Source organism: Python bivittatus, unplaced genomic scaffold (genome assembly GCF_059951505.1).
Source record: "Python bivittatus isolate LINGU-HERP-01145 unplaced genomic scaffold, Pbiv_v1 ctg000330_np1212, whole genome shotgun sequence".
Taxonomy (NCBI): Eukaryota; Metazoa; Chordata; class Lepidosauria; order Squamata; family Pythonidae; genus Python; species Python bivittatus.
The window spans coordinates 20,447,057-20,574,955 of NW_028277058.1; the positions used below are offsets into that span (position 1 = coordinate 20,447,057).

At 37.8% G+C, this 127,899-nt stretch overlaps 3 protein-coding genes across 5 annotated transcripts; all 3 read left to right on the plus strand.

Annotated features, from left to right (window-relative positions):
• Window positions 1–37,455: 37,455 nt before the first annotated feature.
• Window positions 37,456–73,378, plus strand: RAP1B (RAP1B, member of RAS oncogene family). Of its 3 annotated transcripts, none has more exons than XM_007423405.4 (8): window positions 37,456–37,570; window positions 54,887–54,973; window positions 58,115–58,183; window positions 58,609–58,665; window positions 60,588–60,728; window positions 64,716–64,859; window positions 66,235–66,350; window positions 69,313–73,378. In XM_007423405.4, the coding sequence occupies exons 2-7, from the start codon at window positions 54,917–54,919 to the stop codon at window positions 66,319–66,321; spliced, it is 555 nt and encodes a 184-aa protein (XP_007423467.1). In that variant the 5' UTR covers window positions 37,456–37,570; window positions 54,887–54,916; the 3' UTR covers window positions 66,322–66,350; window positions 69,313–73,378. The 3 variants fall into 3 exon arrangements, with proteins under 3 accessions (XP_007423467.1, XP_007423466.1, XP_015742737.1); XM_007423404.4 differs by lacking the exon at window positions 37,456–37,570 and adding an exon at window positions 37,712–37,876; XM_015887251.2 differs by lacking the exon at window positions 37,456–37,570 and adding an exon at window positions 40,698–40,781.
• Window positions 73,379–76,532: 3,154 nt separating this feature from the next.
• NUP107 (nucleoporin 107) lies at window positions 76,533–102,305 on the plus strand. The gene is made up of 28 exons (XM_007423403.4): window positions 76,533–76,740; window positions 77,770–77,846; window positions 79,250–79,336; window positions 79,543–79,658; window positions 81,006–81,138; window positions 81,676–81,779; window positions 82,684–82,811; window positions 83,656–83,704; window positions 84,148–84,219; window positions 84,734–84,822; window positions 86,404–86,482; window positions 87,419–87,532; window positions 88,110–88,200; window positions 89,000–89,076; window positions 91,669–91,728; window positions 92,175–92,320; window positions 92,420–92,468; window positions 93,089–93,158; window positions 93,885–94,003; window positions 98,099–98,137; window positions 98,524–98,674; window positions 99,090–99,196; window positions 99,696–99,798; window positions 99,893–100,053; window positions 100,497–100,622; window positions 100,820–100,933; window positions 101,402–101,569; window positions 101,962–102,305. Exons 1-28 carry the CDS (start codon window positions 76,733–76,735, stop codon window positions 102,067–102,069), a joined length of 2,745 nt encoding a protein of 914 aa, XP_007423465.1. The 5' UTR covers window positions 76,533–76,732; the 3' UTR covers window positions 102,070–102,305.
• A 3,106-nt stretch (window positions 102,306–105,411) lies between these two features.
• On the plus strand, window positions 105,412–118,241 carry SLC35E3 (solute carrier family 35 member E3). The gene is made up of 5 exons (XM_007423402.4): window positions 105,412–106,494; window positions 107,743–107,853; window positions 110,553–110,711; window positions 113,142–113,224; window positions 114,276–118,241. The coding sequence occupies exons 1-5, from the start codon at window positions 106,102–106,104 to the stop codon at window positions 114,460–114,462; spliced, it is 933 nt and encodes a 310-aa protein (XP_007423464.1). The 5' UTR covers window positions 105,412–106,101; the 3' UTR covers window positions 114,463–118,241.
• Window positions 118,242–127,899: the final 9,658 nt, after the last annotated feature.

Genomic DNA, 127,899 nt, shown 5'->3' on the forward strand with positions numbered 1-127,899 from the left:
GAGTCATAATGTGAATGAAATTGTAACTATGAAATAATTTGTTAATGTTCATATATTTCCTAATATAGCTTTCATATTCGTAAAAAGTGGTAGAAGTTGGCTTACACTAAAATGGTATCCATGTCTTAAGAGTTCATATTGTAGCAATTGATGCTTCATTTGCTTACAAGTTGAAGCTTTTCTTCAGTAAAATTGCATTCCTCTCTTCTAAATTAAAAATCTGGTAATTTACCAATTTAAATCAGCATAATGAGCAAAATACTAACTATTGCCAGTAGGTGGCAGGGTAAAATAGATTGAGCTTCATATGTATTATTTAAATTCTAAAAATTAAAAATTACTTGTTCTATGTCCATTTCTAAAACTGATTTAGAACCAGTGGAAAAAAAAATACTGCACCAACTTACAATACTTTAAGATGCCTATTTTATTTTCTAAATTTGTCGTTTATAGCAAAGCTATTACAGTATATTAGATATGCATTTATTTAGGCCTCAACTTGAATAACAGAATCTTGGGGGAATTGTACCACAACTATCATTAGTAGATCCTTTTGATTACTTTGCATTTGATAATTTGATTACTTTGCATTTGATAATTTCTTCACTGAAAATGAGCATTTTCATACTATATCCTGCCTTAATAAAGCAGCCACACCTTATCCAAGAGTTCTTCTGTACTGAATTCTGACTTGCAGGGACAATTCAAACATGTACAACATGTGGTATAACAGCATATTTCACATAATTTTGTGTATATATTTATCAGGATATATGTGTGTGTGTGTGTATCTTGATAAAAGAGCTAATTTGTTGTGGTGCTTAAGAAGGTAGGCTAGAAACCAGAAAATTGTGAGTTTTGGTACTCCTTTAGATGTGGAAATCGGCTGGGTGACTTTGGAACACTCACTCTCAGCCTAACCTACCTCACCGGATTGCTGTTATGGAGAAAATAGGAGCATGGAACATGATGTACACTGCTTTGTGCCCTGCATATCTGAAAGTACAGCTTTCCTTTTATGTTATGGGAGCTCTGATTGTCCTTGAAGGGTTTTATACAGGTGCTGCCTCACAGACAGATCCAATTAGAACTGATTATGGCTAGGCTTTTTTTCACTACAGCACCAGACCTATGGAGCCACTTCCTTGGTTTGTTAAAGCGGCTAAAGACCTATTTTACATGCATGTTTTTCTCCCTTAGCAATCTGTTTTTAATATTGTGATTTTGATATTTTCAGTGTCTGAAATTTTATATAATCTTATTGTCTTTGCTGTTGTTATTTATGGTTTGTGTATTGGATTTTGAAATTTTATTATATGCTGTGATTGCCTTTATTGATTTGATTAATGATGCTAATTTTTATTGGGAATAACTGTAAGCTAGATTCTTTGGGAGTGTGCAGGCTATAAGTTTGATAAATAAAATAAATGACATTTTGCTACTTAGACTTCTACTGGTGATCTGGAACAAAACAGACAATAGCTTATCACACAAAAGTTCAACTTAATGATGAACATGTAATTCTCTGTACCCTTCCTATTGCTAAAAGACTAGTCCTTCACCATTGGAAAGATTTATGACTCCAATTACTCAGTGGATCTGCTACTTGTGACATATGAATAAGTCGCTTACAGATATAGATTATGTATGGATGATTACAATGAAATATGGCCATCTTTTGCTGGAACTGTTGAGTAGGACTCTGTTTCTCTCTCTGTAAACATACAGATAGATGATACACAGTCATGTATGAGAAACAATATATTTTGTTATTGTTACTGTTTTGCTTTCTTTTTTTCTCTTTTTGTTATTTTTTCTCTTTGTTCTGTATTATTAAATAAATACAGCCAAAAAATGGGAGCAAAGCTGGTGCTTTCTTACAATACTATGGCTCTTCAACATTTGCAATCCATTTTCTTACTCTTGACTCATCCCACCTCACAGCTTCTGGGCTTCCACCTGCCACAGTGGGTCCTGTCAATATTATTTACTGTCTTTCATTTCAGCTGCAGCACCTGGTTGCAAAACTGCCATAAGTTTACCATTTTACCATCACAGCTCATACAGATTTTACATCCAACTTGGATGTTTCCTTTTTTTAATTTCAGAAGACTGAAGAAGGGTGTTTCTGTTTTTTACATTCTCCTATTTGTCAGTTGAAAAGAATGCTGACTCCATGCCCTGTTCATTTCAAGGTTGGTAGAAGTGAAGACAACTGCTAGTTAGTTTCAAATTGCTTTGGAAAGGTTGTGAAATGGAAATTGTGGTAGTGTGGAAGTGCCTGAAGTACATCGTGTCAAATAGATAAATTGTGGTTTGTACAGTAGAATGTTTTTTAGGATTGTCATAAATGTTTGGAACTCACCACTATCTGGAATTCTAGTTTTTTTTCAGCCAGACTTTAAATGTTAACTATATTAAGTTAGGTGGTATACATTTTGCCAGCTTTCCTATTAGTGATATTGTTAGATTTGCTAGTTTTTTATTCTAAATTGCAAAAACCATGTTTTGTAAAGTTTGTTTCTATAATAATCACTTTTCACTTTGAGAACATATTTAAGTTGAAAACTGGGATATAAATCTCCAAAGAAATAAAATAAACTTCAGTTCTAGAAATATATGTAGATAATCTGTATAAAAATTGGTTCCTTAGTGGCATGAGATGATGATGATGATGATGGATGGTTTTTCCCTGAGGAAACTATTCTCCTCTGTCAAAATACTTTAGGATAATATTACTTTGGCGTAGTGGTTAAACATGCTAGGAGAACTTTCAGAGAAGAAATGGTGAACTGAAGACTCCACTAAAAGCAGAGCCGACGACTGGGGTGGAATGAAGAGATGGCGAGTAGACCGGCTCTTCGTAATTCCTCTCCAGACAAGGAAAGGTCTGAAATCACCCACAACTGCTCCAGACAGTTGCTCCTTGCGAGGAGACTACAAGGCAGAGGTCTCTGGCAGGTTGAGAGCTCTGGGAGACAAGGGAATGGCTATCTTGCTCAAACCATGGTTGGTGCCTTCAAAAGGGCACTGGATTCGCATACTTCCTTTTCTAATCACTTTTGGAAATTGCTTGTTAACTGCTTTTCAGCTATTAGGAACCTTTGGATCAACAAGTCTGAAAACACTGGCTGAGTTTCCTTCAGTCCTTAGCCAAAAAAGTTTTAAATACAAGTTTAAGAATTTTAAAAAAAACTTGTTTTTAATAAACAGCAAAAGGGTGATCAGAACTTTGATTTTGGAAAGGTACAAACAGACTAAAGGTCCAGTTGGATTTGAAATGAGATTTTGGAATGAATTATAGGAATCCTTCCTGTGGAAAAATGCTTTTGTTTTTAATTCTTTAAAAAAAACAGGATGGGACTTTGAAATTTGGACACTAGAGGGAACTAGAAGGAACTAAAGATTACAATTAAAGGAGAAGAATACTTACATTTGACTTATAATACTGAATGGAGCAAAACATTTTAACATTCAACATATTGAAGGATATTTTTGAACAATGGACCCAGAAGTTAATTTTAAGAGTGTCTGCCTCTATAGATAGACTATGTTTAAAAGTTGTTATGGAAGAGGAACAAGTTTTACTGGACAAGACTGAGCCTGATCTGAAAGTGGATTTAAAAATGACAGGCTACAAGAATGATATGTAAAAAGATGCTACACTGGACATACAAAAGAAACCAGCTGATGTCTTAATAATTAAAAGAGATGACCTGGATAATTCTCCTATATTGGATTTATAAAAGAGGTTTCTAAAGCTTTGAAGAATTTTGTGAGAAGGGACAGAGAAAAAATGAAAAGAAATCAAATTCTAGGACATTATTTGAAGGCACTAAAGATCAAGATTATTAAAAGTGAAAGGAAGGAATATAAAATTGGTTTATTTGATCAAGGTTAAAATAAATATGTTGTAATCTCTCTAACCCTTAATGGACTTTTGCTGATCAGGACTGAAATGACAAGGTTGTAAGGATTTGTTTATAGATAAGAGATAGGATAGAGTTTTTTTTATCATAAGTGTAATTTTTAATAAAATTACTGTTAAAAGAAAACAGTGCTGGATTAGGAGCAGGGAGTTTGTGAATTTTAGTCCTCTCTTAGGCACAAAAGCCAGCTGGGTGACTCTGGGTCAGTCACTTTCAGCCCTAAGAAGAAGGTACTAGCAAACCACTTGTGAATTGTTGCCAAGCAAACTGATCCCTGTAGTCACCAGAAATCACGACTGACTCAAAGGTTCATAACACTCTGCAGAAAGTCTGTTTCCTTAGTGGCATGAGATGATGATGATGATGATTTTTCTCTGAGACTATTTTCCTCTGTCAAAATATTTCATGACAGTACCCCTGCCTGCAGCAGTATGCCAAACAGTTCTGCTCACTCTTGTTTTTGTAACTGAACATAAGGATGGTGTGTTAACAAGGTCAACTCCAATAAAGCTTTTCCTTATCTTAGCATCATTAATATCCTAGGAAAATTATTTGTGTGCATCGTTTCACAGGCTGATTGGCAACACATACTCGCTTCTCTGCCCACATATTGCTCTCACCTGTGCCTACAATATCTATTAATGCAAACATCCAGATCAAGTCACATTTTCTTTATAACTGTTACGCTTTTAACAAAGCAGCAGTCTTTTAATCATTTTAAAACATAGGAAGAGCCCAGCGTATGTAAAAGAAGGATACAAGGACAGAGATGCAAAAATCTGGCTACTTAATAAGCAGTGAAATCCAAAGGCTCTTGCTGGTTTTGCCAGAATTACGAAAGCAGGGTCATGCTGTGCCTCTTTTGAATGTGCATGCAGTGTTGCAATGCACATAGGAAAGGGGCAGGACTTACATCTTGATGCTATGATGCTGCTTTCGTCACTCTGATCTCCCTTCCTCCACCGCTAAGGCCACCACTGTTAGCTAATTAATTGCTGCCATCATAAATTAGACAATTGTGTGAAGTAATCAGAATATTAAATAATATACAACAGTTAATTTTCCCACAACAGCATCGTCCCCGCTTTGAAAATGAAATGATAGTTTTCTTGATAGCTAGATTTCTGTTCTTTAAGTGTTTTTCTTTAATTACCAATTCCCACAACTAATTACTCAAAACATATTAGAAGCCTCAAATGTACTTGGGATCTACAACAGCACTGGAATAACTGTGGGGAATCCCTATTTTGTTTTGATTTCAACCATCTTCTATTCCTATTCCCCCTCCCTCCTAGTCCTGCTTTGTTGGTGTGGGTGTTTCTGGGAGAGATGAACAAAGAATGCTGAGAGAAGTATATGCTTCCAACAGAGTCACCCAAGGCATGAAGGTTATCTTAACTGCCCAGCTAAAGCAAGCCGACACCTATATCAAATTAGTAACAACAGCAAAGGCTTAAATTCATACTGCATGAGAGAAGGTAATGGTAAATCACTCCTGTATTTTTACCAAGAAAACCACATGGATAGAAAATACAAAATGATTGATGATATAGGGCCAGATGATGTGTCCCTCAGGTCAGATGTCACTCAACATGCAACTGAGGAAGAGCTGAGGGTTGTACAGAGTACTAATGGTGTTTATGATGTGGCTAGATTAAAGCCTTCTGGAAATTTGTAGTGGATGCTGCCATGCAGGAATAGAAAATCCAAAGCTGCAAAGATAAAATTACAATGGGACCATGGGACTTAAGAAGCATACACATGGGAAAACTCAACACAGTGAGAGATGAAATTAATTGACTACACATTGACTACGTAGGCATCAGTGAATTGAGATGAACTGGAATTACACAAGTTCAGTCAGAAGATCACACTCGTTTACTACTGAGGACATGAAAAAAAGGGTCAGTGTTGCTTTCATAATTAGAGTATACCAGGAACAGTATTTGACTACAATGCAATCAGTGACCAAACAATGTCAATTACACTTCATGGACAACCCTTTAATATGACAATCATCCAAGTTTATGCTGCATCCACTGATGCAGAAGAAGAAGAGACTGATGAATTTTATGATCAAGTTCAATTTGAAATCGACAGTACCTGCAAACAAGATGTACTGCTTATGTCTGGGGACTGGAATGTTAAAGCTGGAACTATTAAGGAGGAAAATTTAGTTGGACTGCATGACCTAGGAAACCAAAATTAAGCAGGAGAATTACTTATCAGTTTCTCCCAATCCTTCATTGCTAACACAGTCTTCAAACAACCAAAACGATGCCTATATACATGGACATCGCCAGATGGAGTACACATAAATCAAATTGACTATATTATTGGTAGAAGGAGGTGGAAGAGATCAGTTATCACAGTAAAGATGTGGCCAAGGACTGACTGTGGAACAGATCACAAATTTGTCATGTGCAAGTTCCAAGTTCAGCTAAAGCAGAAGAAGAAAGCCACTAGTTTCCTCCATATGATCTTGAGCTTATACCTATCATTTTCAAAGAAAACATTAAGAATCACTTTAAAGTCCTGAACCTTATTGATTGGGAACCACAAGAACTGTGGAATGAACTTAAGTTGTTAAAGATGAAAAGAGACTGCCAAATATCAAAAGACAGAAGAAAGCCAACTGGATATTAGAACAAACCATGGAAATTGCCAAGAAGAAAAGAAAAGCCAAAGTGAAGAACAACAAAAATCTCAGGAAGGAATTTCATGAAGATTTTCAGAGAACTGTTAAGAGACAAGAAGCAGTATTACAACAACATCTGCAAAAACACCGAAGATGAAAACAGACACAGAAAAACAAGGAAAGTTTTTCAAAAGATCTCTGAATTCAGAAGGCAGTTCCAATCTCAAAGTGGTAAGCTAAAGGATGCCAATGGACAGATAGTAACTGATTCCAAAAAGATCAAACAAAGATGGAAGGAGTATAGTGAAATTCTATACAGTAGAGATGTCAACATCCATGATATCTTAGAAGATATTCTTTATGTACAAGAACCTCTAGTACTAGAAGATTAAATTAGATCAGTCTAATTTACTCTAGTCATTACCACGTTGGAAGGCTACAAAATTTAATGGAATATCTACAGAAATAAGGCAAGCAACAGAAGAATCAGTAAAGGTTCTAACCAAACTATGTCAGGAAATCTGGAGAATAACACAGTGAACAACAGATTGGAAGAAGTCAATCTTCATAACAATATCAAAGAAAGGAGACTTAACAGTGTACAAACTATTGTACAACATCCTTAATTTCAGGTGCTAGCAAATAATGCTTAGGGTCATCCAATGCGGATTAGAGCTCCATATGGAAAAGGAGATGCTGATGTTCAAATTGGCTTTAGAAAGGCCAAGAACATGAGTCCTTATTGCTGATGCACATTGGATAATTTAGAAAGCCAAAGAATACCAAAAAGAAGTCAATATGGGCCTCATTGATTATAGAAAAGCCCTTAATTGTGTTGATCATGTCAAGCTGTGGAATGTGCTTAGAAAAATGGGAATCTCAGAACATCTCATTGTCCCCATGCAAAACCTATAGCCACAGTATGGCCAGAACATGACAAAACAGACTGGCTTCAGATTAGCAAAGGAGTGAGAGAAGGCTGCCCTCTCCCTTATTTATTCAATCTATATGTAGAATATACATATTGACGGAAACTGAAGAAAATGAGTGTGGTTTTAAAACTGGAGGAGGAAACATCAATAACCTGCATTTGATATTGGGTTGATAGCTTGATCTGCAAGCTGTAGTAATGAAAATCAAGGAGCACAATGAAAAAAATGGGGTTAAAATTAAAGAAGAACAAACTAATGTCAACAGGTACAACAAGAAGCCTTAGAATGGACAATGAAGATATTGAAGTGGTAGATAGTTTCTGCCTTTTAAGATCAACTATCAACAGTAAAGGAACCAGCAGTCAAGCACTTGGTAGAGTAGCAATGAAGGCTTTGGAAAAGATATTCAGATGCTAGGATGTGTCTATATGTACAAAGATCAAAATTGTGCAGGCAGTGGTTTTCCCTGTGACAGTCTGTGGAAGCAAAAGTTGGACTTTGGAGAAGCAGAATAGAAAGAGTATTGATGATTTTGAACATTAATGTTGGAGAAGACTCCTGAGAATAACAAGGTTAACCAACAAAACAAACAAATGGATCACTGAACAAATCAACCCAGAATTTTCATTTGAGGCACAAATGATCAGGCTCAAATTATCATACTTCAGACATGTTATGCGAAGTTGCTCTCTGGAGAAGTCTATAGTGCTGGGAAAGGTGGAAGGAAAGAGAAGAGGGCAACCAGCAGCAAAGTGAAAGGACTCAATTATAGTAGCATTGAGTGCACCATTGGAAGATCTAAGAGACCAGATTGGGGACAGATCCTCCTGGAGAAAATCTAAAATCTATGTGGTTGCTAAGAGTCAAGACTGAAGTGATGGCAAATAATCAATCCCTATTCTAAGCAGCTTATTAGAAAATTCCATCAAAATTAATAACATTCACTTAAGGCTACCAAATCTGGGTTGCAGTGATCCATATAATTAGTAATGGTGACAAAGAGTTAAACACTTCTGAATGTCTACCAACCAGGTCAAAAATGGCAAAGGAGTCTCATGTATCCTGGTCCCAGGTTGTTTAATACTTTAGATGCCATAAGCAAAACTTGAAACTTGACTTAGTATTGAGAGGCAATGTATGCTGTTGCTTCAACAGAGGCGTGTATGATGCAGTGTCTATCAGACAACTTGGTTGTAATGTTTTGCATCAGCTTTCCGGATAAAGTACATAGATAGACCCACAAAGACCACATTGCAGTAATCTAACTGTGAGGTTACCAGAACATGACCAAAAATAGCTAAGCTGTTTCTGTTCAGGAAAGGGTATAATTGGTACACCAAACAAAACTAGCAATACTGTAGGCACTTTGGGCCACAGAGCTCACTTGGGTCTCCAATGACTGATAACTTTAAGATCACTCTCACACTGTGCACCAAGCATGATCACATTTATAACAAATTCTCCAGTTTGTGTACTTGGAAACTACCCATTTGGCTTCCATCTTACTGGGATTCAGTTTCAGTTTATTGTCTCTAAGTTAAGGACTGAAGGCAGGCATGGTGGGAAGAAAAGGTTCCCAACTAAAGATGGCTATTTGTAACCATACCCCCCCCCCCAAAAAAATCAGTTTCAGAGTCACTAAGTATGATATCATGTATTGTTTAATTAAGAATTAATTCAGAAGGGTGAGAGAAAAATGTAACAAGTTAAATCCTGAGAGTACACAAGTTTTTTACATCTTGGTACTATCAGTAGGAATCAACTGCTGTGTATTTCTTCATTCTTCTCTGTATAAAAATTCTAATCTAATTGAGTGGTATCTGAGATTTTTCAGCAGTTGAGTTAAGCCATGAATGTCAGATCTGTAATTCAGTGACAAACAGGTCAATACACAAACAACAACAACAACAATAATTTATTAAATTTATATGCTGCCTGACTCCCAACAACTCTGGAGGGTTTACAAATAATTAAAGACATTTAAAAACAAGGAGACAACAAAAAAGAATAAAGATGGCAGAAATGATGAAACCAGATGGGAACAAAGAAAAAAGGGGGCTTCAGTCACCCTTGCCAAAGTTCTCAACAAATATATTAAAATGATGAGAAAATTATACAGTGGAAGAATAAGGAAGCTTTAGAATTCTGCCCTTGATTAACAATTATTTACTGCTACTCTAGTATGTATCTCTTAACTGTTATACATATCAAGAAATAGTTACTTGACATACATTTTGTTTTCAAATGTTAATTGCAGCCATTGGATATATGGTATTGCATACTTTCAGAGTTTCAAAGATGTTGAGAAGTTTACCCCATTTTACAAAAAATACATAAATTGGATAGAATAACATTCCATTACAACCTGAAAAGCTAGCCTACGTTGTTTAATAAAATAAATATATAGATATAGATATTTTACTGCCAGCAAATATAGAGTGCCGCCTTTAAGTGGTATAAAGTTAAAAAAAAATGTTGCCATATCAATGGACAAGTCATGTATCTATATTTCCGGGTGTCAACTGATCCTGTATTTTAAATTGCCAGGACTGTCAAGTTAACAAGCCAAAAATTTTCTTTAGAACATTGGAGCTTATTCTGAAATAGAAAATTAAAGCTAATCATGCTGTCCATATGACAGAGAGTACATGCTTTGTCATTTCCTTTCAAGTTGTTTAGGCTATATATCATTATATTTAGTACACTAGAGGTTATGGCTCATTTCCTAATTTGACATTTCTCTTAGAATTCAAAAGATATCAAGTGACAAGAATAGTATTTATATTGAATCATTGTTTAAGTTTCATGTTTAAGTTTCAGATCTAACATTCAGAAAACATTAGACAAATACAGTAAGAATCTGCAATCTTTTGGTGGCTGGAGAGGTGTGCAACAACATAGGGCACAGCTAAAATGAGCAAGGCAGTCATGCAAATTGGGCAGAGTAAGGATTGAGGAGGGGAATTCTTCAATTATGCAAAGACTTGGGGGGAAGGATTCTTTATTTAAAAAAAAATAAGCTGAATTACCCTACAATATTCATGTGTTTCTTGTCTTAAAATGGTGGGAAATCACAGAGCCATTAGGGGGGAAACAGAGATGAGAGGGGTGGTAGAAGCTTCAAAAAAGGAACTGCCCACCTCAATATAGTGTAATAATATTGTCTAGAAAATAAAGTTTGTAATCAGCCTGTGATGCAATGATTTTATAGCAATTCAGTGTGACACATCAGTGAAACGCCTAATCCAGCAAACCCCATGTTACCCAATGAAGTAGTGGGTTCTCTTCATTGGTATATTTAATGAAGAGTTATCTAAATAAATGAGTTAAGAGATATAGTTACAGCTATTCAGGCTCATTTAAAACATTTTATCCTTGCCCCAGGATAGTTCTAAATATAAATTGTCATGTTTCCATCAGAAAGCAAGGAACCTTATTCATGGACTCATATTAATTTACTGCTAAGTATAATTCATTTATGTTAATTTACTAACAATACCCCAAACCAAATATGCAGAGTAGATTCATGCTTTGCATTAATACTTAACATCCTTGCCATCTGTCTTTTCTCTTAATTGTACTTTGGCACTGTAATAATTCTGGTCTGCCCAATGCTAAATGATGTAGAACATATAACTCTTTATTTTAATTTGTGCTGTTATTTTGGTCTGCGGCTATAATAATAAAGGCAGATGGACATATTGAATGAAGCCATAATGTAGTTTGCTTAATTTTTTCTTGTAATACTTCCACATAACCTATTATTACTCCTCCAACTCTCAGAAATCTATTCACATTGACCCATGATTATTTTCACTGCTGCTCTGCTCAAAACACCAAGATCTCTGGATCAGCTGACCAGTGTTTTGGGCTCACCTGTTCCAGAGCTACTCTGGTGGCTGCAAAATAATGCTGGGGAATATACATAGCTCAGGGTTGCTCAAACCTAACTTAGCTAACTGTAACGTAATAAACCATTATTAAGCTAATCTTAGCTAATAGTTCTTTGAGAGTTAGATGGGGCTTTAATTACTTGATAATCCAGATGTTAACTAATATGTGACTCAGATATGAAGAAACTAAGGTTAAGGTTAGCAAATTAAAGGAAGAGGTTCTTTACCTCCCAGGTCCACCAGGACTATTTCACCATCCTCTTCTAATAGATAAGTAAAGGGAGGGTGAAATAAAACATGCAGTAAAGATGACTGATCAATTTACAGCTGCATTTATCCAGTAGTCATAACTTTTTCACATCACTGCACATCCTCAGCAAACTGCCAAGGAGAACAGAATTGCCCAAGTGGTGGTTCAGCTGCTCAAGGCTGGTCCAGAAGCAGATTCAGCTGGTCACTTGGTAGTCTATTGTATTAGCAAAACACTTTCAAGCTAAAGTAGCTTTCATCCACTCCAAATGAGATGCTACGAATAATGAAAAATCTCTTGAACTGATAGAAGTGCCATTTGGTCAATTTCTGGAATCAGTTCCAATGACTGAGATCTGACAAAGCAGACAAGATGCTTGTGGGTGTTAGGCAAATTATCTGCTCTCTAAATCCCTCCCCCCCCAACTTCAGGTCCTGCTATACTGTGTTATGGGGTGGGGGTGGGGTATGGCACTCAACAAGCTACTGAGGAATAGCTGAGGATCTTTCAGAATACAAATGGTGCTTATGATGTGGCTAATTTAAAGCCCCGAGGATGTTTAGTTCCTGATGTTGTCATGCAGGAAAAACAAATCTGAAGCTGGAAAGACAATTACAGCAGAAACATAGAATGTCAGAAGTATGGCCATGGAGAAGCCTAACACAGTGAAAGATGAAATGAATTGACTGCACACTGACATTTTGAACATCAGTAAATTGTAATGGACTGGGATTTCAAGGTGATACTGTTTTCTACTCAGGATATAAAAAAAGAAGGAATGGTGTAGCTTTCAAAGTCAGAAAGAATATAACAAAGGCAGTATTTGGGTACAATGCAGCCAATAACAAAATAATATCAATTAGACTTTGTGAACAATCCTTTGATATGACAGTTTATATGATCTAATATGATGTTTATGCTCCAACTACTGATGCAGAAGAAGAGGAGGCTGATGAATTCCATGATCAAGGTCAGGCTGAAATCAACAGAACATGCAAACAAGATGTGTTGCCTGTGGTTAGAGACTAAAATGCCAGAGTTGGAACTATTAAGGAGGAAAACATAAGTGGACTGTATGGTCTAGAAACTGAAATGAAGGAGAACAACTTACTAGTTTCTGCCAATCCAGCGATTCCCCAGTGAGGAACTTCCTATTTGTTAAGTTGAACAACTAAATGGGATTGCATTATTGATACCTGGTCCTGAAGGTGCTACACCGGATTTCTGTGAGGTACCAGAACTAATTTAAGTAACTGACATTAATCCATTAAGTTCTACATGGTTTATAATCCAAGTACATAAGACTGCCCCAGTATTTTGCAACCTATGCATTAAGTTTTTTTGAGGGGGGAAGGCACTGCTCATCTCCTGTCAGTTGGCTCAGCCCACAGTCCAGTGACTAGGAGTAGGAGCTTATCAATGAAGCATTCAGTTATGGAATTGTCTCTTAGAGGAAATACAGCTAGTCAGTTGACCCAAGCATTTGCAGAGAAATAGCTGCTTCAGGATCAGACTGCCTTTCAGAATGTTTTTTTTTTTTAATGAACTTTAATATTTTTGTTTGACAATATTGTTCAAGATCATTGGTAGTACTTTTAATTTTTAATTTAATTGTTTTACAGACAATTGTTTGTATTGCTGTTTTGTTCACCATAGTAGGCTCCTTTGAAAACCAGTACATCGCCATTATCATTAACAACAAGGATCTTCTTAGTAGGGCAATATTAATTGCCCTACTAAGGGTAATTAGTGGGAGTAAAGTGACTTGCTAAATGTATTTGTGGCTGAGGTCACTGGCATAAACTGGTTTAATGGAAAGAGTTGCTGGTATTATTGTTTTGCAGGTGGCCCTTGAAATTCTATCTGCTCTAAAGTAGCATTTTGCACTGGCAAAAGCAGGTAGCTGAATGTTGTTTACAGTTATAAACTCTGCATTATTTCTCACAATGATGAGAGGATGAGTAGATTATTATATTAAGAATTACAAATTGGTCAAAGTCTAGACTAAAATACAGAATGAATACCAATTTATAGCAGAAATAAATACCCTGCTATTTAAGGGTCCAACATCAAAGATTTTATTTAAAAACTTGTACAGATTCCATCATCCCAAAGGAAAGCAATTCTCTAAGACTTAATTAATCCTGACAATCAGGCAAGTATACCTTGGCATTATTATTGAATTTATTATAATAATCACAAAGATCATAAAAATATAAATACAAACTCAGGAAGAATATAAAGTGCTACAAATGCAAAAAGGATCAGCATTCTGTTAATGCTAGACACAGTCACTATATGGTTTTCATCATGTAGTATATTCTATGCCATGAGCAGCAAAGGGATTTTTTAAATTAATTGCAATAGGAATATGAAAGAAAGCTGTATATGCCTGTTTATGTATTAAAAAACTTGACCATAAAAATACCCTCCCATATATACAAATGCTTTAGAACAAATATTTTATTTCTTTATTCCTGGAAGCTTGAATGTCCTAAAGCCGTTATACACATGGGAGGACCTTTATTCCTGAACTATACATTGAACCTATTCTTTTTATTTCTCTTTGAAACCATTCTCTAACACGGTACCCAATTGGGTATGAGTATCAATCCTAGCTAAAGTAATGAGATTCTGAATCAATTTAAGCTATTGATGCTCATATATCTCAAGTTAATCTTGATGTTCTAACATCTATCTATCCATCCAGCCACACACACATATAGTATATATGTAGAAGGAGAAAGATAATGCAGTACGATGCTGATTTTTTATTGTAATAAAATTGGAATGTGAATAGAATGCAATAGGACATAAAATATAACATGAAATTGCTCTACCCCAAATCTAATCATAGATGCCTACCACTGAATCTAATGTACACTAGGAAAAAGAAGAGGACACCCATCCAGGAACTCCTGACTCAATCAAGAAGAACAAACGTGCCAATGTGAAGGCCCTCCTGTGAGATGGGACTAATAAAAACACAAGTATTGGGGAATTGTAAAAAAGGAGTGCGTGACAGCAGAATACTTACCAATAATTGTCTGAAAAGTCTGCCCTATTATCCCACTTGAGTGCCTCAAAAGGTGTGTTCTCTCAGAGTCTAGACAGTATGGCATCCATGGAATCTCAATCAAAATATCAACTTCATATTGCAAGGGTTAAATACCTTTTCCAGCCTGCTTTGACCCTTCCCCCACCCAGCTTAACTGATGCAATTTATGTTTGGAAATCTTACAGATTACTTTTGAAAATATATTTTCAATGTCATCTGTATTTTGGTGCTAAGTACATGGAAAATCAGCTGTGATATCAGACATGCGTTTAGTTGTTTATTTAATCAATTTACTGTATATGGTCACTCAACTCACAAATTGTGACTCTGGGTGACTAACATAGAACTAAAACAAATATGAAACCAATATGGTGTAAAGAATATCTTTTCAAGAACATGAAAATGATTCTGTTGGATATCTGACCAATGTTCTATTTTGTTACATTCCAGCAGCCTCCAGATACTTCTGGATTCCCACAAGAAGCACATACTGTACATGCAGAAATCTTCCCAACTGGGGAGTAAGAGAAGAGGATCATAGATAATTTCATGAATCATAAAACTTGAGCAACCTTATCAGTTGCTGAGTACTTTCTTAAATGTTCCCTCCGCAAGAATGACTTATTTTCTCATGCTAACTATACAGTGCAGTATTATCTCTTTATTGTAGGATAGCCTGTTTTCAGCACAATTGAAATCCCACCCTTTTCACTTCTCCAGCAGTTCAGGAAACTTGAGCTCCTGAAATGATCCAATCCAGGCCTGGAAAGTTATAAAAACTGTTTTATGTTTTGTATAAATTATTAGCACTATACAGCTGAGCTAACACAATTGCATCATCCTGAACTGTTGCACTGGGATAACATCCTGCATTTTTTTAAAGCATTATCTATTTCAAAACTACAGCAGAGCTTTTGGCCTCTGAGGCCTTGCTCTGCAGATTACAGTTAAGAAATATTAAATTAGTAGCACTAAAACCAGAGATTTTTCAATGATAGGCCCATCCCAAGGCAGCAGTAAATGGATTCTTAACTATTTGTCTTGGCTTAATCAGCAGAGTAGTATCTTTTGTCTGTAGAACTTCAAACCCCTCATTTTGTGCCTGGACTATAAATGTTGCAGAAAACAAATGTGGAATATTCTAGGTCTAAATTCAAATGAGCAACTGTATTCCTAATTTTGGACTCTAAGTCATAGCTCATGCATATGGCTCAGTGTTTTATCATCAAATATTCACTACAGTGCATACCCATAATATATGCCTTCTCATATTCTCTACTAGAAACCCAAGTTAGTCTCCTCATGTGGCTCTTTAACTGACACTTCACATTTACCATGATTTTTCAAACCCAAACAATCTGCCATCTTGAATCTTTTTAATCTGGATGCTATATCTTAGGTTGGTTGTAAATTAGATCATGTGGGTTAAGATCATCTAAAGTGGAAGCCATTTCAGGTTCAAATAATATGATATTCTTGAAGGACCATTAAAAAGCTGCACATTGAGAGGATAAAATGATGTTGGTAATGTACTATACTTACTGGATTTTTAATGGATCTTTTTGTATAAAAATAGCCATTTGACCTGTGCAAACAATTCAGAGCAGGGCTTCAGGAAACAAAGAAACCACTCCTCTGAACCTACTGCTTGGAGTGTCAATGTGGCTGTGTCTCTTGGTGAAGCTACTTCAAGGCCCTATCTTCTAAGCCTACATACCCGTGCATAGAAGGCACTTCACTTCTTTTGGCAGGAATCCCAGAGAAATGCCTTCTGTGCATGCACGCATATGATCAGAAGACTAAAAAAGGACAAGCAGCCACATTGTTATTGCTTTGAGAGCTGCACCTACTTCAAGAGCATTTCATGAATGCCTATCTGGGTGCCTTGCACAGCCTTAACTACAATATTTATACAGTAGGCTGGTGTGTACTGCTGCAATAGTTATAGAAAAATGCTTCAAAGATTATAATTGTTTCTGTTTCACACTAGCTGGGTTTGCACACCATGCTCAGTCAGTGGCTGGACTCATCCAATATGCTACTGAATCATAAACCATGATTTACCCAGTCAAAAGCAAACAAGTAAACAATGCTAAACTATAGTTTACCAAGATATATTAAAGCTGAGCTTAGCAAGACAGAATGAACTATAGCAAGCTTTGGGCTCCTCTACTTTTCCCCTCATCCTTCCTTTTGTTGCACCAACAAGGAAGACTATGGAACCTTTTGGCTCCACTTTCCATTAGTGATAAAAGGTGACATGAACATTCAGGCTGAGCCATTATTATATCTTGATTTTTGTAATCAATACAAACAGCTCACAATAAAAAAATAAATCAATTAATCGTTTTCTGACAGTTCTAATACAGAGGTTTCACTTGTTGCTAGTGTTACATGATGAAGATGCCTGTGAGAATTCACATTTATTATACCTATTATTGAGAGATAAACGGTATTTACTGTTTAACACTATGGTTATCTCTTGTACTTCATACTTTTAATATTTAATTGTATGTTCATTAGCTGTGTCCTTAAAGTCCTTTTCACATGATTAACAGACTGTTTCTGGAATGTACACTCCAGTAAGGCTGGGCAGCCTGCATAGTATCTGCTGCTCCATTTCTGCAGACCTTGAATCCTTCACATCAGACATTTGCATTTCTCCCCACTAATTACATACATACAAGATTTGGCAACACAATTCAGAAACATTGAAAACAAATGCTTAAATATCTTTTGGCTTTCCACATTTACTCCTCTTGAAACCCACCCCCCAACACTGAACATTTAAGCATGACCGATTCCATGACATCACTGCCCATCTTCTGTGGGTCTCAGAGGCCAAAGACAAATAAGTAAGGATCCTATCCGGGGGGGAGGGGGAGGCCACCCTAACCCTAACCCTAACCCATTCCCCAACCTGACACCTTTCAGTTTTCTCAGAAAGAAAATTGTGTTGGAATACTTGTTTTCTTTCCATTCCTTTTCTCTCTCCCAAACAGAAGGTACTGTCAAATGTTCTTATATGAAAATATTTCAATTAAAAGAATTTGAACAATTTACCCCACACATTATAATGGTTTGCCAGAGAGTTTAGGCAACCTTCCCTGATGTCATCATATTCCCAAAGTTTAATCTCATCTGTCGGAGTTTTGTCAATACAGTATAATACAATGTAATATTAAATCAACTAACTGCTTGTCTAGCAATATCCCTATAATCCCAAGGGTGAGTGTGAGCAGACAAGATATAGTCAAGCTGCCAGGAATAGAAAGTCACTTCCTTGTCTGCAGCAAGTTTGGATCAGTTTGGATGGGAAGTCAGTTGGGAGGGTTCCTCTCAAGCCCATTGCCAACCATTTATCCGAAAGGATCAACCCTCAAGTTCCCTTGTGACAAGAGACTGGGAGGATGTGAAAGTCTGGGAAGAATCTTTTGATTAGAGTTGGAAGGGGGTTGGAGGAGTGGTGGAAGTTAAGCCAGGTAACTTACCTAGGTACCTTCACTTTTGCAATTACCTTACCTATTTCAGCTGAACTATTTTAGTGAACTGGAAATTTAAGATTGTTTAATTTATATGGCTCTGATTAAAGTTATGAAAATGTATATACAAATAATGCATCATTTTCCAAGTGCTTATTCTGATATAGACAAAGTAGAATCATAAGTGCATCAAACAATGAGAAAACCCCAAGGTTTGCCAAACAAAAATACATTTAGGAAGGGAAACTCACCAAGCAATTTGAAGCAACTTTAGACAGATTGGGTGTATAATATTGCCTGCCTATTGGGATAGAAATTGAAAGTGGGATGGGTGTGTATGTGTGTGTAACAGAATAGAGATTCCTGAAAGTCAATGGGATAGCCTAAACACAAGCTACTCCACATTAACATCATTTTATGCAAATCCCATTGATTTTCTTTTCACCTATTAGAGGAAATTTTGGAATCTAAGTTTCCAGTTTGTAAAAAATATAATGACTGAACACAAATGTTGCCTTGAAGCAAGTTTTTATTTAATGTCAATTTACTGGTTAATTATGATTTCCCAGACTCTGCAGGGTATCATAGACAATATGTATATGAGGTGGAACCTTCTTAATTCATCACTTCCATCACCTTGAAGTATTTAGCAGTTTATTGTTTATGGATGTTCCTCCCTTTGTTCTGTGCTGAAATAATAGCTCAAGCTAAATGTAAGAAGCCATATGCCTACATATAATGTGGATCTAGTTCCTGGATATGGACCATAATCTCAAATTATTACTAATTGCAGTAATATAAACGAAATCCAAAAGATAGTGAGACCACATTGTTTTTTGTTATTTGCAGATAATTTACAATATCTCTAGCTTCTGGGAAAAAAATTAAAAAGTTAGCAAGAAGAACAGCAGATAGGGGCAACTTTGATAATCCAAGATCCAAGTTGTGGTCTTCTCCAAAGTGTCACAGTCATGCTTCTCTGTAGCAGCACCTGCCCTTTGGAATGAGATTCTCCCCAAGATCTGGATGGGCCCCACTCTGCTGTTGTTCACAAGAGCTGAGAAGACCTGGCTCTTCACCCAGGCCTTTGGCAAGTGAGAATGAGACCTCTTGCTTCATTCCACCCAGTCTGTCGTTCTTGCTATCTTTTATCAGTTTTACTGTAAAGCAGTGTTGTCCAAACTTGGCCACTTTAAGATGAGTGGACTTCAACTCCCAGAATTCCCCAGCATTGGTCCACTCATCTTAAAGTGGCCAAGTTTGGACAACACTGCTGTAAAGTCTCTGATTGTTGTGAGCTGGCCAGAGTTGTTAGGAGTTGGGCAGCATACAAATTTAACAAATTATTATTGTTATTATTATTATTATTATTCTCCTTTTTCACCACTGGATTATAAAATACTGTAATCATACATGCATCTTACAGAGTTTTTTTTTTTACAGAGCTTTACTTTTGCTAGAGTTCCACTGAAGAACAAATGAAAGCTGAGACTCATTTACAGTGGTACCTCTAGTTACGAACTTAATCCGTTCTGTGACTCTGGTTGCAACTCGAGTTGGTTGCAAGTCGAGATAAAGTTTCCCATAAGGTTCAATGTAAATACGGTTAATCCGTTCCGCCCTCCAAATTTGGTCGCACCACAAGGCAAATTTCCCCATAAGGTTCAGTGTAAATACGGCTAATCCGCCCTCCGAATTTGGTCGCACCCCGAGGTAAATTTCCCCCATAAGGTTCAATGTAAATACGGCTAAACAGTTCTGAAACATATGCATTTTATTTTTAAACCTCAAAAACATGAAAAAAAGTACAGTACAGCACAGTATGAAGAGGGAGAATGGGGTGGGGAGGCAGTTATTGTTTGGAGGAAGAGTCCCCCTCCAAAGGGACATCGGGGAGATCTCCTTCAGGGGCTTCCTCTCTTCTTTGCCCTCAGCTGCAGGCTCAGTTCTGGGGAAAAACCTGTGTAAAGTCATTTGCCAGCCTGCTCTGCATTTTCTTTGGAGCCATGCTGACAAGCACACCAGAAACCTTCCAAACGCCACAAAACACACCACAAGCCTCACCGAACGTCTCCTTGCTACCGCGATCTCGCCCACAGGAAGCCACGACCGCATGGCAGCAGGGCAAATGGCCGCGGATCCGGTTTGTAGCTCGAGGCGGAGTTCGCATGTCGAGGTAAATTTTTGGGCCCGGAGCTGGTCGTATCTTGAAAAATTCGTAAGGAGGGGCGTTCGTAACTAGAAGTACAACTGTACCTTGTAAAATGGGTTTTGTGTAGATTACTGTAATGTTGCCATGGAATTTAAGGGATATTGGTTTGGAAATATATCCCATTGTGCTGGGATTCAATGAGGCTAGTTTCCCCCCCCCCTTTTTTTTTTTTGGGTAGGCCCAGTATCTGTATTCAGTTAAAGCTGAATTTGGAATATTACACTTTAAACCTCAGTTTCTCTTTCTCCCTCAGTAGTTACTGATCTCTACTTCTGAAAGATTGCAGTAAGATAAATATTCTCACCAATAAGCCAGTCACACCTACCTTCCCTCAACTTTTATTTACAGTACTTTAAAAACCTGACTTTATGTAGATTACTTCTCAAGCCAAGCTGGGTGTATAATTAAATCAATCATGCATGTTAACGATTTTAAATAAACTATGTGAGTTAAACATGTTTGTATTAATTTTCATCTCTCTCTGTCAGCTGCCATAGCAGAGTTTCCATGATAATTTAAATTTACATGACTCCCCAAACTCTTGAAAATTAATAGTTTACGATACTCAAAGAAACTGGTATTGGAGTTTTCACTGATTTCTATATTAAACTATAATAGTAGCAGGATATCAAATGCTTTAAATTGAAGATAATAATGTTTAGTACATGTAGTGGCAAGCTATTAATGTTAAATGCCTCTAAGAACTCATGGAATGAAATATGTTTTGAGGCTGCTATACTATATCAGCCTCCTGCAATGTAACTCCTTCCAAATATATTGAATTACAATTCCCATCACACCCAGCCAAGAGTTCACCAAGAGTGAAGCACAGTTCAAGGGAGACGTTACTATTTGGTAAAACACATCTGGAGGTTATCTGAATGGCAAAGGCTGGTTTATATACATCTATTTGAAATAAATCAGTTGAGCTTACTGGTGAGAATTTGGCTCCTGTAGGTACTCATTAATTTTATAATAGGTCTATAAATGAAAATTTAATTAATCTTTCTCTGCTAGTTCTTTTTATCTTTTCATATGCACTATAAATACACTGTCAAGTTAAGTTGACTCCTGGTGGACACAACCATGCATGGGGGTACAGCAATACACCAATACCATTGCCTTCTGGGAAATTTTTCAACTTTCCAGACTATAGTTCCCTATTTTTTTTTCATATTTTCTATATATTAGAAATATTCCATGTAGACACATATAAAAAGGGATACATTGATAGAAGCAATTTAAATTGTGTATAATTAATGTTAGGCATTACAGCAATGCAAAGGAAGCATTAAATATAACTGTGTCATAGTTCCTATTCTTTCTCATTCATTCATTCATTCATTCATTCATTCATTCATTCATTCAAATAGATAGATAGATAGATAGATAGATAGATAGATAGATAGATAGACAGACAGACAGACAGACAGACAGACAGACAGACAGACAGAAAGACAGAAAGACAGAAAGACAGAAAGACAGATAGTTAGTTAGTTAGTTAGTTAGTTAGTTTTGGTATGTGTGTAGAGGTATTTACTGTTATGAAACGATATCAGTATTTCATGATGGATTCAGATAATTAATGCCTCTCAGGAAGGGTGAAATGCTACCTGTCTTGAGAGGCAGTGGTACATCTTCTTTTGAAAAGGATATTTCTCAATCGAGTATTATATAACTTCTGCCCAGTCTCCAAACTTTCTTTTTAGAAAAAGGTGGTGGGGAATCAGCTACAAAAGGTCATATAAGAAGTGGATTATCTGCATCTGTTTCAGTCACAGTTTACTCCCTGACATGGGAAAGAAACAGCATTTGTAACTTTTGCGGATGACCTTCATTGGACCTAGACTGGGGAGTAGGTCCTTCCTATTAAACTTTTCAATAGTGTTTGATACTATTGAACTGAGATCCTTCTGAACTACCTGCAAATAATGGAGGATGGAAACATCATTTTGTGGTACCTCTGCTGCTGAGTGGGTATTTCTGGTTGGTAGTCATAGGAAAGAAACAATCAAGCCCATGGTTGCTCCAATCTGAAGTAAAACAAGGCTTGACCCCCTACCCATTGTTATTCAATATCTGTATGAAACCACTGGGAGATTTTCCTCCTTTGGTTTGGGTGAGGTATCATCAGTATGTTGTTAAATGATATACTGTCAACCCATATGTAACACTGAAGATGCTTTGAAGATTTTGAACTAATGGCAGGTTGTGAAGGACTGGATGGAAAGAAAAAAGCTTAGACTTAACCATGGCAAAATGAAGTTATTCATAAGTAAACATCTTGGCTTTCCAACGCATAGGTTTCAGTTGTGGCTCTAGATGGGAGTTGCGCTCCCCTTGAAGGTGCAGGTCTGTGACTTGTGGGTTCTCCTGGACTCTCATCTCTTGTTTTAACAGCAAGGAGGCCATGATCAGGGAAACCACTGCTCAGCTGGTTACAGCCCTATCTATCTAGAAAACCTTGTTGATGGTGATTCACATCCTTATCACCGTGTGTCTTGATTACCACAATTTACCCTATGTGGGACTGCTTTTGAAGATAGCTCTGAAATTACAACTTGTCCAGGACTCAGCAGCCAGACTGCTAGTGGGTGGAATCCTTTAACTCAATATAACACTTATCCTACATTGCTGCCAGTAGATTTCTGGACCAAATGCAAAGTGCTGGTTGTTACCTATAAGCTCTATCTGCTGCAGTTCTGGGCTATATTAGGAACCACTTTACTGAAAAGTATTCTACCTATGAGGTCATCTAGAGACAGCCTGCTTAGCTCCCATACTTTCAAGAAGTGAAAACAGCCTGGATCAAAGGGCAGACCTCTTTCATTATGCATGCATCATTATCACTCATGGTGCCCCAGAGATGCATCTGCCCTCCCTCACTTCTGCTATTCCAAAAGCTGCTGAATATGCTTCGATTGCTAATCTGATAGTATCCAGGTAGCAAATTAGGGTTTGGTTTTGTTATTATTTTAACTGTTGGGAGTTATGGTCTGGAAAACCTTTTGATTTTATGATGCCATTTTTACCTAATACAGTAAATTACCCAGAGTCTATATGAATAGGTAGTATAGACATTTTATCAATAAATAAGTAAACAAAGCAAAGTTACTTGTGTTCATTGACATAAAACACAGGCTTGAAAGGTGTCTATTCATCTCTGGTGCCCCAGTGGGGGGGGGGGTGTCACAAAGGCCCTTCCCTGAAACTTCCTGGCAGCCCTTTCTGGATCTCTTTAGTTAGTTCATGCTATATCAGAAGCAACATTGTTTATGTAGGATGCTACCATTAACTTATGTCCTATGCTGTGAAATAGAACTTTCTCATTTCCATCAGAAAAACAATGTGCAAGTTCCCAATGTGGAATTAAATACTTTTATTGTATTCCAGATGGGGATATAAAACAAACCAAAAAAAGCACAGGACAAGTCACATCCCTTTTACATTATGGTAACTTTAGTTGAGGCAAAACCTCTTCAGTCCTGCTTGGCTGATAGTCTACTTAAAAATCATGCAACTTTCCTGGAAGTTATAGTAACAGCTGCATATAAAACTAAAAGTGGCTTTTATGCTGGTGGCTTTATGTTAAACCTGTGATTCTTAACGTTTAATTTAGCACTGCTCACCAAATGTAAAATGTTGCTATCAAATATCCTGCAAGTCCTCAACAAATGAAAAGTCCTCATTAAATGAAAATGAAAAAATGAGACCAAAAAATCCCACTTCCCCAAAATTTTATTTTTACATATTTATAATATAGATACATGATTTTAACATGTGGCAGCAACTGGCTGACCCCACTTGCATTTGGAAATAAAACAAGGTCAGGCCTGGCTAGTAGTTGAATAGGAGACCTGCAGGGAACATCAGGGTTGTAGATTAGACTGGGAAGCCAAAAGACCACTCTGAAGGAGGTAATGATAAACCATTTCTGTATTGTTGCTACAAAAAAGGTATGGATGTGTGCCTTCTCTGTTGCAGCATGTGCCCTATGGAACAACATTCCTCCAGAGATTTGAATGGCCCCAACTCTTTGTTCTTCTGTAAGGCCCTCAAAACCTGGCTCTTCCTCAGGAGAATGCGGGATGAGCCCATCTAGAATGAAATATCTTACATGCGTTGGTTGGCCTCAATTAATTCTATTTTTGTTATTCTATTATTCTGTTGTTCTCTTTTAGATTCTGTATGTTTACTGTATAATATTTTATTTTCTAGTTCCTTGTTTTTATGCTCTTATAAAATGTAAGCCACTCAGAGTTGTTTTTTGAGAATTGGGCAGCTGTATAAATCTAACAAACAGTCCATAAAGCTGAGCTTGACTCAAAGAAGTCTCTACTTTGATACATGTATCACAGATACCTTTTCAATGAGATCTATTACCTTCAAGTAGGCTGTATATTTCCTTTTGCTTTGTTTCACCTTTTAAGAGCTTTGGGAAAAATACAGTATAAGATCTGGGATTAGAGCGAGCAGTATTAAACAGTTCTTATCTGTTAGCTCTCAACAATTAGAAGTGGGAAGAAGAGTGTGTGTAATATTCCAAATACCCCAATAGCCCCCAAACATCTAAATGTACCCTTCCAAATTTATAAAACCCTCCTAGATGGGTACAGAGTTCCATCTAAGAATTACTGGATTAGACAAATAAGAGGGCTATAAATGAAAAGTTAACTGAGCTATGCCCATTTTGATATCCTCCACATATATTGGATTTCACTGGGTATATTTGTTGGGGATCATGGGAGTTGTAGCCCAACACATCTGGAGGGTACAAGCTGGAAAAAACTATATTAAGACACATAAAATTAAAGCCAGAGCCGGTCAGAGGCAAGTTGCTAAAATTCCACCACAGAATAGTAGTAAAGCATCCATTTAGAATCTATGATGGCAAATCACCTTGAATTCACCTTCTCTCTGAATAGTTGCGGCTTTAATTTAAGCTGAAATTCAGTCAGACTCCCTAACATTTAAGAAATTCTGCCAGTTTTCCTCCTGGACTGCTTTCATCAATGCCTCTGGTGGTTCTAGTCTTGTTGGGGGAGCAAATTTAGCATAGACCATTGTAAGTGGAAGGATTTAGTGCACACAATTTGGCTCCTGATGTACTGTGACAAAATGTGAGTAAGGAATTAAGATATAAGAAATATTTGGGGAGTGTATCAATTTGACCCAACACTGGTTCAGTGAGAGGTAGTCTCTGGGGTTTCGGTGGAATATTGTCTCATACAGAGGTTGGTGTGATCAGCATCGGCATCATTCACTCTGTACATTTGTAAAGAAAGGAATTTTGACAATTGAATATCAGAAGTATTCACTGCTTTTTCTAGCCAGAGCTATCTTGAAATTTCTATCACCCAGGAAGATGGAAGATAGAGCACAGAATTCTGTTTTGCTGACATAGTTGTGAATGATGAGTTGTGATCTTATCCAGTAACACTAGCTTATGCCACAAGTGGAAGGATCTCTATTTAACAATTCAAAAAACTGAGGGACAAATAGTTTTCAGTTTATCTGCCAAGTTCAGATTATTCTTCAATTGGTGTTTGACCATTAGCTAATAAATTAGTGCTTCTGAGTAATGATGTACCATTTAATGAAGAAGGCTTATGCTTTGGGTCTTGAAATGCCTCTATACTACTGTTTGTAATGAACAGACAGTTCAATATCTTTCCTCAAGGTATAAATGCACATGAAACGTTATCCAAGATTCTTTTGTTCTATTAAATAAAGGAAATTGTTTTGTCTTCATTCAGCCAGGCTGGCACATCAGCTTCGAGTCAGAAATTCATGTACATAAGCTGAGAATAATATGGCTGGCTCTTCTATACAATAAAGCTTACTGCAGTACTTTTGTTGTATTCTGCTTACCCTAACGATACAGGGCAACCTGATACATTTTTTGAATGACATTTAAACTTACTAAAAGAGCTTCTTGACTTGATTTTAGACTTTTATTATATTGATTATTGAAATAAATGGACTGAGCATGGGGTGGGGGGCTGAGAAGGAGTATGGCACTTTTAAAGGACCATGATTCTTCTATGATTGATATCGCATTTGCTCCATTGCTGACAGTTGTTCTTAGAAAAATGGGTATTCATTAGAGATAATCACACCTGGGTTCCACATACTGTTGAGACTATATTTTCCTAACAACCCCCTTCCTGAGAATGGAAGAGCCACAAATCCTAAAGTTTCCAAATTCCTTTTAATTGTGAACCTCCTGGGCTTCACTTATCTTGCTGAAGCTGCTGCCATGGCAGTTCAAAATGTCTGGCCTATTTTACAAGCCAAGGATCTTACACAGATATTAAGGCACTACTGAATGGCAAGGAAGGAATCACTACAGCAGCCAACCATCATTTTATTAGCTGCCATCATGGTCAGTACTTTCCCACAACCCTGGCCACAGATACAGCCTCAGGAACACGTTTCTTTTCCCCACCCAAAAAACCCCGGAGTCATCAAGGAACAGTGGAACATGACCAGACACCCCCATTCCCTCCACCCATTAGTGAGGCCAGAGAATCCTTGCACTAATGGGAAACCAGGACAGCTTCAATCTCATTACGTGGGAAGGAACATTCTGTTTCTTCCACAGGATAGCAGTTGAAGTTGTGATCATAGCGAGTCACCCAAGGGGAGCTCAGAAGATTACCATAAATCATTTTACATCAGATTTAATAACAGTAAAAGTGAAGAAGCAAGGAATGAATTGGGACAGCAAAGAATTATGGATAGAAGAGATAATGTGCAGTCAGAAATATCTGAAGGCCCAAATACAATCTGAAGTATTAAAAAGGTTTATGATTATGCTACCAATGAAGTTTAGTTTAATAAAATATAACCCTGAACTAGTGCCCTGAATTGGGATGGCAACCAAGAGAACTCCCCAAATCCAGAGTTAAGTAATGCTAGACCCCACAGAAGAATATGACAAGATGTTACTAAAAAAAATAGCAGATAGGGATAAAGGAAGTCCCCAAATTAGATCATATGTTTCAGACATGTCTCCACAAGATGGGGAGCACTTGTTGGCAGTGGGTCACCCTCTCCCAGATCTGAAAACATAAAGTCCAAACATGATTTATGGCACAAACCACAATGGCTGAATTCACATAATGTTAAGAAATATGCTAAAGTTTCAAAATAACAATGGCTGGATTCTCAACATACTAATCTCAATCCAAATCAATCACATATGACTGAGTATATTTCTTTTTCCTTGTAACTTTGGTTTTATAATCTTTTAATTATGTATTGCTGATTTTAGTTTGTTGTAAGCCGCCCAGAGTCCCCCGTTGTGGGGAGATGGGCGGGGACAAGTCAAATTAATAATAATAATAATAATAATAATAATAATAATAATAATAATAATTTAATCCAGACTGAATGGATTCACCCATCTACAGTTATTTGGAGCATGGGCCAGACCTATCTATTTAAGGGAAGCCCAAAACAAAAATCACAAATGGGACGCTGGGGGCCATGGCAACCATGGATATCACATAATGACACTGGCCCAGCACTGAGACTAATAATTAGCAGCTCACATTTTAATTTTCCTTGTTTGCTTATTTTATTTTGTGACATTTATCTGGGCATGTTTTCTAAACAAACAGTTGTAAAGCTGGAACAAGATTAAAATACCTACCAACCAACCATCTAAACAAAATCTAAGTTTTCACATTTCATTTTCAAAACATAATTTCTGAGTCACCTTAATAAATATATTAAAAAGCTCTGCCTTTGGGAAGGATCTTTTTGAGTTCTCTTTCTACAATTTAGCCTACCTTGTTTTTAATTTGTAATTTCAGCTAAATCACCTTCATTAACCATGTTTCATCATTACCACTATTTCTTGATCTGAAACAATGTTCATGAGGTTGCTCATTTGCATCAGTGGCAGTATTCAGAAATGTGTATTCTATATCATTATATAATGTACTCATTAGTGATATTGGGCAATTATACCTGGGTAGAATCTAGTGTTTCCATCACTGTTCTGTTCTTGTTAGAGAAAGGGAATCAGTGTGCAATCCTTGGAAAAGACACAGCTATCTTAAAAAGTTGCAGAGAGGTGTTATGTTCATGTCTTGGCCTGCTCCAAAGTATCTTTTTGGAATCAAATCCAAAGTGCTGCATAGCCTCATTTTCTAACATTGGAAATTTAATTCACATGACCTAAAAATGATCTGCCATTCAACTGTTTCTCCCAGGAAAACAACATATGGTCAACTGTACTGCTTTCAAGATCCTTTCTCTTTTGGAAATCCCTAATAAGAGGCTAACATTCACAAAGGTGGACAATCAGCAGAGCCCATAATGCCAGTGTGTGGAGTCCTCTGCTGCTCTTCTTTTGCCACCAAAGTTTAAGTTGGGCTTCCAGGGTTTTTCAAAAAATTTCCTGTACTTTTAAACTACTCTCCTGGCCCTGCTGTATTACAGCCTTAGTATTTCTGTAGGAGTGAAATTACAACATTGATCTCTAGCAAGGATAGACAACTTTTTATCCTTTGTGTTTTTTAAATCAGCTCCAGACAGCAAGACTAATAAGTAAAGATTATGAGAGCTGACAGTTCTCCCAAACTTCTGGAGAGCACCTACTGGGAGATTCATCTGGGAAAGATTTGCTGTTCTAAATCAGGAGTACATAGAAACCTGAGGCCAAGGGCCTCATGTAGCTAATACAATTACTCTACTCTGCAAGACTTTTTGTTGGGAGAAGTCCTCCAAGAATTAATGCATAATTGTACTTTTAATGTGACATTAAAAAAAAGAATAAGTATATGACTAGCAGAAAATTATATTAACTATATTTACTATTAATTAAATTTAATGCCATGAATTTAAATAAACTTTTATCCTGCCCTATTAGTTTCTGGAGTGTAACCACCAATATATCACTTCAAGGCCAAGTAAAATCCTGCTCTGTCCAAAAAGCTCTGCATACCTTCTGAATACCGAAATTACCACTTTCAATGGCGATCTCAGGTATAAGAAAACTGGATCTGTCCAGTTTCTGTCCAAATCTGTCTTGAAAGCTACATTTTACACATACTGGCACTATTTATTTAATGCTCAACAGCGAAAGCAAATGAACTGTAGTAATATCCAAAAAAGGATACAAAACAGGGAAGTGTATCTTTAAATTATTTTTTTTTCTATATTTGAGAACCAAAGACTTGAATGTCCTTGGCTTATATCCAGGCTTATGCAAGAGGAAGGCTGCTTGTGTGCAATACTGTTTTCCCACCCCTCCTCCACATTGCAATTCCAAACCAATACCCCCTCCCCTTTTCATGAGTTAGGGGACTCTAAAATAGCATGGCATGGCATGGCATGGCATGGCATGGCATGGCATGGCATGGCATGGCAGAGCAGAGCATGAAAAAACTGAGCTGAGATGGAGGAATGATTAAAAAAAAAAAAAGCAGAACTCCTTCCTTATTTTAAAACAAATGTGCAGGAAATGTTCTTCAAAATATTATATTTTGTGAGAACACTACTCACCAAGAATGTATTTCAATCTTTCAGAAGCATAGGATAAATTCTAATACATAAAATTATCAATTTGTCATTGAGTTAGGAAGACTGTCTCTAGGAAAAACTTTTACTGCCAAGTGTCTACTTTTGCAATTTTCCAAGGCCATGATTAACAATTCTTTAACTGTGGATTATTTGTACCTGTTTAATATTGGACCTAGAATATATTTTTGCAACCATAAGGATTTGTGAGATTTGTTCAAGGCTTCATTTCATCCATTTTTAATACTATTCAAGACTAATATAAAAATTCAAATTTCTCTTCTTCATTTCAACTCTTCCTCATTACTTGAAAAATCTGCTATGACTTCAGATGAAAACTCCTTTCTTCTTTGAATCCAAGAATATCCTGGAGCATTTAAAAGAAAATTTTTCTCATACTTGATTTACAGGTACATCTCTTCTTTAGACATATATTCTCATTAGTAGTACCTCAGGGAGATATGACAGGGACTAAGAAATAAAATATCTTGACAATCCATGGATAAATTTTAACTAGAGTAATAGTGAATAAATATCTTTTGTCCCTAAAATCTGCTGCATATGTTGATATTTAAGTATTCTGATCTCATCAAGTTGGGTAAATACTTAGAAGGAGCAACTGATAGTCACTGTCAGCAGTAAGGAATGGTAAACATTAAGGCTGTGCAGTGATCCAGATTCAAGGGCAAGATGTGATTTGGAACACATGTGGGCATACATGGAACATCTGTTAAGAACATGTTAAACCTGTGGTGTCTTTTCCCAGAATTGCGTGCCAGCTGCAGAAAGCAGCCACAATCCTCTGAAAAGCTGGAGCTGCTTTAACGTGTTCCCAAAGGTAATGTATGCATGCCAAGTGTTCTCTGAATCACAATCCAACCTTTTAACTCCAGATCTTTGCACAGCCCTAGTAAAGCTCATATATTAATGATTTTTGATCATTCATAAACATCAAATATTTGAGGCAAATAATGCCCATGTTCTAACAATTAGAGTATAGACAAAAGTTAATTTAACTTGGATGCAACCAATTCTGCATATTTATATAACCTTGTAAAACATTTCTGAATAGCCCTTTAATTCCAGAGAAAAGGGAAAAAAACTAATAATCATATTAGTCTCTTGCAGCAAATACAACAAAGAACTTAAAATCCCACAAGACTGTTTAAGCCATTTCTAATAGCTATCTAAAGCGTTTAAAGCTGGGCTGTGCACATTCTCATCACATGCAGTTTCCCCCATCACACCATCTGTTACACCTTCTTAGTGTAACATTACTTATGTATTCTGTATTAAAAACTAATAAGTATTTTAAAAAATCTACTCTATAGCTGGGGTTTTTTTTAGTTCTCTTATACCTCCCAGTGCTCTTAGTTTCTATGGCTGAGGATTGGCTTGATTGAGAAGAAAATCAGTGCGTTATGTTGTGCTTGATTTATTTACAATTAGAGATGAGTGGTTAAGTGCAGGACTGATTCTACTCTAAGGCAAGTGAAATCAGGTAACAGATTCATAGAGGTGATGAATGGTACATTCGTCTTCATGTCTACCTCCAGGAGGCCTGCTCAGCTTAATGCCTCACTCTGATGGACTGAACAGAAGGGCAGAGCAGGGTATCAAAGTAGATAAAGGTTCTATAATGCCAGATGCTGGCACTTCCAGCATGGCCACTCTAACACATCACTTTGAGAAACTCTCAGGATGAGGCAGGTAGGCAGAGAACCACATCATCTGCCAGTACTTCTGGAGCTGCACCAGAAATTGGTCTCAGAACAAGGCATCGTAGAAGATGTTATGGCAACATACATGCTGTCAGGCTTCATACCCAGGCACAGCAGTACATTTCAACCTCCAGACACTGAACTGTTATCAGGGAACTTGCTTACAGCAAAAGAGTCACAGACAGGGCATGGCTGACTACAACACTTGTTGGCAGATAAGAAGTCATAAACATGCAGAAGATCTGCCAAATGTAGAATATAGAGATCAATCTCTACATACATCTGTTCCCAGGTTTAAATATTACACCTTTTCCTCCTACCTTTCTGAATCAACAGACTTTTGATTATTTTTTCCTGCCCTTGAGAATCAGAGACATCTGCTCAGTATTTACATAATGGATATGACTGGCTTGAGAGTCACTCATTTCACCCTTCCAGCTTCAGCCCTTGCAAGGTCTTGCTCTGATGAAAGACCTTCAGAGCAAAGTATTTGTGTGGAGGAGAAGTGACAAGTTCTCTGGCTCAGACCTGGGGACCTTTGAGGCACTGCTTAGCCAGGTTAACAGCTCTGCCAAAGCTACAGGATGGATCCAAGTTTTGGAAGCTCCTTCTCCAACCTGATGTTTTTCAGTCAGGCATGTAAAACTACGTTTTGGGGGGGGGGGTAAAAAAAAACTTCTCCAAGTGGCACTTTTATCTCCTGCTTCCTGACTCCGGGCCATTTGCAGTGAGCTTTTGGAAGCTGCTGATGGCAACATCTACTGGTTTATATTGCAATGGGATGAATTGAGGCCACATTCTCATAATCAAAGAGTCTTACTTGTGTGGGAGCAGCATGAAGGCATTGCTCCCTGCCTGAGCCTGGTTGATAAGGACTGGGGGTCTTCCAGAATGTTCTCCGTATTTTTGATTTCTACAGGTTTTAAATTCTCTTCTATTTTTTCCTTTCTGCTCTTGGCCTAATTCAACATCCTTTTTCCACACACTAGATGCAATTGTAATGTGTCTTATCCCAGCACTGTAAATATACGGTTATTCTCCTCACTATTGCTCTGTGCAATAAAACCAGCCCTCTTCGGACATTTTTTGTAACTGCATGAAGAAAGATATGGAATCCTAAATGTAAGCCTCACTCAAGTGGCTTCCAACTTTCCTATTTACCCAGAAGTTGTGTTTGCATGTAAGTTATTATGTTCTAAGAGCATAATCTAAACACATTCAACTGAACATGTGTAGAAACAGGCTGGCCTGCAGGACCGCTTACATGGTTTTTTGCATACATGGTTTGCTAAACACTGGCCTGCAGTCTACTGTTGTGGTATGTTTCTTTTTGGGAAGAAAGTAATGGAGAACATCTCTGATAATCTATTCAAAGAAATAACAGACTTGGGATTTTATAAGACTTTATCATGCCTGGGATTTAATATTCATCCAACCCTGAAATGCTAAATACATTTTTAGATTAAAATGATTTCTGAATTAGATTGAGTTTTGCATGCAATTAATTGATACAGAGGCTTTTTAGAGTGTAGTTTTTATACAGTACAGTTTTCATAAATCATTTGGATGTGTGTTCCAATGCACGTGATAAGGCCTATGGCCTCTGCAGCAATAATTAGCTCCAAAATGGCAGGTGCAACTGGCTGACCAAAGTCCCACCATTTTTAAACACTTTTTGCACCCACTGCATACATGTAAAAAGGGGTGGGGCTTCAACCATCTGGTCATACTCACCATTTTTAAACCACTAAGTTAGGACAGCCATGTCAGTCTACGACAAACTATGAAAGCTTATGCCTTATAATAAAATTTGTTAGTTTGAAAAGATGCTACCCGTCTCCTTATTTTGAACCAGTGATCATTATTATAGAAGCCATTCTAGCTTAGCAACAAACACTTTCTGTAACCTTGGGCACAGTCTCTGTATATTATACATATATGTATATGCATTCTTTTGCACAGACTTGTTGGCAAATATAAATCTTTCAATACACGTACAGGGCTTTGAATATCAACAATCCTAACCAAATGTATTAGTAAATTCCTTTGCTGTGTCCAGTAACGTTCAGAAGAGTCTTGATTAGGGCTAGTTACAAACATCACATATAAGATATAAAAAATAGGAATACATTTTGAAGATATGCATGTAGTTTGCCCTCTCCTAATGTTAGCAGATTTCCTCCACCATACTCATTCTTTTTCCTGGGAAGGTTATTTATTACTACAACTTCCTGTAAATTTGATATAAGACCCAATCTACTTAAAGGTTCCCATAATTCAGCTCTACTACCAACAATGAGTAGGTTAATTCTGACAATCTTAACAGTCTTGTCCTATACATGGCTGCTCAGAAATGCCCAGTTAAATTGTATATACAGTCAGGTCCAGAAATATTGGGACATCGACACAATTCTAACATGTTTGGCTCTATACACCACCACAATGGATTTGGAATGAAACAAACACAATGTGGGTTAACTGCAGACTGTCAGCTTTAATTTGAGGGTATGTACATCCAACTCAGGTGAACGGTGTAGGAATTACAACAGTTTGCATATGTGCCTCCCACTTGTGAAGGGACCAAAAGTAATGGGACAATTGGCTTCTCAGCTGTTCCATGGCCAGGTGTGTGATATCCCCTCAGTACCCCAATTACAATGTGCAGATAAAAGGCCCAGAGTTCATTTCAAGTGTGCTATTTGCATTTGGAATCTGTTGCTGTCAACTCTCAAGATGAGATCCGAAGAGCTATCACTATCAGTGAAGCAAGCCATCATTAGGCTGAAGAAACAAAACAAACCCATCAGAGAGGTAGCAAGAACATTAGGCGTGGCCAAAACAACTGTTTGGAACATTCTCAAAAAGAAGGAACGCACCGGTGAGCTCAGCAACACCAAAAGACCCGGGAGACAACGGAAAACAACTGTGGTGGATGACCGAAGAATTCGTTCCCTGGTGAAGAAAACACCCTTCACAACAGTTGGCCAGATCAAGAACACTCTCCAGTAGGTAGGTGTATGTGTGCCAAAGTCAACAATCAAAAGAAGACTTCACCAGAGTGAATACAGAGGGTTCACCACAAGATGTAAACCATTGGTGAGCCTCAAAAACAGGAAGGCCAGATTAGAGTTTGCCAAACGACATCTAAAAAAGCCTTCACAGTTCTGGAACAACATCCTATGGACAGATGAGACCAAGATCAACTTGTACCAGAGTGATGGGAAGAGAAGAGTATGGAGAAGGAAAGGAACTGCTCATGAACCTAAGCATACCACCTCATCAGTGAAGCATGGTGGTGGTAGTGTCATGGCATGGGCATGTATGGCTGCCAATGGAACTGGTTCTCCTGTATTTATTGATGATGTGACTGCTGACAAAAGCAGCAGGATGAATTCTGCAGTGTTTTGGGCAATATTATCTGCTCACATTCAGCCAAATGCTGCAGAACTCATTGGACGGCGCTTCACAGTACAGATGGACAATGACCCAAAGCATACTGCAAAAGCAACCAAAGAGTGTTTGAAGGGACGGAAGTAGAATGTTATGCAATGGCCAAGTCAATCACCTGACCTGAATCCCATTGAGCATGCATTTCACTTGCTGAAGACAAAACTGAAGGGAAAATGCCCCAAGAACAAGCAGGAACTGAAGACAGTTGCAGTAGAGGCCTGGCAGAGCATCACCAGGGATGAAACCCAGCGTCTGGTGATGTCTATGCGTTCCAGACTTCAGGCTGTGATTGACTGCAACGGATTTGCAACCAAGTATTAAAAAGGGAAAGTTTGATGTATGATTATTATTCTGTCCCATTACTTTTGGTCCCTTAACAAGTGGGAGGCACATATGCAAACTGTTGTAATTCCTACACTGTTCACCTGAGTTGGATGTACATACCCTCAAATTAAAGCTGACAGTCTGCAGTTAACGCACATTGTGTTTGTTTCATTCCAAATCCATTGTGGTGGTGTATAGAGCCAAACATGTTAGAATTGTGTCGATGTCCCAATATTTCTGGACCTGACTGTAGTTTCAACTAGCAGTATGCAGAATTGCAGCTGAAAACTGCAACTTTATGCACATTTACCTGGGAGTAAGCCTCATGACAGAATTACTTTTTAGTAACATGCATAAGTCAGTGATATAGCTCATACAAGTAATCCTCAACTTACAACCATTTGTTCAGCGATTGTTTGAAGTTACAGCGGCACTGAATGGACTTACAACCAGCCCCCGAAGTTACAGCCATTGCAGTGTCCCTGCTATCATATGATCAAAATTTGGGTGCTTCGCAGCCTGCCCTCACTTATGATTGCAGGAGTGCTTCAACTCCACCCACCCACCTATTTCCACCCCCCCATCTATTGCCCTTTTGGCTCACAGCACTCAGCAGCCCCTGCTGCCCTAGCTGACCGTTGCCATCTTCTTGCTCCAACTGCTGACCAAGCATGCCCAGCTTGGCCCTTTGCAAGGCAGCTGCTGGCCGTGTGAAGCTTTTTTCCAAAGGTCGCACACAGCTGTTTCTTTATAAGACCTGGGAAGGATGGCCTCACATGGCCAGCAGTTGCCTCATGAAGGGTGAGGGTGGACACACCTTGTCAGCAGCGGCAGCAAGAAGATGGCAATGGAGTACAGGGCGGCGAGGGTGACTGTGGCTGGGACTGGGCTGGGGCAACTGTGCGCCATGCTGCTGGGGCTTCCTGGGGCGGCTGGGGCTTTGTGCTGTGTTCCTGGGGCAGCTGGGCCTTCCAGGGCTGGCTACAGCTTCACGCTGTGGCTCAGGGGCTTCTTACAGCCCCAGAGCCACAGTGCACCAAGAAGCTCCTGAGCCACAGCATGGCAAGCAGCCCAGAGCTGCGCAGTTGTGGGGCTGCTTGCCACCCGGCAAGGCAGGGTGCAGGGCAGCCAAAAGGGCGGAGATGGGCGGGAGATAGTTAGGTGGGAGGAGTTGAAGAGGAGGCAGTCCCTTACCTCACCAAGGCTCGGAAGGACCAAGTCTGGAATGGCTTTGATTGGGGTGGGTCCTTGGCTAACAACTGATGGAATTCAGTTAATGACGGCAATAGGGAGTGCCAGAAGTGCCATTGCTAAGCAATGCGGTCACGTGACATTGCACTTTATGACCGCATCACTTAGCGACAGGAATTCCAGTCCCAATTACCATCATAAGTCAAGGACTACCTGTACTTAACTTTTGTTGCATTAGGGGAGAAGGAACAGGAGAGTAACTTCTTGCAGGCCAAAGGAAAAGTAGCTCTTAGCAGCCATCCCCATCTGAGTCAGATATTGGTTTCACTCTGATTCTGCAGAGAACTAAGCTGCACATTGTTCTTCAACTACATACAGACAGCCAAGAGCTCTTTTCATCCATCTTAAGGAGATCTGACCAACTATTTCTGCCTGCAGTTGGGCTGCTGTCCCTCGTTGATGCCTATACAGTACAAGTAATTTCATCCCCAAAGCGGAAGCTGACATGGTTACCAAACTGGGCGGGGATTCAAGAACAGCATGGCTTTCTATCATGAACGGTCTTCATCTATATTAATTACGATGATTTGAGTCCTGAATGGAGCGGCCATGATTAAACACTGACCGTTTGGTACGTGATTTCTCGGAAGTTGCCTCCACTAAGTTGAGGGTACTTAGAATTAATGACAGTTTTTGCAGCTCTTCCTCTCTGCCAAAGAAGGCTGCCCGATCGAACCTGCCCTCGCCTCGCCCAGCACACGGTGGTTGCGTTTGTTCCTCGCACATCACTTCCTCCCACACCTAGGAGCTTGATAGTAGTACTGTTTGGGGGGGTTATGTAGGCGGCGGGTAAGGAAGTCTCCCTAAGCCACTACTCTCCTCTCTCAGCTCCGCGTCTGCAGGACACGCGCTTCGAACGACTCCTCTATCTCAGAAGCTGCGACAGGATGGGGCCCTGCGTAAGGTTATGGGGAAGAGGGAGGAGAGAAAGGAAGGACGGGGGAGGGTTGCGGTGTTTCCAGGCTGAGCTGTGCGCGTGCGCGTTCCCAGTAGAGCCGAGAGGTCATTCTCTCCCCCCCGTTTTTTTCCCTCTTAAGCATCACTGGACTGGGCCAGGGAAATCAGAGCGAGGCTGGGCGTGCAGCGTCACAGCGACGGCTGGAAGCCTCGCCCAGCCAGAGCGGAGGGAGGGTGCGCGCGGGCAGAGAGGGTTTGGTCAGGGAGGCGGTGGCGGCGGCGGACGCGGAGAGCTGAAACGCCGTCCGGTAGGTAGAGGCCGTTATGGAGAGCAGGCGGGGGAAGGGACTCGTGGGGGAGGACGGGGCTGTGTGAACGGGGTGTGTGCGGCGCCGCGCGGGTGTCGGCGAGGGTCTGACACAAGTGGGCCGGCAACGGGCGCCTGCGAAGCGGGTGAGGGCTGGGTAGGAAGGGGGCGGTGGCGGTGGCGGCGGCGGCGGCGGCGCCGCTTTGCGGGCGGGACAAGGCTTTTGAGAGAGAACATGGCGGAGGCGGAACCGACCCCGCCGCTCCCTGCAGGGGAGAGAAGCAGGGCAAAGGTTGCTCCAGTCCTCGCTGTCTTCCCTCCCCTGCATATGGCTGCCTCCCCAAGATAAGTTCGAGCGGAAGGGGAAAGTTAGAGCCCCTTGTCCGAGGCCGCCCGTACTTGGGACTGTTAGGCGAAGACGACGACGTGGGCACGAAGGAGGAAGTAACTCGCGCCTTACTTGTCGCTGCGGGGAAAAAAAGTTCTTGCCGGCCGGACTTGGATGGCGGCGGCCTCAGTTGGGAGCCGCAGCCCCGCCTAGTCCGGCTGGGCTGAGGCAGCTCACTGTTTCCATTCTCTACCCCAGCGGGAAGCTGAGCGGCCGCTCCTCAGGCTGCGATAAGCCTCTTCCGCTTCCCATTCTCCTGCCAGAATCTGTTTTCAGCTTTTAAAGGGTGGATAGCAACGAAGATCATATCCAACCAGGTCCTCCGTTTAAAGAAGGAACTGCTCTCGGGCCGACCCTTATTCTTCTGTAGAAGCTGGGTTGAATTCAGATTGCTGTAAGATAGGGGGAAACAGCGCCTGCACGAAGAAAGATAATTAGCGAATACTGTATTGGCTGTAGTTCTGTTACTGCTATTTTCGCCATTACAAGAATCGACTGGAGTAGAGACATTTGGATGGGGAGATGACAGCAACCTGTGGTACTTTGCTTTATGCCATTCCTAATATTGATTGGGTATCTCATGCCCTGGATCTATAAACAGTGCTTTTTATAAACATCATTAAATCAGTTGGCATTCATTTAAATTATATTTAAGACTGCAAACTGAGTGGTGCATTTAGTTTTGGGTTAGTTTTTAAAAAAGAAGCTTCACCATACCACATTTTTCTAAATAATCACTTTTTAAATAGTTTGATTTTTTTTAAACAGTATGGTAAGACCTTCAAGTTCTTGTACATGTTTCTTAGTTAATTGAATGATAGAGTTTCTAATCAGCTTGGCCCAATTCATTATTTAAGTAACACATGGTCTTGAACTAAATCTAGACATGACTGAAGTACTGATTGCTTAACCTCCTGATATTTAGGCAGAATGACTGTCTGGATAATATTGTGGCCTTGAGGTGCTCTTGAACCTAGTACCAAAGTTTAGGGGGTAGGATGTAGTGATGTACTGGAAATGCCATTCATTTTTGTGTCCCAATAATAGTTCTGATGCTTAATTGCTATAATGTTGAGTAAATGTAGCTCTTTCTGGAAAACCTTCAGCAGGTATAGAATGTAGAGGCATTACAAACCTTTCTTCCAATACAAAAATCACTAAAAATGTTATCAGTCATCTTCACTGTGGCACCCTACAGATGAGTTGAATTACAACTCTCATAATTTCCTGCAAGCATGTTGAAGTCTTCGCACATATACAGTACATTTAGTTGGGGGTTGTTCACTAGATAGACTTTATCTGCCTTTCTGGATGTATTCTCTAGGTTGGCCTTGCTTGCTTATAAAGTGACAAAAAACCAAAATAGTTGTGAATTAACACCAACTTCTCCCAAACAGTTTTTTCATACTGTAATGCTAAAGTATTATAGGAATGGACTTAGGAAAGTATGAACTCCAAAAAGATTAAAATGAATGTAGCAGCATTTGTTAATCTTTGTAACATAATTAAGCCACTAAAGTAACATTTTATTGTAAATATGAACTATCCTGAGGCAAGAGAACTGGACAGGGAATAAAGTTAAATTACAAAATGTAGTTTATTATTAACATTGCTAACTTTATTTATGGAAATCCTACATTTAATTTCCTTGTTGTTTCCAGGAAAAATATTTTGTATACTCCCTTGAATATGGAATATAGTTTATAGCTTCTGAAATAGTATTCTTCATTATTTTTCTTAATGTATGTTGATGTAAATTAGTTTTTATACATCAGAAAAAAATTGTGCCTATCTATGTCTGACCTGTTTATATATGTGATCAGTGAAAATGAACCATTGAATAATTAGATAGTCAGGGGTGGAGTAGATGTGTGAATCCCCCTTGACAACTCTCCATGCTTGGTCATTTTTCATTGAAACCATTTCTGATGCCAGGACAGATCTGGGGTTGAAGTAATGGAATAGCAAAAGGGAGGCTGGTTCATCTAATGTTTAAAGGGGGCGGCGGGGGGGGGGGGAACTAGCAACAATGTAACCTGTTTGCTTTGATGAACAAGCTACATGTAGCTATCTCCTTTTTAATTTGGATGGTATCCTGATGAATTGATTCATTGAACATCTATTCAAGAATTTTGCTATTGGCTTCAGCACATAGTTGGTTCATAGAAAAATATATTCTAAACGGTTGTCACTTTTTTATATGTGCCCATTCATACATGTTTTGCTTTGTTGTGCTGCAGTAGCTTGGAGTATTTCCAAGTTTAGTTGTGTTATTTAATTTTTTAAAAGAAAAATAAAGTATTTGTATATCTAAAAAACTAGATATTTATAATTTGTGAGGATTATAAAGCACATGTTATCAAGATATAGTGATGGCTATTTTGTACAGTAGTGATTGTTTATATTTCATTCCAAATAAGGAAACAGGTGAAGACCATCCTCTTTCTTCCAGTTTTTGGAGAACAGATTGATAGGAATTGTGGTTGCTGCACACTATCTGTAGTGATTATATTTTAAGGTTAGAGTTATTTTATTTATTTGTATTGCCTTTTAATTAATAACAGAAGAAAAAGGAAAGCAAAACACAATGACAATAATGGAGGTACATATATCGTCAAAGAAAAAAACATAAAAAGTGCTTTAAAAAAAGTGAAAAAAGTACAATGGAAAACATAGCATGATATGTCATTGTCATTATAAACAGTTACAATTCTATATATACTTATCTAATGCAAATACTATATACATATATTATATTTCTAATACTTTTATATGACTATCATCTTTTTAACCTACTGTATTTTGTATAAATGAGTCCCATATTTCATTATACTTATTATTACATATTTTAAGGTAGAGTTGACTATTTTGTATGTAACCATTTATGGTTTGTTATGCTTTTATGATTTTGAGATTATGATGTATTTATAATGTGTTTATAATAATGTGTTCTATGATTGTCAGCTACCCAGAAACTTGCATGAAGGCAGCATACTAATATTGTAAATTATAATTTGAAGAATTCATACGGTGAACTCTTAAGTGAAACATGTTTAGAAGGAAAAAAAACTTTTGAGGGATAGAAACAATATTATAATGCTTTTGGTTTATAATAAATGCCATAAACATAAGATAATGAAATACAACTGAATATATTTGTTTAAAATAGGTAGTCCCTGGGTTAAGAATGTCTGGTTTACAGATGACCCATAGTTAAAAACAGAGCCTATTATAGCAAAATTCGAGTTAAATACACAATGATTTGAGTTAAAGACACAATGGTTTGAGTTAATTACACAATACTACTTATGCAGTATTATACAATAATACTGTTCCAGCTTACATACAAATCCGACTTAAGGACAGGCCTCGGGAACGGAACTTGTTCTTAAACCTGGGACTACCTGTACTGCATTAAAGGTAACTGGGAAGAGGCAGCAACATAATTGCTAATGATAGCAATAATATGCTGCTGTGGTTATAATTAGGGAATGGTCTTATAGTTTGCAGGTTATAAACTTTTTTCATAAATTCTCCAGTAATAATCCCTAGGTCTTTTAAATAGAATTTAAAACTAGTGTAAAGGTTTATTCAAGCAGGAGGAGGATGTGTTGGAGGACACATGCTGAAATAAGTGGGACCAGATTTTTAAAACCTACTACCTTTTCTAATTCAGTGGATAAACTGTTTTTGTTAAATCTGTTCAGTTATCTGGATGTGGTTAAAGTGTCTCTAAAATACAGTTAGAAAAAAAATTAAATGCAGGACCAACTACATCTATCCTTAGCTGTTCTATAGTCTTTGAATTATTTAAATGGACCGCTCTGTGGAAAAAGACCTTTGGAATATTGACTTATAATTGAAGTAATCTTCAGCTGCAAAACTTTTTAAAAAGTAACTAATATCCTCTCAATCTTTATATTTTAATGTGATTACTGAAAGCACATCTTAGTCTTGCCATCAAATACTTTTAGATTAGGGGGAAAAAAAGAAATCTTTCAAATAGATTAAACTTTTCCAAGTGCTTAACATTGTTGTCTGCTGTTTGGAAGAGCCTGTTCCTGGGAGAAGAGGAACAAGCAAAATCTGGGAAATAAGCCTGATGTGTTGCAGAAAGGCATTTGAAGAGAAAACACCATATAAAAGTAATGTATTAGAGGTGGGAGGACATTAAATTTAAAGAAAAGAGCATGCTACAAGTGAAAGACTTTGTGAAGAGTATACTACAGTAGGAGGAAGAAAAGTGAAACTCTGTACTGTAATAGAATGGAATGAGAAGGTGAATGGTCTGTAAACTCTGTGACAGTTGCAGAGTGAGCATTAAAACTGCATAGACTTGAGAACCATTGTATTCAATAAGTTGTGCTACAATACATTAGCTTTGCTTATATGCTATTTAGAGTATAGAATGGCTTATTTTGTAAGCATAGCTTTATTATCTTAATGTATACTATTGGAGGAGTTTCTGTCTTGGAATTTTGTGGTGGAATGTAATATTTTATTAGAGTAAAGCATTTTATGTCGCTGAGAAAAAAAATTGCTATAGCGCATGATAGATTTTTTTAAAAAGAAAAAGCTGACTCAGCAGGTAAGCATCCTGAATATGCAAAATAGTGCTAGTGTAAATGGTTCTCAAAGGAATAAAAATATAAGCTGCTATCCGTTTCTTATGTAGTGCCGTCTAACTCTCTCCTAATAATATTTAATCATATTGCTTTCATTTTCTTGGGTCAAATATTCGGTATGCTAATCATATTGTTAAAATAATGAGTCTGTTTATCAGTACCGTGTTTTGTATTTATGAAAATTACCATGAAAAATCAAGCTTCAACAAACTGTTTTTCCATATTTTTCAGAATATAGTTCATAATTTCCCTGTGACGTTTTTAACCAGCATTGCCTTTATTATTAATGTTTTTGTTTGCTATTGCTGCAGTTTTTGCAGCTCTTTATATTCTTGCATTTTAGAATAATGTTTTTATTTGTTAACTGTCTGGAATGTTGTGAACGTTAGATGACAGTATGTTTTAAATAAATAATACAATTATCACATCCTAATCCCAGTAAACATGGTTGCAATTTATGCCTGATATTGTTACCTGCACCATTATATGGGCTAGTAATCAATATTAAAAAATTTCGTAGTGCCACTCTGTTTCGCTACACCATTGGCTTACTTGTCTTGTTGAATATTTTGAAAAATGCTCATCAAACTTTTCTGCAACAGATGTCTTTTGCAGTCATAAAGACATATAATTTATCTTTGACTCATTCACGAAGACAAAAAAATCTTTCTTTTTATTAAAAATATGCATTTTGACTCAAATACATGACTCAAGTATTGAAATCAAGGGGTTCCCTACAGTAATTTCTAGCTCTTCCAAAGATTTCCTAATGCATATGTTATACGTCCATATTTTCTTATTACACAGATTAGTCTAGCATGCTGCCCTGCATGTCATGTATATTTTAACGTTACATAAGGCAAAGCCTGAAAGTTTTAAGCCCAGACTTTAAATGTCAGAGTGTAAAATTAACAAATAGTGTACCTTTTTGAGGAAGAAAAATCTTGGTTATAAACTGTAGGAAATCTTGTGTAGTATTTGTAGCCCAAGGTCAGTGAACAAGTTGAATACATAAATCCATGGAGAAAGCAGCTCATAGATTGTGGAACTAAGTAACAGAATAATAGATCTTGCCAATTCGCCTCCTATTATTCAGTTTTGAAATCAAGTCAGTAGTAGGAGTACTAAATCTGCTATTAGAAGTGACAATACTATTTAAATGGTTCTATATAAAAATGTTTTTGGCATTTTGTGATCTTTACAATTTGGAGATACTTGGGGGAGCAAGAAATGGTGATGGGTGAGTACCTTCTACTAGCTTCATTGTGCTTTTTCTTATAAAATGTGTTATGTTCCTGGGTAAAGTATTTTATTAATTTACTATTTAGATTACAGTAAAGTACTGTGGAGCTAATTGGAAGGCCTAGGAGAAACTGCAGGTTTTTTCAATATGAAGCTGTTTGAATTTTTCCTGAACCTTGCATATTGGATGACATTACTTTAACTTCGTGTATCAGTTTGCCTATAGAGTCAGTTCAACCACAAGGTCTAACCTTTGAAAACCTAACTGGCCCACAACCAGTCTCCTTCAAGAATTGCATCCTTCCATATTGCTTTAATGGTTGAAGGCTCAGACTTTTCTGTTTCAACAGGCCTTCCTAGAGATAACGCACTGATTCAAGGCTTTGTTGTTAAGACTTATTATAAAATAGTTGACAGAGTCATTTATAATATTGGACTATGATAAATAGTTAGAAATAAGAGGAAATACACTTGATGGCAGATTGTTAGCTCATTGTTGGGTAGGGAAGCACAGTGCTTGGTAGTAAAATGACATCTGATTATTTTGCATAAATCTTTTAAAAAATCAAAATAAAAAAAAATACCATCTGAATTCCTGAACTGAATGAGCATCATCTAATGTCAATAAAGGCCATTCACATCAAGGGAGTTGAACACAAAAGCTTTCTTCCAAAGCAGGGAATCAATATTACAAGCTAGAACAGACAATTAAATGATGCAGCATGCTTGATCTAGAGAAGAGACCTTATTTGTTTCAGCAGATAATACTAAGCTTGCACAGTTTCTCTAGGAAAAGAAAAGAATAAACTCATCCACTTTTCCTAAAAATCATGACTGTTACTTTCATACTGATTGTGTTGCTAAAGTCTATTTAGCAAATGCTGTGTTTTTTCCCCATGACTTGTAAACTTTGCATAAAACAGTCTAGTTATTGCTAATTTTTGGTATAGCTCAGTTTTACTTATAAAGGCAGTTGGCTGTAATTTGTATTTCTAAATGCAGGTTTATGTATAAAGGCATTAGGTTTAAATAATCAACAGTTCATCAAAAATGTCCAAGCTGATTCTTAAAAATACATTATAATTTGCTTTCAGATTTTGGGTGGCTTAAAATTTGCTTTCTGGAAAAAAAAATAGCTGTTATATTTCGCTTTCATTAAAACCTATATTTATATCCAACAAGGCTATATTATATTTGAATATAGCAGCGCAGACTGAAGCAAAATGACTAATTAAATTATGGGTAGGTGATCCCAGATTCTTATGTATATGACTAGTGAAGAAACGATAAAGCAAGTAGAGGAAGTTATTGCTTTTCTAGATAAAGGATGTAGATGAAAAGGCAGTTTATTTATGTCTTTTGTTCTCAAGACTCATAGAGTTATGCAGCTTGGAACTCCTATATCTAAGCACACGTGCAAAATACAGGGAAACCTTGATTTAATGAACTCCCATTTAGTGGGCTTAGGATACCACAGAATAGATTGTCCTTTGGTGAATTTGAATAATGTAATGCTAACATTTGTAATTAACTTACTTGTATCTTATGCATGAACCTGTTTATTCAAATGAAGTACTGTACACATTTCATATTGCTATTTTTAAAACAGTGTGCATTTCATCAAACATGTTTAAAACAAAGTAATACTGATTATTACTGTGTCAAATGATTAATATTTGGAGCCCAAAAATTTGGAAATCACCATTGGTATGAACTCAGCTGGTGAAAATCCAAGACAAGGCTGCCTTGGCTGTAGCATCCATGCTGTAATACTACACCAAGAAGCTTTTCTAAAAATCTCTCTACTGGATTCTTAGCATGAATAGAAATGGAAAATTGTCTTTTCTTTTGCAACCTTTTTACAGAATGTTGTATTTGTTAATTTTTTTAGTCTTTATAGCAAGAAGTTGATTTTATGATGTAATAGATACATTGGGTACACAGAGTATTTTCATGATAGAAATTTAATGGACCTCAGTTTAGTAGACTTTAGATGCCACAGACAAAATTTATCCATACGCTGCATGCTTCTACACATATGTAAAATCCTATTTACTGTTTTATAATAAAATTCACATGGATAAAATTATATTTCCATTATATGCATGTATAAAATTTGTAAAATATAATTGCATAACATTCTACTTAGATTTCATAGGCATTCTGCTTTAATAGGCACCCCTTCCCCCATTTAGGATGCTTGAATAACATGATATGAATATCAATAGCCCTGAGAATGATTACTGATAATTGCAATAGAAATATCTTGTGTGAGGCAGTTGGTTAGCATTATCCCATTCTCCTTAAAAACAGGAAAAGAATCTTTGTTCAGAATGTGTATACAATATAATTTGCTATATGCTGAAGCTTCTCCAGAGTGACATTTAGTTTTGTATCCTAAACTAGCAAGGGTCTGACTTAACGTTTTCAGCAGTCGTAAGCATATAAACTATAAGTCCCTGCTTATAGCAGCTTACATCAGTTTGCTGGGGCACATCTTAAAATGAATGCTGACTTTAGCAGTGCACAAACCCCTGGCTAGAATGATACCAAAGTAGGTTGCCCCTCTTGGAGCTACAAAAATGTTTCTTGATTTTTACTGCTGCTTTAATGATCTGCATGATGTAGTTAATTTGGAGAGGGATGGGAAGATTGATGATTACATAAATTGATTGAGGTTTCGATAATTGGGAGAGAAATGTGATTCATGATCTATCATCTGAGATGATGGAGTTGATAAAAGAGTTATATATTCTATGAGACTTTTGGATCTATTTCATCAGTTTTTGTTGTGCTCTGTTTTTTCTTACCAGTCTGAGGTTTGTGAATACTAATTTTTATTCCCAATTGTGTCCTTTGGAATTCTTTCCATTCCTGTTTCTCCCTCTTTGGATTAAATTTGATACATGCATGTTCCACTTCATTTGTAATTTCTTTAATGTAGATATTTTCTCTTTGCCCCTTGGCATTCTTCATATAAAATTCAAGATAGTTTTATCTGTGTCTGCACAACTTTTGCTTTAAAGGCTTTTAAAACTTCAGTTTCTCATCAGCTTTGGATGGCTATATGAGCACTCATTCTAAGATGGTAGGGATCTTTTTCCTAAATAGGTCACCCACATAAAGGTGGAGAACCTTTTGTGCCTAGGATATAATTTTTTGATGTTGCACAGAGAAGGGACTATTGGAAGTAGGCTTTTAGGCAGTTTCATAGGACAAGGAGTCTATAAGCTAGTAGTGATCAGTTCTTTTTTTTTTTTTAATTAATATTCTGTGAGTGTTTTCTCCTTTCTCCCTCTCCCCTCTGTTCAGGTTTATCAGTATGGACAAAATGTAAAATGTGTTTGGTTTCAAACTCCAAACAAAATAGTTGGTTGGAACATTCCAAATAGGCTGCATTCTGAGGGGACAAAACTTGAAACAACTTGAATGTTCCATTGCCATCTTCAGTTGTGGAGGAAAAACCAGATAGTACATCCTGCCCCCCAGGCTCAACTAGCTGTCTGTATTTATATTTTAATACTGAACAGGATAAAAAAAAAATAAAACTCTTAGTTCAAGAGCAAAACCCCAGAGTCCATACTCTATTATGTGTATTAGCCTGCAGTGTGAATTAGTCCACACTTCTTTATAAAGGTGCATAAGGTACACCTATGCCTGGATCCTGTAGTACAGGACTTACTGTCAGTAAGAGCAGTATATATAAACATAATATGCTTCACTTGGATCAAATAGGTGGACACTTGAGATATTTTCTTGATGAGGGACAAATGTGTTATTCTTCCCCCCTCATCACTGTAATCAAAAGTGGCATAGTCAGTTCTGTTATGTCATTCCTGTTCAGCTTGTATGACGTAGACTAGTTGGTATCTTAAAATTTTGTTTATTTCTACATACTTCCTATGTAAGAGGAATTAAGAATTTCAGTTTGTTTGTTTTTTCAGTTATTTCTGTATGATATCACACCTGTAGTATCTAGCATTTAATATATTCAAATAGAATTCTGTTCACACAGAATTCTGTTATTGAATCTAATGGCACTCAATACAAAATAGCCACATTTAGAATATTCCAATGGAATATAGGTGTTCTATGTTAAAACAAAACTTGAAACTTTTTAAATGTTCCACCATAGAAAACTAGAAAGCAGACCTTTGCTTCCTCATTTCTTGTCCTAAAATCACAAATATAAATCAGATATCACTCTGACTGCTATCTACAACCCAGCCCACATAAAATTGACCACAAAAATGATTTAAAATAAAACAATGGAAGGAAGAAGTAAAAACATCAGTGTTTGCATAAACAGCCACAAAATTCTGAGCCCAGCAAAAAGCAACAGGAAGTTAAGGAGTCATTTCAATGCAGTGTACAAGCTATATACAGTGGTGCTTAAAAGTTTATGAACTGTCTTGAATTTTCATTGTTTCTGCATAAATATGACCAAAAACATGATCTGTTCTCCACACAAGTCCTGAAACTAGATAAAGAGGACCCAATTAAAGAAATAATTCAAAAACATTATACTTGTTCATTTATTCATTGAGGAAAATGACCCAAAGCTACATATTTGTGTGTGGCAAAAGTATGTGAATCTCTAGGATTATCAGTTCATTTTCTTGTGTCCAAAATAGTCCTCCTTAATCTCACAGTCTCTCCTTTTTCCAAAGAGACTTCACCAGTCAGAATTCGCTGTCTGGCTACCGATCTCTGTTGCAGTGCCATTCCTGCTCCTTCAGGGATGTCTAGTTCGCCATGAATCCTCACTGGAAGACAGTTGTCTTCCTTAATCTCTGAACATGTATTTAATTGATTCTTCAGCCTCCCCTTAACTACCTCTAGCCAAAGACAACTATGATGGAATTGCCCACTGCTTTATTGGCAAAAGCACTTTCCAAATTTCCATGGTTAAAGAAGTTAAAATACAGTCGCAGGAAATCAAAACACTCTACAGGTAGTCCTCGACTTACGGTGATAATTGGGACTGGAATTTCTGTTGTTAAGTGATACAGTTGTAAAGTGTGATGTCACATAAGCGCATCGCTTAGCAACAGCAATCCTGGCGCTCCCCGTTGCCATCCTTAACCAAATTCCATCTGTTGTTAGCCAAGGATCCACCCCAATCCAAGCCATTCCAGGCTTGATCCCTCCCAGCCCTGAACCTCAATAAAGTAAAGGGCTGCCTCCTCTTCAATTCCCCCCACCCACCTATGTTCCCCCCCCATCTCTGCCCTTTTAGCCGCCCTGCAACCTACCTTGTGAGGCAGCAAGTAGCCTCAGGGCCGCGCGGCTCTGGGGCTGCTTGCCGTGCTGCAGCTCAGGGGCTGCTTGCCGTGCTGCAGCTCTGGAGCTGCAAGAAGCCCCTGAGCTGAAGCACAGCACGAAGCCGCAGCCATCTCTGGAAGTCTCAGCAACCCCAGCCTGCCCCAGCAGTGCTGTGCAAAACTGCTGTGCCCTGGGAAGCCACAGTGCCCCAGGAAGCCCCAGCAGCATGGCACAAAGCCCCAGCTGCAGTCGCCCTTGCCACCCTGCACTCCAAGGCCCCTGCTGCCCAGCTGACCTTCACCTTGTTTCTGCTACTGACAAGGCGTGTCTGTCCTGGCCCTTTATGAAGCAGCTGCTGGCCACATGAAGCCATCTTCCCCAGGCCTTGCGAGGAAACTACTATCTGTGACCTGAGAAAGAAAGCCTTGTGCAGCCAGCAGCTGCCTTGTGAAGGGCCAGTCTGGACATGCTTGGTCAGTAGCGGAAGGAAGAAGATGGCGAAGGTCAGCTGGGCTGCGGAGTGCAAAGGGCCAAAAAGGCATAGATGGGGGAAGATAGATGGGGGGAGTTGAAGCACTCCTGCGGTTGCAAGTGCAGGTAGGCTGCCAAGTGCCTGAATTTTGATAATGTGACTGCGGGGGCACTGCAACGGCTGTAACTTTGAGGATCAGTTGTAAGTCCCTTTATTCAGTGCTGCCATAACTTCAAATGGTGGTAAGTTGAAGACTACCTGTCATAATATAGACTCAGTATCACTGCTCTACAATGGGGTCAGAAGATTTCAGTGTTGGAGTAATTTGCATACTCCTACTTGCTTCTAAGAAACTTTGCATTCTAGATATCTAGATCTAGTTGTATCCTTCCTCCCCCTGTCATTTGCAGGAGAAAAATGGTGAGCATTATAAAGAGTGCTGAACACTTCCTGTGCCCATCATTTCAGGCTTATGTGATTGGGAGGGAGGCAGAAGGGAACTTAGAATAGACATAGCAACATTCTGAACCACTGGCCAACTCCCTTTTTGGTAGAGAGATGGTGGGGAAGTTTTCTGAATTTGTGTTTTCTATAGCCTCCAGCTGGATCTAGCCTATTTTTAAACTCATTTCTTTATTTTGTTGGCTCCTCCCCACCACCACCACCAAATTGGTCCTGTTCTTTACCATTTTTGGACAGCTACTGTGTTGAGGGATGGACAGAGTCCTGAGCTCCTTTACATAATTTTTTCCAGCATTCCATTGTTGTAAATATGCAAAGTAATGAACATATATGTATGTTCTCCTTATGTAAATATGAAAGGTAATGAACATACAGTACTGTGCAAAAGTTTTAGGCAGGTGTGAAAAAAATGCTGTAAAGTAAGAATGCTTTCAAAAATATATATTGTAATTGTTTATGTTTATCAATTTACAAAATGCAAAGTGAGCAAACAGAGGAGAAATCCAAATCAATATTTGGTGTGACTACCCTTTGGCTTCAAACCAGCATCAATTCTTACATTTGCACACTTTGTATACTTCCACAAAGTCAGGGATCTTATAGGATTAGAGTCAGGTGTATGATTAACCAATTATACCAAGCAGGTGCTAATGATCATCAATTTCATATGTAGGTTGAAACACAGTCATTAACTGAAACAGCTGTGTAGGTGGCTTAAAACTTGGAGAGGAACAGCCAGACTCTGCTACTAAGGTGAGGTTGTGGAAGACAGTTTCATGTCATACACCATGGCAAAACTGAGCACAGCAAGACACAAGGTAGTTCATCAGCGAGGTCTCTCCGAGGCAAAAATTTCAAAGCAGACTGGGGTTTCAAGATGTGCTGTTCAAGCTCTTTTGAAGAAGCACAAAGAAACGGGCAACATTGAGCACTGTAGATGCAGTGGTCGGCCAAGGAAACTTAATGCAGCAGATGGAAGACACATCGTGTTTACTTCCCTTCCAGCAGTGCCATCAGCACAGAACTGGTGGAAACCAGTGAGAACCAGGTACACCCATCTACTGTCTGGAGAATTCTGGCCAGAAGTGGTCTTTGTGGAAGAATTGCGGTCAAAAAGCCATACCTCCAACATGGAAGCAAGGCTAAGTGACTCAACTATACATGAAAACATAGGAACTGGGGTGCAGAAAAATGGCAGCAGATGCTCTGGACTGATGAGTCCAAATTTGAAATATTTGGCTGTAGTAGAAGGCAGTTTGTTCACTGAAGGGCTGGAGAGTGGTAAAATAATTAGTGTCTGCAGGCAACAGTGAAGCATGGTGGAGGTTCCTTGCAAGTTTGGGGCTGCATTTCTGCAAATGGAGTTGGAGATTTGGTCAGGATCAATGGTGTCCTCAATGCTGAGAAATACAGGCAGATACTTATCCATCATGCCATACCATCAGGGAGGCGTGTGATTGGCCCCAAATTTATTCTGCAGCAGGACAACAACCCCAAACATACAGCCAATGTCATTAAGAACTATCTTCAGTGTAAAGAAGAACAAGGAGTCTTGGAAGTGATGGTTTGGCCCCCACAGAGCCCTGATCTCAACATCATCGAGTCTGTCTGGGATTACATGAAGAGACAGAAGGATTTGAGGCAGCCTACATCCACAGGAGATCTGTGGTTAGTTCTCCAAGGTGTTTGGAACAACCTACCTGCCGAGTTCCTTCAAAAACTCTGTGCAAGTGTACCTAGAAGAATTGATGCTGTTTTGAAGGCAAAGGATGGTCACACCAAATATTGATTTGATTCGGGTTTCTCTTCTGTTTGGTCACTTTGCATTGTGTAAATTGATAAATATAAACAATTACAATATATATTTTTGAAAGCATTCTTACTTTACAGCATTTTTTCACACCTGCCTAAAACTTTGGCACAGTACTGTATACAATCATGAAAACTTGCACGTTTTTGATATTTATATTATGCTAAATATGATAGTGGAATCACAAGTGAGCAATTGGCTAATTTTTGTGAAGTTTAACTGAGTCCCCTTTCAACTTGTCACTTTTTATTTTCCTTATCATGCATCTGTTTTGATACGATACTATGCTGTTGCTCACTTAAACAGTTATTATAGTTTTGCTGGCAACTACTAGGATGGCTGTATGAGCTTTTGATATTTGAGCTTTAGAAGTCAATTGAATTTTGAAACATCATAGTGGTGCTATTCAAATGTTTGAATAAAATATAAGCTAAGCTAAAAGACAGGCATGAATTCCAATATGCCCATTTGGATTTTGTTTAGGTCACCCAGGCTGAGGTAAGTTAAAAACAAAAACAAAAAAACAAAACTTGGCACATAGGGCCATTGCTTTGGCCCATTAATATAGTATACTGGGAATAAAAAGATATTTCATCATAGTATTTCATCATAGCTGATTTTTCTTTTGACAGCTAAATATCCCATGGGAATAAAATGATTACTATGAATTCAGTTGCTGGTAACTACATGTAGCTAAAGCAAACTATTAACAAGCAACTCTCCTGGATTGTACACATGTATACATTCTGACTGATTAATGTTTCTGCAATGGAGGGGAATTGGGACTAGAAGTAAGTGAAGTACAGGTAGCCCTGGGTTAAGAACGCCCAATTTAAGGACAACCCATAGTTAAGAACAGAGCCTATTGTAGCAAAATTTGAGTTAAATACACAATGGTTCGAGTTAATTACACAATACTACTTATACAGTATTATACAATAATACTGTTGTGGCTTACATACAAATTTGACTTAAGGACAGATCTTGGGAACGGAACTTGTTCTTAAACTGGTGGCTACCTGTACAATATGCAATTTTAAAATAAGAAAACCTAACTCATTCTTCCTCCCCTTGTTTAATGTATAAGGTTAACAGATAGCATGTGACTCAACCTCAGAGTGCTTATTTACTGTATTAACATATTGGAGAACTAGTCTATTTTCAGGAGTTACCTAAAGCAACACATAGCACTAACTTATGATGCATAAATGTGTGCCCATAAACACACTAGTATCAAGATGTTTAGTTTTTAATAGTATGGCTAAGGGGGACGTGTGTCTTTTATTTCTTGCATTTCTTAAGTGACAGTTTGAAAATATATTTTAATTATTACAGAACTTTTTAATCATTTACTAGACACCAGTGTTTGACCAATGCTGTTGTGAGGGGTTGATTTTACATCTCCTTGCTCTCCAGTGCATCTCACTAAGGGCTGCTACCTCAAAGAAGCCATGGTTCTTCTTTAAGGTTTTCTTCTTAGCAAGGGTAGAAGTTAGCAGATTATACACGTATATCAGACATGTTCACAGGAAACCATAAATTACAATGAGTATGTTGCATGAATGCAGTCAGTGCGTTTTCCAGTTGTGCTTCTAAGAATTATCTCCAATGTTCAGCTTGCACAGTAAAGTAGGGTTTGGGAGTTTTTTTAGATTTTGACTTGCCTTTGGTTTTTATGCATTGATTCAGTAGGAAAAAAAGCTCACTCAATTGCTACTGACTTACTTTATAGTAGGCTGTGCAACTATTACCATACCAGCTTTCTTCCAAATTCCTACAATGTGTATTTTAGCTACCTGCCAACTTTCAGAGAAGTTTTTACCTTTGGGGTGGTTAAATTATAAGTATGGTTGACCAATTAGAACTCTACCAGGTTTCTATTCAGTAACCAGGAATACAGCAATTCAGCTATCTAGTTATTGAGAGGGACCCTTGCTGAATATTTTATTTATGTATTAATTTATTTGATTTATATCCCACCTTTATTTTTGAAAACTCAAGGTGAAATGCATAATGCTTCCTCTTCCTATATTCCCCACACCAACAACTGTGTGAGCTGATTGAGAGCCCAAAGTCACCCGGCCAGGTTCATGCCTCAGAGTCTCCTGGTTCCTAGTCCGGCACCTTAAGTACTATCCCAAGCTTGCTCTCAATATAAATGAATACGAAATATTGTAATTAATACTTTCCAAAGACAGTGCTCATCAGAGTGAAAATGTTTTACATTACCCATTGTTTATATAAGCCATACTTTTCATAAAAGAGATAATGCCACAGTTTCTAGAATGCTTGCTTTTAATGTGATTGTATATGGAAAACCTGGCATGAGTTTTTTGTGATAATATATTATTTCTTTGATCCTAACTCTAGATTAAAAATGGTTTCTATTAATGAACTCTTCAACTTTGAACATTTTATAAATTGAGATAATGTGAGTTTGCTGACCAAAAGTTCCAGATTAATTTGGCATGAGTATATGTGCATGTGCACATTTGTGGGCTCTGGATAAATTACTATGTTAAAACATTGAAATAAAATATTTTGCTCTTCCTCTGCATACTTTTCATGGTTTATCCCATAAAAATTGTTACTAATTTTGGAATAAGATGACCGTGTCTCTCTTTTTTGTTTTTAAAATTTAGCGGAACAGTTCCAAAATTTCATATACAGTACATGTTGGAGTGCACATTAATCAACCAAATAAAAACATTTGTGTTTGTAACATAGCATATTTCTTTGTATTACAGGTTTTAAGGTGGTGATTCAACATTTACATCATGCGTGAATATAAGCTAGTAGTTCTTGGTTCGGGAGGTGTTGGGAAGTCTGCATTGGTAAGTAGTAGTTACCTCCTTACTAATTTATAAGTATAGAAAATTAGTATATTCCATCTATAGCTCAGGGTGACTAAATTTTAGATGACTTCTATGCGAAAGAATATTGTATTCTATTGTGAAATTCAATTACTAGAGAAAAAAATATAACTCAACATAACAGAGCAGATGTAATGGTATGTGGGAATGACCTTGGGAGACAGGTGGAAGAGCCGCAGACTAGACAACAGTCAGATAAGAGGCAGCTTAGTCTGCACAAGCCATGAGTGCATGGAAAATGTCTCAGAGGGGATCCTCCCTAGTTTCTTGGACTGTAAAGGCAAGGGAGAGAGATGTACTTTCAGACTTGCAGATTCTGTTAATGTAGCCTTACAGTAAAGTTAGAGCTGGTACTTCTGGGTGTCCTTCTTGTTTGGACTACCTCGCAAGGCTGATAGCAAATGATCTAAAACATTTTTATTCTTATGTTTGGTGCTTAAGCAATCCAAGTATTGTCAGCGAGGGAGTGTAGGAATTCTTAAGTTCCCTCCAAGCAAATGAAAAATTTGAAGGCTTCAGAAGCTTGCCTCTTGTTTAGGACTCAAACAACTAAAAGCTTTTTTCAAACTTGATTAAGATCTTTGACAACCTTAGTATGGTACTATAAATAAATGGCTATAATTAATGAATAAATCAAATAATCTTCACAAGTCTTCAAAATAAGTGTTTTACTCCTATGTACTTCTGCTAATACGCACATAGTAGAATCAAGTGAAGGGGGTGCTGGGGCCCTGGTCACGTTCATTCATTCTTTGTCTATAGGACCCTATATGAACTGGAAATAACTATATATCTTGCTTTTAAAAAATCTAGTTGTCTTAGCTACTGCAAGTACTTATACAAGTTAGTGATACTTAGTAATACTTCTTAATGACCAGATGTTTGGAAGAATTTAAATTGATCTAAAGACAAAGAGGAGAGCCAGTTTGGTGTAGTGGTTAAGGCATCAGGCTAGAAACTAGGAGACCATGAGTTCTAGTCCCACCTTAGGCACAAAGCCAGCTGGGTGACCTTGGACCAGTCACTCCTTCTCAGTCCTAGAAAGTAGGCAGTGGCAATGGCAAACTTCCGAAATTTTGCCAAGAAAACTGCAGGGACTTGTCCAGACAGTCGCTAGGAGTCAAAAACTGACTTGGAGACACACACACACACACACAGAATGAAACTACAGCATTTAATTCAGAGAAATTACTTTTTAAAAATATCTTCCACAGAGTGGAAGAGAACTTAGAACCTGGATTTTGGAATGAAAATATTTTTCATTTTCAAGTCTTTGATTTGAGTACAGTTACTAATATTTTCAGTCTTCCTACATGAGGATGACATAAGAACTTACCATATATCGGTCATAGACCAATATTAGCTTTGTAAATTTACAGGTTACTTTGTTTAAAAAGCAAACAAACCAACACAAAGAACATTGGCTGTTGGTGAGGGGTTCTTTTGGGAGTATAAAGTCACCTGTTTCACGGTTTAAAATTAGCTTGGAAGGGCACGTTAGAATGCAAAGTACCAGTGAAATCTGGTAGCCTGTTATGTGTCACAAAATGGGGTTTGAATGTTTTACAATGTACACTAGTGTTTCTCAATCTTGGCAACTTGAAGATGTGTGGACTTCAACTCCCAGAATTCCCCAGTCAGCCATGGGAATTTTGGGAGTTGAAGTCCACACATCTCCAAGTTGCCAAGGTTGAGAAACACTGATGTACACTGTCAATGATAATGCCATTTGGTGTTGCAGAAAATGAAATCTGTATTAGTTCTCTCTACTTTTGAAAAAAAAGCACACATAAACACGTGTGTGTATGTATGTACTTAAAACATAAGTGACATGTTTTAAACTTTTTAGCAATTTCATTGTCTGTATTTTTTATAGTATGAGAAATTAGTGAGAATGGCAGTATAGTTAAGATGAATGATAGCTATTCTAGACAAACTATGCAGAAATTCAAAATGTCCAAGGCAAAAGCAGCATGAGTTACACTGTTAGAATGCAACAAGGGACATACAAGTAGTCCTCGCTTAATGACTCTAATTGGGACCGGAATTTCCATTGCTAAGCGATGTAATCATTAGGCAAAACATCATGTAACTGCACCACTTAGCAATGGCAATTATGGTAGACCCAGTTGCAATTGTTAGGCCAGCACCGCACCATCGTTAGGCGAAGATCTCACACTTCTCCTGCCGTGCCATGGAAGGCCTCTCATGGCCAGCAGCTACCTCGTGAAGGGCCAGGCTTCGTCAGCAGTGGGAGGAAGAAGATGGCAAAGGTTGGTGTGGGGTAGCAGAGGACAGGGTGGCCAAAAGGGCAGAAATGGAGGTGAGATAAGTGGGTGGGTGGAGTTGCTGCTGTAAATGCAGGTGGGCTGCCGAGTGCCCAAATTTTGGTCACGTGACCGTAGGGGTGCTACAACAGCCATAACTTCAAAGACTGGCCATAACTACCATTCATTTCAGTGCCATCATAACTTCAAACAATCACTGAATGAATGGTCGTTAAGTGAGGACTACCTGTATGCCAAAGAATAGTTCATGTAAGAATGAGCAACTTGTAAAACTGAATGTACAAACAACTGCAGCATAGGAATCTCACTGACTTAGATCTGTATGGGGTAAAGCACAAATGACATTACTACTCAAATTCTGAATTTTCTTTTCATGTACTTAAATATTAACATTAGGTTTCCTTTCCTGTTTTATGGTGCTTGAAAAAATATGACATGGGTTTTGATATCTTGGAATATGTTAATCTTATAACTTGTATGTATGTATAATTTGTATCTATGTGAACTCCATGGCATTGCCTGAGTAAATTTTAGTTAGAAATATGATTATAATACAAGCGAATTTAGCAGGACAAATTCTTTAAAGCTGAGAAGTCCTCTGAAGCATTACTGTACTCATAATTCAGTATGCGTTTAAACTGATGAGCTAATGTTCTGAAGCAACTACTTAAAACATAGACAGTAACTTAGAAATTTATTTGTCCTGAAAGTTTTATGAACTTTCCAGACTACAATGTGCATTTTCATAGAGGTATTGTTAACAAAATTGCAAATAAACTCTGTGTATCTATGTGCACACTGCCTTTTATTGTAGACTGTACAGTTCGTTCAAGGAATATTTGTTGAAAAATATGATCCAACGATAGAAGATTCCTACAGAAAGGTATGTACATTTTTTAAGTTATAAATTTACTTTGTAGTTAATATTAAGCAAAATGGTTTATCACTGAAAAGGAATAAGCCTGGTAGAGTAATAGAGGGGCATGAGGAAGTCACAGGCTATTGACTGAAGGAATGGGGCATGGTAAAAGAAATGGGAGTTAAAGAAAAACTAAGAAATTGCTGTAAGAAGTTCATAATGCAGGGCAAGGTGGAAGGAAAAAGAATAAGACAACCAGCAACAAGATGGATGGACTTGATTACAGTAGAATCATTTTGCTATCATATTACATAAACCTTTACACTTTAATAGCCTGCCAATTGCTTTGAATATTGTAAGGGGCAAAATTTTGTGCATTGTGGGTATAACTAGTAAAGGCAGGCAACTATTTATGCTTCAGTACAAATTTGCTTCTGTTCTTTTGACAGCAAGTTGAAGTAGATGCGCAACAATGTATGCTTGAAATCCTAGACACAGCAGGAACGGTATGTAAAATAAAGCTAACTATACAACTTTATAAATAAAATGGGAGGATTTCAGAATAAGGTTTTGTCAGTATTTCTGATTTCAGCATGTAACTTAATAAAGCACAAATTATTTGTATCCCTGTTAATTTAGTTAGAAACATACAAGCAACATTCCTGCAGAATAGGACTAATTTCAGAAGGAAAGAGAAAATGAGAGATGTAAGCTATAGCAAATTAAGTTTTCTATTCAGTTTAGAAAGGTGATTGGATTAGCATTTAAAATTTCAGTTGCACTAGTATCTTGATATTTAGTACTAATTTAAAAAGAGTTTCAGATATTACTTGGAATGTTACCATTCTGCTGACATTCTTTTTCCCCTCTCCATCTCCTCAAGTTTCCCACAACTGGTCCAAAGGATTGGAGGAATCCTTGGTGCACTGGAAACAACTTAATATATTAGTTTGATATTCCTGCGTACACATAAGTGTTATTTGGGGACAGACCCTGAACATTATAACAATGTTGTTAAATTTGATATTGTTTCTATCTGATTGGACAACTTGAGTTCATTTAATGTCATTTCATCATTTAATAATACAAATCCTAAGAACTAATGATCTTTGAAAAAATATAGCACTAAAACTTGAATGATTTGAAAGAAACCCCTTAAAAGGACAGGAACTTGAATAAAGATGGAAACATTAATTTCTTATTAAGATAATCAAAAGATTTGTATCTGTCAAAGAGTAATATGACTCAATTTCTATTCATTTGTGATGTTTTATGTGAAAGGACAAAAGTGAACAAATATTCTTAAGAGCCAATACAGTACATTACATTACAGTTAATAATATATGATCCACTTGTTATACAAACTGCATCTTAAAAATGATTATAGGTTCAGTTTTTTGCATAACACTTGTGTCAAGGTTCTGGTAGTGGCAGGAAGATCCCAGCCCAGTTTGTGGAAGTTATCTAGCCAGGAGAGTATGAATACAGAGAATGTAAATATGCAGTCATCTCCTACAGGTAGGATGAGAGCAGATTAAATGAAGATTTCAGTTCATGGGGGTAGTACTACAAAACAGCACAAAGGATTTGAAGTATGATTCTATAGTATGTTCTAACTTGTCCACTCAGATACTGTCAATTATTTGATATGCCTACTATATCTTGTATGCAGGTAGCCCTCAAATTACGACAGCAGTTGGGGCCTGAATTTCCGTTGCTAAGCAATAAGGTCATAAAGTGCGATGTCATGTGGCCACATTGCTTAGTGACAGCAATCCCAGCATTCCCCGTTGCCATCATTAGCTGAATCCCACCAGTCATTAGGTGAGGACTCACCCCAACCCAAGCCATTCCCGGCTTGGTCCCTCCCAGCCCCAAGCCTTGGTAAGGTAAGGGACTGCCTCCTCTTGAACTCCCCCCACCTGCCTATTTCCCCCCCCATCTCTGCCCTTTCGGCCAACTTGCACTCTACCCCCTCTGCCGGTCTTGCTGCTCTGTGCTTGCTGGCTCTGCCAGCCTTGCTGCCCCAGGAAGCTCCAGCCCAGCACCACAGTGCAAAGCTGCACCTGTCCCAGGAAGCCCCAGCAGAACATTGTGAAGCTATAGCCTCCCCAGGAAGCCCCAGCCCAGCACTGCAGCGCAAACCGCAGCTCCCCCAGGAAACACCAGCATTCTAGTATCACCTCACTGAGGACAGTTCTCAGCTTTTAATGCTGATTTTATAACTCCTGAAGGCAGTGTTCCCAATAAATAGTTCTCTGCATTTGAACAACAATTGCTTATATTTAGAATATTAATGGTAAAAGGAAATTACTCAGAACAAGTCCATTTGACTTTTTAAAAAGCCAGTTGTGTAGTCCGTACTTTGATCAGACTGCTTTTGTCATAACTTTCAGTTTTGAATTCTCCATTTCTCTTTGTATTACAGGAACAGTTTACAGCAATGAGAGACCTCTACATGAAAAATGGTCAAGGATTTGCTTTAGTTTATTCCATAACAGCACAATCCACATTTAATGATTTGCAGGATCTAAGAGAACAAATTCTTCGAGTCAAAGACACTGATGATGTAAGCACTTTCTTACATTCTTAGAAATGATTAAAGTTTTCCTAATAAATGCTGCCACAATCAGCAGATTTTTTTAAACCTCAGCCTTTTTGCAGTTAGGACAGAATAAAATGAATGAATAATAGCTTGCCTTCAGTGAAAATGGGTAGTTATATTCTTGGATTTCCATTGCCGACAAGATCTTTTAGTACTGGAAACAGTACAAACTCAGTATTAAAGTTTTAAATGGAGAGTAAGAACCCAGTTCATCAGTCGCATTTTTGAAGGAGTATTTTTAAAAGTATAAACAAACTCCCTAGTCAAAAATACCAATATGCCTCTTAAAAATATAAATGAAGTTTTATTTTTTTAAAACTTCAATGCAGTCAGTTCAGAATACCAATAAACAAAAAATACCCTCTCTGCTATTAACTTGCAGCCATAAAAAACATATTTGGACTGAATTAATATACTTGTCCACATAGAGTTCCCCTTGAAGAGTGTTTGGATGCCTCTGTTGGCATGAGAAGTAGCTAATAGGCTGCTAACTGACACACTCCCAGAAATGTATTAGACCTGCATAGAAAGATCTGTTGTGCTTAGTGGTTGCTTTCCAGACAACTTAAGATGTTGGTTTTAACTTTTAAAGCCCTAAATGGCTTAGAACCTGGCTAACTGAAGAACTAGCTATCTTAGTATGAACCTATATAGATATTAAAGTCAGCAGGAAAATTCCCTCACTTTTGGAAATCCCTTGTTCAGCACACAAGAAAAGACTTCTCCAGTGTTGCTACATATGGAATGTGATTTTTTTCAGATTAGCTAGCTATCCCTACTTTTTTTCTATTTTAGGAAAAAAGTTGGTATCTTAGGCTTCAGCTAAATATTATTTTCAATTTGAATTAGTTAGGTGATTTTGACTATTTCTGCTCATCAGATTATAACTGGTGTGGGAGTCTTTGGGTGGTTTTGCTTTGTTTGTCAAGAATCTCCACAGTAAAAAAACAAACAAAAAACAAACACACTAATGGACAAACAGGTAGAATACAAACTGAATAAATCATAACAGCAATATTCTATACCATTTTTTACTATCTTAGTTCCTATTTGGTTGGTGGTTTTAAGTTTTAGATTGTATGTATTCAGATAGAATCTGAATTGCATAAGGAGGATAGATCAGAAATATCCAAAATTTTATCTGTATGGTTGTTCCATAAAAGTAAAAGTGCCCGTTAAAAATCACTAAAATTTTGTTTTCAGACTGAAAACTCTTACAGAAGCATGAACATTGTAAATTGCTAAGTAATATGCAACTCTTATTTATGTATTTATTTATAAGACTTAGATGGCTACCTATCTTGTACAATAATCTTAGGTAGCTTACAATAAAATCAATAAAACAACATAAAAACCCTTCCCATCGTGGTGCCATGATAATTGATAATCCATACTCACTGGCTCATCCTCATCCTAGCCCATGGGAGGCTATTCCAAAGGTAGGGGTGGCTATAGAGAATACACACCTCCAAGGTCCTGCCAGATGACAGCATTTGAGGGAAGAGACCTGGAGAATGCTCACCCTGTCTAACCTGTAGGGATGGGCAGTTATCCTCAGGGAGAGGCAGTCCCACAAATAACCTGGTCTGTGCCATGTGAGGCTTTAAAGGTGATAACCAGCACCTTGAATTGTACCTAAAAAGCAACTGGAAGTTTGTGCAACTTGCACAACAACAGTATAACACAGACAAACTGTGGGGCACTCAAAACTGCACACTGCTGCATTCAGGATCAGTTGTAGTTTCCAGGTAGTCTTCATTCTTATGTCAGCAGATTACTAAAAATTGTATGCTGGGTTATTAGAATCTTCTCCATCTAACAACTAACATTCTTTGCAGAAAGAAGTCACAAATGGTTTTAGAATTACATTGCATCAGAAAGTTCAAACGAGACTTAAAATGACTATAATAGCCAAGAGTATGCATGAAAATTGAATAACTGCAGCAAAATGCATCTTTCTGTAATACCATTCATTGAACAAATGCACCTGTTTATCTGGAAACATATTAATGGCCATGAGAACAGGAAAAAAAATCCAAAACTTGAAAACTACCATGGAAAGTTCTGTAATATCATTGGCTTGTAGTTTGGTGAAATTGGTATCATACGTACATGCATAAGTACATACCCATATACAAAACATATAAAGTAAGTAAGAAATAGTAAGCCAAGGAAATTAAAGGCATCAAATAAGAAAAGAAAATATGTGTATTTTATACCCCCTTCAAATATTTCACTACAAGTTTCTGTCCTTGCTTCCAGCAAAAGCATACACCACTTCGTAATTTTTCTTTTATTCTTTACACTTCTAATCTCTTTCTTTTGAGAATCTTATCAACTCCATCAATGTTTCTTGGTTTTTCTGTCTTTGCAACCCTTTCATAAACAATGAAATCAATCATCCTTTAACAGTTTGTATGAGTTGTATTGATGTATATCACAGTGGCTAGTGTGATGATGTACCCAAAACAGATGCTTGGTTAACATTGTAGAATGATCTAACCAAAAAGCAAAGGAGTTGTCCTAAAAACTCCTAAATACTTCTTGGACAGAATCAAAACCATTTCTACAGCAATTATTTTAATTTAAATGGGGAATTTGAACCAATTGTAGAATGATTAATAGATTTCAACCTTTTAAGAAGGCCATATTTAGGATATTGAGATGTAATTTTTTTTTCTTACAAACTTTATTTTAAAAAGTCTGCATCATAAGAAAAAATATATAAATATTAGAAGACCATTGTGGCATAATAATTAAGACGTGGGACTAGGAGCAGGAAGACCAGTTTTGGTCCAGCCTTAGCCACAGAAAAACTGGATGACTTTGAGCCAGATTGTTGTAGAGAGAAACAGAAGGGAGCAGTAGGTACACCACCTTGAATTTCTCTTACAAAAGGCTGATATATATCTAATAAATACATTTCTTGACATATTAAAATATGTAATGTGATAGCTAGATGAGAAGTCAATAAACATCATCCAGGAAGAAGGCAATGGCAAACTGCTTTCATGACCTTGTGGAGAAAACAGTATGAGTGCAATCACTAGGAATCAAGCTTGACTTGAAGGATTTTAACATAAAACAGAAATTATAGTTTCTGTTTAGAAGCTGATGTTACATAATCATAACTCTCAATTCTCAAATGCACAGTTTAGACATGATGCTCACCTGCTAGTTTTATGTAGCAGGACATAGATTTTGAGGTTCAGTTTAAAAAATTATGCATAAGCACTATGCTTAGATCCTAAGAAGAATGAACTTAAGAAAATACTACCTTTCCCTTCTTACAGACACCTGTGGTGTCTGCAGAAAGCTGGGAGGTTGTTTTGAAAACTATATGAGTGTGGAAATGGGAAAAGAAGATGAGAATTTTGGTATATTTCTTTGAATAACCTTAGGATCCATGATTCTGCCTTTGTAGAACAAAAGTTCTAGGGCAAGTTAAAGAAAAGTGGTGAACTACTCTCTTGGCTTCCTTCCCCCACCTTCCTCAGCTGGTCTTGGCTATCTAAGGAAGCGAAATATTGATCTATATGTTCTTGCCTTGTAGCCACAACAATTTCATGAGACTTCTTTGTTTCCTGTATACTGAAAAAGTATACAGTTTCTTCTGTTGCCCAGTCTGATAGCCATGAGTTCCCAGTTTCACCAATTAACTATTGGTTTATTTTGTACTTGCTAAAGATCATTATGACAGTTCAAGAGCCCAACAACTATTATAAACTTTACTGTTTAATTCTCAAATGATTTATTTTTTAAATGCATCTTAATTGCTTTCCTTGTAATTCCAACTTTCTTGTTGGATACTTGTAAAAATCTATTTGTCACTTAAGTCTTCAAATATACATTTTAAGTATAACTGAAAAAGCGGAAATGACATTGCACAATAATAGCCATTCAGTAAATGATATATCATTTTTACATATATACAATGTTTTGCCATTTCAGGTTCCAATGATTCTGGTTGGCAATAAGTGTGATTTGGAAGATGAACGAGTTGTGGGAAAGGAACAAGGACAAAATTTAGCAAGGCAGTGGAATAATTGTGCGTTTTTAGAATCTTCTGCAAAATCAAAGATAAATGTTAATGAGGTAAAGAGAATAAAGTATATATAATACTTTTATTTGTCCAAGGCCCACATCTTCATCATTAACAGTGTTTGTGAATGTTAATGGCCATATATGTTTTTCTAATCTAAAATGTAAGACATGTTTGTGTCAAAATGATGATTAATTCAATGAGCTAGGTTAATCATTAATTATAGTAGTACTTAAGTGGAGCCTGGGAATTCTGTTTAAACAGCATTGGCCTATTTTATGTCAATGGACATAAGTAGTAATTAATTTTTATAATGAAGTAGAGATTATTTAATACAGTGCTTTTAGTATATGCCCTTTTTAGAAGTTTAAAATTAAAACTTGGATTATGAATTAACTTGCTTTATAAATGAATTAATGGGAGACAAATAACAAGTCTCTGCAGTTACAGATAATTCTGGAAAATAGCTATGTTTTTTAGTCCAGGAATGGGCAACAGAAAATGGGGGTGGTCTTGTCAGGCAAATTGCATTTATGAAACCCTAGCTAATGTCATGAGTTTTCATAGGAAATAGAGTTGGTATGTATTAAAAGCTTTGCAAAAATCCACTTTTTGGTTTCTGTCACTCTAGAAATGTCTTCTACTAACATTAAAATAGCTACTATTTTTGTAGTGAAGGTATAGTTGCATTTCCTGAGTAAAACAGTAACCTTCAACATCAGTCAAGGGACACACAGTGTAACATCTGACCATGCTTCTGATTTTTTTCCCCAGATATTTTCTTAGTAGTTGGTCATACAAACACACTTGGCAGATGCTGTTTTAGTTTGGGGATATAATTTAAACCCTCTCTAAGAAAAATTAGCACTTGCATTTGCATGCATTATTTTCCCCCTGTGTTTCTCAGAGAACATTCACATTTGGCTATTGGAGATCTTTAAACAAAAAAGAGGGGAGTCTTTGAAAAAAAGTTTTGTTATCTGCAAAGATACTCTTATAGAAAGCATACGTTATGAAGAATATATTTGAAAGGAAAGGCAATTGTTGAATAAAGATTCTCAAACAAATATTAATTGTAATACAGTACTATATAATTTTATAGTAGGTCTATTCACTTCTTGTCCGACATGTGGGATTTCATAGTTACGGAAATGTTGAATCTCAGCATGTTTTCATATTAAGTGAGGGGAATAAATGAGAGAGGAAGTAATTTGTGCCTATTTCACTCTAACAGAAATTTTAAAATGTTATATAAGTGAAATGGGGCTACTCCAAGGCTAATCAGGATTCAGTTTAATATATTACAAGATATATATATAGCAGGATTTCACTTTTCTTCCTTATATTAATTGAATTGAATTGTATTGTATTGTATTGTATTGTATTGTATTGTATTGTACTGTATTTGAAGTGAATTCTTGTTTACAGATCTTTTATGACCTTGTGCGACAAATTAACAGAAAAACTCCTGTGCCTGGAAAAGCACGCAAAAAGTCGTCATGTCAGTTACTTTAATACATGTATGTACTGTAGCACTGAGCCAGGTAAGATTGCAAGTGAAACGTAGCCTACCATAACACTTACTTCTAGTGGTGAATTATAAAATATTCTCCTGTTGGTTTTTTTAAATTCCTCTTGAAGGGCTTTTGATCTTTTAAATAACAATGTGCATCCATTAAATATGGTGGAAATTGTACACTATTTATAGAATAGATCTTGGATCCAAATGTCCCTCTGTGCAAATACAAAGGAAAAAGCTGTAATTGTTATAATATCCTTCTTCATGCAGCAGAACACTTGTAGAGCTCCATGCTGTTCGGTTAGGTCCTTGGAGCAGTTTTTCAATAATAGAGAAATCTGCTTTGATACTTGGGCTATTGTTAGATTTCAATATCTGTCTGAAAAGAAGAATTGAAAAAAAAATTAAAAGTAAGAAAACAGTAATATTAATAAGTAGAATTAGCGAGATGGCATAACTTGCATTCTAGTATCAAGTAGTCAGCAAGAGTGAAAAGTAAAAACTGTTTTGGGATGCATTAGAAGAATTACCATATCTATAACTATAAATGTTAAAATATTAGCACAGATATTGCCTGTAATTATGACCAAATAATATTTAAGCAAATTGGAGAACAGAAAAATTATAGAAATAGATACAGTAGTCGCTTTTGAGTAGAACCTCACATTTAGTTGTGTGGTATGCAGAAGGCCATGTTTGAAAATTTGATAGGTCTGGGTAAGAACAAGAAGGGTAGCTTTCTGTCTGCCAATTTCTTTCATCAGCTGAATCAGTTGTATTTGTATAAACATATACTGTAATGTATAAAATGTATAAAAACATAGTATAAATGTTTTTTTTCAAAATTCTGTCTGAAAGCGAAACAGCTAAGCTCACTTTCAGTAGAATAAGTTACATGAACCTTTGGAACCTATCCTGTTTCTTTATGTTGGCAAGCCAGCACAAGAGAAGTATATTGAGCCGCCAGATCTTAAAGATCTTCTTTCCCTAGAAATACAAGAGTAATTTCATGACTAACAATTTGTTGTCCTTTCATGAAATTCTAAATGAGCTGTCTGACTTTTCCTAAAGATAATCAACAACCCTCTCATTTCACTATTCACTGAATCACAATATTGTTCCATTTTCCAAATGCTGGGCACTGAAATCTTGTAATACAACCAATTTTCCCCAGTGAATGAAAGCATCTCCAGAATAAGGACATTCCCATCATCACAAAATATTTTGCTTCAGAAATAAACCTCCTGGAAGCCTGGGAACAGGCCTTTTGCAAGGTTGGAACATTCAGAATGTCCCATCTTGGTGCTAGAATAATCCATGAAGGAAGATTCCGCCAAAGGTTATACCAGAGCTTCAAGCAACACATACAAGCTGTGGGTTCCTAGGTGATGGGACCAAGCTGATTTTTTTACATAATTAGATTAGTTTAAAACATGTATTTCTGATTAATTTATTTTTATTGATCAGTTCATTTTTATTGCTGGTAAGGTGCATTCAGAATTGCTGAATGATTATTTTTCTATGCTATTAGAAGTATTCTAAAATTTGGTGGAAATCTGGTACTAAAATGTGTAATTTGAACTGAATCTCATGTTGATGTTATTTCCATTTTACACAAGTCTCTCATGATAAAACCACTTGGATTTAAATACTTTGGAAATTTTCCTTGGTCTGTTTCTTTAGTTTTATCCTTTTTTAAAAAATTCCATTTACTTGATACTTAATGAAACAGAAGCATCTTCACTAAAGTATCTTGCTTGCCCTTGTGAGGACTGCTTGTATGAGAGTGATACCCTTTTTTGAAATTAGTCTTCAGTAGGATGAGCAGAGACTAAAGCTCAGAAAATGAGATTAGTTTCTCATTACTAGAAGATCTAGCAGCAGTAGAAAAAATGAATTAGTTAAAACTCCCAACTGGCTGATATCCAGTATCACACTAGGGACTTCACTGGAACAAAGTACTTTCTCTTCTCTGTCTTTCTCTCTCTGCCCCCACCCCACTCCCGCCAGCTCTCTGGAACAGATAGTAATGTAAGGTAGGCTGTAATATGGAGAAGAATCCCCCCCCCCAGAGTCATTTGACACACAAACTATTTTTGTTGATGGAAGTATAGCAGTATTTATATTTTATTTTAAATCGTATTCTACTCAGCAATTAAATATTTCAGAGCAGCTCACAACAATTCATAGGTTCTATAATTATCTCCTGATGTTTTCAAAATTGAATAAAATATTATTGTACCATGCTTGCTGCATTATCTTGAAATAATAATACCTTTTATTTTAACCAGCAGCTGTTTGCTCTCATAGTTACAGCACAACCCAAAACAATATTATTGCTTGGTGCTGAGTTTTTTATCCAGGCCTATTAACCTTGGAGTGCTTACCTTCCTATACACTTTATTTTTGTTCTTTCTGTGAATTAGTTAAATAAGCTTCATTGCTATGTTCCTGTTTATTTACCTGTGTTGGTATCTGTATACCTGGTGCTTGGACTTTTATCTGTTGGTGTCCACCAGCTAATGTTGCCAGAGCAATGGATTCCTCATCTCTTGCACATATAGATATATGCTAGAAGATTGGGGATTTTATAGAAAAAAAATGGAGAGGGGAAAAAGGAAGAGATTAAAGAGGAATCCTATTGTGGATGAATGGGATATTGGATGTAGTCCTTCAATTTTGGTCTTGTTAATTTAAATAATTTAAATCTGCTTAATCTGCTTAATTTAAATAAAAAGGATAAAGTAAATAAAAGGGATTACTAGTGCATATTTTTTCACAAAATCTGTTGGCTGCAAGGAGCTCTTGCAAGTTCATGTTTATTTGGATCCCATGCTTGAGCGATTGAATCAAGTTTAATTGAAGAGCAGTAAATAACCCAAGTAACACAAACTATTCTATATTTTTGAAAGTTTAAGAACTGGGTTTCTCTTTAAATATTTAGGTAAGCATAGCAGCTAATTCTCTGTTGTTTGTCCTTGTTGTAGGTCTGAAGAACTGTTGCCGACTACAACAGTGCCAGCATTCCAACTTTATTAAACCTACCAACATCTTAAATGGACTTTCCTGTGGTGGTACCCTTATAAAATGGATGACAGCTACATCAGTTTGCACATTCTAATCACTTTCCAGTGTCACAAGAGATTTTTACATATACATAAATCTAAGTGTATGCAGCTGGTAAAACCAGAGCCTACATCCAGTATTACCAGTGAGAGACATTGTTCATCTACCAAGGTTGTACATGTATGAAACCTGTACTGTATACTGCAACAAACCCCATACTTCCTATTGGAGAGTACAATAATGTAAATCCTAAAAGCACCACTATTTTAGCATAATAAAAGAAAGTCCAAAGAGCTCCTATATAGACTACTCCAGATAACTTTGCTTCATTGGTATTTGTAGCTTATTGTAACTTTTTTAAAAAAAAATACAGGATCATCATTGTATTGTACAAAAGCGCTTTGATTAACACAACAGCTATATAGTTTTTTAATTTTAGGATAAAAAAACCTGTGGAGACAGTGATCTAGTCTTTAAAATGAGTCCTTTCAGTATAATGTCTGTCTAAAGACATTGCCTTTAATATCTGTTGGGAAGGAAATGTCCAGATTTTTCAACCTTTTATCGTATGTTTCCTTTTCCTTGTTTACATAGGGAACAATGTTTATAGTTGTGTGTACAGTGGGGGTCTACAACAAGAAGTGTATATTTTAAAACAATTTTTTAATGATTTAACAATTTTTTGTAAATCATTTTTGGGCTTCTGCAGCTGTAGATTCTCACTGTGAATTCCCTTGCTTGCTCATGCATAAGTGTATTTGCAATACCAAATATACAGGTTTAGTACTTTTGCCTGTTAGTGATTGTTTTACATGTGTAACGTTTTGGTTGAGATGTTAAATGGTGGACGAGTACTGTGGATGTGAATGTGGGAAGTAATTTTAATCATGTGTAATTGGTCCCAAGGCCTAAGTTGCAGTAATTACCTTTTTGCAGATTTATTTAACAATGCCTTGTTGCTTTGTATGCATTGTTTGGGTGTAAAGATTGCGTGTAAAATCCAACAGGGAGCCACAGTATTTAAATTGACAACCTAATGTTACAACTGCTTTGAGGTGGCCAAATGTAAACTAAAAGCCTTAATTAAAAGTGGTGCAATTTTGTATGACTTAGCATCAGTAGTTCAATAAATTTGGATTGCCATGCAAGGGCTTGCATTACAACTACCTGTTCTGTAACAGATTGTTTTGTGTAACGTTTTAATGATATCAGTAACAAAATGTTAAAATGATCCAAGAAGTAGAATTTACTCTGTAAAGAGCCTAAGTCAGATTTATACAACTCAGACCAGTTTTACCATTGTCCTAATTGGTAGCCCAACTGGTATCTCAACTCCATAAGCACAAGCCAGTATAACCAGTGGTGAAACATTGTGGAACAGTAGTGTAAAATATTTGAAGGATTTCCCATTGCTTATCTATATCTAAGATAATCATGGCTCTACACTAAACTACTAATGTTCCATTGATTTGTTTCAATAGAAACTTTGCAGAGTTGGATTGGTATCCATTGAGTGCACTAGAGGAAAACACAATAGGGTGATTTTCTCTGTTGCCATAGAAAGGAGAGAATGCATAACCAGATTTTTATCCTTATTCCTTCCAGTCACTTCCCTTCCTTCATTCTGGATAATGTTCTGTTTTTCTTTAACTGTTTCTTTTGTGCCTTATTTGACTGCTTTATTTCCTTGGACTGTTCTCGGCTCCCAGGCTTTTTTGAAGCTAATGGATTACAGTGGTAGCACATCTGTGATTGTAAGACATTCATGTATATCAGAATTCTGATTATCTGCTCCTGTATCCACCCACTCCTCTTTTCCAAGGCAAAAATCACACTTCTCTGTAGCTTTGATCTGTCTTTCGGCATATGATTTTTTAGGCAATTCCAAGAAAAGTTACCTTTCTTTGACTCATGCATGCATACACGTGGATGCAGAGCTAGAAGTCTGTATAACAGAGGACTTTAATTGCTTACCCATACAGACAAGATTCAGTCTGACTCTCTAGAAATTTCATAATTCTATCACAAATCCTGGATGCTTCATGATTTCTTGCTTAGGACTAGAGTAAATCCTAAGGTATAGACTAGAGTATATCAGTACCCCAATATGCTGATTCTTCCATGTCTGTAAATGACAATTCAAAATATTCCTTGCTACTCCGAAATCAAAAAGTCCTTACTATGATGAGAAAGCAGATGCCCTTTCAAGAAGACCAGAGAATAATTGTTACCAATATTGCTGTTTGTGGGGTGGAGGGTTCACTGTGAGAGTCATTTAATCCAAGGTGTTGAGGGCTTTACATTTACTTGGGAACTTCTCTTCAGAATAGATGTGATAGCAAAAATATGGCAAATCAAAGCAGGACATGATCATTCATGGGCAATGACTTTTTTCATGGACAAAATACACTATGTCCTCAGAAACACTGCAGTACATTTGAGGGGAATCCAATGTGAATATGGTTTTTTTGAGAGTCACCACTTAATAGACCTGGGAAAATGAAGTTTCAAACTATGTTTACAAAACCTAAAACAAATTGCCAAGGCAAAATACATTTTTTTAAAATTCCAGGACTAGAGGTTGTGTATGTTTTGTATATTTTTTGACCAAAGGGCAGGGTTTTATGCCTTTCCTCCAATTCCGTTCCTCTCACCAGTCCCCAAAGGCACAGCAGAGACAGCAGGTGCACACCCACTAGTTCCTTACCATGGTGACCATAGTTTTCAGAGATAATAAGTTTATCACATGATCCAATCTTATACCAGTCATTTTGAATTTGAATTCACAAGATCCCTCCTACATTCTAATTTGAATTCAGTAGCTCCATGAATGAGAGAATTGCAGTGTATTCCGTTATAGCAGCCACAGTATCAGTAGCTTTTTCAATATTGTTCCCCTTTAGAAATATGAAGGAGACTCACCTGATCAACTTCCACATTTATAAGGCATTGTGGGATTGATACGTGTGTCTCTGCAGTGGCTTCTTTCAGAGGAAGAGTTTAAAGCAGGTGGTTTCTCACTGAATTCCATTGGCTCCAAAAAAGGTCTTTCAACTTCAATTTGAACTACTTATGTTTCTAATCCATCTATCATCGGCTTTCGTACACAACCTCTTGGGTAGCTGCCTCCCTCACATGAAGCTAAGAAAGGAACACTGGATATGTCCAATGAACATTGCTTCCTGTTTGGTTTGAAGGACATCCATTCCCACTCTGGAAAAGCCTGAGGACATAAAATGCCCTTATTATTAGGACTGGGAATTTTTATTCTGGCTTTTCACACCTTGATTATGGGCTCTTCCATTGTGGTATTAGTTGCAGCTGTGCCATGAAAAAGACTGGAAGGAATGAGAAGCCTGACAGCCAAATAAGATAAAAATCCACTTTCCTGTACTGGGAAATTAATTTATTGTGTGGGTGCATCTTCCACACAAATAGGAAGCATCTTTCATAATCAGGTTATTTTTCTTTTCCAATTTTGCCTTTGCTTGCAGAAAATCAAGAATTAAAAGAAAAGATTATTAAGGTATCAACATTTAGGGCAAAGAAAGTAGAGGGATATGCCAAAGCTTGAACTGTGTTAAGTTTATAAATATAAACAAAAGTAACAAATTTTTTATTTCTAGATCATTTACAGAGGTTTTCTGCGCATTAAAAAATAGCTTTTTCATTCTTCACAATCATGAATTTAGAGATCTTAAGATAAAGTACTCAAATATAACTGTTGGTTCTTATAATGATAAAAAGATGAGCAGTATCAGAACAACCAACAGATTCAGATAGCATCTCCATGAAAGAGGCAAGCCTCCACCCCCTGTATTGGAAAAAATGGAAAAAACACAGAAGTTTTGCTGCCATAAATCTCTCTCTCTCTCTCTCTCTCTCTCTCTCACACACACACACACACACACACACACACACACACACACAGATGTCTCATTTAAAAGTAGAGTACTCACTGGAATCTTGTCTTGTAATCTTAACCCTTCTAATAAATACTATTAATCAGAGTTTTTAGACTATTGTTTCTTTGGATTAACTGCTTCTAATCTAGTTGCAAGGAGGGAAATCTGACATTATCGAAATACCTGGATAATTTTGAGGTACTAGTTGTAAAGATTTTAGGAAGCAGTGTGTGATAGCTGAAATGTGCACACAAAAATGCCCTTAGGCAGTTTTTACATAGTTCATAAATCTAGATTACACTGGGGGTTTTCAAATGTCAGCAGCTGGGGGGATTACAGGATTTTTTTACAGCTGATCAAGCATGCAGAGACAAAGCACAATTGCAGGCAAAGCAAAAAGTAAATTCCTGGGTGAATGTTGAGTGATGGCTAAATCTATGGATCTATCCACTGGTAGGTGGTTTCCTGCTGGCTAGTGACTTCCCGCATGGTGTGTAGTAGTATATCTTAAGTCATTTTCGGGGGTTACAGTATCACAACATTTGAAAAACCTGTATTATGTAATATGGAAATATCCGAGTAACCCATTATTAACTACATCAGTGTTTTACCTTTGCCACCAAAGTACAATAGAAAGTATCAGGAGCAATGTTTGCATTCTCTTATAATGCTATCACAAGGTTACTTTTCTCTCCTGTCTTGGCTCAAAAAAAAAAAAGAAAAAAAGTTAACCGTGTGGCAAAATGCTCAGTGCTTAATTTCCATTTTAAGAGAAAGAGGTGATACTATGCTTTCTAACTGGATTATGGCTTGAGTGTTGAGTTCTTATGCATTTTCTAGCTTTGAGAATGGGACCAAATCAAAGTGGAAATTATGTCCATGGAGTTGTAAAATTTCACAATGCTCCTGAATCCTGGACAAAGAATCTTTCTGCATTTTAGAAACTATCATTTCTCATTTAATAATATCTGCTCAGTTTAATTTGCTGTAGATGTATCTGCCCTTAAAACACTGAGAAGCAACAGTATGATAAAAGCATCAAACATGCTTTGGTTTCAGCAATTGTTTTAACCTGAATACAAGTATATGTGTATCACAATTAGAATTAAATTACAATGTAGAAGGCTATGCTGGTCTATGACCATAATAAAGATTTGATTTGATTTGATTTGAATGTAAAAGGGAATCTTCTAAATTTTGCCTTCTACTTTTGCTATTTGGATTATACAAAACATTTTTGTGTACTTCACCCTTTGTTGAAGAAAAGTTCCTAGTTCTACTTTATTCTGTGGAATTTATAAGCAGCCTTAAAAAAAAAAAAAAAAAAGCACCATTCCTGGATGGTGAAAGTAACTGATCAAATGACAAAAGTGTTAGCAATAAAAGTGCCATTTAGTGCTTCCCCCTGGGAAAAGGCTGAATTGATATTTGTATGAGGCTATACATGCCCTTTCTACGAAAGACTTGCCACATATTGCTAGACCTGTTATCACACTTCCATGTGCAAGCTGCCTCATTTTAGATTGGATTATTTTATTTCTGTCTTCACATTAACACTTAAGCAACTTACTCATTTAAAGAATCATGTGAACTGTGGTGTATGAAGCAAGCCTAATAAATGAGGGGTATGTATAGCACTTTATGATTTTATTTCTGACTCCTCCCTCCCAAATTTTACTTGGGCTTTCAAACAGGCATTTTAACTGGAAAACTTGTACATCTTTCCATTAAAGAAAAATATTTGTTTTTTTTTTAACAGTTATATTGAGTTTTTGAAATAAACAAGAGCCATAAACACTATTGACCATTCTCTCCAATGTTGTAGGCTAGATGTATATAATGTATTAATCCATAGTTAACTAAACCAGGCATTACTATTGTTACTTTTAAAACTCAGGCACCGTGAGTGGTGTGGAGCTGAAGACCTATTCCCTGAATTTGGGAGAGAAAACCATTTTACCTTTGCAAAGGTAGCTCTTTGGCCTACCCGAAAATGCAAACCACCCAGTAATTCAGGCAAAGCAAAAAGCGTTTATTAAGGGGGATCAAGTCTTTTTGTAGGGTACAGAAACAAATGATATATACATTCGGTATATGAGATACATTAGAAAGCAAGTAATCAAACAATAAAAGACATTGATTATACACGAGAATTGAACAATAGAAAACACTGATTACATTCCACAAGTGGCAAATTTATGGGTTACATCTCTTTCCCAGCCGGGTTTGTATCTTTAAAACTTGCAAGCGTATTCAAGGACTTTTCAGAATACGCTATTGTTTAGTTGCTGAAAAAGCTAGTTTTTGCATGTGGTTTTGGCCTGAACTTCAAAAGGAGGCATGGATGCCATGCTAAAATGCTAATATCACCTTTATTAAAAAGCTAATGATGAAGCCTAAAATTCCAGGTAATGCTATTAGTCAAGCTGTTGGGCTTTGCACAACTCACTACAGTATGAATATTCTAGCCTAGGGCTTTGTATGAACCCAGCCTAAAACTTCTAAGATAGATACCTAAGGCCTAGAATATATATTTTTCAACCTCTTAGCATAAGCGTAATTTATGGGTTGAGCATGGAACTGAGCAAACTCAGGGAGGCATGAAGGACAGGAAGGCCTGGCGCGATATGGTTCATGGGGTCACGAAGAGTCGGACACGACTTAATGACTGAACAACAAAAAATTTTATGGGTATCTAGTTCATTGGGGTTGGTTCCAAGTAGGGCTACCAAATCTGGATTGCAAAAATCCGGTAACCACTAAATGGGAGTACAGAGAATTTAGCTACTTATGTTATCAGCTGGATTTTTGCAGCCCAAATCTGGCCGCCAGTGATTTACTTCTGGATAAGAAATTCCAGACTACCGCAGATAAAATCCACCTCTCCTCTACGTAAATTTTCCAGATATAACAAAGAATCTATGTGCACACAACTCGGTTTCTTGGTACAGAGTCCAAATGATAACCCATCGTTTCTGTCTTCAGACGCTAATCCCCAAACCGTAGGATTTAAAATCTAGCGGGCGTCACATTCTCGGCCATCGCAGCGATAGGAAATATACTGAGCCCATTGGTGTTCAGATACCGGGATATAATCCTCCAAAGCGGTAGAGGGCGTCCTATCTGCCGTTCTGGGGAGCAGAACTCGATTAGCGTCTCCTGCCTATGGCAGATTTGTAGACTCTCTGTCTTACTTTCCACTCTGCAAACCGGAAGTATATTAGCATTCTGGGAACTACAGCTAACGTTAGAAAAACCAACAGGGTTTCCACCAGGCGGTTAGTCCAGAACCGAAGACGTCGTTTCTCGACTCCAATTTTCCGCTTTCCTTCCAACTATGTGTTTCACTTCCGGTCTCCGTACCTAACTTCCGGGAGCGGGAACTCTCAAGCAGCGACTTGGGATTAGACTGGAGGTTTTGGCCACAAATGCAGAAATGGACCGGTGAGCTATTTCGGTATACGCAAATAACGAAAGCTTCTGTGGGTACCTTAAAAATGGGCATGTTTATGATTGCATAAATCTACTCAACAATGATTTTGCCTAACGGAGGCACGGTAGCAGATGTATTATTATTGTTATTGCTGAATTTTTATGCCGCCTTTTTTATATATAACTCAGAGCGGCTGGGTCTAATTTTTATTCTCATTCAATTACTGGCATACTTTTAATGGCCTAGGGTTGTATGTTTGGCATCAGGTTTTATAAAAACAGGGGAAATTGAAGACCTCTCCCTTCTCCCCCAAACTATACGTGGTGTAGGCACCAAAGATGCTGGACTTCCACCCCCATCAGTCTGCTAGGACTGTCATCTTGAACCTATTTTTTAGATGCCTTGCTCTTTGAAGGGCAGCCTTGTTAGCTGGTAAGAAGGGGAGCTTTTACCTGGTTGAAGTGTCTTCTTTGGAATATCACATTTGTTATATCGTACTATTTGCAATTTGGCAGGGTTCTATGAACAACTAATCTTAATATTTTTAACATAAAGAAATGTATAGTTTCCCAGTGATTATATCTTATGGATTATTTTACTGTTTTCTTAATCATTTTTGGATATAAATGATTAATATACTCAGATTATTTCATCATCTTGATGATGATGCTTTTTTTTTCACCTTTTTCTCCACTTCCATATTATAGTCCTGAAGGTGGGGGCAAAGGCATGTTGAGTTCTCCCCTGTCATAAATAGTATGTACAGTGTGTGTGTGTGCAGTCAAATCAGATCAGAAGCTGGATTTAACAGGATATGACTCTGCCTCTCATTCTCTGCAGAAGTCTTCACATAGACATGTGGTTGATCATGAATACTGTGTGTCTGCATGAAGGAAAAAACGCTTGTCAAGGAACACAGTGAAGTCTAAATTTCCCAAATATTTTTTAAGAAATCAAAAAGAGGCAAAACTATCCATCCTGTGTCTGTAGGGGCAAAAAATTGAGCGAAGTTCAAAATAATTTGATTTTTTCTTTTTCAGGAACGATTTTCAAAATATGTCTTCCCAAGAAATGATTCAGCCAGTTCGAAAGCAAAGTACTCAAAAAAAAGTTTCTAGTATCCTTTGTTATAGTCATTAAGTTATAACTTAAATTGTACAAATGATGTAATTTGAGAGATACCCATTATTTTTATATGCTTGTTAAAAAATAGTGTCTCCTTTTCTTTAAAAAAAATAATTTTTACCTGTAATTAAAATAGGTGCAAAGTTCTGTACGATTTCAAACTTTAAAATCTTTCAATGTTTCTCCTTGTTTGGAATGTATGTAGAAATTAATTAATGGCAAACATTTCTTACTGATTTAATCTAATATACAAACTACCATACACAATTTGTAATGATAAAATCAGAGAGAAAGGCTGTTTATATACTTCAGTAATTATAATGTGGCTTTCTTGATTGTGGCATAGCATAAAATGTGAACACAGCCATTATGGTTTGTAAACCATGGTTTCTGGCTTAGCATCATGTATAAATCAGACTATTATTACTTGTTCAACAAACTAGCTTAGAATAAACTAAAGCATTTTTTTTTTCTTTAGGCTTTCTTAATATTATAGAGTGAGCATTTTCTCCTCTTATGTATATCTAACTTTTTATCCAGTTCTGTTCTTGGTCAAGAAGGAAAGCTAAGCTCCTGAGAACTCTCCACCTGGTTGCAAGTAGGAGAAATAAGTATTGAGGCTCTTTTAAAATCAAAAGCCTTTAAAAATAAATAATTCAAATTATAGGGTCATAATATAACTGTATTGTGTGAAATTTTGGATAAAGTTGCAATCTGATGATGAGAAAGCAGAATATTTTTTATAGTAGAATAGTGGAAAATCTACTGTTTCTTGCTTTTCCTTGGACTCATTTATGGGTTCTCATTAAAGTTAACTGCTATTGTTATTTTATAATGCCACTCTGTAAAATAACATAAGCAAAATTAAAACAAAAGCCCTACATAGGCTGGGATAGCTTGTGAGCTAATTTTTAACACTGGGAGACTATCAAGAGGGCTTACAAATGGTGAATGTCAGGAATTAATCATAGTGCAACTGTAATAGATAAATGTTTCTTTTTCTGCTTATGGAAAAGAAATGTGCATGTTTAATCATAAATAAATCCCAGTGGAAATTTTTCTGGAAAGCAAGTCTCTTCTGAGAGTTTTTTTTATCCCCTTAGAACTGCAGTAGAGAACAAAAAGCTAAATTCCATTTTTGTCTGCCATTGATTATCAGGTTTTCCCTATTCCCAGTTAATGGAATAAGTCAAGGTTTTTATTTTAAAAAAAACAAATAAACTTTGTGAATAGCATCATCTGGCTTGGTCCTCAGTAGCTAAGCAACTAGAAAAAAATGGCATTTGAGGGATCTGTTGAAAGAGGGCTCTGCTTACCAAACTTAGATAGCAAGAACTTTCTGAAAGCTGAGGCAGAACTTGATATGGATTTTCTTAGCTTAGTTCCCTTTCTTAGTCTTGGCTGCCCTGGATGACAGTTTGAGTGGCATGTCAGCGAGAGGATTAACAATTCCCAGGACTCCAGGGCCGTTTTCTCATTCTGGTAAGATTCTTTATACTTAATGCATTGTTGTAGGTATTAAAAATTACAGCTAGCATACCGTAAAATTCCTTCAATAAAATAGTCCTTTAAATTTACTGTATTCTAGCTGTCATTCAGATTTCATTTTTCAATGTAAAATTAAAAGTTTTGAACACAAAAGAGATCTGCTTTTCAGAAAAAAATATCAGAAACATTTTTTTTTCCAGTTACTCCACGAAGTCAAAGTGCTGCGAAGCAGTCAAATATGTCTACCAACCTAGGTACAGGGCGGAAGTCGCCTTACTTTGTGAATACTCCTGGGCACCTTGGAAATTTGTCTGTGGTAAGAACATACTAAACAAAAATGAACGGACTGTGGGGCACAGGATAACTGAACCCTTTAACCTTATACTCATGAAATAGTAATCTCAGAAATCCATCCAACTGCATTTAATGTGCTCATGGAGATATGCATAAAGTTGCAGAGTAAGAGTCTTTCTCTGACTTTTCTTCCTATAAGAGATTTTGGAAGGACTGATATTGTACATTTCTAAGAGAAAAAAAAATAGTACAAATGGGATCTGCAATAAATTGTGGCAGTGCATCTTCTACCTAAAAAGAGTTATCCTGCTTGAGGTGCCTGTTTGTTATTTTCTCCAAGTAGGACATTCACCACATTCTTTTCTCCAAGTGATATGCTGTGCTCACTGGCTAACGTATATATTCAGTCCTTGCATAGGGTTTCCCCTTTCCAATGTGTTTTTAAATTTCAGTAAGTTAATGTGAAAAACTTTATAAGAGCTTGTCTGATCTTAATTATTCCTCAATGTAAGACAGCAGAGTAAGAATATTATATCGTTTTTATGAATGAGTTATTTGATCCATAAGTACAAAAATAAAAATTACCACTGTAGTTACTGTGGATTTTATGAGATACGCTGCAGTATTTGTCTGGAATCTAAAGAGGCTGAAAATATTCAAGAAAACCCCTCCCTCCCCCATTGTGTGGTTATGACATAGAGGAATATGATTGGTGGCTACAGTTTATTCCCATGGCTATTCTGTATTGACTGCAACATCCAGGCTACCAGTACGCTTTGCTCTTGTCTTCTGGTGGTCTGGGTTTTCGCTAGTAAGGATGGCTCTAGTTATTGCTAGTAAGGATACTGCTGCTAAATTAAAGTACCACTTTATCTCCTTCTGTCACCTTGAAGGCTGCAAAATCTTGTCAGTCCTTAACCTAATGGATGGAAATAGAGTCATTGTTCTCTCTCTACTGCTTTGGAAGGTGCATTATCCTTATTTTGTTAATTGATTGATTTGTTGTCTTTTATTTTTTGTCACAAAACCTTGCCTTGATATATAGCCCCTTTAAAAATAATAGGAAATTTATATTTGAAATAAGAGCTTTTTTGCATCTAGAAAAAGGAACTTTTAGGTTACCTTTTGCTTCATGGATAGTAGGGATGTAGTTCTAAGCTGAAAATTATCATTTGGAGTGTTCTGAATGTAACTAAAATATGTTTTAATGTTCTGCTAAAAATCATTTCTATGAAAGCTAATGGTTGCCATATGTTTCTCCAACTTTTGGTTAGGATTGTGGTGTACTATAGTCATTAATGCATCTTAAAATGGACTGCAGTTAGAAAACAGACCTGCCTTGCTACTGACAAGATACTTTGTGTCTCAGTTAGATGACAGTGACTGGACAGCTGCACTTACGCCTCCACATTCAGTCATGTTCACAAACTTAGATTATAGTGCAGCAGAAGATATCACAAAGAGTGCTGTCCTCCTGAATGAGGATGATCCTGGGGAAGCTGGTAAGAGATGGTTATCTTTATGTTTTATCTGAATAGCAGTTTAACAATATTGATCAAGGAGCCTATGAAAAAGCATATAAATATACATATTTTGTGTTTTCTAATGTACAATGGACTCTGCAGAATAGAAGGGAGCCGCACAAGCTTTTCTTCATGTATTCTCATGGGTTATAACAATAGGGAAGCAATTTCTTGGAAAAGACAGTCATAATCAAGTTTAGTCCTAAATGTACTAGATATTACATGGATAAATTCTAAGTTAAACCAGAGCATGTATTTCCATTAAATTTGGATTTTTCTCTTTTATTTTGTGCTTGAGCTTTTGGCTATGTTACTTTGTGCATAGTTTCCAATTCTAAGACTTAAGTTGTTGTTTAACTTCATTTTTCTCATGCATGTATTTTTCCCCTCTAAGGCAAATTTCAGTTACTTCAATGTATAGTATTATGAATAAAAAGTCTAATTTAAATATAAACCTATAGCAAGCAACAATTGTATACAGTAAATCATTCTAACACTTTTTTTCTGTGATTCTAGCTGCTCGGAGCATGTATTCTGACTTTCTTCACTCCTTGTTAAAGCACAGTTCAAATACTGTTTTTGAACTTATAGATGAATATGAAGATACTTGCAGTAACCAGGTATATAGAATTTTACTCAATAATTTCTTGCTTAACCAAAAACATTTTCTTCTGAATAAGCACAGAGCTTGAGTAGTAAGTTTGGCCTTCATCAAATGCAGCAGGACATGGAAGGATGCTTACTCTTTTATCTCTGAGTGTTTGTAGGTAATCAAGAGAGCCACCTTCCCAGTTTTCATTGGGTAAAGATAGAACTAGTTACTTGAAATGTGTGGTTTAAAGGGAAGGGTTAAATAATATTAGTCACCATCACCACCATTTCTACTTTATTATCTATCTTCTTCCCCTCTGCCTGCACTTTTCCTGTCAGACTTTTGATTGTAAGCTTGTTTTGAAAGGAACCTTGTGCCCTCTTTTCCTTTGTTCTTTTGGGTTTATGCTGTAAAGCAGAAGCGAGGAAATACCCAGCTCTTGGGGCCTTCAATTACATTTCTTGCACTCCAAGAGTTTTCCATATATTGTGGTCATAACTAGATGGGCTTATAGATACTAATTTGTATTGTCTAAAGGTTTGGTCAATCAAGGCTTTCGCATAATACTTTTCAGTAAGATAAAGATGGTATAGACTAGTTTACCAGTCCTAGTAGTATTCATGCCATATGCAGCATTCCCTGCTAATTGACACCCTTTGGCCAATACACTCCCCACAGAATCAAAGCCTAGTTGTAGTCCAAGCATGTTTGCGCTATTCTGTGCAAGCTAGAAATTCTCCTCTAGAATGTACCCTGCAATCCTGCAAACGGTTGATTGCATCCTACCAGCTAGGAGGAACATACTCACATACTAGGATGCAAAATACAATAAATAAATCATTACTTTATATTAAACAGTATAATTATAATGTATAAAATAAAATAAAGCATAATCAAAATAAAGTAACTCTTCATTGTTTTTCCAATATCAGGTAAACATTCTTCAAAAAATAGTGTATCGAGCAACTCCTGGACAACAGAAATTTTCCAAAACTGCCAGTATATTGTGGCTTCTCAAACAAGAAATGGTAACATGGAGACTGTTGTCTTCAATTTACAGGTAACTCTCTAAAAAAGCCACTCAAATCCTTCCTTGGCTTATTAGTTGATTATGTTAGATTCCATATCTGAATGAAAAATAAATGTTTCTTACATGAAGTAAACAAATTTATAAAAAACGCTAAGAAAACTTTCATTTTGTTCTATCTCAGAAAAAATATTACTCAGGAAAACAATGTTGTTCATAAATTTGCAGTGCAATCCTGTCTGTACTTAAGTCTTACTGCAGTCATGGGGGTTTATTACTTAGGAAGTATGTTTTCAGTCTAAAGTAGAATTAGGATTATTTATCTTGGTGATTGGGTGATACGGGTAAATCAGTGCAGAATGTAGTAGCTGAATGAGATCTTATCTCACATAATTTGAAAAATATGAAAGTATAAAATAACCTTGAAGGTATCCAACAATACTGTTTTAAAGCCCTCTGTGGAACATGTAGCACAAACTACTTGTGAGGCATCGAAACAAGATTATTACATGGGGAAATGGAAGATGCATGCGTAATTTCTGCAACACTCTCTGTATGAGACAGAAATAGAATTGTGAGGATCTCATGAAAACTGCACCTAGAGTATCCATGAATTTTAGCCTGTTTTAATTTGTATTGCAGTAAGGTGTGCATGTGTGTGGGTTGAATAAAACCAGAAAAAAGGACTAAAGCTACTTGATTAAAGCTAGATAAAAGAACTAAAATAAAAAGTCAGGAGCTCATTAAAGAGCTCACACTCTGTTGCCATCTTCTCCAGAATCCCTCTATACCTATCTTATCTATCTATCCATCTTAGTAAATACATTTTAATGTTCATCTTTAATATGTGATGTTTTTCTCTCTCTTTTAAACCTAGGGATAGGATACAGTCTGCTATGGAAGATGAAACTATGTTTGATCTTGCAGTAAGTTTTGTCAAACTCATTTTCTTTTATTGAAAAAAACCCACACGTCTAAAGATAACTACATTATTTTTTAACCAAATATTGCTCTCTTCAAAATGTCTAATACAACTTGACAAAACTATGGAATTAAATAATTAAAATAGCTGTAATTTTTCAGATGTTGCTGAAAGGTCGAAAAAGTATAAATGGTAACCTCCAGTATTACTGTATGCTGGAAGACTTCTGTTTCTAAAACAGAACTTTCACTTCCCTCTTGCTCAAAGCTGCACTTCAGGATTCCATTTCCACAAGCAGATTTGGAAGGTGCTATGAGAGTAGTAGGCTAGTTTGTTGCTGGATGCCATTGTGTTGATAGATGGATACTATTGAATAGATATGGAAAATATTAAAATATTATATGACTAGTGTTTCAATCATTTGAAAATGGATTTATTTTTCCATAGGTTATAAATGCCAGTGAAAAGACTGTTGTGAACAATCTTTTCCAGAGAGACTCACTGGTTCGACAAAGCCAGGTATGACAAAGGAAGCTTTATAAAGAACTAAAGTGTTGAGTGCCTTCATAACACTTGTGACATGGAATTGAGCAGAAATTCTCTCAGTGCTGTTTTCTGGGACTGGCAGATAGCAACAAAACCACTGTACCATTCTGCCCTTAATGCTTACAGATGATTGAGAAAAGACCATATTTTTATACAGTCGGTATCACCGAGGCACCTAAGGGAAAACAGCAGTGTTGCATTTCCAGTTTCCGCGACTCTGAAGAAGACCACTGAGAAAGCCAGCCATTTTGGTGCCATCCCCAAACTTAAATGTGGATTGAAATGGATGGGTGTGAGGAGTTGAGGAAGTGATCTGAGATAGGCTGCTGTCCTATAAACATATATTTAGGAGAAAATACAGCTAAGCCTAATGGAATTCACCTCTCTGTAAAAATTGGATTTAAGCATCTTTGACTATTTCATAGAGTATTGTGGGAAATAAATTACTCATCTTGTTTTTGTGATTATTTTTAAATTTAATTTTCAGTTGGTGGTAGACTGGTTAGAGAGTATTGCAAAAGATGAAATTGGAGACTTCTCTGATAATATTGAATTTTATGCAAAGTCTGTATACTGGTAAGTTATTTACCAACTATTGAGCATTCATGAGCATTTTTTACTGATACTTTGTATCATCTAATTGATAAATATTTAAAATAGTTGTTTCTTCTATAATTGTTAGATAATCCACATATTTTAAATATTAGAAGCATGTAAAACCCATATCCTCTGTGCCAGAACACAAAATTATGACACCTTTTAGTCTCCATGATGAATTGTTAAAAATATATTGGATTTTAATTTATAGCACATATTAAACAGTAAGTATTAAATTGATAAAGGTTTATGAAATATTAAAATGTGTTAGGTCTCACACTATGAACACACATCACAACTCCTTTCCCTTGATTGGGTTTACCTTTAGCTACAGAAAAAGCAGCTGCTTGAAGCTTGCTTCTTCTTTTATTCCAAGTGTCTGTTGTCTTGGAATTGCAGAAGTAAGGCAAAGAATATTGGATTCTACCATCTGCTAAAGGGACCAATATTTCTTGGTATATTTACTATTGTAGTAATATGTTGGAAACTGTAGTGGTTGTATTCTAGCATAAATTATATTTTTACGGTATTGTGTTAATGTTGTTTTGAATGTATTCCTATTTATAAGTATCTTATTTATCTATTTAAATTTATTGGCCGCCCAACTCCAGTGGACTCTGGATGGCACATGAAACTAAAAAAGACATAAAAACAGCTAAAGATATTAAATCAACAGGCAGCCCAGGCTAAAATACTCTAATAACAAAATCCACAAAACAAAACAGGGGCCATTAAACAAATAACAAACATCAACCCCAGGCCTAGGATCAAAGCCAGGTTTTCAAAGCCATCAGGAACCCTAGGAGAGAGGGCAACATCCTTATGTCTGGGGGATGCTGTTCCAGAGGGTGGGGGCCACAACAGAGAAGGCACGCTTCCTTGGTCCCACAAGATGGCAACATTTAATGGAGGGGACCTGGTGTGCACCCACTCTGCCAGAATGCACTGGGCGGGTAGAAACGATTGGAGACAAGTGGTCTCTGAGATATCCAGGCCCTGTGCCATACATGCCATATGAGAGGACATGGATCTAAGAGGTTCCTATAAGTGGATCTTATATGCCATATGCCATACAAGTTGCTACTGCCAGAAAGTAGGTGGCAGAAATAAACCCTATTTGGGTGAGAAATGGTTAGAGTGCTGGTAAATGGAAAGAGAGCAACTGGGTTGCTGGGGCAAGTTAGAATGGTTTTAAAGATGTTGTCATTCTAAATGAGGAGCTATACATGTCTCCAATGTAAATCTCTGATTGGGAACAGTATCTGGAGAGAGAAGGTATCACAGTTGCCATTAAAAATATATATACATGGAAGCCTTGCATTGCAGAAATTATTAAAGTGAGATTGTGGAAAAATAAGTACATAATTATTGTCATAAAGACTAAGGATGGATGATAGTGATCAAGGAAGTGGCTGATAGTCAATGTAACAAAGCCACCTTGAAGTTCGTTTGATCAAAGGTTGGATATGAACAATTGAAATAGTTCAATACGTAATTATAACTATAGAATATTTCATGCAGTGAATGCTGGTAATGAAATAGTGACTTTTTTGTTTCCAGGGAGAATACACTACACATTTTGAAGCAGCGGCAATTAAACACATTCACTGGGAGTTTACGCCCATTGGTGACTGAACTAGTAAGTATAATCCACCAATTCAGGCCTTAAATATCTAAACTAGATTAAATATTATTAAATAATATTAAAAATTAAAAATCAATTTGTTAAAGCACCATTACAACAGACAATATTTTATTGTCAGTTTGATACACATTCTAATTGAATAACAGATTAGCCATTATTGAGGAATAATTAAATGTATTAATAGTGTTAAGATGTAAGAAAGGAATGAATGAAAAATTAGAACATAGGCCAGAATAGAATGGAAGGTGGACAGCCTGTTAATTTAAAAGAATAAGACTGTTGAGTTAGAAAAAATAAAGTTAATTGGAGCAACTGATAATAATAAGGAAACAATGGGATCTGAAGGTTTGATAAGTAAAAACTTAGTAATAGGAATATATGTTAAAGAAATCAATAATGTTAAATGACTAGATAGGAGTTTACTTTTTATCTTTAAATGACTTGTTCTGAATATTATGATCCATAAATAAATGTTTGTCTTAACTAGTTGTATTTAAATATTAATTAAATAAAAGAAAACATTATATAGCTTTTTATTAATCAGTAGGTGGTCACTGTTTGCATCTGAGGGGAATCCTTAGAGGTATTGCAGGCTTTTTCCTGAATACCTTAAAAAAGCAGTCTGGGTTAAAAGAGACAAGACAGGCTAAGCATTATCTCTAAAGGAAAAACAATTTTAGGATAGAGAAGACTTAAAGTAGTGATAGAACTGAATCTTTGATTTATGGGTAGAGGTAATTTCAGAGAATGGAGAGAAGCAGGCATTTTTACTGATAAGTAGGTTGATGGCAACATTTTTAAAGATCTTGTCTAATTTCCTAAAGAGCAGAATTGTAAGATAATCCAGAGGATACTACCTACTGTATAGAATTACCTATTGTTACTTTACCTTAAAATCTGTACATAGAGGAATCTGATTTCTATATTTAGGACCCTGATGCTCCAGTAAGGCAGAAAATGCCACTTGATGACTTGGATCGTGAAGATGATGCACGATTGCTCAAGTTCCTTTTTACTCTCATTAGAGCAGGAATGACAGATGAGGTAAGCCAGTGAAATTTTATATTCTCCTTTAACTCATACACAAATGTATAACACTTCAGTTAGCTCAAATACAAAGTTCTGCAAATGGCTGTCGTGTCACAGTTACCCTGCTGTAACTGGCATTGTTTTTATAGTGGAACTGTGAATGTCATAAACAGTATCTATGAGCACTGTTCCTTCACATTTGAAAATTAGTTTAAAATAATAAAAAGTTCTTGTTGTTTAACAATATTGACAACATTTAGCTCCTTAAGAGTTGGTAGAAAAATTTAATTGGCAAGATCACATAATCTTTTGGTCATGAATTACATAAAAAACTTGGAATACAGTGTTCACTTTTTAAAGTATGTATTAATGCTTGGTGCATTGGAACTTTGAATGAAAAGACTTGTGTGTAGCTCTTCGGTTGTATAACTGTGAACCATAATAGTTTTAAAGTAAATGTACAAACAAAAGTAAAAGAAAATGAAGATCTACTGTTCTATTTGGCTATAGGTTCCTGTATGTTACATTATTTAGAAATGAACAGGACATGATTACTATCAGAATTGATCCTCTCTCCTTGGTTCTTTTACAGGCCCAAAGACTGTGCAAACGGTGTGGCCAGGCCTGGCGAGCTGCAACTCTTGAAGGATGGAAACTGTATCATGATCCTAATATGAATGGAGGTATTTAAATGAAATATGACATAAGCACAGTTAAGAACTAAGCATGACAAGATTCAGTATTTAGTTTGTTTATTTTAACAAGTTTGCCCTTAGCTGTGTTCTGCAACTCTGTGTAGTTGGAAAGGGAAAAGGTATTTTATCTCAGTTCACTTTAAATTTACATATTCATAAAACACAGTTAACAAGTATAATGTAAAGTGAATTATGTCCTTAATTATAATAGGAATGAAAGATCAATCTAGCCTTATCTCAGAATTTTCTTTGACATAATGGGTCCAGATTTCTCATTTGCAACGTTCATGAAAATTTATCACAATTTCCAGATACTGGAATTTAATAGCTTGGTAACAGTTTGAAGGATTCATAATGAGCTGTATACTGTTTAGTTCCCTCCCTTCCTTTTACATTTAATTTAGAGAACACTTTCCTAGTTTGGTGAAACCTCAGTTTGTTACTGCATCCAAACTGGAAGTTTGTGGTTTTAAATAATAAAAATCAAGAGATGGTCTTTTTTCTTGGTTTAGAATGCTCCACTTAACCAAGAGTTTGAATGTAACCACAGACTATGATTTAATCACGCTACAAGATTACCAGTTAAATGTTCTACTAGTAGAGAGATCCTGCAAGAACAGAGATGATTGGACTGGATAAGAACTATTAAAGCTGTATTGTCTCTGAGCTTTCTTATATGGAATGATTAACTTCTCTGGAGTGGGGACAAGCTTGATTTTTCAGGATGCTCTCCTTCTTATCCTTGCTTCATGTTATACCACTTCATAAAATTACATCTTACAAATAGGGCAAGAGCCAGAGCCAGTAGAAGGAAATCCATACAGATGCATTTGGAAAATAAGTTGCTGGCGACTTGCAGAAAAGGTAAGAAATGTGTACTTATGAATCGTCTACCATTCACTTCCAATATTGCCAGTAGCATCTTAAGCATATTCAATCAATCAAATCTTTATTGTGGTCAAAAACCAGCATAAGGAGGGTGGGGTACAGTCAATTTAAAAAGCATAGAAATACATAATAAAAAGCTAAAAGATATAAAATATAAAGTATATATCTAAAAGGAACCTAAAAGAAAAATTATGAAAATCTAGAAGATATATAAAAACAGAAAGTATATATATAAAAACAAGAGTCTAAAAGAATCTAAAAGGAGGGGTAGGAGCACTAGATGGGTGTAGGGGAGCATAAAGGTTAGCATATGGCAGACTTATCAAATTACAGAGCACTGTAGTATGACAAACTAGATGTTCATTTAGACTAGTTTATGGCACAGGTCATCATTTGATACATTTTAATCGCTGCTGCGCAGAACCTGACACCCTTATATGTTGTGGCAGGGTTGGTATCTGAAAGCAGCAGGGAGGTGTAGAATTGTCCTATGCACCCTCGGTATTTATGCAGTGATGGTGAGATGAGGCTAGTATGAATGTCTCTGTAATACAGGCACTGTAGAAGCACGTGCTCTGTTGTTTCTGTGTGTCCAGAGTCACAGGGGCATTGTCTTTCCAGATAAGAGATCTTCCTGTATCAGCCTTCAAGGACAGTTGAGGGGAGGGCACAGCATCGTGCCAGAATAAAGGCCCTCCATTGTTTAGGTACTTTGAGTTTAGTTAAGTATGCCATAGGAGACGCAGAGTGCCTGTTGGATTCACTGTTATTAAAGGTTGGGAACCTGGCTAGATCCAACTGGCACTCTGTGTCTGCTACGTGCTGTTTAATTAGTTCTTTGGCTTGGTCATATCCTATACTAAATAGAAGACCTGGAGAGAAGCCGAAGGATGAGATATTAGTTGATACTGCCTGTTTTCATATGGATGGAAAATCATCTCTCATAGTTAATGGGGCAAGGCCAAGAGGAAAAAAGGAGAGTCTGAGCCAGCAGTTGAGTATGGTCACCCACACTCTAGCCTCCACTTTCATGAGGCCTGTCTCTAGTCTCATGGTGGCATTAGAGACACATTTTGGGACTTGAAGGGCCAATCTTAGAAATTTGGATTGTATTCTATTCTATTCTATTCTATTCTATTCGTGCAAAATTGGAGAAGGGGCCCAGCTGGACACCATAAAGAAGTTGTGCTATTGGCTTGGCTTCAGATAATTTGAGTGCTGCAGGAATATAGTGGCCACCTCTTGTCTTGAGAAATTTAAGGATAGTAGATGACCTCCTCTGTATTTTCAGCAACATAGTCCCCATGGGCTTTCTATTGCCAGCAGAATGAAGGACTACCCCCAGGTATTTGAAACAGGAGACCTGCTCAGTCTTGTGGCCATCTATGCTCCAGGAGTGGCTCTTGGGCCTTTTGGCAAATGCCATGATTTTCGTTTTCTGATAATTGAGTTTTAACTGATCTTCCTTGAAGTACGGTGTTAGTGCTCTCAATGCTCTTTTAAGGCCAATAGGTGTTCTTGAAAATATTGCTGCATTGTCTGCATAGAGTAGAACAGAGATGTGTCTTCCAGCAAGTTTTGGGGCATGAAAGTTCATGTTGAGGAGATGGCCCATCATGGAATTGATATAGAAATTGAATAAGAGGGGCCAATATGCAGCCTTGCTTAAAGTCTTTCTCAGTTCCAGTGGCACTGGTGAGATGGCCCTGGGGGTTAATTTAAGCATATTATTAGTATGACTTTTATAATGATCTGAACGTAAGAGCATTTTTAGCATGCTTTCTGGAACACCTGGAATATCCCATCCCAGAGTTAAAACATTCTATAACTAAATGCTATATGCTCCCTTACGTTTCCCAGTCTGGTTTTCTTCAGATGTGTTGGGACTGCAGCTCCTAGAATTCCCCAGCCAGCAGGTGACAGGTTGGGGGAGGCCTGTGTATAATCTTGTTGCACATTTCATAGAATGAATCAATTATTATTTCTTGTTTATTTGAATAAAATATTGCAAAATTAAGTATACTCTTAATAAGGTTGGAAGTATATAGTTTATTATGCATGTTGGTTTTCCAGGATGAGGGGCAGAGGATGGCAGAGTGCATATAAATATGTAACTTCTCTTGGAGAATGGTAATTCTCTCAATTTTGGGGAGATCTGATGACTAGGTGACAATAATAATGCATTACAATATTTCACTTGTTAACACCAGCCTGAGTATCAGCCTTATTCTCTTTCATATCATCATCATGTTAATTCACTATATTTGCATTGGCAGAGTGATTGTTTAACCATCTAAGTTCTCACAAAACAAATGGGTGAAATAGAACCTAGATGTGTTGGCATGAATTTCAGGCTTTACTTGGTTCTGTTTCTTTCATGCATGCCCCAATTCATATTTTGGTGGGACAAGTACATCCCCTTGCCATGTCTCACCCACAGAAACTACTTATGCTATTTTATTAATTGTTTTGATTGCTTCAGAATGCCACGCTTTAGTACTAGTATGTATTACATTTCTTAAATATAATGACATCAAACAAAAATGTTTCTGAACTGAATATTTTTAGGAACAGTTTGACAAGTATGAGAGAGCAATCTATGCAGCGCTCAGTGGGAATCTCAAACAGGTATGAATTTTTTTTAAAAAGATAACTTGTAGAAAGAGTTCAGCACACTGCTGTCATTCTGAGGCATATAATGGAGTTGAGACCCAGAAGTTCTTCAGATAAAGAGTAGCATACTTGTAGCTTTTCTGAAACTTACAAGGAAGCCCATATGTGGCACTGTCTTTTGAGAAGAGCCTTATCCTTAGGGATAGGTTGGCTTCTTTGAAATTAATTGTAGCTAATATTAACTGCAGTTGACAAGAATTTCCAGGTCCTTCTGTCTAGTCATGCTTAAGGGAAGAAGAGAAGAAATATTAAAACCAAAGTTTGCTGCAATTCGTTCTCATTGTGTGTATCAATAATTCTTAGTTAAAGTAAGGCTAGTTTGCTGTTTTTTAAAAAATACTATATTTTCTCCAAAACGTTTAATTTGTGGGGTTTTGTTTGCTTTCTTTGTAACCTTAAAGCTTCTTCCAGTTTGCGATACCTGGGAAGATGCCGTTTGGGCATATTTCAGGGTCATGGTAGACACACTTGTTGAGCAGGAAATTCGTTCATCTGTAATGACCACAGAGGAGAAGGAAGAACTCCCCAGAGAGTATTTAGAAACAAAGTGAGTTATTTTTTTGTTTGTTTATTAGCTGCTATGAAGTTTTGAAGTCAATGCTAACTGCCATTTCCCTTGTTCATATTTTTCCCTTATTTTTTGAAGCTGGACTTTAGAAAAAGTATTTGAAGAACTTCAAGCAACAGACAAAAAGGTAACTCTGAGGCTTCTTCAAATTAAAGGACTAGGTCACAGCATAATCCTACATGTGTTTTCTCATAACTAAGTCCCATGGGGTCTCAGGGGCAAGCTTCCAGGTAAAGCTATAATTATGTATTCATTTACTTGGGAGAAAGACTTTGAGCAAGGTAGGACTTAACTATGAATAAACACATTGGATTGTCCTAGTCTTAATTTGCAACAGCAAATTTTTTATTAGTGAAAAAGATTAAACTAATTCAAAAAATATGATGCAGTGACTACAAGATACTGTTTTTATCTGTTATCATTTATACAATGGATGCGTTCACATGTAATTCTAAATCAGGGTGTTTAAAACAGTGTGCTTGAATGGCCTGCCCTGCACACAATGTTTAGCCATAATGGGTGGGATTTTACACTTCATCATTAAATCAGAACAAGCAAATCACGTGATGGATTTAGCATGAAATATGAATCAGCCAGTAATGTGCCTTATTACAGCACAGAAATATTGCCCTTCAGCATAACTGTGCTGCAAAATAATCTTTTCCAAAGATGCCTAAATGCCTTGATTACAAATAATTTTCTATGATTATATGTTATGACTTCACAAACACATAAACTATTTTTCAGAGAGTTTTGGAAGAGAATCAAGAGCACTATCACATGATTCAGAAGTTCGTTATCCTTGGAGATGTGGATGGTAAGTTTTGCACTAGGTCTTTTTTCATCCCTCAGTTCCCTGCATTTCTAGTAGTACTGTTGTAGAGTAGCCAACAACTACAAGCCTTTAAGAATTTAGTTACTTATTCTCTGTGGAAGAGTTGGGAGAGGGAGAAAAGTCTGTACTTACTCCAAATCTTCACAGATTACAGGGGGGAAACTGGGATGCAGCTGATGCATGAAAGAGGCACTTGTGTCTGTGTTGCCTTTTGAAACATGTGCAGGGTTCCTCAACCTCAGCAACTTTAAGGTGGGTGGACTTCAACTCGCAGAATTCCCCAGCCGGCCATGCTGGCTGGGGAATTCTGGGAGTTGAAGTCCATCCACCTTAAGTTGCTGAGGTTGAGGAACCCTGCATTACAGCAAGGATATGCAGCTTGGAGCCTCCAGGCCTCCTTTCAAAGTGCCCATAAGATTCTTTTAATTAAAATAAGTTGGCATACTGCAAAAGAGCCAGTCACCAATGTTTATTTAACTGAAGGTTTATAAGCTCCACAGAGAAAATAAAAACGTAGAGGGCTTCAGCCTGGTGCTTTGTTTGGAAATATGCTTTCCTATTCTCCAGAAAAGACAAACTTGGCTGAGAATAGTGGGGCATATCCCAGAGGAATAGAGGAGCTAGTGGGGGGAAACGTAAAGATATTGTTTCTTCAATTCTGTGATAGGCATTTGTAATTATTTTAAATTTCTTGCTACTGTTTTTCAGGTCTTATGGATGAATTTTTCAAATGGCTTTCCAAAGGCAGAAACATGCTCCCTGGGCATCTGCTTCGATTCATGACTCATCTCATTTTATTTTTCCGTACTTTGGGGCTTCAAATCAAAGTAAATGCATTTATTTATTCAGCTATTCTGAAAGCATATGAATAAGCAAAAGAATTATCTCATCTTGTATGTACACTTGAGTCTTGCCCTTTTTTCCAAACCACTGAGCTGAATTTAGGAATGAGGTGAGGTGGGGGTGGGGGAGAAGATCCAAGCATAAGAAAGAAGAATCTTCTTGCCGATAAATTCCAGTCATCTGTTCTTCTCTTTAGTTTGCTAGCAGATAAGTTAAAACAGATTCTGTAAGCACTACAAACATTTACTATTTAAAGCAAAATGATATATATATATTATCTATCTATCTATCTATCTATCTATCTATCTATCTATCTATCTATCTATCTATAGGCAGCTGGATAGCATAGTGGTTAGAGTGCTGCCCTTTGATGCAGGAGACTAGGGTTCAAATCCTGGCTGGTACCTACCTTACCAGTAGGGGTCTTGGGCAAAGACCTTCTGATGTTTCATCTGCCCACCTCAGATATGAGAGTGACACGAACTAAGAAAGTCATGCTGGATTAACAAGATGTCACCCGGATTAACAAGATCCGCACCAGATGTTGGGGAACCAGGACAATCTGACAATAAGTGGGCTACTGGTTTATACAGTGGTACCTCTACTTACGAATGCCCCTACTTACGAAAATTTCGAGATACGATCAGCTCCGGCCCCAAAAATTTATCTCTACTTACGAACTCGCCTCGACTTACAAACCGGATCCGCGGCCATTTTCCGCCCGTTCCACGTGGTCCGCGGCCATTTTCCGCCCATTCCATGTGGTCCGTGGCCATTTTCCGCCTGTTCCACGTGGTCCGCAGCCATTTTTCTGCCCCTGACACGTGGTCCGCGGCCATTTTTCCGCCCTGCCGCGTGGTCAGCGGCCGTTTTTCCGCCCCTGATGCGTGGTCTGCGGACACCGGAACGGATTAACGGTAATTACATTGAACCTTATGGGAAAATTTACTTCAACTTGCGACCAACTCGACTTGCGATCAGAGTCACGGAACGGATTAAGTTTGTAAGTAGAGTACCACTGTACATGGTGGATGAGACAAGAAAACCTGGAATTGATGGAATGCTACTACAACAGTAGACCTAATGAAGGGGATATATGAAACGTATGAGGGAGATATGGATGGACAGAAGACCTACATCCAGACTGAGAAACAACTAGTTACCCAACAGTTCAACATAGTGAAGAGGAAGCTGCTCTCACAACTTGAGATAGACCAACTACACATTACATCCCAGACTTGAGAAGATGCAGAAGAACAACTGGATATTTAGTCAACACCTGAAGCTGGAACATCACTGCCCCCTCCATTAAAAAGCATAGGAGTTGATATGAGGCATAAGATCATGGATAAACTAGCTATTTTATCCAGAGCTATTGCCAAGGCTTAGTGGAGAAGTACCATCAAATAGTATGCTAGAAGATGCCAATAAAACCCTCATGACAATCCTACTACCACTACAACTCAAACCAATGAACTGATATACATTACAGGTACTGTAATCCTGGATATGCTTGGCTACACGATCAAGAAGAACAACAGCACATACCACTCCTGGAAAATGAGGTTGGAGGCTAAGATCAAGGCAACTTGGTGGGAAATTAGCTGGTGGAACTATAGAAGGGTGTGGAGATTAAGGATAAGACTCGGCTACTGAAAAAAATACATGGGCCTGACTGTCTGAAGCCCTAGAGACTGCTAAACAAAGGTTCACAGTGCTGGCTTCCAGTCTAAGGAGATATACTAGAGAAGCAGAGGCCAAGAAGATAAATGCCCTGTTCTCCAAAGAACCATCCAAGGTGTACTCCCAATTGCAGTGCAACCACACAGTAATAGCAGAACCACCAGCAGCAGAAACTAAACAGTACTGGAAGAACATATGGGAGAAAGAGAAGATACATAACACCAGTGCAAAGTGGCTGCAGGACTTGAGAGCAGACCACAGCAATCTCCCAGAACAGGAACCAGTCACCATCAAAGTAGCAGACATCCAACAGCAGGTCAAGAAGCACCTGGCCTAAACATGATCCACACCTACTGGCTAAAGAAACTAACAGCAGCGCATGAACGTCTAGCAGCACAAATGAACCAGCTGCTAGCACCCAGACTGGCTAATATAAGGAAGGACAGTGCTGATCGTGAAAGACCCCCACAGGGAACAGCACTGTCCAACTACCAGACAATAACCTGCCTCCCCACAACATGGAAAGTCCTATCAGGCACCATAACACCAGTTGCTATAGACAGAGCAGTCGCCCGAGACTCAAGGTCCAGATAGACCAATCTGAGCACAGCCGGGATTGACTACAGGAAAGCCTATGACTCAATGCCACACGTGGATCTGTGAATGCCTGGCACTATACGAAGTCAAGAGGACGCCAAGGACCTTCCTCAAGAACTCAATGGGACCGTGGAAGACAACTGAAAGTCAACTCAAGACAGCTCACACAAGTGGCCATCAAGTGCAGCATACACCAAGGTGATGCACTGTCCCTGCTGCTGTTCTGCATAAGCTTGAACGCCCTCAGCCAGAATAATCAAGGACTCCATACGGATACAAGTTCAGGGGTGGAACTACCATCAGCCGCCTCCTATACATGGATTATATCAAGCTGTATGCTAAGAGTGAATGAGACATTGACTCACTGATCCACCTGACGCAGATCTACAGTGAGGACATTGGGATATCATTCAGACTGGAGAAGTGTGGCTGCATGGTAGAAAAGAGAGGGAAGGTAATTAAGACTGATGGGGTGGAACTACCTGCGGGCCACATAGCAGACTTACAGACGAGCTACAAGCACCTTGGAATCCCACAGTCACATGGGAACCACAATGAGGAGGCAAGGAAGACAGCAACATCCAAGTACCACCAAAGGATAAGGCAGGCCCTGAAGATCCAGCTCAATGAGAACAAGATCCACGCCATCAACACGTACACTCTGCCAGTTATCAGATAGCCTGCAAGTATAGTGAGCTGACCAAAGGAAGACATGGAGGCTGCTGATGTGAAGACCTGGAAGCTCCTCACAATGTACAGAGGTTTCCACCCCAAGTCCAGTACCAAGAGACTGTACACCAGCTGGAAAGAGGGCGGGTGGGGTGAGTATCAAAGCCACTGTTCTGGATGAAACCCGGAGCATCCAGGAGTACTTCAATAAGATGGCACCCAAAGATGAGTTGCTGAAAGAATACTTGAGGCAGCAGCAGACATGGGAGGAAGTTCAAGCAGAGGAAATACCATGGCAAGACAAGCCCCTGCATGGGATGTACCATCAACAAATAGCTGAGGTGGCTGACATTGGGAAATCCTACCAGTGGCTGGAAAGGGCTGGACTAAAAGACAGCACAGAGGCACTGATTCATAGCAGCACAAGAACAGGAATTAAGTACTCTTCCACCTGAAGCGCACGCACACACACACACACAACATAATCTGTACATTAAGAAAAAGGCTGTATAATTTAAATACAGTAAATAGAACAATTCATTTCTCAGTCAACAAAAGATGTTTGTATGAAAGCTAAATTCATTAACCTGATAGTCTATTTTCTCTTCATGCCCAAAATGTACAGGATTAATGTTTTGAATCTTCAAGCAGTTGATGACAGAGAAAAACTATTTTCCCTCGAAAACAGGTGGTGTTATGAAATGCTTCCTATTTAAAAGTCACCCATTTAGGACATGTTGACCCTTGTGACACCTGTACAAACAATCTTTTGGCTTAATCCAGGAGTGTATGATCTGTGACCCTCATCCTCTTCTTATGGTCCTCAAAGGCTCCTCTGATCATGATTCTTAAAAACTGACAGCATACTTTCTCCCCACTTTGTGTATCTCCCACTTTGTGTAACATTGTATTGAAAGCCTAGAGTAGGTGTATCACAGCTAACGAACAAACAAACAACCCTTCTAAATGTTAAATGTGGCCATGAAAAATTACCATTCCTGGCCCAATCATGTATCTTAAAATATGAGAAGTGGTTGCAACAAGCATTTTCAGATTCTTAGAAAAGGTAGCAAAATAAGAGTTTTAGTATTCTTAGGTAATGATATTAAAATATTTGTTTTCCTGTATAGGAGGAAGTATCTATTGATGTTTTAAAGGCCTACATTCAGGTAAATCTCTCTGTTTCATTACTTGCACAAATGAAAACATGAATGAAGAGCAAAGATGTCCAAAGATTACCACTATCTGTATAACTACCTAATATTACCCTTTTTTATATATGGAGTATAGCATCAAATTAGCAATTGAAAGAAGACATTATTAGATTTTAATGGCACATGCAGACTGATGCATTGTCATTCACTCTCCCTTTCAAGTGAGTGTAAATTAATTATATATACTCTGTGTGTGTGTGTGTGTAATTTATTAAATTTATATGCCGCCCATCTCCCCCAGATATATGTGTATGTGTCTGTATTGTTATTGAAATTATATACTATACTATATTACATTATATTACTTTACCTCTCAAAATAGCATTTATTTTATATTTCAGTGGTTAATATGTGAGAAGCACACTGATCTCATAGCATTTTATGTAAGTCACCTGCCTCAAGATGTAGCTGTTGTTCAGTATGCTTCATTCTTGGAAGATGTCACAGAGACTGAACAACGCCACCACTGTCTGGAGCTTGCAAAGGAAGCAGGTAAGAAAAAAATGTGATGAATTGGATGACATGTTCTTAGGGAACATTTAACTCTCTTTTCCTGGCTGGCAGCTATTTGTAAATGGATGAATCTGATTACAATATTTCTAAACAGAATATGTACCACTAATTGTAGCTTGAAATTTTAACAGTGGGAGTGATTTTTATAATATTCAATGTGCCGTAATGTCTACTTTGTTAAAAGATGTGCAGTGAAATTTTGCCTCCAAAAATTACCAATGTAACTGAAGTAAAGACATGTCGGAATATTTCCATTTAAAGTTATTTAGTTTCGTCTCGTTTTACTACTACTTCTCAGTTTCAGTGTTTCTGTTTTATGTCACTTCTGATCCATGGTGATCTTATAAACCCCTCCTGCTCTTGATATATGATCCTTTTTCATTTTTCAAAACAGGTTTGGAAGTTGCCACTATAACAAAAACAGTGGTTGAAAATATTTGCAAAAAAGATACTAGTGAATTCTTCCACCATGATCTTGCAATAGAGACAGGCACAACGGAAGTGAGTAGTGGTACTTAATATGCTCTGCCTCTAATAACAACAAGCACGTTCTGTCTTCTTTATCAGCTGCAAAAGCTGTTCCTATACGAATCTGCATGCATGGCCACTTTGTTTTGCTTTTTTTCCCAATGGCTTCCGAACAATTAAAAAAAAATTGCAAAAGTTGCAGCTGCTTTAATAATTCATAGAGATGCTTTGCACGTCTGTGCTCCCACACATTGCAAAGCATTTCTTTCAAATGCTTTCAATGGTTTGAAGTACCAATCCTGATTCTGTATTTATAAATTGTTCTTGAAATGCTGGAAATTCAAATGTATCATTTAATATAAATTGTGATTAACTCTAAATACGCCAGGTACTTGTGATTCTCCAGTAGATAATGTGTGATTAAAGCCTCTAGATTGTAACCAGTGTCTTAACATGTCTCTCTTCTAGCCTTAAAAGCCAATTTAGTACATTTGATTACCCTAGATACTGACTACAGGTTTTTTTTTCCCAGGATGATCGCTTGAAGATTGATGCAATTGATTGGCTAGTATTTGATCATGCTCAGAGAGCTGAAGCACTTAAGCAAAGCAACGCTATAATGAGGAAATTCTTGGGTACTGCAGTATTATCCATGATTTTGAAACTAAAGAAATAGATAAGGCATATTGAACCTGAAAGCAATTTATGTTCTTAAATAATATCTTATAGCATCTAAGAAGCATGAAGCAGCCAAAGATGTATTTATAAAGATTCCGCAAGACTCTATAGCTGAAATATATAATCAGTGGGAAGAACAAGGAATGGAGAGTCCACTTCCAGCTGAAGATGACAATGCTATTAGAGAGCATTTATGTATTAGAGCATACCTGGTAAGAACATGACTAAATTCCAAAAAGGACAACCTGTCTCCTAATCCCAAAAATGTGTGAGCACTCTAGTATTAGATGTGAGAAATAAATTCTTTTCAAGCATATGGATTACTTTAACAATCTAATCCAGAGCTTAGCCACAGTAGTAAAATATTATCCCATTCTGAGACTGAACCTTATTTCAGACTAAACCCAACTGAAAGTCAGTTCTGTTTTTCTTTTTTAAATAAATTGAACTGAGTTTGATAGTCTTAGCTCTCTCTATATTCTTCTCAACCAATGAGGAAGAGGGAACAAGGATTCTCTGAACTGGCTAGATGTTCAAAATATTTGTTTAAATATATTCAAAGACAGATGTCAGAGCACTTCATAAACACATAACCTTTTAGATGTTTCTAGATGTATGTGTTTGACAATAACTAAATTCTTCCAACTCAATATAGGAAGCCCACGAAGCTTTCAATGAGTGGTTTAAACACATGAACTCAGTTCCACAGAAGCCAGGCCAGCTTTCACAAGCAAGTTTCACAGAAAAAGTTGCCCATGAACTTAAAGAGAAGAAGTATGAGGTAAATAAATATGAAAAATGACTTGTTTATAATATATTGAAATATAAATTTTATCCATAAATACCTTATCCATGCAGATAATCTTACCAATGTGAATATCTGGCCTGCCATAGCCAGAAATTTATGTTAAGATTTTAAATTCTCTTTGCTGTGCTGTCTCACATCTTTTACTTTTTTTTTTTGTTACTTTTTTTTAGGTAGATTATGGTATTTGGAAAGGTCTTTTAGATGCTCTTACAGCTGATGTGAAAGAAAAAATGTATAATGTCTTATTGTTTATCGATGGAGGATGGATGGTTGATGTCAGAGAGGTTTGTTTAAAATGTTTTAAATCAACATTTAAAACTAGTCCTACATAATAATAGAATACTAGATAATATAATAACTGCAGTTTTTCCCAATCTAATGCCACTATGCAGTGCTCAGGGTCTCACTTCCTCTGGATTGATTCCTGATTCTAAATAATCATAATTACATGGGAACACTACAAACTAGCCATGTGAATAGTGCCTACACATGAACAGAAATGGAACTGCAAGATCATAAATTCTCTGGTTTAAAATTATCTTCTACTATCTTACATTACAGTAAAAGGCCAAATTTAGTACACCTGTAGCCCGGTTAGTTTTTGGGGTTAGAAGTGGAAGAGTTGCAAGACTTAACATTTATTCAGGTTTTCTCTATTTAAGAGTGGGTGAATTTTCAAAGGTTTGGGATAGAGTGGGTTAAGACTGTACATAGGATTTTTGCTTAATACATATCTATACTTTTTAACCAAGGATGCGGAAGATGACCCTGAGCGTTCTCATCAGATGACCATGCTGCGAAAACTCTGCTTGCCAATGATGTGCTTCCTCCTTCATACAGTCTTGTACAGCACTGGACAGTACCAGGAAGACTTAAGACTTGCTGACTTGATTGCTTCAGATCGGCACAAACTCTATCTGGTAATATACTCTTTGGATTTTTTTCTAATGCTCTGCTTTTCTCTAGAGTTAAGTGTTGTAGTTAACATTTCTTTACTTTCACCATAGTATTGAATAAAAAATTCCACAGATTACCGTCAAACTATTAAAAAGTATGAATAAGCTAGCTTTTTTTAGTTTTTATTAAAATATGGAATATAATTAAGCACTTGAATAATATAGGAAATTGGTAGGCTAACCACAAGAATGAATTTAATTACCATACTGGTTGTTATAGAATCCAGAGAACTAAGAAGCCAGATGAATACTTCATTAAAGTCGTTTTCTCTTTGGTAACCTGCTTTCCTGGCAAAGAAGTGAGGATGTTTTATCTCAAATTGTGGTTATGTTTGTATTTTTTTCCTGTCTTACAGGTGTTTTCCAAGGAGGAACTCCGGAAACTCTTACAGAAGTTGAGAGAGTCTTCCCTCATGCTTTTGGATCAAGGTCTTGATCCTCTTGGATATGAAATTCAGTCTTAATTGCATCATTCTAGGTAATATAAATAAAGTTAGTGATGCAAATGAATACAAGGTTTGGATCCCAGATTCTTGGCCTCCATGAAATATTTGGATTCAACCTCCAGTATTTTATATGGAAATATTTAAACATTTCATTGGCATTGGCGTACAGTAGCTTGGATTTCTTTTGTATATGTAAAATGAAGAATTGGATGGATGACACTTTGTATTTTTCTCAATAAAACTGTAAACAACAATTTAACTTGAAATAAGGTTTTTAATGCTTAAATGTAGGAAGTAAAGATCTATACCTGCCAAATTATGAAGTGGGCCTACAGTTGTATCAGGGAAGCATGATGGCAAAAAAAAAAAAAAAAAAAGTAGCTAAAATCCACTCTTCTGAGATGGCAAAATGATGAAAAACAAGGAGAACGTTGAATTGCTTAATTCCCTTTTTCATGTCTTTTTACAAAAAGAAAAAGTGGCCCAACCTGTCAGAAGGTATAGTGTGGGGGGTGGGGGAAGGTCAAAATAGGCAAGGAAGTGGTGAGAGCACATCTCGTTGTTTTGAATGAATTCACATTGCTGGGGCTGAATGGATTACATCTCATGTTGCTAAAGGAACTGGTGGATGTGATCTCAGAACTAGTAAATATAATTGTGGAGTACAGAGGAAGTGCCAAAAGATTGGAACAACATTAGCTCTTCTCTAATCTTGACAAAAGTGGATTCAGAAAACTGCAAACCAATCAGCTTGACATCAACACCTGAGAAAATCCTTGAAAAGATAAGCAATGGGTCTCTAAGAAAGCACTTAGAAAGGAACAGAGTTGTTACTAGCAACCAGCATTAATTCGTTAGAAATAGGTGGTGCCAGACAAATCTTGCTGCTTGATGTAGCATACCTAGACTTCAGTGAGGCATTTTATATAGTTGACCATAGCTTCCTTCTTGATAAAACAGGAACATTGTGCAATATACGTTCTCACTGCCAGATGGATTCAGTTGAACACCTATACCAAATGTGTGGTCCTTAAAAGATCCATGTCTACATGGAGAGAGATACGGGGTACCTCAGGATTCTCTCCTGGGCCCAGCACTCTTCCAACATTTTTATAAATGATTTAGAGGGAGGGATAGAAGGGATGATCAGCAAACTTGGAGACAACACAAAGCTCAGAAGGGATTGCCTACACTTCAGAAGACATGCTTAAGGGTCAAAAGGATCTATTGATTTGAACACTGAGTGTTTTTCAACAAAATGCAATTCAATTTGATCTCTCTGAAGCTTTTGATACCATTGACCATGGTATCCTTCTGAACTGGCTCCAGGGGTTAGGAGTGGGAAGCACCATTTTGCAGTGGCTCTCCTACTTTCTCCATGGCTGGTTCCAGTCAGTGTTGGTGGGTGAGGAGAGGTTGAGCCCTAGGCCCTGCAGTGTGGGTACGTCAGGGCTTGGGTCTCTCCCCTCTCCTCTTTAACATCTAGATGAAACCGCTGGGTGAGGTCATCTGATGGCACGGGGTACAGTATCATCAGTACGCTGATGATACCCAGCTATACATCTCTACTCCTGGCTAGGCAGGTGATGCTGTTGCGGTGCTGTCTAGGTGCCTGGAGGCTGTAAGGGTCTGGATGGAGAGGAACTGACTTTGGCTTAACCCTGGCAAGATGGAGTGGCTCTGGGTTTGTGGCCCCCTAGTGCCTGGTGACTTGTCATCTTTGATGCTGGAAAGGGTTGCACTCCCTGGACTGAGCTGGTGTGCAATTTGGAGGTCCTCCTGGACTCATGGCTCCTGCTTGATGAGCAGGTGGAAGCCACGGCTAGGGGGTCCTTTGCACAGATCTGTCTTATATGCCAGTTGTGTCCTTTCCTGGACCCGGAGGCATTGTTCATGGTCACTCACACCTTAGTCCCTTCCCATTTGGATTACTGCAATGCACTGTACATGGGGCTGCCCTTGAAGACCGCTTGGAAGTTACGACTGGTCCAGAATGCAGTGGTGCGCATAGTATTGGGTATTCTTAGCTTTGCTCACGTTATATCACATTGCATGAGCTGCACTGGCTTCCAGTTTCCTTCCAGGTGCAATTCAAGGTGCTGGTTATCACCTTTAAAGCCGTACATGGCACGGGACCTAGTTTTTGTGGGACCGCCTCTCTAAGAATATTTGCCCATCCCACTAGATTGGATAGGGTAGGCACACTCCAGATTCCTTCCCTGAAATTCTGCCACCTAGTGGGACCTTGGAAGTGTGCCTTTTTCATGGCTGCCCCTGCCTTATGAAACACCCTCCTCACCCCAGCGATTCAGCAGGCCCCCACCCTTTTAGCCTTTCGGAGCGTCATCAAGACCTGGCTTTTTACCAAGGCACTGGGATAGAATAGAATACAAAGAATGGAATGAGGGTAATTGGAGCTTCCTGTGGGGCATCCTAAAAGGATGATTAAGGTGCAGGCTTTTTGTTTTTGTTTGTTTGATGGATATGTTTTGTAGTTACTGATTTTATTGCTGTTGTGAGCTGCCCAGAGTTGTTTAAGATGGGTGGCCATACAAGTCTTTTAAATAAATAGAAATAAATAAAATCAGATTTACAAGCTAGGTGATACCTAGTTCACCGGTAGTACTAGTGAGAAGGATCTAGGTGTCCGGGCAGACCACACATTTATCAAACCTTTTTTATGGCCTTTGGGCCAGAGAATAACCACACATTAAGCACGAGCCAATAGTGTGCTGCAGCTGCCAAAAGACCCAATTAAATCTTGGGTGGCATCAATAAAAGTATACTATCAAGATCATGGGAACTGATAGTTCTGCTCCACCCTGTACTCGTCAGACCTCACTTGCAATAACGTATCCATGTTTGGTTGCCACAATACAAAAAGGACACTAAGGAACTGGAAAGAGTGCAGAGAAAAGCAATAAAGATGGCTTGAAGGCTAAATCCTATGAAGAACAGTTAAAAGAACTGAGTATATTTAGTCTAAAGAAGAGAAGGCTAAGGTGAGACATGATAGCTATCTTCCAATATTTGGAGGGCTGTCACAGAGAAGAGGGTGTGAATTTGATCTCTGACTGCACAAGAGAACTAACAGGTGGAAGCTTTACACAGAGGTGCAAACTCAAACAAGGAATTTCCTGACCCTGAGAGCTATTAAGCAGCAGAACAGCTCCTGAAGTGGTGGGGCTCCCTCACTAGAGGTTTTCAAACTAATGTTGGACAGTCATGTAGTCTCAGATGGTCGGGGGATTCCTGCCCTAGGCAAGGGATAAGAAAACCTCCACGGTCCCCTCCAAACCTGTGATCCTCAGAAATTGCACAAATGTATTCATAAAGTCACCAGCAGTTGAACTTAAGGGCGTCTTTTTTTAAAAAAGTGGAACTGGAGGGGTCTTGCCTTTGTGCCGTGCCGCTGAAGTCATGGGGACGATTCTTTCCGGCTGTGTGCGCACAACTCCTTCAGTCACAAAAGGTGTGCCGATACAGCACAAGCGGAGATAGAAAAGCGGTTCGAAAATTGAGGCTTCTATTCCTGAAAGACACCCGCCTTCCTAAACGGCCGGTTCCCGCCTTTTCGGAGACCTTCGCTGCTGGTTTTACGGAGTCAGCGGCTCCGAAAACATCCTCTCTCCTCCCTCCTACGGGCGGACCTCTCTAACCCGGTGCCGTGTGGGACTGAACGCCGCATCATTCCCAAAGCACCCGTTTAAGCCGAAGCAGGCAACCGGTGTCCAGACCGGCCTGCGTTTGCCAGCAGCTCGCGCTGAGCCAGGTGACGGCAGTCAGTGCAACAATAGCCGGAGGCTCAGCGGGGCCGCCCGTGAGCCCGGGGAGGGCTGCCGGCCCAGAAAGGGAACTCTCCCCTCCCTGCGTGGACTTCTGCGAGGCGGGGCCGCCGCCTGCGGCACCGGAAGTTCCTGCACCGGAGCCACGTGGGCGGGCAAAGACGAGGCCGTGGCGGCAGTTGTGCCAGCTGTTTACCCGGGGGCGGTGGCTGCTCCTGCTGCTGCTCCCCAGGAGGTGGACGTGGAGCTGGGAAGGGGCTCGAGCATGGCGGGGTGGCTTCCGGAGCGGGGCCGGCTGGCGGTGGGGCTGCTGGTGAACTTGGCGGCGTCCATTTGCATCGTCTTCCTGAACAAGTGGCTGTACGTGCGAATGGGCTTCCCCAATCTCAGCCTCACGCTGGTGCACTTCGCCGTGACTTGGCTGGGGCTGTACGTGTGCCAGGCGCTGGGCGTGTTCGCCCCCAAAAGCCTGCGGCCGCGCCAGATCCTCTCCCTGGCGCTCAGCTTCTGCGGCTTCGTGGTCTTCACCAACCTCTCTCTGCAGAACAACACGGTCGGCACTTACCAGCTGGCCAAGGCCATGACCACGCCGGTCATCGTGCTCATCCAGAGCGTGGCCTACGGCAAGACCTTTGCCACCCGCATCAAGCTCACTCTGGTGAGAAGCAGGGCGGGCTTGAGGGGAGGGCAGGTGGGCAGAAGCCAAAGGGAGGGACTGCCCTCGCTTGCGCAGACTGAGGGCCCCCTCCCGAAGTACCTGCAGGCTTAGAGCGAGGAGAAATGTTGGAGCTGAAGTATTCCCAGAAAATTGTAGACCACGATTGGTTGATTGTGAAGGCTGGTTAAGGTAATCGATTCAGTTGCCTTCCCTGGCCAGATGCTCCTAGATGTGATAGAGTTCCCATAACTTATAGACAGCCTGGATGTGCTGAGTAGGGATTATGAAAACAAAGGACTGGTAAGGGCTTTGACTCAAAAGCTTTATAGAATGATAATTCGCCCTTTTCATTCTAAAATTGCAATATATTTATTAGATTCAATAAAACCAAAGATGTGCGTTTTTTTGAGTTTGTCAGGCAAGGTGTTATGAAAAGCCAGGAATGTAGTCTCTGCCAGCCTTCTGTCTTGTTCATGCTGGCTAGAGGCTGTAGAAATTTCAATCATTTGGAGACCACACCGTTTATGAAGGCTGTTTCAGTACTAAGAAATAATACTGGAATACTTGGGCTTAAACTGTTAATAACTTTGGGCTGACCCTATTAAATAAAATGAATGAGTAGTATTTTTTCTTAAAACTATGTATTGGCTTCAGAAATTGGAGAATGAGAGCATGGGTTTTCAGTAAATAGCAGAAACAAGAAAGTTGGACTGTACTTCTAGATCAGTGAATTCATGATCAAGAAGTCTTAGTTGAATCTTGCAGGTTTTAGCTGATAATAAATTTGCATTAGAAGTCCATCAGATACCTCAATAATTTTGAAGCAAAAGGCATGCTTTCTGTTTTGATACACTTGTGCTTACTATAGCAGAAGTCCCTCTCTTATGATGATGTACTTATTACAGTGTTTTAATCAAGATTAATTATTTAATTGACCATCTGAGACTTTAATCAAGATTAAAGATTTATTATTTAAACTTGACCCATTTATATTTCCTTAGGCACAAACCTCCTTACAATTTTTAGATGACAATGTTGCATAATTGAACTATTAGGTGATGCTAGTTTGCTTTTTTTTTTTTTAAGTATGAAATACGTCATGTATGGGGTTCTATTTCTCTCTTGAATTATAAATTAAATGTGGCAGTGATCATTTGTTCTTCAGGATTTGGGGACAATGAAGGTAAGGCAGATTTTACTGTGCTGGTTTGTACTAGCAGCATATGTTTCTCTCTCTCTCTTTCACAGATTCCCATCACTTTAGGTGTTTTTCTAAATTCCTATTATGATGTGAAATTTAGTTTTCTTGGAATGATATTTGCTGCTCTTGGTGTTATAGTGACATCTCTTTATCAAGTGGTGAGTTAAATATGGCCTTTTATTAAATGCAACCTTAGAGTATGTACTTTGTAAATTTATTCAACCTCTTCCTTTCTCTATTAATTTCAGATCTTCTGATCAGACAATGTTTGTTGTACATAGCTTTCTTGCTATTTAAATATGTATTGTTTACTGAAGATAAAACCACTTTCTGTTGGAAAGCAACAAGTAAATCTGTACATAAGTATATAAACTGTATTCTTCAGAGTAGACTGGCATATGCACTTTTGATTTCATCCCAACCTGGTGCCAATGTTTTTGGCCATGGCTTTCACCAGTCCTGACCATGGATGATGCTGTAATGGACTAATAGAGGGTTTAGTCCAAAATATTTGGAATATTATTAATATTTTAAATAGTTAATGATGAGAAGTGGTGTGTTAGAGTATTTTTTTAAGTATTGTAGGATTGTGTGGATCTACAGGGATGTGAAACTAGCTTATTCTCTTTCGTACTCCAACAAGAAACTGTGTGCATAAGGATGAAAAATTATGCTTGCAGCAAACTGCTGCATTGCAATGATATCAAATGTTCTGTCTGTGAATAGCATATTAGCACAATGATTTTGAACAGTCTTGATCACTGCCTCACCCCCGTTCATGTCCATCATTTTTTCCCATAATAGCTTTTTGTGAGAGAGAGAGATGACATTTCTTCTTTTTAGAATGGGAAGGGAGTTGAAAAGACTTTTCAAAGAGTAGCTGGAGGTTTTATGACTGACCATGAATTTTAAATTGGATTTCCTCAGGATAAATAAAAATAATTGATTTTTTTTTTTAGTTTAAAATCATGTTTTCATTAAAGATATTTAAACAAAACAGTAAGTGTCTGTCTTTAGAAGACTTTGCATGTCTTACTGTGGGCTTCCTACTGACCTGGGGAGCAGCAAGTCATTACAGGTAGTCCTCGGGTTACGACCCTAATTGGGACCTACTTGCAGGCCCTTTGCTCACTCAGCCCAACGAAAGGCCAACAGCTTCCAGCACAAGCTGCAAGTTCTGGTTCTCCAGGAGCACTTGCAGTGGGTGTTAGAAGCTGATGGCCCTTCATGAGGCTTTGCAGGAGGAAGGCTGGGCTGAGCAAGCAGAGGGCCTGCGGGTAGACTCTTGTCAGTGCTGGGCTCGCCTCCACCCCTTGCTGAAGCCTGCAGGCCAGTTCTCCTGGAGTGCTTCCAATGCAAGCTGCAGAGCATGCACTGCACTCCAGAAAGCCCTCGTCCTCCGCTTCCTCCAGTTCTGCCACCACCCTGAACAGCGCCTCCCGCATAACTGCCACTTTGCCTGGGGAGCCACTGCTGCCTCTCCAGCCTCATCCGACAGTGGATTGCACTGTGTCTCACCATCCTGTCCCACTGCACTCTCCATGATCTGTGAGTTATTTCTCCTCATGCTGGCGGCAGAAGATGGGTCTCCTCCACCTGCACCACTGCCCTGCCTCCTCTGCTGGCTCCATCCCACTGCTTCCTCTCCAGCTGGGCCTGGCAAGCTCCCTTTGGCAGGCGGGGTTCTGCCGTGTGCATCCCAGGGCTGCACCCTCACCCAGTGCCTGGATCCAGTGGGAGGAAGAAGTGCCGAAGGTCAGCTAGGGGCGGTGGGGGGGTGCAGGGCAGAGATGAGAGGGGAGAGATGGAAGCTGCTAGCCCTTCAGCAGACAAGGCTCTGCCATGCTCGCCGTACACATCCCGGGGCTGCACCCTCACCCAGTGCCTGGATCCTGGGCCAACAGTGGGAGAAAGAAGACAGCAAAGGTCAGCTGAGATAGTACCAGGGGTAGGCAGTGGAGAGCAGGGTGGCCAAAAGGGCAGAGATGGGGGGAATTGAAGCAGAGGCAATTTGTGCAGGGCAGGACAACATGACCACGGGCACTGCAACTGGACATAAATGCCAAGCACCCAAATTTTGATCACATGACCATGGGGGCACTGTGATAGCCAGAACTTCAAGGATCAGTTGTAACTACCATTTGTTCAGCACTGTTGTAACTTTGAACGGTTGCTGAATGAATGGTCATAATCTGAGGACTAGCTGTACATGTGCTAAGATCCAGAAGAAATTATTCTGTATATTATTAGATCAGCTTTCTTCACCTGGATATCTCCCAGTTATAAATGATATCTCCCAGAATTCCTCAGCCAGCATGGCCATTGTTAAGAATATTGGCAGTTGAAGTCCTCATATGTGGAAGATGCCCACACTGGGGAAAGTTACACTAGAGCTATCCATGAAGGTCTTATAGCTGGAATTATACTTTCTTGTATCCTCAGTTTACCTGTACTCTGCAATTTGTAGCTTGCATCAACTGCAAGTTCAAAGGTTTTGGCTTACATTCCTTCTATCTGGAATAAAATTTCATTGCTAGCAAGTTTATATATTCATATGCCTGTTTGCTTTGGAAATACTTCATTCAGTGGCTGGAAATGAAAACATTTTTCTTGGGGATTTTAAGTAGTCTGTAATCTAGATCAGAGTGGTATTTATGTCATTGTATCAGGGTGAACAGAGGAACCTGGCTGTCTTTTCTTTCAGATGCTTTAGCTGTCCTGTGTAATTTGAATAAATGTGGTTGGGCTGTACATGCTTTTCTTAAAGTACATACCAGTACAGTTTAGTAGGCACATTGTAATTTCTTTATGTTAAGGTTGGATATGTGGGCTATTAATATATTTTTCTTTGTTTCAGTGGGTAGGAGCAAAGCAACATGAATTACAAGTAAATTCTATGCAGCTACTGTACTATCAAGCGCCAATGTCATGTGGCATATTGCTATGTGTTGTACCCTTCTTTGAACCAGTATTTGGAGAAGGTGGAATTTTTGGTCCCTGGACTCCCTCTGCTGTGGTAAATTGTTTCTCTTTTCTTCATTCTATTTGTTCTAAATGCTCTTAAAATTTAACAAAAAACATTCAGGTTCAGATATAGGACAAATATAATCCTAAACTTGGAAGTTTTGTATTGAATCAATGTTTTCCATTATTCAGTCGCTAGCCACTGAATTTTCAAGTGTGAGGTATTACGATTGAAGGACTGTGTGAAAAGCTCACCCACTACTGAATTATTTTTTAAAGTAATCTTTACTTTATACACTAAGATAAATTAGTCCAACAAATAATGACCGCATATATTACTTCTCAAACTTCTTCAGGCATTTGTCTGAAGGCGCACAATGATGCAATCTTGCTGAAATCAGAAAAGTAGGTCTTGATTCACATTGCCTTAAGCAACATTCGAGGAACTTGGGCTATAAATGTGATAAATCTTAGCATTTCTGAAAATTCACATTGCTTAGCATCTTAAATAAGAACCAGCTATTTCATTTTATCATGTTTGCGCTGAACCTTTTGAAACACAAGTATGCCAATCACAAGTGGCCAAAAAGTCCAGGTCCAAATGTTGAATACTGTGGATAAGTGCCTTGATTAGAGGGGTGGCTTGGGACATACCTTGGCTCTTCTCTTGCCCTAAATTTTGTCTTTTTTTTTTTGGCTCCTTGCCAGCTACACAGTAGAGTTTTGGGAGCAGCAAGAGAAACAGCACACAGCAACAGATTATTTCTGACTAAATATGCAATGGATTGGGCTGCCCGCTGTTTTCTAAGAATGGTCAAAGGAGGCTCCTTATTATCTTGTTTTGGAAGGGCAGTAAAGACTATAGTACCATTAGGTTTTAATACTCTGATGGTTGGTCACTTTTCAATGTAATGGCATTCTTGCTTATTGTATATTTTTACTCCATATTTGGGGGTGGTATATTTTTATTTAAAATAAAAATTAAGTTTTAATTTGTATTTTTATTGTATAAAATACAATGCACCATATGGGCAAAAGACATCTATATATTACTAAGATTCTCATGTCTGTAACCTTCAGCTGGGCAAAACGATGCATTATAGGTCAACAATTTTTGAAGGTATCTCAAGGTACCTCAAATGGGCTAACTTACAGAATGAGTCTAAAATCCAGGACCCATGATTCCTATGGGATTGACATTTGGGAAATTTGTGGCTGCTTCAGCACTGCTGTGCTGCTGTGGTTATCCCAGGTCACATGATCGTCGTGGGGGTATCCCTGACCTCTTTCCCACCTCCCTCTGTCCCCTGCGTCCAATCAGCTGGTTGCAAGGCCCAATGGGTGAGTGGCAATTGGCTGCTTTGGTTATGAGGCAGAAATTTGGAATCTCTTAACGGTGGTTGGCATTGAGGGAAGGACAAGGGAGCGACTTGGATGCCTGCTGGTGAGGTAGGGCTGGCTGGGGGGCACTGGTGGTCAACAGGTGAGCCCTCTTCCTCCCTCGAGGGAGGGGGCCCTCAGGGACATGTCAGAATGGGGAGCAGAGGTGCAGTTTTCTCACAGTCTGCAGCTCCCTTTGTTCCACCTCCCCCCAGCAAAGTTGCAGCAGTTCCACAGGTCAGCTGAGGAGGAGGAGGAGGCGGTGGTGGCGGCTTCACCGAGGCTCTCCTGAGGGGTGTGAGGGGAGGGCAAATGGCACAAGCCTATATTATATGTGGAGAGGGCGGGAGATTTCTGACGCTCCTGCCAGCTTCCCACAAGCAAAGTCAATGGGGAAACCAGCAGCAAAATTGTAAGTCACTCACACCCCCATTGCTTTTTTGCCCTTGGTCATTCTGTTTCTCTGTTTAGATAAGGAAATATCTCTGAAATGATGATCCAATGGATCACAGGTTGTCTAGTAATTTATAAATTCAGTAAACGCTAAATAAATGAAACTGCTTAGGAGATGGTGCTTAAGATATTTCTGGGAGGAGGTACTGTAAAGTGTCAATCTATTAAAAGAAACCCTTCTTATGGAGTTTTCTTAACTTTTATACTCCATATTTCTGCTTGCAATCAAATATCCAAAGCAAAATGCTTTCAAATTTTTAACGTTTATCAAATTGAATAATAAAACAAAACAGCTAAGGACAAGGACAAGAAATCAGATCCAATTGTTTACAAGCACAGGCAGCCAACTTTTAGAACAATGCTGGATGAAGATCTAGTGCTTTCATACAAGATGTAAGGTACCATGACAAAGAGAATCTTTGCACAAGTTCCAACAGAGTTACAAGGTGGTAGTTCTTACTGTGAATGTGAAGTGATTGGAAAGGCATGAATGGCACTGTGCCTTTTGACCAAGTTAAGGTCATGAACTTATCTGAGAATGGTCAGAATACTGTTAGCAACCATTTATATCACTTTATAGAGGGTAATGTCTATTAAAAATCAGTTACAGAGATAAGTGCTCATGTTTGTTTGTTTGTTTAATCCACAGTTTATGGTGCTGGTCTCTGGAATAATAGCATTTATGGTGAACTTGTCTATTTATTGGATCATTGGGAATACATCACCAGTCACGTATCCTTTCACTTGGAGACTTATTTCTCCAGTTTTGCTAAATTATTTTCTGTGCTATTCAGATTGCTTTCTAATCAAGTGAAGTACAAACTTATCTTCTAACTATCTGATAACTTCAGTTATTTCAGATTTCTACACTGGTAATAAAGTATAGAAGTCTGAAACAACAGGTGAGTTGCCAATAAAACTTTCAGAAACTGTAGAATCATATAGCATTGGGCTTAAACACTATGTTTTAGGATCTTTCTAAATAGCAAAAAGTTTGTTTACATTGTTAAAAGTGAATTGCCTTGATTAGGTCTCTTGACAATATAATCTGACCTCTGGTACAGCGGTATTAATTAAAATCTTTAAATACAACTGACTGAGGCTGCATGTCAGTGTTACAGCTATATTTACAATTATATGAATTCCATTTTAATTTATTAAAACTATGTTAATACATTGAAAACATTATGATAATCTTATAGAATAAGAGCAGTTAAGTAATCCCACTGTTTTATAAGAGAATGACTCATCTTCAATGCTTGGATTTACTTTCCATAGTAGCAGTGAAATAATGAATATTTTGTTTATTGAGAAGATATATATAAAATGAATATTGTAATAGTAGGAGAAGTTTTCCTCAAAGCCAAAACTGAGTTAACAGATACATGGAAAAGTCTTGTTTTCAATTTTAGGCAGTTTTTAAGTACCATTCTATAAGGAACCATGGAGATGACCTTGGCGAAACTATGCACCAGCAGTAACAAAAACATGATTTAAGCCCAGGAGAAGAAGAAAACATTAGAATGAAACTGACTCCACTTCAACTCACTTGGGAATAAGAGGGAAGGAGGAAAATGCTGTTAGGCTTTCAAGATTCTATTACTATAGCCTGTATTAATAAAGTAGCATTCCAGTTATTCTTGAGGAATGTGTTTCCTGACCTAGTTTACCTTGAAGGGCTGACACATTCACAACAGTAGGATTTAAGAAGCCAGACTTGGCCCAGGATTTGACATTTGATTGTTTTGGATTAATTATGATGTTCCTTAACAGAACTATGTAGATACAATATGTTTGGACACTTCAAATTCTGCATCACCCTCATGGGAGGGTATCTTTTATTTAAGGATCCTTTGTCAATTAATCAAGGCCTTGGAATTACCTGTACATTGTTTGGCATTTTAGCTTATACACACTTCAAACTTAGTGAGCAGGACGTGAGCAAAAGCAAGCTGGTTCAGCGTCCATAAATTAAGCATTGCTGTACATAACAAATGAATTTCTTTAGTATGCACTGATTCCAAAAACAATGCACTGTCTATGGATGAATCTAAATTTGTCCAACTACCAGCAGAATGGATCTTCCCAAGGAGAGCAGCTGTTCTCTCCCCTGTAGCTGCCATGCACCGCTTCCATCCGCTCTGGCAGGTTGGGGTATGGACTGGATTACATTGAGGGGTCACGGGAGTCAGTGGAAAGAAAAGCACAGGAAAGAAGACTGGGAAGGTGATGGGTGTCTGCTCATGAATGTTGGCATATGTCCAGATTTTGTGTGTGTGCGTACATATATATAATTTGTTTCTTTAAAGGGCTGTTTATAATCACAGTGTAACGTCTAAGTGAACCGTCCTATTTATACCAAATGAACTCATTCAGACAGATACAGTGTTTCTTGGTAGAAAGTTAATTATGTCCTTATGATTATGTCAGTATTAAAAGAAACTGCTTTTTGTGATCAAGTGAACATTGAAGTTTCTTGATCTGCTAAATACTGAAAAACCAAATGTTTATCTTTTCTGGATTTTTAGCTTCCATCTGGGATTTTGTTTCTAATAGTCTCATACATTGCTATATTTTTTCTGTATATTTTAAATTTTGATATGTATTTAACTAAAATTGCATTCACAGTTGAGCAAAATTCTGGTACTCCAAAATTATTAAGACTTGAGAATTTTACAAGTTGTTAAGCTTTCTAAGTTTATAAGTATTATGTAACTCAGTGCAGGGCTGGCTCCTGTACTTTGAAAGTGTTTTCTTTCTACTTTATTCAAGATTCAATAATTTATACAAGAGGTTTCTTTTCTAATTATTTTGGGCCAGTGCAGATGTAGTGATAACTTGATTTGTAAATTTTCTTGCAACTTGTATATAATTTCTGCTAAGTTTTAAACATATTTAAGATAGAACTTCCATTGCATTATGGGGATTTTTAATCAACTTCATCCCCTTCTTTCAAATGATGGTTAAATACTCACTGAATTTAAACTTGGTGATGTAAAGATAACTATGGTTAAACCAGGATAGGGGATTTGTCTGTCAGTGGGGAACTGCTATCCAGTCCCACCCAAATGTCTGCCCTCGTGTTTTGAACTGCAGTTCCAATGCTGATTTGGTTATGGGAGTGTTAGTCTAACATACTTGGATTATGATAAACTATGGATGGATGGACTAGGATGTCATGTTACCATGCTCTGGATTCTATGCCATCAGCTCTGTATAATGGAATAGCAGAAGTTTAACAAACAGATGAGAATGCTTCAATAAAAGTATAGTCTAGGAATATACTTGACAAATCTTGATATCATTTCTTTAAACATTGAAAAGTGGTATGTTCTGTTTATTTTTGAGAGCCAGTTTGGTGTAGTGGCTAAGGTGGTGGCCTAGAAGCCAGATGTCTATGAGTTCTAGGCCTCCCTTAGGCATGAAAGCCAGCTGGGTGACTTTGGGCCAGTTGCTCTCTCTCAGCCCAACCCACCTCACAGGGTTGTTGTTGTGGGGAAAATAAGAGGCAGGAGAATTAGGTATGTTCGCTGCCGAGAGAGAGGAAGAGGGAGAGAGGGAGGGGGCAGAATAAAAATCTAAAAAGACTGTTGGGGAAAAGACTTTTCAGGAAAGGAAAAAAAGTCATTTTCCTAATCAAATTTTAGTTTTAAAATAGCTATTTTCTGAATATTCCAAATATTAATTGCAATTCTAATTGAAATAACCCAACACAGATAAGGTGAGTTAATCACCTCTGTTAATTTACTGTTTGGCCACAATTCTAGAAGAGAATGCAAAACTTGGGATGAACTCGACCAATATTTTGCTATGATTCAAGAACCATAGCTGATTTTATGTACTCATGAGACAATGTCTAATTTATGTACTTTTGTGGAATCCAAAGCAGCAAAAATCATTTAAAAAATTAACCATACTATACACTAATATAATGACTTCTAAATAATCATTTATGCTTCTGGAAATGCAAGCACAGTCTGTACTTTGCACTGTTGATTCATTTGCACTGTTCATTATAGAAAATTGTTTTTTTCTTAAACTGTATACATTTATTTTGGAAAATGACCTTATGGGCCTATGTTGCATTTGTGAGTGTATATAAAATCAGTCTGAATTAATCCACTTTGGGATGAAGCTCTCTTCATTGAAGGTAATCAACCATGCTGGGTCAGTCTGTGTTGGTTTACAGATTTTTTTTATTTTTTTTTTACTTTCCAGTCCAGGGTTAAGAAACAGTGACTGGCCTGAAGCCACCCAGCTGGCTTATGTACCTAAGGGAGGACTAGATACTGGTCTCCTGGCTCCTTGTCCCGTACCTTAACCACTAATTGGCTCGTATGTGTGTGTCTATATTATGTGCTTGTCTACCCACTATCCATCTCCCCCCCCAGCAATTACTATTTTTACAGAGAACAAACCCAAATGCAGATGAGAAACAGAGTCTTTACTCTCCTGTTACAAGTAGATACTCAGTTCCCACAAAAGTTGGCTTCTCTGAGCCTGAGATTCAAAGTTGGAATATTATGATTTCAAAAGTATTGATTTTGGAAGGGAGTGCACTTTTATTTCAAAAACTATAAACAGTTCATTTGATCATCATATTAGAACAAAGACATTACAATGTTTTGGGGTTTGTTCATTTGTTTTGTTTTGGTCTTACCAAATATGCTATAAAGCAGAACTTTTAATATATTATCCATACTTTTTTTTGTCCATGTCATTGTGGAACTGTGATATGAGCAAGAACAAAAAGCTGAACTTATCTCTTCCAATAAAATGTCTCTTAAATGTTATCAAGGTTTTGACCAATATATTTTATAGGCTGCCTTAAGTGGCTCATTTTTTTTAAAGGGGAGCATTAACTACAGTCCAGATGCATAAAAGTGATAGCACAGAACGTGGCCTGTGTTTAGTTTGCTGTTGATACAATTCTAAAAGTGTTCAATTGTGTTCAAAACAAATTTATTCAGTAAATCACCCTTGTCCTATTTGTGTGGATTTCTGTCAGTATCATGAAAGCTCAGCTATTTCATATCAGGATCAGCTTAGCTATTATTCAAACTGAAGAATGCTTTAAATGCAGTATTTGATAGCTGTAGTTATTATTCAAAGCAGCCTGCTAGCAGGTAACATTCAAAACAGCATGACTAGTGCAGTTCCATTGTGCACTAACAGAGCAATGTTGTGCTCTGCAGAATATCTTTCGAAATGTAAATACATCACACATCAATTTAAAATACAAGACCAATCCAGGTGTCTGAAAGGGTAACATAAAGGACAATAACCTTACAGTATCTTTGTCCATCCAGGCTCAATGTATTCTTTCCTCTCTGCTCACTCAAGTATTGTCAGAGAAGAGAATGTAAGTCCACATCTCATTCAGCTGTAACATTTGTTGCATTTGTAAAATAATTAGTTATAGATGGAGAATTTGTAGGTCTCCAGATGCTATTGGATTCTACCTCTTGTCAGAATTACAGGGTTTTAAGAATAACTGGAGCTGTAATCCAGCAATATCTAGAGACCTAATAATTTCCCATCCCCTTATTAATGTAATCGTAGCATACAGCAACCATGTACAGAATATTAGTAGAATGTTGTAGACGGCAGTCTGCGCGGGGTGGGATTTTTTCAGTGGCAGAAATGGAATATGTCATCCGTACATAAGGACCCTGTACTGTAATAAACAGAATGGCAGTGTTTTTATTGAAATCTGTTGTTTTTTTCTTTATGAATAAAATAGATCTTTATTAGTCTTGCCTCTGGACTCTTTTTTGCTTTTTTTAGCAAACTGGAACAGTTTTCACTTAACATCTGGAATATCTCCTCTGATATGCAGCAGATTAAGTGCCGTCCATTAATTTTTTTAAATATAGTGGAACCTCGGTTTACGAACTTAATTCGTTCCGTGACTCTGGTCGCACCCCGAAGCAAATTTCCCCATAAGGTTCAATGTAATTACCGTTAATCCGTTCTGGCGTGGGGGACAGGGAGGCGGCTATTGCTTGGAGGGAGAGTCCCTCTCCCTACGACCATATGTCAGGGGCGGAAAAATGGCCGCGGACCACATGTCGGGCGGAAAAATGGCCGCAGACCACATGTCAGGGGCGGAAAAATGGCCGCGGACCACGTGTCAGGGGCGGAAAATGGCCATGGACCACGTGTCAGGGGCAGAAAAATGGCCGTGGACCACGTGTCGGGCGGAAAATGGCCGCAGACCACATGGGTGGAAAAATGGCCGCAGACCGTGTCACGGGAGGGAAAATGGCCGCGTATCCTGCTCGTACCCTGAGGCGGAATTCGCAAACCGAGGTAAATTTTTGCAGCTGGAGCTGGTCGTAACCCAAAAAGTTCGTTAACAGAAGCATTCGTAACCCGAGGTACCACTGTACTCTTAATTTTTCAAAAAACTTAAACAGGGTGCTGATAAGCTGAAAAATAAAAAAGTCAGTTTTAAGGAAAACATGGTAGTGTATTAGTAGAATACTAATATTTCTGCAGTGATCCATTTTCATAATTATGTCTGATCCTTACATAGATAACTATGTATTTAATATTACTGTTTAAGTCAGTGGCTTTCCCCAAGACCCAAAGCTGTAGCTGATAAGATCACTTTGCTGAATGAAGATCCTGTTTCACATAACAAGCATGTTTTACTTTTAACTGCAATATTAATGCTTATCAGGTGTCAATGGCCTGGCATATCTCCACTTAGTTCCTGAAGACCAAGCAAATAATCTTCCCACGACTGTAATGGAAAGTGAAATAAAGCAGTAAGCTGTCTAAAAAAGTCTAAGATAGAATTAAGAGTAACCAATATAGCACTAAAATGATGCAGAGTGATGCTTATAAAGGCATTAATTCTTTGCCCAAAGATTATTTCTAACACATTTAATAACTATTTCAATAAACTTAAAATCTGGAAGGGCCAATTTGGGTTATTACATCCAACCCCTTGTTCCATTCAGGAATCAATATAAAAGTATCCTTGACAGATGACTTCAAGCCTTCACTTGAACACATCCAATGAAAGGCAGCCCAACCACCACCTCTGGGTAATTGGTTTCACTGTCAAACTGCTCTTACTCTTTTGAATTTATTATTTTTTTCTTTTTTTAGCATTCAGTCAGAACACGCCTTCCTGTTAACCTAAATCCATTATTCTTTGTCTATAAAGAGGGCAACATTAGCTTCAGCATTCCTAATAATCTCTTCCATTCTTCTCACTGATTTAGTGGTACAATTACAGTAGACAGGCTTCTTTCATATAAACAGTGGTAATCTACATGCTATAATGTCTTGCTGCCCAATATAATGTTTCTACTATACGACACAAAGGGTCTACTGGGCATATTCCATGTCATAATTTACCCAGCACTCAAGCCATTGGGATGGGCAGCCATATACATTTACAGTACAGGTAGTCCTCGCTTAGCAACCACAATTGGGACCAGCAGCTCTGTTGTTAAGCGAAGTGGTCATTAAGTGGGAAATCACATGATAATTACTGTGCTTTCCTTTTCCCCACTCCCCTGCCCTTTGGAATGCTCACCCTGGCACTGAGATAATTAGCAAGAAGGGAATTAATGTTTGTATTTACATTCTTTGGAGAGGAAGGGATTACAAGAGAGTAAGGCTCACAATGGGGAATACACATTGAAAGCACCGTGGTGGCACCAGCAGCCCCCAGCACTCTTGGGGCTGGGAGCTGTGAGCACGCTATGCAAACAACCTGGTGTATTCCCCATTGTGTGCCCATTTACTCTCTTGTAATCCCTTTCTCTTCAATCTCTCCGCTCTGCAAGGGGGGGGGAGAAAAAAGGGTCAGGCACAGGAGAGATTGTCTACAGAAATAGCTTGTTTTTTTCTTTTTTTCCCCTCACAGAAAGCAAGGGAAGGGTATACAAGAGAGTAAGCAGGCACACAATGGGGAATACACCAGGCCACATTCCTTTCAATGTGTATTCCCCACTGTGTGCCTGCTTACTCTCTTGTAATCCCTTCTTCAGTCTCTCCACTCTGCAAGGGAGGGTTGCAAAACAACAGGCACAGGACAATGCATACTGACTGTAATGGTGTTCACAGGACTGAGGGACACTGAAGATTTTAAATGCGGGCATTGTTCATAGATATCTTTGACTTAAAAGTTTGTAAGAGTGTAGATGACATACTATCTTCTCTGGGATGGTGTCCCACAGTAACACACCTAGAATGAAGAGTATTACATTGCTATGGTATTTTTCAAAGGTGCTGCAGTCTGCTAGAAGGGAAATGCTCACTGCTAGGAATTTAACTTCCTCTTTCAGGCAAACAACACCTTGTTGGGATTACAGTATGCATCCCCAAGAATGACAGTTGGCTTCCCAGCTAACTGGATATACATACTCCTTTATCTTGAGCAAAATCATTAGTGGGAAAAATATGATTCCTATCACCTAAATAAAGGGAGGTGCCCCTGCCGCTCCCTCTCCTGGATAGCAAAAAGCCTTGTTCTTTTGAAATTTGGAGCAGAACTCCAGGGAAACGTAGAAAGAATTTGCTGAACCAGAGCTGGGGTGTACCACCTTCCCAACTGCTCTTGGAAATGCAAGGGCGGGGAGGAAATTATCCCCAGCAGCCGGAGAAGATAAGGAAAAAGAACGGAGGACCTTGCTTTGGAATTCAGGTTATCTTTAAGAAACATATAAATGTCTTTGGCAGAATCCATATTTGAAAAGTTGTCTGAGCTTAAGCGCAATGTTCTTTATATCTTTGTAGATGCTCAGCAACTGTATATATGGTACTTTAATCTTTTATGCATGTATCAGGTTGTACATGAAGATACTGCCTTTTTTCTTCAAATTTCTTGAAATCATAATTTTTCCCTGGGATATTCTTTGAGCTGGTAGCACTTGTCATCTGGTGAAATTGTAACAGAGCAGTGTGATCTTGCAGGTTTTTTGGATCTTTTAGTTTAACTAATTTACTAACTGCTGCATATTGTAAATTGGATAGTTCTGTACTTTGGATCCTACAGCACTGCATATTTACAATTTTAAGATTTTAAAGTTAAAAATTGATTTTATATTTTTCTTTTTAAATAAAGTTTGATTTTCTTCATTTCTTATTAAACTAATGTATCTCCCAAGGGGCAGAGAGGTAGAAAGACTGATACATCTAGTCATATGCTTTGCTTCTGTATGGCTAGGAGGGGGCAGTGTAACAAACATGTCATTATTTCATGTTTACCTTTTTATAATATCTTTCTCACACCAGAGGTTAGCGGGCAGGAACTACCAAACCACTATCCCAGGGCAGAAGTGGGACCAGAGTGTGAAGACTCAGAGAGTTTCTAGGAGAGGAGGTGTAAGACCTTCAACCTGCCACTGTGTGGACTCAGCTTCACTCACTACACTTATTTCAACAAGGAGTTGGATTACAATCTTTTGCCATTGCCCTCTGGATTAGGCTACCAGAAGTAAAAGCCCAAAGTATCTGAAAGTCACCAGTTGCTTATCTCTGCTTAAAAGAAAACTCCTTCAGAAGTAAAACTTTCTATTAATTTTGATGGAAGAGGCAGTCTATTTACATGAAGGGATTTTGGTCAGAAATTGCATAATTTATTCTATGCTTATCTGGGAGATAAATAAATACATTTTAAAATCTCATTTCCATCACCCCAAAATGTAAACTCAGAGTTCTTATACTGATGTTATCTTACTACTGTTTCCTATTGGTATATCTTAAACATTGGAGGAAGGGTATTCTGTCATTTACTCAGGATCTTTTTGCTTGCCTTCCATACAAATGTCCATTTAACCCTTTGCTTATATTCTACAAAGCAGCAACCTATCATTTCATCACAGGTATACTCTGTCAAATTAAACTGGGAAGCCTTTGAAAGGTTTTATGTAGAATGCTGAGAACCAATCTCAGGGATGGGATTTGGAGCTCAATTTTGTTAGGATTCTTGGGGTTCTAGATAAAATGTGCCTTAAGCTTTAGAGGCTCAACACACCCATTTTGCCCCTTAACTTTCCAGACTCTTGAAACACAAAAATGAAATAACCCCCATGTTTTGGGCCCACCCTCTCTGAGCCCAAGTTACCATCCTATAGATACCAGATAGGAGCACTACCTATACCTGTCAAATCCCCCACTCTCCTTACTGAATTGACAGTGATCCCTATAGAGATTTGCTTGCCACTGGTGCCAGACCTGACCCAGCAACTAATCATAGAACACTTTTTCCCTGCACTCGGAGTATATAGGAGGTAAACAGGATATCCAGTTATGGAAGTTAGCATGGTTTTAGGTGTACTCTGAAAGCCCAATGCATGTCCACTTAATATCAAGTATGTTCTCTGATCTGAAATTGATTTAGGTAGAAATCAAGTAATTCAATCTGTGTATGATCAAATTTACTTTGGGTGTGAAGCAGAGATTTCTCCTGAAGACTTCCTGATCTGGACAGAACATTCATAAATGTTCCCTAACAGTAAACCTAGTTTCCCTCATCCCCCACTTATGGAGGTTAAAGCTATGAGGAATGCCATCTTCCACATCAAAATGTTAATTTGGACCTGCATGATGAGTTCAGATGGAGTGGCCATTAGAACTTGAAGGAGTAGAGGTAGGTCCCAGATAGTGAAAGGATCGGTGTGGAACCTGAGGAACCAATGTACTTGTGGGTGGTTTCAAAGCGCCATCTCTTGATTACCCAGGTGGAAAAAGCCCAGTGTGGTGCTGGTATTAAGGGAACTGGACCCTCACTGAAAGCTGTTGTAAGGGAAGTCACAACTACTCTTTTCATATAAGATATTGGTCTCAACATCCTACTATACAGTGGTCAGTAAAATCACTTCGAACATCTGGAACACCAATAAAAATTGATATTTTTATCAATAAAAATTGAAAAAATATCAAGGCTAATTTGATTCAGATTTATACAATTTTAATGAAATTCCTCTACAGGTAGCACATTAAAAACACAACTCAAATAAATAAAGAGTAAACGTAATTTCAGATATGCAGGGGACAGTACTTCCCTGTTTCTTGATCATGAAATCATTCTCATTTTGATATATTATTTGTTTTCACAAGATGTCCTTGCTGAAGTTACATTAGTTTACTAGGGATAAAGTCAAGAATTTTTGAAATGCTATAGTTCACATTGTTGTGGTGACAGTTTGTCAAGGTCTTATGACTTCTTTCACAAGCTATAACCTCTTGCCTTATATCCAAGAAACAAACAAGATAATTTAATGCCCTATCTTGAAATTCTCCCTGAACTAGTAAAACCTCTTTAAAAATCCCAAACTCTGTTTAAAATAACTTTATTTTTCTCTGACAAAAATAAGCAATAATATAGCTTATTCATCTAGGGTCTCAAATCATATGGGTAGAATTTTTTTTTCTTAATCACTATAGTTGCAGCTATGTCCTTGAAAAAAGTAGGGTAGAGTACCCTACTCAAATTGAAAAATTGATCCATTTTCAGAAGTATTATTTTTCTCCTAGTAAATTATGTTGTGTGTATATGTGTGTGTGTGCACACACACTTTCAAGTCAGTCTTGATTCCTGGCAGTTACCTGGATAATTCCATGCAAACTTTTTTGGCAACATTTTTCAGAAGTGGTTTGCCTTTCTTCCTGAGGCTGAAAAAAAGTGACTGGCCCAAAGTTATCCAGCTGGCTTCATGCCTAACATAGGACTAAAACTTGCAGTCTTCTGGTTTCTAGCTCAGTGCCTTCAACCACTAAACCAAACTGGCTCTCCGTGTACAGATGCCCCAGGATATTGGCTGTGCTTCTATGGACAGTCGCCCTGGGCTGTGCACCCATCAGTGCATGAAATACTGATATCCAAGCTTGGTTATTGAATGGTTTACACATTATAATTAATAAAATAAGTAATGGCATGTTATTTTTTTCACACAAATGGATATACCAGCAAATACTTTGGTAACTAACGCTGTAGAAAAGAGGTGCTTGTTACAGGGTGTTTTTCAGCCATGAATTTGTGAATAAGCAATCCTCTTTCCATAGTACGCATCTTGTGAAGCTGCCAGATATCTCTTCCCCACATTCAAAATATGCCAATGGATCTATCCCTGCCCCAGGTTAATTAAACATTGTAGGAGACAACCTGTAGCCCTTCTGAGAGTTTTTACTATATTGCCAATGAGTTCCAGCTATTAAGGCCAAAGATAAGATTGTGGAAACTATAATCCAGAATATTTGGAGGAGAGCAGGCTGCCTGTTCTACATTGGAACCCCCACAAATCCTCGTCACATATAATGATCCATATCAGCCCACAAATATAGAAGAATGGCCCATACATGCATACATTATGCTAAGAAGGTTCTTTTCAACAGATTCTCTTTAAAATTCACAGATTTTGGACAGAGGAGATAGAAGGAAACCAAATAAAAAGAGATGATTGTTTTCCACAGTTTACTGCTTATTTGAAATGATGAAGTGGAATGCAGTTCTTTGTTGTTCAAGATATGGAAGTGATAATTTGCCAGACTTATCATTAGAGGGATATAGATCGCATTAGAACATGCATATAATTTAGTGGAATCTTGCTTTTCTTCATTCACTATACTCTTCTTTGTTCTTTGAACATATTGTGATAGAATTCACAGGAGATCCACAGTTTAGCAAACAAAACAATAGTAAAAGAGTAGACAGAATGTGCTGGGCAATAATGAGAAATTGGGGGACGTGAGGAAAATGTTTCTAATGACTTAAAAATGAAAAAAAATAAACCCAAATGTGGGATGGCTTATACAAATTTATAGTCTATAGATATTGGATAGACCCACTCTTAACTAGTTCTTTCAGAACTGACTAATAATGGGAAATCTAGGTCCAACATATCTCAAGGGCATCAGGTTTATGAATGTTGCATACTACATAGTCCATGCTATTTAAAAAGTGTACTCAAAATAATGACTCCATCTTGTGACAGGTGTGGCATTCTGTAATTAAAAAATGAAAACAGAAACATAGAAGTCATTACCACTAATTCATGGGCAGGTAGTCATAAAGTTATAAATAGTCGTCTAAACAGATACAAGCTTTATTCATTTGCGTTATTAATATATAAAATGTGTACACTGTTTTTCATTTTTTTCTATGGGAAAGTCCCACTGTGTTCAATAGAATTAATTCACAAGAGATGTGGCTATAGAATTACGGCCTTAATTAATAATTAAGCAAATAATGAAGAATGCAACTTTTAATTATCTTCCAATTTAATTACTCAATTAAGGCTTGATTAATTGGCAGGGGTCCTTTTTTTTTTTAGATTATTTGATTCTGAAATGTTGTGATGGAAAAATATTAAAGATTGCCTTCTAACAAAGAGTGGTAGTTTGCATTTCTTAAGCTGAAAAATATCTAATTCTTTCAATTTCCAAGATTATAATACTGAAACAGCATACTGATACTGCAATGTTGATAATATTTATTTATTTATTTATATATATTCATATTTCAAATTTGTCACTGCCCATCTCACTGCAGAGTGACTCTGGGCAGTTTACAGTAAAAAGAATAAATGTTAATTAAAGCAGAATAAATATTAATTAAAATACAACAAAATACAACAAAATTCCTATATAAAAAATAAATAGCTTCCAATGAACTGATGTTAATTAAAAGTTATTAGACTCAGGGAGCACCTTCAAGGCACCAGCCACCCCCAGGTTTGGTTATTTCCCTTCTCACCCCACGCGAGTTGGCAGAGCTAAGTCTTCACCCTTTCCAGAAGGCTGCAAGAGTGGGGGCTTCCCTCACCTTTGGGGAAAGAGTGTTCCATAGGGTGGGGGCAACAGCAGAGAAGGTTCTCCTCCTGGCCCCACTAGATGACATTCTTTCGTAGACGAGGTCCATAACATATCTTTTCTGCCTGACTGGGTGGGATGGATTGATAAATATGCATATTTATCTAAATGTACTCAATTTATTCAAATACATTTTAATGAGTGATCATTCCAATAAATAATTTCTAATAAGCAGTATTTCATGCACCTGACTGAACTTGCCACAACATAAATATCACAAAATATCTAGTGAGAAAATTAGTAATAACCCAAATAACATAATTACACAATATAAACTTATAATAAATTAGAACCAGAAATAGCAATTATAATTCAAGATAAAAAGATATAAAATATCAATAGTGTGCAATTATACCCCTAAGGTCCTCTGGAAAAGTTAGGTCTTTGGTAACTTTTTGAATGATGTCACCAAGGCGGCCAGTCTAAGTTCTCGAGGGAGGCTGTTTAGACTGAATTAATTAGACTGAAATCTAATTGCATTTCTCGAGTAACCCCATTTTAAACATAGAATTATCTAAGAATATTTCTTAGTCATGAAATAAACAATGATCTGAAGATCGTGATCTGGTCAGTAGTAGGCCTGAAAACATTTCAGATTTTGATTTTGTTTGGAGGTAAATTAGCAATTTACTGGAGGTAAATTATCAGTAAAAAAAATCCTAATTATTATTTAAATGCCAAGTTTTTATGTGGGTTTGGCCTTTTTAAGTTATGTGCTCAACAGACATATCTGTAATATTTATTTGCTGCTGCTCTGGAATAGAACAAATTTAGGCAAAGATAATCTCATAATAGCCCTGCTGAGTCAGACCAAAGGCTCACCTTGACCAGTCACGTTTACAATAATGACCAAAGAAATATCTGTGCGAAGCCTATAAGCAGGAAATTGTTTGGTTTTCAGGAGTATTCTATCAGAAGGTAGAATATTGCTTTTGTAGTAGTAGGCACTGATAACCTCATCCTCTAGGAATATATCATGTCCCTTTTTAAAGCCATCTAGTAAGTGACTGTCATGGCTTCAGAAACTGATCAAGATAAGGTTGCATATTAAAGTTTACGCTCCCTGCTCATGACACAGTTTAATCACTTTTGTTTTATTGGTGCCTTTGAGTCAATTTTGACTCCTGGCAACTGCCTGGACATTTCCCTGTAGTTTCCTTGGCAAGATTTCGGAAGTGGTTTGCCAATGCCTGCTTCCTAGGGCTGAGAGAGAGTGACTGGCCCAAGATCACCCAGCTCGCTTCATGCCAAAGGTGGGACTGGAACTAACGGTCTCCCAGTTTCTAGCCTGATGCCCTAACCACTACACCAAACTGGCTCTCTAATCACTTTTATTCATTCTATTTTATAGAATATTTTGTTTATATTTGCTACCATATTTGTTTGTGTGCATGTGCTAGCTTAAGAAGAGAAACTCCTTTTTCCTTTTGGTTTTTTCCAATTCATCTCAGTCTGACATAGAAGAAATCTCATAATTCTTGCTCTGCCCACCATAGCTAACATTTGATGGAAGGCATCCAATACACAGCATATTGTGTGTGCATTACTGTCTGTGTAATTTTTTGGTACCAAAG

Coding starts and splice junctions, on each gene's coding strand:
- RAP1B (XM_007423405.4), top strand. CDS start 54,917: ATGCGTGAATATAAGCTAGTAGTTCTTGGTTCGGGAGGTGTTGGGAAG. Junction 58,184..58,608: donor TAGAAGATTCCTACAGAAAG/GTATGTACATTT, acceptor TTCTTTTGACAG/CAAGTTGAAGTAGATGCGCA. Junction 60,729..64,715: donor GAGTCAAAGACACTGATGAT/GTAAGCACTTTC, acceptor TTGCCATTTCAG/GTTCCAATGATTCTGGTTGG.
- NUP107 (XM_007423403.4), top strand. Junction 83,705..84,147: donor AAACTATGTTTGATCTTGCA/GTAAGTTTTGTC, acceptor ATTTTTCCATAG/GTTATAAATGCCAGTGAAAA. Junction 87,533..88,109: donor GAGCAGGAATGACAGATGAG/GTAAGCCAGTGA, acceptor GTTCTTTTACAG/GCCCAAAGACTGTGCAAACG.
- SLC35E3 (XM_007423402.4), top strand. CDS start 106,102: ATGGCGGGGTGGCTTCCGGAGCGGGGCCGGCTGGCGGTGGGGCTGCTG. Junction 107,854..110,552: donor TGACATCTCTTTATCAAGTG/GTGAGTTAAATA, acceptor TCTTTGTTTCAG/TGGGTAGGAGCAAAGCAACA. Junction 113,225..114,275: donor GGGAATACATCACCAGTCAC/GTATCCTTTCAC, acceptor AGAACTATGTAG/ATACAATATGTTTGGACACT.